Source organism: Lycium barbarum, chromosome 11, assembly GCF_019175385.1.
Source record: "Lycium barbarum isolate Lr01 chromosome 11, ASM1917538v2, whole genome shotgun sequence".
Taxonomy (NCBI): Eukaryota; Viridiplantae; Streptophyta; class Magnoliopsida; order Solanales; family Solanaceae; genus Lycium; species Lycium barbarum.
In genome coordinates this window covers 10,475,141-10,619,319 of record NC_083347.1, presented here as the reverse complement: position 1 = coordinate 10,619,319, position 144,179 = coordinate 10,475,141, and the positions used below count along the sequence as shown (strand labels likewise).

The window sequence follows — 144,179 nt, the reverse complement described above, 5'->3', positions numbered from 1 at the left end:
TTTCTAAAATCAGTTTATTTTAAAAAATATTTTTTTTGAAAAATGCTTTTTAAAAAAGTACCTTTTTGTGTGAAACAATTTGTGTATATCCAATTAATTTAAAAAAACACTTTTGATCAGCAATTAGCGTTTGACCAAATTTTTAAAAAGTGTTTTTAAGTGTATTTTTCTCAAAAGTGTTTTCCAAAAAAGTGCTTCGGGGAAAAAACTAGTACTTTTTTTAGCTTCTAAAAAACTGCTTCCGCTACTCCCAAAAGCACTTATTTTTCTCTCAAAAGCTTAGCTAAACACTCACCTTTTTTAAAATAAGCACTTTTTGAAAAAAAAATAAGTACTTTTACAAAAAAAAATAAGCTTGGGCAAATAGGGGATAAGTTACGTATCATCCGTGTATTTTTCAAAATGAATGATCATTGTTCCAGATTGAACATTATTACCCACAATTCATCATGCATTTAGCCCAAGATTGACCATCAAAAAATAGGGAAAATAAAAGTGTAACAACCCGATTTTTGGGATTATTTTGACCCTAAGTGCGAACATAGACATTAAGAATGGCTGCTCGAGTTATTTCCGTGATTTATAATCTTATTTATCTTGACGGTTTATGTTATGACGTATAGCAGCAAGTGCTTATAGAGAGTACACATTTGTATATATGTATAGGTATTTATACGGACATATGTGGACATAGATGCAATATTTATATCATGTACATTGTGATAATACATAAATAAGTACGTATACATACAGATAGTCTAGCAAAATAGTAATACATCATGGGCTCAACTTCACTTTTTCCAAACTATTATTGGCAGATTCTAGGGTCAAATAAGAAGGATGATTACTGGGTCCAAGTTTGGTAATTGTAAGGAGTAAGCAACGTGTGCAATCCCATTAAGGCCTCATTTGTTTGCACTTAATGGAAGTCTGAATCTGAATGGTTCAGACCTTAAGCCATTAAGTGCATTTGTTTACATTAAAATCTACCTACTTATTTGGTCTGAATATGTCTTAATCATTAAGATCTTGAACAAAGTCTGAATATCATTAAGAGGTATTTGTTTGAATAATTTTTACCACCAGCTCTACTCCACCACCCACCAGGCACCCAACCCTCCACTACCCCACCCCTATACCAACCCCCACGACCCACCCCCGACCCTCCCCCCCCCCCACTCATGACCAATACCAACCCAACCCCACCTATCCAACCCCTACCTACCCACCCAACCCCCACCACCCACCTACCTTGCCCCAAACCCGCTACACCACCACCACTCACCCCCCACAACCCTCCCACCACCCACCCCCACCCACCACCATGCACTTACCCCACCCACCACCACTACAAAGCATCTCCACCGTTACTAGCGAACATAAATGTTTTTTTTTTTGTCAAATAATATTTTTATTTTATTAACCTTGTATTTCTTATCTAATATTTTGTTACTTTTTTATTTGAATTGTATATTTATTATGTTTAAAAAATATGTTATGCACATTCAGATGTTGAAAAACATACAGTCTTAATCATTCAGTATTCAGATGTAGAGACAACATCTTAATCATTCAGATGTGCCTTTAGATTTAGACGTCTTAATCTTAATGAAAACAAATGAGGCCTAAGTAAATAACTTCTTCCTTCCCCATGTTATTCTTACCCTAAGTTACAAATCAACTTCACCTCAATTGTCGACAGTTCCAAATAGCGGTTGGCTTGGGAAGATTTGGGAGAGAAGAGCGGATTTCTAGCTTTGCTCATCCATTAAGTAGAGAAATTATATACCAATAAGATTTGTTCAACTCAGTACTGTAGCAACGGGAGGAAGTTCTGCAACACAAGATTGAGATTATTGGAGACCGTTGAAGAGAATTTGGTGTTTCAAGAGAAGTTTGCTTTCCGGTTATAAGGCAAGTGAGACTTAAACTCTTAGTTTACTTGATTTTCATAAAAAGTATATGAATTGTATTGTATGTATGCATTTAAACTATTTAGTTCGTGTGAGTGGGCAAGTATGATCTAAATTGGATAATTTCCAAGAGTCTAAAGTAATGACCCTATGAGTCCTTTTGCGTAAATTCGCTTAAATAGATATTTGCTGGAGATATATAGTCTTGACTTGGTATTGAATGGATGTTTATTCCGATGTATCATATCTTCAGAGGAGCATACTCTGGCAAACCCCATTGGGTTCTGTCGGAGGTAGATGCCAGATTTATAAGTGACCCGGATAAGATGTGGGTAAATCATCCCCACTCCGGAAGATGAGGTAAGACATAGACAAATAAGTACCGTGTCTCGTGAGAATAGATTCAGATTCAATATATTTCATATAAGTGACCCGGGTAAGATGTGGGTAAATAATCCCCACTCCGGAAGACGGGGTAAGACAATGACAAATACGTATCGTGTCTCGTGAGAATAGATTCAGACTCAAGGTATTTCATATAAGTGACCCGAGTAAGATGTGGGTAAATAATCCCCACTCCGGAAGACAGGGTAAGATATGAACAAATACGTACCGTGTCCCGTGAGCACAGATTCAAACTTAGTGTATCTCATGTGTTGCTTGTTTATACTTCATGATTTTAGCTTCAGCTTCAATGTTCGTATATATTTAATATACTTGTACTGTTTAATTGCTTTTATGTATTATCAGGAATTTCTAAGACTTACCCCAGGGGTAAGCTGAGAGTGTGTCAATGATCTTGCGGTCTTTTAGACTCACGCTTGTTGATGTTTGTATGTGTGCAAGTGTTGATAATAGTAACCAGGTAGCCGATATCTGATTATTCCAACTTCCTCAGTCAGTTCAGTCGAGGTGAACCACCATTAGATCATGGAGGCCTCTTCTTCTTTACTTGACTTAGTATTATTCCGAGCCGCATCTCGTACTTTGTATTCAGACTAGTAGCTCCATGACATACATATTTTGGGGTTTATAGGCAGACTCAATATTTTGTATTTTGCTTCTGCACGTATCTTTATATTGTGAGCCTTGGATATAATTCTTCCTTATCTTTTAATTATTTAGATGTTTAGCTTAGAGGGTTTGCCTCATGGGTAGAAGCTCGTCAGGTGCCCTGTCGCGGTCTAAGTGTCAGATTTGAGTCGTGACAAATAGATGAAGATAATCCAAGTATATTTGTCGCCTGTTCAGCCAAACTTCTAAAATTAGTTTATTTTGAAGTAGGTGTGAAGAAAAATGACTTGCGACAAAAAATGACAGAAATGTTTTTCCCCTATATGATGAACATTATCTTCTTTGAGAAATATTTTCTGGCCACCGACCATACTGTGAAGGACTTATTTCTTGAAATTATCTTTAGAAAATATGTTTTCTTCATACGAACACAACATGGTTCACTAGATTTTATGAGTTGCGCTTAAAAATATTGGTCATTTGAAGTTAAAATTGTTTTGATCTTTTAGGGGAAGTGTAGAGATAGCCAATTTCAGCATCTCTATTTAAGGCAAATATTGAAGTTTGTTTATTTATTTATGAAAGTTTAGCGGCTTTAAGATTAATTTCAGATGCACGAGTCTGAAATTTTAAAAACTTTAAATATAAGTCTGTAATGCCAAAACCCAAACTTCTAAACGTGTATGTTCGAAGTCGAACTTTAGACATTTATGAAACTAGACTTGCCAAAGCGAAACTTTGGACATTTTAGAACCAAACAAACTGCATATATTATTATCTGAAATTTGGTCTAGCAATTCTAAAATTTTAAACATTTGTGTCTGAAGTTTGGATCAATCCTAAACTTCAGGTCCGTACATCTGAAATTTGAATTATCAGACCTAATTGATATTTTTAATGCCCTGTGAAACCAAAAACAACAAAACTCAAGGATCACCTCTGATATTGATAGAATATATTGAATCTAGAACGTTTATTTACAGAATAATTCATTAGAATTCCTTAAAAACAATAGTTGAGAATATCAAATTCTTGTAGCAGATAGAGCCAATAATTATTGCAAAAATCTTCGGCATTAAATATACTATTCCCTTAGTCACAATTTTTGTGATATCATTTGACTAGACACAAAGTTTAAAAAAAAAAGGAAGACTTTTAATAAATGTGTTCAAAACAAGTTTTAGATATTTGTTGGACTGTAAATCATCCCAATAAGAGTAAAAAGGATGATTTAAAGTTAATTTGTTTTTAAATAGAGAAATGTGACATTCTCTCAAAGACAAATTAAAAAGTAAAGTGTGCCACGTACACTGAGACAGAGGGAGTAATATGAAATAAACATTATTATATATATATATTTTTTTTCAATCTTTAAGTATATAATTTACGGCTCTCATAACTAAACAAGAGAGACATATTTAGTTAACTTCACTCTGCTGATTTGCTTTTACTAAAACATGACCTTGACCAATAACTAGCTAAAAATTCCTTCTTTTACCTTCATGAATCAACAGACATAAATTCTTAGGAAATGTTTGCCGCTGTACGGGAAGAGGAGGAACTACAACAACATTTATTATATGTGAAGTTTCCGTTACTGGTTATAGGTTAAATTTTCTGAAAAATCTAGTTATAGTTTAAATAGTAATGTAAAAACTGGCCATCCATCAATTGGGCAATTTGCAGGATTGTCCATCGCTGGGGGTGGTCTTTAATTTTTCCCCTCAAATCAGTGGTCTTTAATTTTTGTCCTTCGCTAAAAGCTCCTTGGTTCCGGATTCAAACTCCTGCTCAGTAAAAAAATTTAAACAAAATTCACAAGGCATGAGTTGGGATTCACAGCCCAACTTATGCCTTAAGACATAAGTTAGGTTTCAAACTTTGCCGTAAGGCAAAAAGAAATATATATATTTTGCTGGAATTTTACAAACCTCTACCTTAAGGCCTAATTTTGGGCAAAAGTTTGCCTTAAGGCAAATTTCTACCTTAAGGCATAAGTTGAGTTTCAGACTCTGCCTAGTTTTCCAACTTATGCCTTGCAATTTTTTTTGTTTTTTGAATCGAGCATGAGTTCGAATCCAAAACCTCTGAGTGTTAAGCGAAGACCAAATATTAAAGAATACCAATTTGAGGGACAAAAATTAAAGACCTCCCCAAAAGAAGGACAATCCGCGTAAAAGAATGTCATGAAATTCTACGATCTTTTATAAGTAAAATTTTCACAAACAGCTACATTTTAGCTCCTTCTAACAACCTATAACTACCTGTTCTACATTTACAATTCGTAGCTGGAGGACCTATATTTAGCTAGTAGATGCGTCGACTTAAATATAGGATAAATATAACGGAAATACACACGTTGAGAAAACTGAAAGTGCTATGTTTATGGAAACAAAATCTATTCCAATTTAAATTAAAATCAGTTTTTAATGTTCCCTGATTCAAGCAAATATCCTCCCATTCCATATCTGATCTCATATCTCATTCAAACAGCTAATAAATTCAAAAAAAATTGAATTCAAAAAGTACATTCATATTTTTAACCAAAAAAAAAAAAAAGGTTTAAAAACTAGTTCATCAAAAAACTTTGAAAAATAACAATATCAAACCAATGAACAGAGCTCGTTTTAAACGAAGAATATATATTTGAATTCATCTGTTGAAATATCGAATTCAAGTTGAGTTCATAATTGAGGTAACAACGTTTTCACTGCAACTTTTTTATTTTTTTGATTTTTCTGAAATTTTTCAAAATATATGAAAAATATATCTGAAATATAGTCAACAGAAACCAGAATAAGTAATATTGAACATAATAATAAAAAATACAATTAAAATATAGCCAAAATATAGTCATAATTGAGGTAACAACGTTTTCACTGCAATTTTTTTTTTCTGAAATTTTCTAAATATAGTCAAAATATATGAAAAATATATTTGAAATATAGTCAAGAGAAACCGGAATAAGTAATATTGAACATAATAATCAAAATACAATTAAAAATATAGCCAAAATATATATGAAAAATAACTATTAAAATATCAATCCAAAACATTAGGAATTGAAAATTCGGGTTCTATACCTCCAGTCCTCATCGGAGTAGAAGCTTTCTTAGCCATTTCACTTGAATCTAACAAAACAACCAAGAACAAACAGTGATAATTAATTATTTAGAGTTGCATTGCTGATTCAAACGAAAAAAAAAACGAAAATATAAGTTAAATACACGGTGAAACGTAAAAATCAGTATAGAATCTTACCTTTTGTGAGAATTAGATTTGAATTATGAGTGAAATTAATGAGTAGTTAATTAGAGATAAACAAGTAAGTTGAACTATTGTAAAACTGATTTGAAATTGGAGGAAATTAGGGGATATTGGGCATAATGGCGTGTATTTAGCGGGATAGGAGAGAGGGACATTTTTTTTTTGGCTTAAATTTAGGGGTGTGGAAAGTTATCAGATGAGTGGTAAAAAAGTGATAGCTATAGAAAATAAATATGTTATATTTTAGCTACTAAATATAATTATTATAAAATTTAATTATGTCTCATAAATAGGTAATAATGTAAGTTATGCGAAGTAAATTTTACCTTTTATAAACTTGGGCGAAGACCAAATCCATAAATATGACCCCAAACTCAAAAGTAGAGTCGAATGCTGGGCTACTCGCATCGTAGCGCGTGTAAGTAAGCGTTCTTCATTCTTGATTCTTCACTATTCACTGATATATGAATGGTTGATTTGGGTTCGACTAGGTGGTTTGAAACATCTCAAGACAAACACTCTAAGGTACTTTGTGACACCCCACTTCATAGTATTGATTCACGTTGTATGTTGGTGTTCACAATTGTATTTTGTTTAAATACTTGATCATGGCTTTATCAAAAATTGAAAATGTGATTCCATTACTTGTTTTGATTTTATGCAAAGTTTTCTTACCTTAATTCATTCTAGCTAACTGAAAAGAGAGTGTGTGTTTTGTTCTCTATTTGCTAACTGACTGATTCTTCAATATGCCATTAATATAATGTGATTTTTGGTCCTCTGTATTTCAGTAAATGATATCATAACTCTAATTAAATCATATTTATATATAACAAATGGTTCTATTTGATTGAAACTGAATTTTGGTTTTTGCTTATTTTATAACCACCAAAAAGAATGTATCTCGTTGATTTGATGGAACAAAAACCTGATTCAAGGAAATTATGCTCTTAAAATTTATAGGATGTTTAATTGGGTATATTGTTCTCTTGTCTATTCAAACCTGCAGTTTTGACCTATTTTAAAGTTGTATTGAGATGTGCACTGCTGTTAAAGAGTAATGATCCTATTGTATTGAACTATTGATTGTTTTCCAGGCATGCTAAAACGCGGAAACAGGATGGTGAAACAACAAAGTAATTCCCAAAGTATACGGATGCCTGTTATTACTACGTTTCTCATTTTAATTTGTGTTCTAGTTTGGGTTTTATATAGGGAAAGTGGAGAAAAATCTGATTCATTGACTGGTTTAATCAAAGAAAATTTGAATAGCGTTAGCTTTTCGGTTAAGTTAGACCCAACTGTGGAGTTCAGAAATGGGACAGATTTAATATGGCAAATCCCGGACTCACCCAAGGCAATTCTCTTTCTAGCACATGGTTGTAATGGTAAAGCAGCTAACTTTTGGGACAGATCACCTAAGTGCCCGAATTGTGTGGGTCTACCTGAAGAAAGACTTATCACTCTTAATGCCTTAGCTAAGAGATTTGCAGTTCTCGGGGTATCTAGTTCCGGGAGGTGCTGGTCGATGGAAGAGGAAAGGTTTATCGTTAAAGATATTATCGAATGGTGGGTTGTGAAACAAAAGCTTCAAAGCTTGCCTCTTGTAGCTTTAGGTGCTTCATCTGGTGGATATTTTGTTTCAGTTCTTGCAACTGATTTAAGATTCAGTAGCATAACAATAATGATAGCCGAGGGTTTGTTTGATCGAATGGACATTCCGAAGAGTTACCCTCCTACCCTATTCGTGCACATGCCCAAAGATAAATGGAGAAGGGTGAGAATAGAGAGATACTTGACATTCCTGAAGAGTAAAGGCATTGATGTTGCAGAGGTCAAATGCATGGAGTTTGCATTGTCACCTAATCTGTTAGCTGATAGGATTCCGGGTCTTGATTTAGCTACCTCAGGGAAGTTGTATAGTCTGTTCCAGGAAAAAGGTTTCATTGATGCAAAAGGTTTCATGAGAAATGACGGGCGTGCAATACAATGGAAAGCGGCTCTCAAGGAGAGAGAGATTATTCTCCCAGACAAGTCCATAGCGAATCACATTCAAGAGGAAATGAATCTTGCGTTTGCTTATCATGAAATGACCAGCTTGCCGTCTGAACAAATCTTTAACTGGTTTGAAACTCATATGAGCTGATCAGCATTCTTATGCTGTGTAATTTTCCTCTAGTGGCAGAGGAGAGAATATGGTTACCACAGCTTTGGACTGGGTGACAACAGACCTCAGTACTGTTTTGTGCTCATGTTATTTCACTGGGTTGAAGTCCAAGTGGGTATTCCTGTGGTCACATTGTGATGGAAAATATTGTCTCAGCATTCGAACTTCATCATGTGAAAGGGCTGCCTACTGTTATATAGAAAACAGTGTATAGTGCAAAACACTTAGTACCTAGGTCTGCTTTCTGTTTTTTAGAAAAAAGGTAATTGAAACTAGGTTTACTCTTTGTCCTTAGGAATGAAGCTCTTTTTTTTAAATGAAGTTAGGAATGAAAATTTTCAAGTGCAATTTCATGTAAGTTCTTGTTATCTCACCATTATAGGAAACACAAGCCTTTCTGTTCTTGAATATCTTGGGAAATAAAATCAAATTTTTATCTCTTTTATTCTAATCTTTCCTCTTTACATGGATTGGAATTTCATTTCCTGAGTTAATTATGCTTCAACATGGGTGATTGTTTATTACTACCACTTCTTTTCATGTGTACCCAAAATTCTTTTCCTGCATCAGTCTCTAGAAGAAATTGAGTGAGCATTTTTGTCTGAGAAGAACTTCATCTGTTGGAAAGTAATTAAGTAAAGTTAATCTTTAGTTAAAAAATGTATTGGAGGTGGTTGAGGGGGTTTGATGAAACTATCAATTGGGTGTGTCTTCCAAATCAAATGACTCTGGGGCATTTACATTATTTTACCTTCCTAGGATACTTATGACCCCATTAATTAATCATCAATTTATGGTTCAATTCTCGCTCTAGTGCAATGTGGCAGAAAAACAATGACTATATTCAGATCTCTCTATGATTTAGATTTTGTTGCAAGTGTAAATATAATATCTTTGACTTTCAACATATCATGTTTTTAAGTTGGAAACAGAATTCTGAATAAAATAACCAACTCTGGAGAATTTTGTTATACTGTATTAGCATTCAGCATGAGTAGGATATGGGAATTCTCATCTTGAGGGAGGGGAGTGAGTTATATGTTACGCTTTCCATCAAGAAAGGAAATCTTTACATTGTATGCTCCTTCATCAGTAAGGTAAATACTCTACAGCAACTATTTGTCAGAGTGAGCTCTCAAGGTTCGTGTGACGATTCAGATATTTTAGTTGCAGTATTACTACAATTGATGTTCCTAGTTGCTAGCTAATTGTTCAGGCTAGTGCTAAGGTACAGAATTCATTTGGAATGGTAGGATTCATTCATACAAGCCCATAGTGTCACCACTTGGAGATTAATGTGGTTGAAGTTCTGCAACCTTGGTGCATGTCCAATATGGTTTGTTGCATGCGACTCTTGTTATACTCTTTGCAATTTTCATTTGCTTTTCTTTAATTGTCTCTTTCTCCAGAATTCTGATCAGACTGGAAATTTGCATCAAGGAGACCTCCTATGTATTACTGATGTGATGGTATATTGATTTAGGTCCATCAGCGACAGAAGTAACTCTGACAGCAGCTTTTCTAGCTACCACCGGCACTCAAAGGACCTTAAGACTATTTATATTCTCTCTTTATCTGTCATGTGTGGCATATTTCGGATCAGCTCGAGCATCCTAGCTCAGTAGCTCTTTTGAGCCAAGAACTACAAATACTCATAATGTGTGCTTCTTCGAGATGCAGGCATGCAACCACCAGTTGTACCTAATTTCTGATGGGAGCGCAAAACAGTTACAATGAAGATCTTCATTCAGATGAACAATCATTATGAACTATCAGCTATAGAGAGTTGCAAAACATTCATAAGTTATTCTAAAAGAGTATATAGTACATTGTCGAAGAAAACTTGTGATTGTGAGAATATCTATGTTAGAACTTTCATAAGTCATGATAGTTAAAAAGTATTTACTCCAACCAAGTTGGTGCTTACTAGGGCAAAGATAAGGTTGAGTTCAGTATATTTGTATTCTCCTTTTTGGCATAGCAATAATCGTACAACTTGAGCAACCTGCTCTTTCTAAAGTATATTATGTTGTGAACCAAAGGTCTGATAGCGTGGATTTCGTTACTGCTTATTGCCCCCTGCTGCGCATAATCAAAGCCATTCATCTCTCTGTCATTGAGCTGTATTTTTTAAATCTATAGGTAGACTACTGGATTTCTTGTTACTTCAAAACCTTTACATTTTTTTTAGCCATGGATGCACTTGAACAAACAAAATTAGCATCTTAAGTATGAAGTTTACATTTGAAAAGTAATATGAAGTTCATATCCATTCATTATTCCTAGTTTCCATTCTTTGTTGTTTTGGCAGATTGCACATGCTTGTAGATGTAGTTATTTATTGTGTAAGTCAGATATGAGAACTTTTCGGGTAAATAATCTTAATTGACAAGATCCTAGCCAATGACATGTCCTTTATAGAGAACAATGGGAGTTCAAGCATCTGGGGCATGTCTGTTAAACCCCTATCTCAAAGAGTTTTTATTTTGTAACTCTACCTGTGGCTTCTTGATGAGTTTTAACAGCTTCTCTAAAAGGGAATAAATTTCGGTTATCATCAAGAAACATACTGTGGAATATGACATCCTAGAAAGAGACTTTTGTAGCATGTTTATCAGAGAGATTCTGATAAGAGAAATCAGTTATAAGTCTCAAATTAGCAATCTTGTCAATAGACACGAAATGCTGAGAGGGATGTGCCTTTTCTTTCTCATATAACATATATTTATATTGCTGGGCGTAAGCTTGAACCTGTTGCCCCTGTGTTACAATGTTACAGATTATTAAATGGAGGTCTTAGTGTTGTTATGATGATTTGATGACAAGGAATCAGATAAACAAAAGTCATAGCAGTGTCCAGTAGTTAGTTAGGAGGTTTGAAAGTTAGTTAGAATTCAAAAGTTAGTTACAACTCCTATTGTTAGTTGTTAGTACAGGCTGTCCAATTGTGAGAAGTGGTTATTGACAGCTGTTGCTTTGTAGATTAGGAGTTAAGCATTCACATGAATCTATAAGTACTTGTAACTACATTTTCAGTCAATCATTCATGAATATACAAGATTAACTCTTTCTCTCTCTATATTTCTATTTTAGCTTCCTCTCGGATTATTCCCTGAATTGCTAGTTACAATTCTTCGATTAGAACCCTAGAATTGTCTATCCTTGTTGTTGATATCCCATTACTATCCCATAAACAACCGATATACACTGATATACAGTGAATATACATCAAATATACATCAATTGGTATCAGAGCAAAAGATTCTCGGCTGCAAATAATGACCAGAAGTAACGAAATTGTGACAAGAAGCAAGAATCAAGACCAAGCTGGTGAAGAAATGGGTGATAAATGGACTCAGATCCAAGAACAATTACAAAAATTAATGGAGGGAATGAACAATATGAATGAACGCAATGTAGCAGCTGATAAGGAGATGATGGAAATGAGAGCTGTTATCAACCACATGAATGGAAGGGGCAAGGAACAAGAAATGAGAAGAGCAGAATCTTCATCTGTTGATAGGAATTGCTCTGTGGATGTTGTACCAGAAGGAAGAACCAAAGAAGTTCATGCTCACAGTGGTAACTTCTTTACTAGATTCTCTAGACTAGAATTTCCCAAATTTTCTGGTCAGGATCTGAGAACTTGGCTTTATAAGGTGGATCAGTTTTTTGCTATGGATGAAGTCCCCTTTGATCAAAGAGTAAAGGTAACTTCTATTCACTTAGAAGGGGAGGCTATTGCTTGGCATAGATCATTTATGAAATCTAGAGTAGATCCTACTTGGACTGAGTATGTATTGGCCTTAAATGAAAGGTTTGGAGAGGAGTTTGAAGACCATATGGAGTCCTTGAAGAACTTAACTCAAACTGGTAGTGTTAAAGAGTATCAGGCTGAATTTGATAGATTGTTAACTGTTGTTAATTTGTCAAATGAAAACACTCTAAGTTGCTTCTTAGGAGGCCTTAAACCTGAACTGAATAAAGCTGTTAAGATACAAGCTCCTAGAACTTTGATGCAAGCTTACAAAATTGCAAGGTTGCAAGAAGAGATGTTTGAAGCTCAGGCCAAAACATGGGGATTGAAAACTGTCACTAAACCTGCACTCCTACCTACCCCAAGTCACTACAGACCAAACACCTTCCAAAAATCACCAAATACTTTCAAAAGGCCCTTTGAACCAAATTCTTCAAAAACCAACAAAATTCCTGGAAGAAGGTTAACCCCTGCAGAGATGGATGAGAAAAGAGCTAAGGGACTTTGTTTTTTCTGTGATGAAAAATATGTCCCTGGGCATAAATGTAATACTAATAAGCAGATATTCCTAGTGGATATAGTGGAGGAGGAACAGATTAAGGAAGGTGGGATAGAAGAATCACTAACTGAGTACACAGAAGAAGTTGATGAGTTCATGACCATTTCACTTCAGGCCTTTACAGGTGTCATGGGATATCAAACTATAAGGGTAACTGGCTACCATGAGAAGAAACCTTTGCAGGTTTTAATAGACACCGGAAGTACCCACAATTTTATTGATCAAGAAGTAGCTAAGAAGCTAGGATGCAAGCCTAGTTCTATTGTGGAACAATCAGTAAGTGTAGCAGATGGAAGGAGGGTCCAAACAGCTTCAGTTTGTAGAAATATGCAATGGTTGTTACAGGGTACAACATTCAGTTCAGATTTCTTATTGTTGCCCTTGGGTAATGTTGATATTGTCTTGGGAGTCCAGTGGTTAAACACCCTTGGTAGGATCCTCTTTGACTTTAGAAATAGAACCATAGAGTTTATGTACCAGGGTAAGAAGCATGTTCTAAGGGGGGCAAGTACTTCAGTCAAATCAACCAAAGCTAAGTCACTCAACCTCATAGAAGGAGAAGACACTCAATTCTTTATGCTATCACTGATTTCTGGATTGGAGGATGATCTGCAGTGTCATAATATACAAGCTACTCAAGGTGAATCTCTAACACCTGCTATAGCCGTCCTAATTAAGCAATATGCTAGCATCTTTGAACCCCCTACTACTCTTCCACCCCATAGAGGCTCATTTGATCATAGAATACCTCTTATGGAATCTGCTAATCCTGTCAGTAAGAGGCCTTATAGATACCCTGGCATTAAGAAGGATATCATTGAAAAACTTGTTCAAGAGATGCTGGATCAAGGTGTTATACAGCATAGTACAAGTCCTTATGCTTCACCTGTTGTGTTGGTCGGGAAAAAAGATGGTAGCTGGAGATTATGTGTAGATTACAGAGAGTTAAATCAGCTTACTATAAAAGATAAGTTTCCAATACCAATAATTGAAGATCTACTGGATGAATTAGGTGGTGCAGTTGTGTTCTCAAAAATTGATTTAAGAGCTGGTTATCACCAGTTAAGAATGCATGAGGATGACATTCATAAGACAGCTTTTAAAACTCATGAGGGGCATTATGAGTTCCTAGTCATGCCCTTTGGCCTGACCAATGCACCCTCATCATTTCAAAGCTTGATGAATTCAGTTTTTAGACCACTATTGAGGAAGACAGTCTTGGTCTTCTTTGATGATATCCTAATCTACAGCAAGAGCCTAAGTGACCATGTTGGGCATGTCAAGGTGGTTTTTGACTTGATGCAAAGGTATCAACTGTATGCCAAGATGTCCAAGTGTGCCTTCGGAGTGCCTAAGGTTGAATATCTAGGCCATTTCATTAGTAAAGAAGGTGTTTCCACAGATCCAAAGAAGATTGCTGCAGTTGAAAACTGGCCCATTCCTAGCAATATTAAGCAACTCAGAGGATTTATAGGTCTTGCTGGTTATTATAGGAGATTCATTCAAGGTTTTGGTTTTATATGCAGACCCTTACATGATCTCCTCAAGAAGGAAGGGTTCAATTGGTCTGAGGAAGCCACTTTAGCATTTGAAAAGCTGAAATTAGCACTGATTTCTGCACCTGTTCTAGCTATGCCAGACTACTCTAAACCTTTTGTGGTGGAAACTGATGCAAGTGGTAAAGGTATTGGTGCTGTGTTGATGCAACAAGGGCATCCAATTGCCTATATTAGTAAATCCTTGGCACCAAGGCATCAAGCCATGTCAGTCTATGATAGGGAGTTGTTGGCTCTCATATTTGCTGTCACCAAATGGTCCCATTACTTGCTAGGAAGACCATTTACTGTCAAAACTGATCAGAAGGCACTAAAGCACTTGTTAGAACAACATATTCACACTGATTTCCAGGTCGCTGGTATTTCTAAACTCATGGCATTTGATTTCTCCATTGAATATAAGAAGGGGGCAGAAAACAAAGCTGCTGATGCCTTGTCAAGAAGACCTGATTCTGAGTTATTGGCAATCTCACTACTAGTGCCTCATGATTCCCTATTTGAGAAAATTCAAGCAACTTGGACAAATGACTCAGTGTTGCAGGACTTAATTATCAAGCTACAAGCTCAACCTTTTAAGTCCTTCACCTGGTCCAATGAACAACTTAGGTGGAAGGGCAGACTTGTTGTGGGCAATGATTCACAGTTAAAGCAGACTATTATTGGGCTATGGCATAATTCTACACAAGGTGGGCACTCTGGAATGGATGCTACTATCAGAAGGGTTCAATCTCTTTTTTATTGGAAGTCTCTTGCTGCTGACATCAGAGATTTCATTCAGAGATGTGATGTGTGCCAAAGACACAAATATGATGTGGCTGCTTATCCAGGTTTGCTGCAACCTCTACCTATACCTGATGGGGTGTGGACTGATATCTGCATGGATTTTATTGAAGGCTTACCTAAGTCTAAAGGCAAGGATGTCATTCTGGTTGTAGTTGACAGGTTGAGTAAGTATGGTCACTTTATATGCTTGCATCACCCATATACAGCTCAGTCTGTGGCACAATCCTTTCTTGATCATGTCTTTAAACTGCATGGGTTGCCTGCTACTATTACTAGTGATAGGGATCCCATATTCCTCAGTACTTTTTGGCAAGAATTGTTCACGTTGCAAGGTGTCCAACTGCATAGGTCTACTGCTTATCACCCTCAGACTGATGGTCAGACTGAGGTTTTGAATAGGACACTTGAAACTTACTTGAGGTGTTTTTGCTCTGATTGTCCTACTGATTGGTCCAAGTATTTACCTTTAGCTGAATGGTGGTATAATACCACATATCACACAGCTATAAGGTGCACTCCCTATGAGGTTTTGTATGGTCAAAAGCCTCCTATTCACCTTCCTTATTTGGCTGGGGAGTCATCTTGTGAGATGGTGGACAGATCCTTGACTGCTAGGGAAGCTATTATACTTCTCTTGAAGTTTCATATTTCAAGAGCTCAACAGAGGATGAAAGATCTGGCTGACAAGCACAGGTCCGATAGATATTTTGAAGTTGGTGATTGGGTTTATTTGAAAATCCAGCCTTATAGGCAGGTTTCTGCTGCTGTCAGACCCTACAACAAGCTAGCTGCTAAGTATTTTGGGCCCTATATGGTTGAAGCTAAGGTGGGGGCTGTAGCCTACAAGTTGTTGTTTCCTCCTGAGGTGCTCATTCATCCTACAATTCATGTCTCACAACTGAAGAAATGCCATGAAATTCCCTCTACATTTACTCATCCTCCTGTGGTTCAACTTTCTAGTCCTTATTGTCCTAATCCTGAAGCTATCCTTGATAGAAGACTTGTCAAAAGAGGTAATAAGGCTGTGGCTCAAGTTCTAGTGAAGTGGTCAGACTTAGATGCAGCTGATGCTACTTGGGAATTTGTCTCTGAGTTACAACACAGATTTCCTTCTTTTCAGACTTGAGGACAAGTCTGTAGTTTTGTGGGGGCTATTGTTACAATGTTACAGATTATTAAATGGAGGTCTTAGTGTTGTTATGATGATTTGATGACAAGGAATCAGATAAACAAAAGTCATAGCAGTGTCCAGTAGTTAGTTAGGAGGTTTGAAAGTTAGTTAGAATTCAAAAGTTAGTTACAACTCCTATTGTTAGTTGTTAGTACAGGCTGTCCAATTGTGAGAAGTGGTTATTGACAGCTGTTGCTTTGTAGATTAGGAGTTAAGCATTCACATGAATCTATAAGTACTTGTAACTACATTTTCAGTCAATCATTCATGAATATACAAGATTAACTCTTTCTCTCTCTATATTTCTATTTTAGCTTCCTCTCGGATTATTCCCTGAATTGCTAGTTACAATTCTTCGATTAGAACCCTAGAATTGTCTATCCTTGTTGTTGATATCCCATTACTATCCCATAAACAACCGATATACACTGATATACAGTGAATATACATCAAATATACATCACCCTGTACTGAGATATGTGTTTCTTCGTGTTGCATGACTTGTATCACTGTGGTAAGCTTAAACCTGTTACCTCTGGTGTAGTTCATTACCTGCAGTTTGATGGACCCATTTCGTGAAAGATGCAGCTCGTTGTATTAAATGGAGTTAATTTTGAGTCCATTATTTACTCTTAAGATAGTAAGCTGATGCATTAATTGTTCCATTTGAAGTCTGATGCTGGCAGACATTCCTTTGCATTTTAGCTGGTATATTGTTTTATCAGGAGATTCATTAGGAAATGATGTCTAAGTAATAAATACAGGTATCAGAAGAAAAGGTGCTAATTACAGGCAACATGAAAACGTGATGCCCATCAATTAATGGAATATTTATAATATATTATGCATATTATATTATATCTTTGTTATGTATTTGTTTTTAGGTCTTCTCTACCTAAGCATCTATCCAGTTAAGAAGGAAAAGAATCTCTTGTAGCCTTGGAGGTCCATCCTCTCAAAGAAACAAGGGTGCTGAAGATATAATTAATTATAAATAGAAATGTACTCTCTCTAATAACTTACACTTTTAAATGAGGTAATCATACAATTTAATATGTTATCAAAGCAGGTAAATTGTCACTCTTTATCCAGAGTAATTTCCACAAGCTTGGCCCATGAAAAAGATTTAGGCCCGCTTGTGACCACAGAGAACATAACCTTGTGATCTTTCTAATAGTTTAAACTTTTAGATGAGATGTTCACATAATTTAATAAAAATATATTGCCATCAAGAAAGTAATGAAATAGAACAAACTGGATGTATCAGCTGTGGAGTCCTGTCATCTACATTGCATGAATCAAGATTAATAAGGCCGATGTTTTTTGAGTTGTATTTATAATTGCGCTTTCCTTCTACTTTCCAAATAGTTGTATGGATGGAACAATTCCTTTTGGTAATGTCCACTCTCTGATATTATCCATGACAATTGACAGGGAATCTGCTAACTGTATGGGTCTGCATTGATGTCACATGAACTTTTTCATATGTGCTCTTCATTTGCATGTCACGTTTTCTATGATAAATGGTGTTCATACTTTTACAAGAATACCTTCTTTTTATGTTCAAATCCGTTGCTCGCGCTAAATAGTAATTACAATTGCAGATGGTGATCAACACCCTCGTGAGAAATTGGGGCGGGCAAACTTTGTTGAAGAAACTCAACTGTTTTCGATTAATAGAATAGGTAAGACAATTGGTACGTGTTTCTCTTTTTATTCTTGGTTAGTGAGGTAGTTTTGTTTTATAAACAGAAGTAGAATTTTCATGCTGGCACAATAATATTTTGTTCTTATGTAGAAAGATACCTTCTTTACCTTAAAGGAGAGACAAAAAAAAATAAAAAAAAATCTCAAATTGGGAAGTGGCATTCACTCATGTAATACAACAAAGAAATATTTTACTGATAATTGATTAGACAATGGAGGTTGGTATCCTCTTGATTTTGTAAGATTCGAAAGCAAACAGAAAAACATCAGTTTTGATAAAGACAACTAGAAAAACATTAATGCTCAATCCTAAAGTAAACACACAGAATATCATAATGAACTAGAAATAACAAGATATTGATGGTGACTATGAAAACGAATTTTCAAGCTCTGGGCTTGAGCTGACCCTCGTTGGCTAACTTGAATAGCTGAGCCTGAGCTGCTGCAGCCTTGTCGGACCTGAGTGCTGTAGCAAAACTGTTCTTGACTTGTGTGGTGGTGTAAGTGAACCTCTTGCTAACCATGGAGTTAAGCAAAGAAGCTGTGCCTTCCCTGTAGAGTTGCCCAAGTCCATCAGTATGTTGATTTGCAAGTGCTTGTAGCAAGTTCATGTTTGAGCCGAGCCCTGGAGCACTAGCTACACCAAAGGCACCACCAACAGTTCCCCACCAACCAAACAAGCCCCATATCAGTCCCGGGTGAGTCCTCCAGTAACTGCAATCAGATCATTAAGTCTTATAAGATTCTTCATTTTGAAGTTAAGAATGTAAATTAAAACTGATGATATTAGTAAACTTACTCGCATGTAAAAGGAGGTGATGGTGTTGGGCTACCAGGAGTGCTTGGAGTGCCAGGGTCAACGATAGGAGTAGTTGGTGGGGTGGGTGTGGAGGGGTTACTAGGTGTGGGTGTACTTGGAGGGGTGGGGTAGTAACCACCACTATGACCTCCTGGAGGTGGAGCTGGGGTAGGGTTATGATGATGCTGCCCTCCTTTTGGAGGATTACCACAGTTTGCAGATGGTGTTTTTCCATGGCTACTGCTTCCATGAGATGGTGTTGCATGAGAGGGTGTTCCATGGCCATGTGATGGTGGTGTGCTTGAACCTGTTATTCACAAAATAGACTGTAAGAGTGAGGACAGTATAATTTAAGACACTCCAAATAGTCTACTAAGGGCAGAAACTCCAGAACTAGTAACTACTCAATAAAGGGTGCTTGTACTGAACAGCCACATTATGATAATAACCGAACAAATAATGTGGGAGTGAATGTTGCCTCCAACAATTTTTTTTTTTACAAAGCAGGAACACCAGTATAAGGTGGCAAGGGATTTCTTGATTCTTTGATACTTTACCATTTTATTTTTTATAGTGCTTTCCGTATAGTAGCAAATACTAAAGAGCATGTTAGCTTTTGCTAATCTATAAAACTAACCACTAAGAACAAGATTTTAGAGCAAATAGAAAAATATATAGAGGGTAAAGAGACCTGTTGGGGGACTTCCAATATGTGGATCAGGAGTGTAATAGTTCTTTTGTTCTTCAAAAGAAGCAGAAGACATGACAGGAATGACCAGATTCTGCGAGAGCAATGCAGCAAATGCGGCCCACAGAATTAGAGAACTCTGCTTGCTTCTCTCTTTCCCCATGATTCTTTGTTTCCAAAGGAGACTGACAAAGAGAAAAGAGAAAAAATGAAGGGAGAGCTTGAGAGTTCAGTGATGGGAAGTGATACAAGTGAGTAACAGCATATAAAGAGATGAGATACAGAAGTTAATAGAAGCAGGTGAAGGAGTATGTGGTTAGTTGTGTATGTTGCAGGTGCATTTAAAGTCTCACTTAAATCCATATTGCAAAATGTTGAGAAAGGCCATCGTAGCTCTAAACATAACCAAGTTTTCTTTACCCCTGATATATTTAAAATATGTTCCATGGCCTAGTTATCGAACTCTGTAAAACCATATAAACACTTTCATGCAGAAAAGTTCTTTTATCTAATATAGTCTGGATTACTGCATGGTGTCACTACGTCTGCTTAATTGTAAATGTTAAATAATTACTTAAGGGGTCGTTTGGTTGCTGGTTAGAATTATGTAGATATTAGTAATGTAGGGTATAGTTATGCAGGAATTAGTTATTCCATATATTACTCTGCATATGATAATACATAAATTAACTCATATCTTATACCTCATTTATTTATGTGGGATCGTAAAATGTAACCACACACCGTACTTGGTGTGCTGAATTCTATACAAAGCAACTCAAAAGCTACCAACATCGCATTAGCTATGCTAGTTTTATACATTAACTCTCCTCCTAACCAAGAACCGTCCCTAAGAGTCAAGACGTTATAGCTTGCACTATGCGGAAAAAAAACAATCATTTCCATCATCTTTTGCTTCCATTGGGGTTGTGGGTAGGACTAGAGGAACATTTTGTTTCTTGAGTACATTTTATATCCCTAAATTTTGCAGGTTGGGAATGTTGTGGAGATGGACTCATGTTTCATTAGCTTTTTCTAACTATATGACAGAGACTAGTTGGTGGCCACTTTGAAAATGGTCAGAGGAGGTCAGAATGTCAACATTACTATTTTTTTCTCGTAAGCTCTGTTCAGTTTATTCAATGGGTAATGGAACAGATGAAGACAGAGACGGACCTAGCTCCTAAGTTATGGGTTCATGTGAATCCAATAACTTTTCTCAATATACAGTCAATATACAGTATAAAGAAAATTACTTTAAATATTTATAAGTATTTGACTGTAAATGCGGTTATTATTATCTATATTAACTTGAGTCATCATAGAAACTCATAAACTTCAAATCTCAGATATCTACCTTGGATGAAAAAGTCCTTGAAGGAAGACTAAGGCCCTGTTTGGACATGGTTTGAAACCTGGTTTCAAAACATGTTTGGACGTACAATTTAGATTTTTTAAGTTGTATTTTCTCTTATAGACATAAAAATCCCACAAATTGTGAAAATTATCAAAACATTCTCAATTCTTATACAATCTTACCAAATGAGCAAATCATAGTTTATAACAAAATTAGTACACTACTAGAAGACTTTTCTAAAAAATACAACCTCAATTAATCAAATTTTACTTCAATAAAATCAAAAATTTAACATGAATAGTAATGTAATTACTATTTAATATAATCTTCCCACATAAATTAAAGGTTGGTAGACATAAATAAAGGTTGGTGGAAGTTAATGAGATTGGTAAATGATTGATGGGGGTAATTGTTAAAAATATTTACCAACTTATGGGTCTTTTTTTATAAAATATTAACTTATGGGTTAAATTTTGTATTTAAAAAAGTTGAAACCATAGTTTCAAACCCCAAACCATGCTTTTTGGATGATTTGAGTTCAAACCATGGTTTCAAATCAGGTTTCAAACCATGACTGAAAATTGATGATCAAACGTTGGTTTCAAACCATGGTTTGAAAATTGATGGCCAAACGCCTACTAAAAGTGGAAAGGACTAGAAAGAGGAATTGATCGCCAGAGAATGTCTGGTGCTTAATTAAGTGTCAGTTCATGGCTGCTGCATCTTATTTCCTTCGTTTTTTTGGTCCCCTATTGTGAAAACTGATGTAAAAAAATATCATTTGGTTTGTATTCACATTAAACCAAAAAAATATGCAAGCAAGCTTTCTGAAAGACTCTTAGATATTTATAGAATTTTACAAATTTTACTATGTTGGACTATAACAGTTATAGTAATAAACAGTAATATGTGATAAGTTACATCTTTCTTTGCCTTTAATTTAAGACTGTAGAAACTGCAGCAAGGTCCAAGTTGAATCCTGGTCGGGGCCTTTCTCTTGGATTATATATGCTGGGCCAAGCCTAGCTACATTTTTGTTTGTTAACGTTAAGATTATGTCCAGAGATAGGGATAGCTTACAAAAAGATACTTGAAAAAAGCAATGACTAAATAAGATTAGAGTGCCATGAATATGAAACTTCATGACCTATTAAAAAAAAAATGAAACTTAATGGTCCTGACAGACAAGTAGGTGAAGAGGGGACATTGAATTGCAGCAGTAAATGAGACAGCAAAAACACTGTCCCTCCCTTGGGGATTGGTGGGTCATGTGTGTCTGTCTCTCTGTGTTAAAGTCACTTTGCCTACTTTGTTTTTTGGATAATAGGAATGACCTAGCCAGTTTTTCGCTTACCTTAACTAATCTTTTGAGTATTTGTTATTTTCCACCAACGTGAATAACTCTTTATTTACAAGATTTAGGCACATGGAAGGAAATTACCTAGCATCAAATTTGTATTTAGAGGACCTTGAACTCTAGTTTCTTATGATTTTTACTCATTTCATTGACCGCTAAGCCATACCCTTGGATGCACTTTTTGAGTAATATTTTATGTAGAAAAAAGGGAGGTTGGGTTCCATTCAATGTGAGCGAAGGGCCAGCTAAGTTTATGTGACTAGTACATGGAGTATCCATCTGTACTCATCAATCCTCTAGCAGTAAAGGTGGAGAGATGAGACTATCATTAAAATAAGGAGAACCATTTGCATTGATATGAGCTGTAATTTCAAAAATAACCAAATGAAGTAGGTTTCTCATCTCTGACACCTATTTACACTCTCCGGCTTGTGGTTGCCTAACTGATCTTCTACATTTATGTCATTTGATTTGTTTTCTTTTGAGAAAACTTAAAATTTCTGTCACTTGGTTGAAAAAAGCTTGTGAGAAGAAAGGCCAACATGTTACTTTTTTTTTTTTTTTTTGGTCCTAGAATCTAAGCCCGTCAACCGGTTTTGGTTAACCGGTTCAAACTGGTAATCGGACCGGTAAAATCGGAACCGGTAGAACCGGTTTACCGGTTCCTGTCAACCGTTTAATATATACCGGTCCGGTTTCGATTTTTTTGGGACCGCAACCGATTAAACCGGAACCGGACCGGTTAAACCGGTCAGATTTTTTTTTTTTTTTTTAAATGTAGCCGTTGGACTGTGGGCTGGACCGTTAGCCAACGGTCCATTTGCAAAAATGGCTGTTGCCAAACGGTTCCAAATCCCCATTTTGGCCCCTCTAACCCTCCAAACTTTTTTTTAACACTTTAATCCATTCCCCACCCCTATATAAACCCCTCTTCATTTTCATTTTAATCCACACCAATTTACTCTTCTCTTTCTCTCAATTATAGTTAATTTGCAACAATTAGCCAATTTAAATTTCTCTCAATTAAATATTACAAAGTCTTCTTATAGTTTCAATTATTAATTTTGCAATTATAATATTGTTGGTGGAGTTGGTGATTTTGCAACAATCCGAAGTAGCTTTGGTGGATTTGCAATTCTAACCGCCTTCACTTTGTTGGAAATTAGTCCGGCAATTTGGTACCTTCGTTCCAACTCTATCTTTATTTTTCGCAATTTAATTTATGCAATTTAATTTGTTGCAATTTATTTTCTTGTGATTTATTTGAGTGTGATTAACTTAATTCTATTTAATAATGGCGAAAAGATTTAGACGTGGTGTTGGGGGTGGGTTTAATGAGGAAACACTTGTGGAAGAAACACCTAATTTAGGTATCAGTTGGTGGAAATAATCCACTTTTAGATCATAGGCAATGCAACATTATTGTACCGACACTTTTAATGAAATTGATGATGATGATAATGAAACACAAGCCCTCGAAAATCCCATAGGAGATACAGGTCCTGTACAATCACATATACAAGACAAACCGCCTAGAACTCGTAAGCCAACCGCTAAAATTTGAAAATTTATGACTAAGGATAAGAAAACCCAAATAGCTAAATGTCACATATGTAGACAAGTATTTGCTTTTAGGCAAGGAACTAGTAAGGATGGTGGTACGGGCACACTAAATAGTCATATGAGAAAGAAACATATGGATGTTTGGGGAGAGCAGACGGGTTCAAATGTGGGGGGTATTCAAATGACGATAGACCCACGAACCGGTAAATTTTTTAAGTATGACAAGAAAAAAGAGCGTGTAGAAATAGCTAAAATGGTAGCTTATGATTGTTTACCATTTTCCTTTCCTTCGGGTTTGGGGTTTGTTACTTACATTCAATGTTATTATAATCCGTTATTTGAGGGTATTCCTAGAAGTACTTGTAGAGCGGATGTTATAGATTTGTATAAAAAAATATGAATTTTATTTGCGCCATGTATTTAATTCTTTAAATTGTAATGTTTCTCTTACCGCTGATTTGGGTCTTAATCTTAACAAGTTAGATTTTTTTGCTATTACATGTCACCGGGTTGATGATAATTGGGTTATGCAAAAAAGAATTATAGCTTTTTTATATGATGAAGGGAAAGGTCGTCACGATGGAAAATTTTTAGCGGATTCAATGTCTACTATTATGAGATTTTTTAACATTTATAGAAAAACACTTTGTATTGCTTTAGATAATGCTTTTAATAATACAAAGGCGATTGGTCTTTTAAAAAGGGAATTAAACCCTCCGCTAAAAAATATTTTTCATGTGAGATGTAGTTGTCACATTTTAAAGTTAATTGTTAAAGATGGTCTTGTGTGTTTTGAAGATTCTATTCAGAAAGTTAGATATGCGGTTGCGTTTATTTTTTGTAATACTAATAGGGGAAGACTGAGAGATTTTAAGAATTCTTGTGTGCAAAATAGCCTTAGACCTAGAAAAATTCAAGTAGAAATTGAGACTAGGTGGAACTACACTTACATTATGCTACAACAAGCATATGAGTATAGGATTCCATACAACAAGTTCACAACAAATATAATATTAATAATGATGATTGATTAAATATTACGGATTGGGAAGATGTTAAGGAATGTGTTGAACTCTTACAAAATTTTTATAATGCAACTCTTGCTTTTTTTAGACAATTCTATCCCACGGTAACCGAAATTTTAGCCTACATAGTGGAAATAGCTAGAGTTTTACAAGAGTATAAAAATAAATCTAGTTATCAAACGGTTATTTTTAATGACAACAAAATTTAAGAAGTATTTTTTCCCATCCCAACTTTATTTATATTGGGTTCTCTTTTAAATCCTTGTTTAAAAATGTCTTATACTAGAGCATTGGTTAATCAAATTTATACATTTTTAGAAATTGAAGAGGGAGTTGAACTATCTTTAGCTGAAGCCGAGCTCGCTATTGATGTCGAATTTAGAAAAGTTTTTAGTCATTATTCTAATTTGGAAGAAAATGCTACACCCGTTGCTCCACGTCCTACTACTTCTCAAAGTAGCAAAAAGGACTTGTCGGGTTTCTCGCATTTAAAAGTTTTACATTCACATCCAACTCCTTCTTGTAATGCAAACTTTAATGAATATCACTTTTATTTGATGCAACCAAATGTGGATCGGACCCGATAATAAGAAAAACAGAGTGTCGAGATCCCCCTTTTTTTCAAGATCAGTCCCCCTTTTTATAGAAACATATGAGAAGAGAGGGGAGCGTATGAGAGAGAGGAGCGGCGTGGGGAACAAGGGGAGGTGGAGAGGAACGTGAGGCGTGGAGGGACAGCAGTGAGTGGAGGGAGCGGAGAACGTGGGAGAGAGAAGGGGAGGCGGCGGGTGAAGGATAGAGAAGAGAGAGACAGAGATGAGGGACGGCTGAAGAGGAAAAGGGATGAAAAAACCTACAGGTTTCATTTTATTTGTGGGACGGACCGGGTCGGGCGAATTTGATTGGGCTGATCTATTAGGTATTTTAGTTGGGCTGGTCGGGTATGGATGAGATTAAATAAACGTGGGCTGCTCCTTTTGTGTTGGGCTGGTCGAATTAGTTAGAGTGTGGGCTTCTAATTTAATAACTAGTATAATGTATACTATATGAAGACAATTGATACTTAATATGTAGATAAGGATTTAACAAAGTGTTGTCTTGTAATTAATTTAACGAGTCCACCCGAAAATGAAATGATGACGAACATTTAAAATTTGTGATAAAGTAATGCTCGTAATGTTGAAAATAAAAGTAGAGATATTAATAGTAGTAGCAATAAATATAAAATAGTGAAAATAAAGTATTTAGCTCGTCAGTAAATTTAGAAACCCGAGTAAATAAAATTAAATAAAGGAGGGACAAAATTGGGTGTCAACAGATGCCCCTCTTCGACTGGAGATGATGTAAGAGTCTTCGGGCGAAGAAGTTGACGTAGTAGCCAATTTTGTTCCGACCAACAAATACGAATTTGTAAGGAAATACGGTTTTAGAGAATTGGTGGAAAATAGTATGAGGGTAGAAGGAATTTAGGATGTCGGGAAGCAAAGATTGACGGAGTATTGAGAGGTGTTAATGATTGGAAAAGATGTTGGATGAGATGTCATTCGTATCCTCGCGGGTCGAAGACAGATGACGACAGTGTTTGAGAATGGACCGTATGTTTATAGCCTCCTAATTATAAATGTGGTGCACAACACACCCATAAGTAGGACTCTACTAGACACGATGTAAATTCTCTAAAATGCCCCAGTGTTGAATTATGGAGACACTGGGATATAGAAAAGGATACGAGATTGTGAAAAGAGTTGATTGAATAGAGTCTTAGCAGTGTATATGAAAGTTTTTTTTTGGATAACCTATGTATCACATGTTTGTGGACGTAGGCGGAGTCGAGTTCGAGAGTAGATCCGTGACCCTTGCTTGTGAGTTTGATATTCCTCTTCAGCATGTTTGCCCCAGTTCACTGCGTAAGATAAAGTTCCACGTTGCGTTGTGTCTCTGTAGATTGTACTTTCTGCCAAAATTGAAATTCATGTTAGAATCATTAATAAAGTCCGGGTAAAGTTGAAAGTGCAAAACTTATAAAAAGTGTAAAATGATAGTAAATATGAGTGTGAGAGTGAGGACGAAGCCGTGTGGCTTATAATGAGGTCGTGTATCCAAATGTTGTCTCTGGTCATCTTCAGGGACTTGAATGAACGCGTGATGTTTATGCTGAGGATGTAGTAATATCTCTAGTTGCAGTTTGGAGATGATAGTGATAAGGCCTCCGGCTGTCTTCCGGGACTCGATGATAAATGATGTCTGCGGAATTTAAGGTAAAGTCGTTAAAGTAGGTAAAGTAGATGATGAAGTAAAGTGATAAAGTAAAGAGTAAAGTAAAAGTGTAGTCGTTTGGCTTATGTAGATGAGGCCGTGTAGCCATGTGATGTCTCCGGTTGTTTTCGGGACTCGATGATATGATATCTCCAGTTGTCTTCGGAGATTTGATGAAGATTTTCGTAAAGTCCGGGGTAAAGTCGTAAAGTGGAAGATGTCTCCGGTTGTCTTCGGAGGCTTCAATGATAATTCCTGTAAAGTTCAGGGTAAATTCGTTAGAGTTGGTAAAGTGAATGATAAAGTAGGGAGTAAAGTCATAGTGTAGCCATCTGGCTTATGCATATGAGGCTGTATAGCCGAAAGATGCCCCCGGTTGTCTTCAGAGACTTAATTTTGATCCCTACAAAGTTCAGGATAAAGTCGTTAAAGTTGGTAAAGTAAATGATAAAGTAATTGGTAAAGTAAAGTGATGGTGTAGCCGTTTGGCAAATGTGGTAGAGGCTGTATAGCCAAATGATGCCTCCGGTTGTCTTCGGAGACTTAACGTTGATTCCTGTAAAGTTCAAGGTAAAGTAGTTAAAGTAGGTAAAGTAAATGATAAATAATTGATAAAATATGGAGTAAAGTGACAGAGTAGCCGTTTGGCTGATGATGTTGATGGTATCGTGACAGGCCAAATTAATGACACGTAATCCTGATTTAATTCGTCTTCAATCTCGACAACCTACAAAACAGGTATATTTGTTAATAAAGTCATAAATTTATTGTGATAAAAATAAAATTAAAGATAAAGTTGGAAATAAAGCCGTTTGGCTTTTGAGGCGAGGCCATAATGGGCCAGATGATGTTTTTTCGGCCATGATTGATAGACTTGATTGTCGGTCTCGCGGTCTTTTAATTCCTGCACTCAAAGAAAAATTCTTAGTTTGGGAGGGGGGAAGTTGATTAGTGTTGACTCGAAGCGTGACGTTGCTGGTGCTCCATTCGTCTCATTTGTTTGGACCTTGTGATTTCCGTTCAAGCCTCGGTAAATGAACAGTAATGAAACAATTGAAAGAAAGTATTTCATTTGAAAGGTAGGTATGTAAGTATATGTATATATATATATATATATATATATATATATATATATATATATATATATATATATATATATATATATATATATATATATGTAAGTTGTAAAATATTCTGCCAACTTTAGATTGTGACACTTCCAAAGTCATTGGTCTATAATACTTCCTGTCTGGTAGCCTTAATCTTGTCGATGTCCAACCGTTATTTTGTCTATATCTTTTCAAAGTATGCCCCAGTTTTGGGTTCAGAAGAGTGTGCTAAATTTATCTTGTGGTGTGACAGAACCTTATATAGGTTGCCTACGTATCCCTCCAAAGGAATCAGGTCAGAACGTAGTTTGTAGGGGTATATAAAATGGTTTGAAATTTTCTAATAAAGGGACCGAACCCGATGTGGATTGCCTACGTATCCCACCAAGGGAATCAGGTCAGCGTAGTTCTGTTACATAAATGGCAAAAGGTTTGTTGGATTTCTACCTAAATATGACAGTCCGTATGTTGATAGTCTGCGAATCCTACCGAGGGAATCAGGTTATGTGTAGTTCTCCTTACATAAGGGATTTTGGATTTACTGTTATAGTGCAACCGAACCCTATGTGGGCTGCCTACGTATCCTACCACGGGAATCAGGTCAGCGTAGTTCGTACGGTTAAAGGAAAGGTTGCAAACTAGGTTGTCTAACGTAATGTTGTCCTTGATTTCTTCTTGACTGATATCTTTCATGCTTGTGTCATTGTCTATTAGCTATTTCAATTTCTTTCGAGTGGGGTCTTATTTTGTCCTCTAATTTCTTTGTTACTCTCTCGAGACGTATGTTATTCGCTCATCTTATGTCACAACCATAGAGTTGGCAGATTTGGTAAGTAAAGTAGAAAATAACGATAATAGGTGATTAAGGAAAATCAGAAATGCATTCATAGATTTGCAATTAAGCTTTCAAAAGATGAAGCAAAGCAACAAAAGTTTTGAGCATGATTCAAGCCTTTAAAAATAAAAGTTCACTACATGTTCAATCTACCAAGACTCCCGGTGAATCAAGGACGGAGTACAAGTCCAATTCTTTAGAGTCTCTCCTAGTTCGGCACCCCGTATGGTCGGTGCCTTGGTGTTGTGAGTAGTTGTAGGTAGTAGATTAGTGTTGGTGGGTGAAGGAATATAAGGAGTGTGAGCTAGCAATTGACCTGGTGGGTTGACGGGTGGTGGATTAGGAGTAGCATAGGTAGTGTAGGTGGGTGGTTGACGTTGTGGAGGGGTATAGACGGATGATGGATTTGGTGGATTTGCAGGGGTGATTGGAAGTAAGTTGTTGTTGGGGTGATTGGAAGTAAGTTGTTGTTGGTAGGTGCATTGTTTTGTGGAGGAAAATGTTCAGGAACTGGAGATTTGAGTGATGGAAAACGAGGTGGGTTTGGTGCAGTATTTCTAGGTTCAGGGGGTGGACTTTGGAGTGTGATGGATAAATTGGTCAAGTCCCTAACCTGATTTAGTTCTCCACGTAGATTCTCAATTTCTTGAGTCAGGCGGGCGATATATTCATCATGTTGAATAGTAGTTCTGTGTTCAGAAGTCTCGGGGGGATCACTAGAGATCACGATGTTTTCCAAACCAGTTGAAATAGATGCGGCTGGATCAGACATAATAATTTCGTTTCCTTGAATAGCCCAACTACGTCGCGGTAATGATGATGTCTTTGACCTTGTGAGGTAAGGATGGTCAGCCAGCTCGAGTGTCAACACGAATAAACTTTTTTGGGAATAAAATAAAAGAAACATAAAGTGTAAATGATGTTAGTCTCATGAATATATCTAGGTAAAGTCATGATCACGTAAAGTCATGTAGCAAATAATTCATAAAGTTGTCAAACAAATGTGAATGAGTATATCAAACAATAACGCGTCCTAATATGCATGTGACCTCTTTGTGCCAGAGGTAGGCCTAACGTTTGTTTGAAGGATAAAGTGTGCCATAATACGTCATCCCATTGCTTTTTGTTTAATTAAACAAATTCTATTTCCAAAAATAAAGTACAAAAGTAATGTAATATTTATTACATGTCAAATGAATACAACATGGAGTGCTTCCTAATCTAAGTAAAGTAAATACAGTTTCTTATGTCTAACTTCTAGCTCCATTTGTGATGCCCTTGGTCTTCGTCATTTGTTGATCACGGACGTACTCTAATGTGAAGTCCATACCTGTCATAGAAACGTTAGTCATTCCCTCCCCCCTAAAGTTTAATTAGTTAAAGCAAATAGTCCATATTTAGGCACAGTTATCCTTCAAACATGCACATAAAGTATGATTAGTGTCACTTGGGGTCGTGAACCCGCTTGGACGTTCGGGTAAAGTCAACTAATGGGTTTAATACACCAAGGGTATTAAGCCTCCTAGGTCATGAGATGTATGCTCCTAATGAAGGTGTTGGTTTAGCTCTATCTTAGGCTGACTAAGAGTTGACTTCCTATGACACAAGGTTCCCCCAAGTGGACAACTTGGGAGTGGAAAGTCCGTGGCCGTCGACTGCACCGCCGATCGACTAAATCCACAAGATCAATCCAACTAAAGGGTGATTTAGTAGTGTACGGCCGCGAACCGCGAAACCGCTTTAAGTGTGTGAATTTGTGTGAATTTTCCAGGAGTGGAGGAAAATGAAACGGAATGACAGTTTATCAAAGCAGTAACACTTAAACAGTTTATATCAAACAAACAATTAATAGCATGTAAGCAGTTTATAGCATGTGAAAATAGTTTAAGCAAATAAAGTAACTAAGTTAGCACACAAAACCTAATTAAGAAAAACTAAGTCCGTTATGGCTAGAACCTAAGTAGTTCCCCAGCAGAGTCACCAAGCTGTTATACCCCATTTTAACCGGGTTAAATTAGAAGTACAACATATTGGTGATTCCTATTTTTGTTTGTTAAAGAGTCGCCACCTAATTATTTATGGTGAATTAGGACACCTAAAGTTTATCAAAGTTATTTTCTAAAGTTAGCTCTGTTTAAGGTCTGCGAAACTTAAGATTCTAGGTAAGGGTTCAATTAGTCTAAAGGGAAGGTATTAGACATCCTTTAAGACCCATTAACAATGGTTAACCGACCGGACTTATAATTAACTAGGCTAAGTGTAAATGTAATATTATAGAAAAGAAAATAATTTCGGTAAGTATTGCTAAAGTTATAGATAGACATATAAAAATGTTGTTTAAAATGGGATTTGTAAAATAATAATTTGCATGAAAGAGTTTAGTTATAAATAAATTAAAAAAATGCGGGATGTGTAATGTTTATATGTATTTGGAGAAAATGACTAACAAAAATAAAATTTTAAAGGTTTTATGGAAAAACTTTTAGTTTATTGTATATTATGCGAAGGTTGTTTCAAATATGTATTTCAAGTGTTGGAAAAGAAATTAAAGTGAAAGAATTATCTGTTGAAACTAGTTTGCCTTTTATTTCTTAGAATAAGCTAAAGTCAGTGTAAAATTTGTGACGTTTTAAACTTCTAAGATAGTAAGCATAAATTATGATTCCTTTAGCCAAAATATGTAGTCATGCTATTTTGAGTGTCAATTGTTTTAATAAATGTCATAGATACTATAAATAGTTTAGCAAATAGAAGTGAATGTAATTTGCGAAATTAACTACTCATTACTAAACTAAAACTCTTAATGCCATTGAGGTTTATCTAAATTAGCAAACAAAATGTTAGTCATACAATACACGTTAAATACACACAAAAAATAAAAATAGAGGGGTAGATATAATGTAAATGGGCTTGGCCCATTTGGACTACTGTGATCCATTGGCAGCTATTGGGCTTCGGCCCAGTAGCGATTTTTATATGCTGCTGCTGTCTTGCCTATTGGGCTTTGGCCCAGATTTTATTTCCCTGTTTGGCTGCGGATTGGCTGCTACTATATGGGACTGACTCGAGAGGAGTTGTGTTGGGCTTTAGCCCAACGCCAAGTGCGGAAGGAGACGAGTCCGAGGGACTCGTGCTTGATAGTCATGCATAAAAATGAAAAGAAAAGGATTAGTATGTGATTAATAAATAAGACTAAACATGTAAAATATACACTCAAAACAAATCAGTAGATTATGTATATATTGTACATATTTAGATATATCTCATGTATATGCATTCATAAGGATGTATAGAAGGTTAATATTGGAAAGCCTTTGCCCCCGTTTTCCCGATGTTGCACAAGTTGGCTTAAAGTTAGAGCCACAATGTAAGAGTTGCTAAAGTTTGCATCCATATGCAGCCACGAAATGGCTCATAATGCAACGAAGACGGGCATAAAAATGCAGCAACTACACAGGAACTTGTGCCTCAAAGGATGCAACAGCAGAGCAGCTCAATAAGGCTAAACAACATCAATGTACAACAGTAGTTAAAGCATGGAAAAGTGCAGCGGCAGGTGCATTATTTAGCACCACCAAAATGCAGTCTCTCAATTGCATTTAGAATTTGAAATTCCCAGTTCATGCAAAGTAAGAAAGGGGTAAAGGATGAGTATTTTTTTTTTTTACACAGAAATGTAAAGAGAACAAGCTCAAAAACTATCAAATTCTTTTATATTTATTATAGTTATACTTCTTAGTTCACTTTTAAGAGAACAAACTGCCAACTGTATTCACTTGATCAGGCTTAACAAAATAACTGGAGACATGAGATGCCACTCACACATATGGACTGAGAAATTCAGAAGGAAGACTATACTATCAACAGATAGGGAGAGGATTAAACCAAATACCAAGTATGACAGTGTTCCACTATTGAAACAAATGCTTAAAACAGAACAAACACATATTGCATTTTAATCATTTTAGGCATATCGGGATATGGGAACAGTTTTCAACTTTACAAGATCCTCAATATGTTTCAACTCAAACAGAGGTAAATTAGAATGTCTAAGCATATTCCAAGATAACTTGCTCTTTAACACTTCCCTATGCTAGGCTAATTTGTTTACTTATGTAGCAATTCGTAATCATCCAAAAGGGATCCCATGGTGTTGTTATTCAGTGAAAAGGGATCTTAGTAGTCCAAAGTAGGTAGTACTTAAGCCTTGAGGGTAGACAGTTGTAAGATTGTACACATCAAGTCAACTGTTAAAATAACTTCAACTCGGGCTGCTTCAAAATCATACAACTAGTTCTCTTTATAAGGTCAAACATAAACAATCACAAAACATTTTAAAATATCAGATTAACACTCAAAGAAGAAGTAAGAGATAATAATGCATCCGAGTTATTCTACACTATAGGCATAGGAATCTTAAGACCAGGTGAGACCCATTACTTTATCTTATCAATCTGTTAATCAGCCTACTAGTCCTTCGTCTACCTTCTAAATAAACTAGTTCCATTATTAACCCATTATACTACTTTATCTCAGGATAAGACTTTTATTTCTAATGAATTAGATGCTTAGATATGGACCCTGTTTTCAATCCTTTTATGCAACTGAACTTTCTAATATGGAACCCGTTAAGAGTCTTTTCAACCTATACTAGTCCATATTTAAAAAAACTTATTCCTTTCAGTTGTTAATCTACCTTTAAATGGCCTAAACAAGTCTATATGATCTAAATCAAGTATGAACTAAACTGAGAACGGACTTCAGAATCTTTCCGCACCTAGAGTAAACTAGGCTAAACTGATAATATAAACCCAATATTCATGTTTAAACAAACATGGTCGATTTAAGTTGAATCGCAAGTAGTAAATCACTAAAACGTAGACTGGTCATATATATTAGCTAAAGATGAATGGAGATCAAATGACAAATCCATCAGCCGCAGGGAACTAAAGAAAATTGAACTTAAACTAAGTTAACACATGAACACACAGACACTATTAACTGCTGTTAAACTGCAAAATCCAAACTAAACTAAGACATGAACCTACAAACATTATTAGAACTGAAACTAAACTAACTAAACCTGACATGCATAATATTCTACATTACTGAACTGAGATTCAGCCAAACTGAAACAACAAACACACGAACATATCAGAAACTTCAGATTTGAAAGAAAACGAACACATTGACCTTTTGTGGGTGTAATGAATCGGGTGCCGACGTCTCGAATCTATTCTCGAATACGACGAACGACCTCGAAACTAAAGTTGGGTAAACCGAATATCTTAGTCGTGGCTAAAGTTCACCAAGACAGAACAAGATGTTTTTTAGCAATCTTAAAGTTTAGAATGCCAGTTTAAAAATGCTAAGGATCTTTTTGATCTCTTATTTTTGATGGATCGGACCCGATAATAAGAAAAACAGAGAGTCGAGATCCCCTTTTTTTCAAGATCAGTCCCCCTTTTTATAGAAAAATATGAGGAGAGAAGGGAGCGTATGAGAGAGAGGAACGGCGTGGGGAACAAGGGGAAGTGGAGAGGAACGTGAGGCGTGGGGGGACAGCAGTGAGTGGAGGGAGCGGAGAACGTGGGAGAGAGAAGGGGAGGCGGCGGGTGAAGGATGGAGAAGAGAGAGAGAGAGAGAGATGAGGGACGGCTGAAGGGGAAAAGGGATGAAAAACCCTACTGGTTTCATTTTATTTGTGGGACGGACCGGGTCGGGCGAATTTGATTGGGCTGATCTATTGGGTATTTTAGTTGGGCTGGTCGGGTATGGATGCGATTAAATAAACGTGGGCTGCTCCTTTTGTGTTGGGCTGGCCGAATTAGTTAGAGTGTGGGCTTTAATAACTAGTATAATGTATACTATATGAAGACAATTGATACTTAATATGTAGATAAGGATTTAACAAAGTGTTGTCTTGTAATTAATTTAACGAGTCCACCCGAAAATGAAACGATGACGAACATTTAAAATTTGTGATAAAGTAATGCTCGTAATGTTGAAAATAAAAGTAGCGATATTAATAGTAGTAGCAATAAATATAAAATAGTGAAAATAAAGTATTTAGCTCGTCAGTAAATTTAGAAACCCGAGTAAATAAAATTAAATAAAGGAGGGACAAAATTGAGTGTCAACAGCAACCAAAACTTAGAAGCGGTGGAAGGCGAAGAGGAAGAGATTGAAGATTTGATAGCAAGTGGAACGGACCAAATGGAAGACTTTGAAGATATCTCCATGGCCGAATATGATATGGGGGAATTAACCAAATGATTGACAATTGGTGATTTTATTATTCTACTATTTCTTTGCAACTCATGTATTATTTACCAGTTAAAAAAAATCACAACTTGCAAATAAATGTTATCCAAGAATGAATAAAATATATGGCTCATTGAGCTTTCTTCTATTTACTTGTGTTCATATTTTTACTTATATTAAGTTAGGAATATACCTAAAATATACTAAGAATATACTTATAATATACATCTACTTTAATTAAAAACTAGAAAATTATATACTTGAAAAATAACTAAAATATACTAAGAATATACTTATAATATAAATTTACTTAATTTATAAAATACGAATTTATAAACTTAGAAAAAACTTAAGCCATAAATAACTTAAGTTATAGTATATAAGTTATAAGTATACATATAACTTAAACATATATATATATATATATATATATATATATATATATATATATATATATATATATATATATATATATATAAGTTATATAACCTAAGTATATTGATATATATAAGTATATTCTTAGTATATTTTAGGTATATATAGTATAACTTAAGCATATAACTTTATATATATATATATATATATATATATATATATATATACGTATATGCTGTATTGCCATTAGTTAGTAAATATATAAACTTTACTTATAAACTTATATAACATATGTAAATATACCTATAATATACTAATAAATATTATAATATATATACTATACAAAAAAAAAAAAAAAAAGGTTTTGGACAGTTTCGAACCGGACCGGTCCGGTTTCCATTTTAAAACCGGTAAACCGGAACCGGTTAAACCGGGACCGGTGGCCGGTTCCGGTTTTTAAACCGGAAACCTGCCGGTTTATTAACCGGTTACCGGTCCGGTCCGGTTCAAACCGGTTGACGGGCTTACTAGAATCCTTGCTTTTTCTGGAGTAGTAATTGAGTAAATGTAATTTTTGGTGTGAGATGGTGAAGTCCAAAAAAGCAAAGGTTCATAGGGATGGGGGTGCAGTGCAATGGTAGACTAGGGTAAATCAGAAGATGAGTAAATGGGCTATAAGTTTCAGTAGGAACTAGTAAGTGTAGTAGATGGAACTTTCACACACATCACACAGAAAACTAACCGCTAAAATTTTGTCAAATGGTGCCACACGGAAAAAGAAGAAGAAAACTTACATAGCACCACATTAAATGAGATGAGTGTGTAATTCTAAATTGCACACTGATTATGTTATATTCTTTTGTTTTTGTAAAGATCATATAGGCTTTATCGAAAATGAATAATAGTATAGTGTCATGTCAACACCCTAACGAAAATACTCCTTCCATTCACTTTTACTTGAGAGTCAAACTACATGAACTTTAATCAATATTTTAAGATGTATTTTTTTTTAATCATATTAATATGAGAAAAATTGCAACTTATAATATTTTTCGTGAAGTTTTTCAAAATCTAACTTTTAATTTTAGTCAATCTAATTCAATTTAGCTCCAAAGATTACTCAAATTGACTCTAGAGAAGCGAAATGTGACAAATAAAAGTGAACGGAAGGAGTACATTTTTGTCGTTCTGGGATTTACTGTCACTGTTAATTCTACGATATCCTTTCATATTCTGAGTTTCTTCACCCTCTACTAGACGACTACTACACCAATTATTTAATTTTCTTAAACAGGAAAGACATATTTTTTAATTAAAACTATTCTTATATATAAACTAGGAAGCACAACAAAACACAAGGTCACGTTGGACCAATAGATCATGGTTAGCCGTATATATTACTATTACAAATCGAAATAATCATTGGAAGAGAAATACTCGATCGCCTTACAAAATCTGCAGCTGTTAGGTATAGGAATATCATTATATGTGAATTGTGATTGTTGATAGATCAGTCAACTTGATGATGATTAGTTAGAAAGAATAATGGGAATTAATTAGATAATCTTCTCTTGCAAATTGCTGGCGGTGTTAATTAGTTTGTATTTATGCTTTTCATCGAGGACTTCTTATTTTTTAATTCAAAAGAATTTTCTAGTGAAATGTCATCGGTCATCATATGAGGGGATCCAACTTTTTGCATGTTAAGTACTTCGTCATATAGCTTCATTTTAAGAAATTGATGCTTGAAGGTCACCAACAGTAAGGATATTATAAAGCCTGTTAGAAAATTTCGACAGAGAAAGAAAGACATAGGAGAGAAATGTAGAAAGAGAAGAAATATGACGAAGGCGGCTTGAAGCGTGATACAATTACTGTCTTACCAGAGTAATTGTCTGTCTATGGGGTTAACAAATAGCTATCTTCTAAAATATAACAAGTCTGTTATCAGATAATTCAAATGTCAGATATGGAAATATATTGTTATCGGTTTAAAAAGATTTGAAATTGCATCTGTCTAAAAGATTACAAACTATGTTCCAGAATAGATGCGAACTAACCTTGCGACTATCTACGAAATTGTGTTTTCATGGGTGATACCTAAGATGGTCAAAGAACGAATGTTAAATAGATTTTATCAGTGGTATAAGAGTAAGTATTTCACTCATGGTCAAAAACTATATTTATGGCACCTGAGAATAAAATATTATTTCACTCCAGTATTAAAAACTATATGACAAAGACTCAATAACAAGTTTTGACTTCAGTTAAAAAAAAAAAAATCTTCTATCTTCATTTATTCGTACCTTTGATTAAAAATATAAGAATCCTAATTCCTATCTATCTCATTACACTCCTTCGTGGTATTAAATTATGGAAAATTTCATCAGTGGTCATCCAAATGGAGCTAGGTCGGTTGCACTTCAGTCATTATTCTAATTTTTGCTTCGAATCATCTAACTAAATCCGATTAATTCAAAATAAAATAGACTTAATACGAATTTAGTTGAATGGCTTTTAAATGACAAAAATTAAAATAGTGATTTTTTTAGCAGTGAAAATGACAGATCGACGAAATTTTCTTCGAAAGAAGCGTAGTTTTATTCTGTCATTTCTCTCGGGTAATAAATTAGTAGTTACACCTGAAGAAACCAGTTTGATGACAAACAAATGCACAGACGTGGAGAGAAATTCAAGATAAATTACTACTAATATTTTATATTGTTTCCCTGTACTGCGAGCTGTACACATGAGTATCATCAGAGTCCAAGAAATTTTAAAAGGAATCACTAAAATATTTGTCTCGACATCTTTGATTAATGTGATTAGTGATTACTAGGCAATTACTAGTTAATTTCCTGTCTTGCACCGATATTTTAGTCTTGAAAATGATCCCAAATACACTATTATATAACTTTAGTTTCAGTTTGTAGGTGAAGGGAGTAATTAAATAAGTTTTGGTCTTCAAAACATAAACTTATATCAATATGGTAAAAAAATACATTTTAATGTTGGTCAAAATTAATATAGTTTAACTCTCAAAAAATAAAACATACAAGTAATTTAGGACGGAGGGAGTAATATACTGTGGTAACTGGAAGTTGTTGAAAAAAATTCAATTACCTTGGGTGGGGGTGGATTGCTTAAAATAAACTCAGTTCTTACAGCATATTCTGTACTACAAAAAGAATTTAGTTGAATAAATTAAGAACCACGCCATGTACCTGCAGTATGTTTCAAGTTAAAAATGACCGGCCAAAAACAAATCTGCTGGCAAAATGAATCATCTCGTTAATACCATTGAATGTGAACCCTACATTTTCAATTAGAAATTTTCGGTTCAAGTCCTGAAATTTCTGAAATATCATTAAATGGACGTTCTAAGCGGCACGTATTTGAATTAGTTGGTCTAATGAATTTCGAATATTATATGATTAAAGAAATAGAAAAGGAATTATCTTGTTAATTTGTCAAATCACATTGCAAACCGCAAATATTATTTTAAGAGTTTAAGTAATATACAACATCAATATAAATAATTAGATGACCTTTTTAGCTTTCCATAAATATAGGGTGTGGTACTTGGTATGATAGAATTCCTACTTACAGCTACCAAAATCATTCCTCTTTGATTATTTTTATGTTTTCAACATGACAAAGGTGGAGAAGATGCTTCTGCAAATTTCATGTCAACTAGAAGCTATTAAACTCTATTTAAATATTAGACACAGCAGATATCTAGGGATATTGCGGCTTTTAAATATTTCAAAAACCAATTTACAAATATTGCTAGAATCGTGGTGGCCGGTAAGTATTATCCTTTTTCTTTTTTCATATGAATCTTTCAGATATATTATGATGATGATGATTCAGAGGTTTTAATTTTTAGGGTGAAAGAACTTGGTTTTTGGACGGCCAACCTCACATGCATTGCATATGATCAGTTCTTTAGTGGAACCGACTTTCTCATTTTCTTCTCAATTAAATTTTTAATAAAAAAAAGTCATCGTGAATGATCATAAATTTCACGGAAGAGTTTAATTTTTATACACTGACAATCTAACATGACAGTGTAATAATTTTGATAATGTCATCTCATGTCAAGATAATTATAAGTAATGTATTAGTAACCTAAAAAAATAAGTCAAATAATCTATTGCAATAAGTTAAAATATATTGTTTAAACCGTTGGTGTATATACGTTAAATCTTCCATGGAAAGATTTTTGAAGCCATATTGTAAATGGATTAATTAGATTATTAGATAGGTCGCATCTGCATAATTGGTTGACTTTTTCTTGCCGAACAAATACCTTTGACTTTTTAGGTATTTTATGTTGTTCTTAACAAGTAATCCTCCCCATGCAAAGGAGTATAAATATGGCAAATAGTTCTTAAGCTAATTAACACACCAAAAGCTTTGTTGATTTCCCTTTCATTAATTGCTATGGATATGAACTTTCCTCTTTCTAATTTCACCTTATCAATCATTTTCATAATTGTTTTTTCCCTTCTCTTAAGACATTACAAAAATGTCCACAAACACATAACCAAAAAGAAACTTCCACCAGGTGAAATGGGGTTACCATGGATTGGTGAAACCATAGAATTTTACAAAGCTCAAAAAAAGAACAAATTATTCGAAGAATTCGTTCAACCCCGAATCGAAAAATATGGAAAAACCTTCAAAACAAAACTCATGGGAGCACCAACAGTAGTTGTATGTGGAGCAGAGGCCAATATGTTCTTCATGTCCAATGAATTCAAATTGGTAATAAGTTCTTGGCCTACTTCTTCAGTTGAGCTCATGGGAAAAAATTCAATTATGGAGAAAAAAGGCGATATACATCGATTTCTTCGTGGGATTATTTCATCAAGTCTTACATATATTAGCCTAGATGCAATGGTACCCAAAATTTGTTACACAATTCAATCCCACTTGGAAAAAAATTGTCATGGCCAAGAAGACCGGACGATTAAACTTTATCACCTTACCAAATCCTTGACGTTCAAGATTGTATTCGAGTGCTTTTTAGGGATCGTAGTCAAGCCAGGATTACTTGAAACGTTCGAGAGAGTCTTGGAAGGGGCATTTTCGCCCCCATTTAAGTTTCCAGGATCTAAGTTCTCGAGGGCTATAAGTGCAAGGATGGAAGTACAGAAATTTCTTGTTGAAGTTACAAGGGAGAAAAAAAGAGAGATAGAATTTGGACACGATCAGGAAGAAGAAGGGAAATCAGACGAGGCGTTGCTTTCGCGATTAGTGAAAGCAATGATTCGTGGTGAAGTTAGTGAAGACGAAGTTGTTGATAATGTTGTTTTGCTAGTGTTTGCTGCACATGATACCACCTCTTTTGCTATTGCTATGACATTTAGGATGTTGGCTCATCATCCCTCTTGCTATTCTCTTCTCTTTCAAGGTACGCATATAGAAACTAGTTATACCATAATTATTTCAATATTTTCGGTTTGATTCTCCACACTGAACTGATTAATGTGAAACTTTTTGACTTATGACAGAACATGCTAATATAACGAGTAATAAAAGACCAGGGCAGATACTATCTTTGGAAGACACAAAAAAGATGAAATACACATGGCAAGTTGCTCGAGAAAGCATGAGGCTATTTCCTCCTATCTTTGGTTCATTCAGAAAAGCAATTGCTGACATTGAATTTGATGGATTCACTATTCCAAAAGGTTGGAAGGTAAGAATAATTATCAATCTTCATCCTATTACAAAATTACTATTGTCACAATCATCATATACCAGTATCACTATGGACCAACTTATTTTTTTGGGCTTATTTTAAGAACAAAATGGCTAATAAGCTGGCCAGCTAAACACTCAAAAAAGCTGAAAACAGCTTATAAGCTTTTTTCAGCAACTTATAAGCCAATCCAAACGGGCTCTATGTCTCAATCCCAAATAAGTTGAGGTCAATACGTAAAACTAGAGATCAATACGAAAAGGATGCTAACTTTATTTGCTATGTGCAGGTATTGTGGACAACATATGGCACACATAATAGTCCAGAGTATTTTAAAGAGCCCCAAAATTTTGATCCAAGTAGATTTGAAGAGCCTGTTCAACCATATGCATTTATACCATTTGGAGGAGGACCAAGACTCTGTGCTGGGTACCAATTGGCAAAGCTAAACATTCTTATATTTGTTCATTATATTGTGACAAGATACAACTGGTCCTTAATAAATCCTGATGAACCAATTGTCATGGATCCCCTCCCTTTCCCTTCCCAAGGAATGCCCATTAAAATTTCTCCCAAGTTTTAATGAAATAAACTCTGTTATCACTTTAATCTTAGGACTTTTGGCTGATTTATGTCAACTAAGTATCATAAGTAAATTGCTCCCGGTTATTCAATCATTTGATAACCAGTTATGGGACTTCATTAGTTATCACCATGAACAAATTCGGAAAAAATCTTATGTCAATACCCTTTAATTTTCATATTACTGAATATTATCGTCCAGAGATTCCATTATTAAGAAAAAAAAAAAAAAAGGTCAAACAGGGATGGGCATGACTGCGACAGTAGAAAAGTGTTAGGAGTTTGGTTCATGAATTTATTTGAAATATTGTTTTCTATCAATCAAGTTGGTGGATTTGTTTATATAGCAATAGTCAGAACAATGTTGACAGACTGAGGTCATTCAATTATTGACTAAGGGGATTGTCAATTTCATTAGGCCCAGTCATACAACACAATTCAATATGACTTGCAACATTTGGAAATAATGTGACGATATGTTGAAATCAACCAGAATAAGACATTCAACTAAGAGAATGAACTCGTTGACATACAATGTTTGTGTAATCATCTCCGATTAGCTTTTCAGATTCAAGCGCAAACATACTCAATTCAAGAGGGAAAGTTCTTCTCTGATTCAGTCAAACAAATATCGAAATAGCATTCTTATCAGATTTCAGACACAAGAAGCAAACCCATGGAAATAATCCTGTATAATTATTTGTGGCCGTAACAAAAATTGTTGTTCATGGTCGGGTTGTTTTCTTTTTCCTTGGGGTGGGAAGGAGATGAATTTTTCTCACTTCATCTAAAGAAAAAACCTAAAGTGGATCGTCTTTTACACACTGCTGGCAATCAGGAAGAAGTGTGTGACTGGTTGGCTTCATCCCCTGGCTAGACCATCGGTTCACAAGGGCCACCTCGAGTACCCTGACCTGCAGATATTTTGTTCTTTCAATGAAAACATTCCAATGAAACTAGGTAAATTACAAGATAATTTGAGAGGGAAGCATTCCATCCAAAACACGTTACTTTAATATCCAAAGGCCATATCCAAATATTTCTTATCCCAACTTCAGGGATATGAATACATAGACAAACACACAAACTTGTCCGAATTTTCATTTAGCTGCCTAAACAAAAAGCTCTTGACGTATTGAACACCTAATTTATGCTCCAAGTGTATCTATTAGACATATGCAACCGAAACAGCAAAGGATATGAGATGCGTGTAGTTCAGATGCGGCCGACTTGGCAAAGAAGCCAATGAAAGAAAGACATGTGGCACTTAATCCAAAATAATCCAAACAAATAGCTCTTGAGCCAAAGAAAAAGGTTTATTATTTTCAACTCCCTGCTGTTCCTTCTTCTCCCCCAGAATAACAACTCTTTCCTCCATCGAAACCAAACCAAGACTCAAAAGCTAACAAGAAACAGTCATCATTCATCTTCCTCCACTCTTTTCAGTCGATCTTTTTTCTCCATTCTCGCTGTAAAAGCCCAACCTTTAATGAAAGGAACTTCCTGGAAAGTAACTCCAGAAAGACCTAATGGTTACCAATGAATTCTTTCCCATCAACCATCACTCACATGTTGATAGGTTGTTAAAGAGTTTAGAGACAGGGATCGATGAGGTGTGTGTCTATCACTACAGTTCTCACGGCCATTGCTACATAGCTGGATTGCCTTTCTTACTTGTTGCTCGAACTTTCCTGAGAATCGGTGAGGTTAATTTTATTCACTTTGCGCTCTCTTTCATCTTTTTTTGCTGCATTTTGGTGCACTAACTTGAGATCTAAGCTCATCTAATTTTGAAGTCAATTAAGGTGCTTTTTCCATTGTAATACTCTGCCATGTATACTTTTTTTTTTCTGGTTCATATTACCTGATTTGACTTTGTCGTTCCAGAGTGTTGCAATGGAAACAATGGATAATATTTATCTAAAGAAGTAGATCGCTTGCATGAGTGTTTTTGGTTTTTGTCATGGAAGAGGGGGTTGTTGTGGACGTTCATTGGTGGAGTTTTAGGGGGAAATGTAAGGAGATGGGTCTTGTTTCATTGAGAGAGAAGAGAGATGAGGAAGAAGAAAGTACATGTCAGCTCATTTTCAACATATTCACGCGCTCAATACATGTGATACCCATGCTATGTGCCACCTCAGCAACATGTGTCTAATAGGGCACAATTTAAGTATCAATTCTACTTTTCACTTGGCCATCTAGAGATAGTTTGCCCTGAGTTAGGATACAGAGTCGGAGAGAATGACAGGCTTAGTTAAGATCTCCATGAATATAGGTCAGGTGTTAATGGGTCATAGGCTTAGCTTAGACAGCTAAATGAAAAATTCGGACAAGTTTGTGTGTCTATGTATTCAGCCTTACTTTTTACTGTCAGTCAGAACCCTACACAAACATCATCACCTAACAAAACACGTGGTATACAAAGAAGGTGTCAAGATGCCATTTTAGTCATTACTTCTTTCAGCATCCATAAAAAAGCAATCTGATGAGAGACAACATGAAATTGAAAAAGTGATTACTTATCTCATAACGAATTGTTACATAGGGATTAAGGCAGCAATCACGCCAGTGATTTTGGAAGTCAAAATGACAAAATAATGCAGGTGATGGACCTAATTCTCATGAGCAGCTGTCAGAATATAGTGGATGAGGCATCCAATGTACCAACTCCCATTGGCAGCAGTATATGACAGCAAGATGCCAGAGTGGTTTAATCATCAGAAAGTCGTCTTTACTTGATAATAGTAAAAGTTTATTGAGACAAAAGTAACAAAAATATCAGTTAGTTTTTCAAGTAGGGGAGAATAAGATGTCGACTGTACAGTCACCGCCACGGATTTATCTCGACGGACAATGCCAGTAAAAACAACAGCTGCTGGCAAACAATTTAGCTTAGAGCAGCCAGAAAATCTGATGACTGACCGGGTAAGAGGAGCCCAGGCCAAGAAGCCTGATCAGCAGATCAGTGCTCAGCTTATACACAAACCCCAAATTACAGTTAGTATCACAACAAATAACACGGAAATTTCACTTCAAATATTGGATATATGCAGTTAAAAGATAAAAAGATCTGTGCAAGCATTCAGGTTGGATAAAAAAGTTAAAATTGATAGCTCAAGAGGTTAACACTATTGGAAATTTAGTTCAACATAGGTGGATTAGTCGAGGTGTGTGCAAGCTAACCTAGATACCACCGTTATTAAAAAGACTACCATAGCCTAGGTAAGTCATTACTCAATTAATATGAACCAATCATTAAAAAAAAAAAAAAATCATCTACAGGAAATCTAACCTGCTGTACAATTAATGGCTCCTCTGCACAACTTAATGGTTTTGTCAAAATAGTAAGAAAACCATTTCTGTTACCATAAACAATGTCTGTAAACGGCCTATCACCCACCTGCGAAGGACACAACATGGACTGTCAACTTAGATAGGAAGGAGAAGCTTATAAAAAATTGAAAGAACCAAATGTACCATAATAAGTCTTGACGATTCACAACCAAATTGCTTTTCAATTTCTTCAGCTGTTCCAGCCGGCTTCTTTGTCCCTATAGTATACAGATAAAGAAAGCAAATACAAATAGCATTAACTCATAGATACACAAGTAATATTCATATAACTCAATTGTTTGATTTAGCATTGTTAATTTTTGTCACTTCGGAGTTGTATTGACAAGAGAACTAGAGAAATACGGCGAGTTGCTGGAATTACTATAGAAATGGCACATGCAATATATAACCCCCTCCGTTTCACTTTGTTTGTCTTACTTTCCTTTTTAGTATATTTCAAAAAAGAATATCACTTTCTATATTTAACAACTCTTTGCACCCAACATAGGATTCAAAAGTCTTCTTTATTTTCTTAAACTCTGCGCTGAGTCAGACTAAGACAAGCAAATTGAAACAGAGGGAGTAATAGATTACCGCAAAATTGAATCACAAAATAGCAAATTCAACTTACTGTGCTTAATGACTTTAATTCCAATTGCACGTTCAAGAATTCTCGCTTTTCTACCATCAGGGTCATATTCATCTAATCCTACAAATTCACAAATCACAAATACTGAGTTTCCACTGAGACAAATCTTCAGACCTAAAATAAATCTTAAAATAAAAAGTTAATTGTCAAAAACACCCGAACTATCACTTTTCACGAGTTTCACACCCCAACTATCAGCCGTTCCCTTTTCCTACCTGAATCATTAACATCTATATATTAAAATACACCTCAACTTTCCTACCTGAACTATCAACATCTATATATTAAAACACGCCTCAACTATCAGTTGTTCCCTTTTCCTCCCAGAACTATCAACATCTATATATTAAAACACATCCCAACTATAAGTTGTTCCTTTTTTCTATGTGAACTATCAACATCTATATATTAAAACAGGCGCTATCAGTTGTTCCCTTTTTCTACCTGAACCATCAACATCTATATATTAAAACACACCTCAACTGTATTCTTTTCTTACCTGAACTATCAGCATCTACATATTAAAGCACACCTCAACTATCGGTTATTCTCTTTTCCTACCTAGTTGGGGTGTGAAACTCGCGGAAATAACGATAGTTGAGGTGTGTTTTTGACCATTATCTCTAAAAGAAACCAATCGAATTACCTGCAGAGTTGCTATACACTGCAATATTATTACCAAACAAAGATTTGCAGTGATCAATAGAAGAAGCAAGAGGATTCCACAAGCTCAAAGAATAAGGAACAGTAATTGTATTATCCTTATCAAATACCACACCTTCAAACCCTCTTTTCTTTAACTCAACCCAATCAATATACCTTATATCTTGCACACTAACATGTGGGATTGCTAAATGTTTGTCTTTAGAGAAAACCCCTAATGAAGAAACAATACCCTCTACATTAATCCTTTGTCCTAATGCAGCTTTCATGTCTGTCCACCACATGTTTGTTTTAATGCCTAAATGACTAGCAAGTTCAAATTCGTCCGTTTCTTTGTAATGGGTTGTCTCTTCTTGAATTGAAGAATAGAATTCTTCCCAATTTATGTTGTTCTGTCGATCTGGGTTTGTGTCAATATTGTTGTGCCTTTTGGGTTTTTCTTGTTCTTTGCTGCAACTATGTGTGGAAGTGACAGTGAAACAACACTTGGTTGTGAAATGAGAAAGAGTTTTTTTCTTGTTGTTGAGATTAAGGGAATGAAAATGCTTAGGAATTGGGTAGAAGGAGCAAGTATGGAGTGGAATAATTGAGGTAGACTGCATAATCAGAGGTTAAATCTGATATGTCTATGGGTTTATATATAATATTCATCGATTAAAACAAGTGTGTAGGTACTACTTTCATGTTACTGCTGGAAAAATGTTCTTCATTAACATAGCAACAAACGGGACAAATTCAATGATGTTCACCTACCATGTTTGGGCCATTTGCGGATGGTCGGCCCATAAACGGAAACGTCACTCATGGCTGTAAATCGTAAAAATTAGGTCGAATAGCCACTTTTTGCACAGTTTTTGTCCACTATTTAAGATGTAATAGAGAAATAACCACTCTTTAATGCGGAAATCAAATTTGGCACAATGAACAACTGTTGGATTTCGAAATTTTTACAAGAAAAAATCTAGTATACTATGCTGGAGTTCGAAATTCCTCATACAAGTGAAACTCCAGCACTTTGGACCTTTTTAAATAGTATCTAAAGCTTGATAGTGGTTTAAAAAGTGAATATTTACTAATTTCTTTCTATCGCATTCAGAAACCCCTATTTATAAAAGGTACTCGAAGGGGTATGCCCGCAGTACGAGTCTAACACTTTAGATTATAGTGTATCTATGTGTATATAATTGTATCATTTTTTGCACGGATTGCCCTTCTTTTGGGTGGTCTTTAAATTTTGCCCCTCATATTTGTGTTCTTTAAGTTTTGCCCTTCGCTTGGATACCTGGGGTTCTGGGTTCGAACCCCCGCTCAGGCATAAAATAAAATAAAAAAATCGCAAGACAGGGCTGGGGGGAGTGTATGCCGGATCCGGCATACAATCCTTAAGAAAAAACTAAAGTTATGCCGGAGGGGGCAGACTTTGCTTTGAGACATATATTTTATTTTTTTTACTTTTCAAGGAAAACTTTTAATTATGCCTTAAGGAAAAGTTCCGCCTTATGGGGCATACTTTTAGTTATGCCTTAACTAAAAATGTGCCCCACAAAATATAACTAAAAGTATGTCTCATAAGGCGGAACTTTTCATTAAGGCAACACTAAAAGTTTACCTTAAGGAAAAATTCTGTCTTATGAGGCATACTTTTGGTTATGCCTTAATTAAAAGTCTGCCCCATAAGGCATAGTTCCTTATGGAAAAGTTTTGCCCCATAAGGCATAACTAAAACTATGCCTTGAAGAAAAGTTATGCCCCCTCCGGCATAACTTTAGTTTTTCCTTAAGGACTTTATGTCAGATCCGACATACAATCCTTAAGGAAAAATTAAAGTTATGCCGGAGGGGGTAGACTTTGCTTTGAGACATATATTTTATTTTTTTTACTTTTCAAGGCAAACTTTTAATTATGCCTTAAGGAAAAGTTTCGCCTTATGGGGCATACTTTTAGTTATGCCTTAACTAAAAGTGTGCCCCATAAAATATAACGAAAAGTATGCCCCATAAGGCGGAACTTTTCATTAAGGCAACACTAAAAGTTTGCCTTAAGGAAAAATTCTGTCTTATGAGGCATATTTTTGGTTATGCCTTAATTAAAAGTCTTCCCCATAAGGCATAGTTCCTTATGGAAAAGTTTTGCCCCATAAGGCATAACTAAAACTATGCCTTGAGGAAAAGTTATGCCCCCTCCAGCATAACTTTAGTTTTTCCTTAAGGACTTTATGTCGGATCCGGCATACACTCCCTCCAGTCCCAGCTTGCGAAATTATTTTTTTATTTTATGCCTGAGCGGGGGTTCGAACCCAGAACCTCAGGTATCCAAGCTAAGGGCAAAACTTAAAGACCACAAATATGAGGGGCAAAATTTAAAGACCGCAAATATGAAGGATAAAATTTAAAGACCACCCCAAAAGAAGGGCAATTATGCGAATTGCTCTAATTGTATTTGGGTAATGATAATATATATATTTTATATTGCTAATAAACATACATAAGTTTGCACTGTTTTTATGCATATATATATATATATACTATGTTCAAAACACGATTAATATAACATTGTAATTTGTGCTTTGTATCCAAAACTTTATTATATTAGTGTTTGCTACGATTACAAAGTTGGCAAAAATTTATTAATACTTTTTAAAAGAGAAGACTTGTTTAAAAGAAAACTATTTTCCTCTCTTTGAGATAAAACAATAGCAATATTTAAGCATCAGTTGATACATTGAATTTTAATTTGATTAATTTAAAGGTGTAAAATATTCTATTGTTAATGTATGTAGATTTGACCTAAACAATACTTATTATTTTTTTTTATCAAATTTTGATTTGGATAATTCTAATTCTAATTATTAAATTAATTTTACTTGTTTAAAACGAAACAAAGTAGAAATTTGATTTTCTATTTAAACGAAGAACTACTATTTTTTAATTTTTGGTAAATATTCTTAGTTTAGCTCATTTTACTTGTCATGTTGTCTTTTGCATGGTTTTTTAAGAAAACGTCAATTAGAATTATAATTTGACTAATTTACCTTATTAATTATTTGATCTCCATTTAATATTATTTTTTATTTTATGACATTAATCTCTTTTCAAATTTATTAGAGTAAGAATAAAAATGAAAAAGTGATTAAATTCTATCTTATTTTAAAATATAAATATTTTAAGTATATTTATTTAGTAAACATAACAAATAAATGACATGGCGGAATAGCAAATACAATAGTTAAATATCTAGATTAGATCTCAGGCTAATATAAGAAAAGAAAGGAAATTGTATGGTTTGGCTACTTAACCTTTTGAAGAAATAATTTCATTTGCTCCTATTAATGGGTTGATAGACATGTGACAATGAATCCACCATTATTGACTTAATGGGGATATTTTGGGAATTACATGAATATTATTTGATTTTTTAATATGGGGTGCCTTTTTTTTTACATTGCTTGTTTTTTTAATATGGGGTCCACTTTTTCTTTTTTTATATATATGAGTTTGAAGATGGTGGGATCCACTTTTTTTTTTTTTTTTTAAAGGGGGGACTGACGACGAAGCACGGGTAAAACCCATGCTACTATATAGTAGACTAGATGGCGTATGCCCGTGCTGCGCACGGGCCCAACACTTTGGATTATATAATGTATCTATGTATATGTAGTTGTGTACAATTGTAAAGATTTATGTATTGGGTAGTGATAGTATATATATTTTATATTGCTAATAAACATACCTAAATTTGCACTGTCGATGCATATATATAGATGAACATTAATACATATACACAAATGTTATTTGTCTATTAAGTGGAATTATGTGAGCATGATAAAATAGTGAAAAGTAAAAGGAGTGTAAAAGTGACACGTGGCCAAATACGTTTCTTGACCGTTTATATTTCGTCTTCTCGATGTTATTCCTCATTATTTGGGTGAGACGTATGTGTGGGTATAAGTTTTAAATCCTTTGGTTTTATGACTTCTTTAGTGGTTTTTGTCTTCAATTTAAATCATTATTTTTTTCCTGAATTTCTCTTCTTTAAATTTTCTCTAAACATACGTTTATCATTTTCTAAACTTATTATCATTATTTAAACGTCCTATTTTTTTTTCTTCTTCACGTGGACCTCACCTTAATGTTTTTTTGTTTTTGCAATTGTCTCCTAATTCTTCACGTGGATCCTACCTTAATTTTTTTTTTATCTCTACTATTATGGAAAAGTGCCCCCCCCCCTCCCTAAATTTGTTTTTTTTTTATTAATACTATTACAGAAAAGTGGGCCCCAGCTTAATTTTTTTTTACTATTATAGAAGAGTGTGCCCCACCTTATTATTATTATTGTTATTTTTTAAAATTTACTATTATAGAAGACCGTTTATATTTCGTCTTCTTGATGTTATTCTTCATTATTGGTGTGAGACGTATGTGTCTAAACTTATACCCAAAGGTATAAGTTTTAAATCTTTTGGTTTTATGACTTCTTTAGCAGTTTTGTGTTCAATTTAAATCGTTATTGCTTCTTTCCTGAATTTCTTTTCTTTACATTTTCTCTAAGCGTACCTTTACTATTTTCTGAACTTATTATTATTATTTAAATATCCTATTTTTTTGTTGCAATTTTCTCCTACTTCTTCACGTGGACTCCACCTTTATTTTTTTCCTAGCAATTGTCTCCTACTTCTTCACATGGACCCCACCTTAAGTTTTTTTTTTTTTTTTTTGCAATTATCTCTTAATTCTCCACGCGAACCCCACCTTAATTTTTTTTAATCTCTACTATTATAGAAGAGTGAAGCCCACCTTTAATTTTTTTTTCTTTTCCTACTATTATAGAAGATTGAGCCCTACCTTAATTTTTTTTTTAACAATTTGAAATTGTCTCCTACTTCTTCACGTGGACCCCACCTTTTTTTTTTTTGCAATTGTCTCCTAATTCTCCACGCGGACCCCACCTTAATTTTTTTATCTCTACTATTATAGAAGAGTGGGCCCCACCTTAAAATTTTTTTTGTTCCATTCCTATTATAGAAGATTGGGCCCCACTTTTTTTTTTTTTTTTTTTTTTACAATTTTTCTACTATTAAAGAAGATTGGGGCCCACCATTATTATTATTATTATTCTTTTTTTTTTTAGTGATGACTGACGACGAAGCATGGGTTTACCCATGCATATCGTAGAAATTTGACCAACGCACATTATAAAACACATTTGACAAGCGCGATTCGTAAATCACAGTTGATAAAAATGATTTATTCGGGAAAAGCAAAAGACAATTTATATAACACATTGTGGAAACGTGATTTTTAATATTTATTGGAAATATTGCAAAAAATACTTGATCACGAACTTTGTCGGAAAATACTTGATCATGAACCTTGCAGGAAATTCTTGAAAGCTTAGGGCATGTCCATTAAGACACTGTCCTTAAAGATATTTCACCCGGTATGAGTATATCCCCAGGATTCAACAAGCTCTTTTAGTACAAAACTAGGAGCCAGAATTTAACAAAAATTTCACAAAAGTAGATAACCCAGCAAAAGAAAATGAGAAGAAATTTGATTCTTGATTTTTTCTATGATTTTTCACTGTTCCAAACATGAGCACACAAAAGAGTATATACAGGCCAAGCATGGAATGTCAAGTTCGGATAATGGATGAGAACATCTCAATATTGAAGTAATAATAAAGCCATTAAGGCTATTAAAAGGGTATCAATTGGTAAAAGACGTTTAGGAAATGGTTTGAACGGAAAACGTATTCAAAGGCTAAAAGGGACGTTACAAAAGTCCTTTTATTTTTGAGATATTAAAAAGAAAAATATTATTTTTCTAACAATCTCCCATATATCTCAAAAATAATAAAATAAATAAATAAGAAGTTTTGCTGGATTTTCACATATGAGTACAATGCGTCGAATCTGATGTCTCGTAGACTATGAATCAGACCTAGATAAAATATGATTAAACTTGCAGAACAATTGGTGAAGTTTAGAACTTCTATGAACCAAGAATTCTTTCGCAAGCCTAGAGTCTTATTCTATCACATTATACTCGCACAATCTTTGTCGTTATCGCGGTATTGTGCTAAGAGGCCATGCGCATGTCCTGGTACTCATGAGTGCTCTAGAAATCCATCACAATTTCATAGGAGCAGCACCACTCCACACTCATATAGGTCCACCCATCAAGTGTATTCTGCAGAGCAATACACCACCTATAAAGAATATGGTAATGGGATTAAGAGTTTATAGCTCAATCTCACTTTGCCTTGCAGTTTTGTACTATATTCACACACCATAGGAAGAGACATAATTTAATAGTGCCTTTATGATCAACTAATGACTTGTTATTACCCATATGAACCTAATTCATGGGATCTCCAATTACATAGGTTGGATTACCATCATTGTTAATCTTCTCAAATGACAAAAGTTTCATTCCCCTCGATGTTTCTTTTAGTCTTGTGAATCGGCCAAATTCACCTCAGACTTCACATAAATAAAGAAATTATCACATCTCACAACAACTGCTCTAATCACAATGTGTCTCCAATAAATCTTTTCTATTAAACTTCCAATTGAAGGATTCATCTTTTGCAATGGTTATTATGGCTTGGCAATCACAACATATCGACACAAAAGTGTCCGTTTAATTCCTAGTGGAATACTTATCAACAGGTTTCGTAACCATTCAATCTCATTGCCAGCCAACTCATATTTCATGATAAATTTAGTTATTATTATTATTATTTATTTATCTGATTTACATTCAAAACCCCATTCAAGGTGAACACATAACCTGTTGTGGATTTCGTCTCATCTGAATCAGAGATCCAGTTTTTATCATTGTAACCCTCTAATACAATGGGAAATCCACTTCATTCAATATCATAATTGTGGTACCTCTCAAATATTATTTTTTAAAATAAAATTAATTTCATTATCAAATAATATGCGGCATCTCCTCAAATCTTTATTTGTAAAAACATTTTGAATAATAAGACCAAGTGAATATTACACTTTTAAAGACTCTCTGAACATAACTCTAGTAAGACATCGTAACCCCCACATTTTCAAAAAATTTAAGATAGAAGAATAATATTTTCATAACTCATAAGACATTTTATCATATTGAATATGCTTGCAAACGGTAAGAAGCTGATTAATGAAAATAAAGGAGATTAATAGCTCATATGAAGCAAAGGTCAAAGAAGAAAATTAATACGTCACCAAAATCGACAAGGGCTCATGGTCTGTTCAATGTAACCTTCCTGACATTAGAAGGCATTTATGATTTAACTCAATTCAATCCAAGAATTTCAAATGATTGTACAAATTGACTTCAAGGCTAATTCAAATGAATCTGTTATGGAATGATGATATTGACTCATTAATGGTCTGTTACACCATGGAGCCATAAGCCAACGTTAGGAATAGGGTAGAATAATTTTTTTTATGCAACCTCATAATTCTCAAATAAAATTTTCACTCCAACGCTAATGCCGATATTTTTTTTTCTTTTCTAAATTGACTTTAAGAACTTGAATAGGTCTTGAATCACCAACATAAACAAATCATTCTTCTTCTTCAACTTGAGTGACATAAAATTAACTTTATCAACACTAATATGCTTTGTAGCACAAAAGTCTTAACACCCAATCTCTTGCATTAGCCACAAGATTCACTTAAGAAATGATCACAACAATTATATCATTCGCTTACTCAAATTTATTTTCGCTTAGCGGGATTATCATTTTTCTTAATCTTCTTTTACAATTAGGAGCATGATGACAATATTTTGCCATACACCCAAACAATATTATTCATATGAAAGATCGTTCACATGAAATCATCCATTAGGAATAATTGACAATCTCAATTTTTTTTTCTTTGAGCTAAAACATTTTACTCACCAAGTATACATCATGGAGACATAGTTGTGTAAATAAATAGTTGAAGGACAACACCCTTCATGATTAGCGAGTCTCATAATTTATATTCTATAAAATACTTCAATAAATCATGTCTAAGCATTTCAAATATATATTACGAGAGATCTCTATACATATCTATAATAATTCAATATCAACAAATTAATAATAAGCCGTAATAAATTAATCAGTATTCCACCTTAAAGGATCAACAATCACATATAGTGATACACAGACCCACACACTTAAATTTATTTATTGAGGACAACTTAAATTCATTAACCAAAAGATTAACATTGTTTTAAGCCTTTATCTCCTAGTAAAAGTCTTGAATTTGTAAGGCAAAAAACCCAATTATAATTTAAGTATTCAACACTTTTGAACTCGTTTGTAAGTATTTGACTGGCCAGCTTATAAATCATTTTGTACTTAAAATAAGCGCAAAAAAATAAATGGGTCTGTTTGGATGGGCTTAAAAAAAGCAGCTTATAAGCTGTTTTCAGCTGGGCTTGTTGACCCAAATGACCAAGAAAGAAGCAATGATTATTTTCAGAGCCTAAAGTAATTAAGTACGTTATCCAATATAAAAATTGTTACCACAAAATCTCAAACTTGTAAAACATCATTATTATCATAAACCCACTTATAAATTTTAGAGCACAACTTAAAAGTATCAAATAAAAGTATAAACTAATCATATCAAAATCACTACTACTTTCCTTTTAGATAGTTATACATATATTTTCCATTATAATATAATTCAGAAACATACCTGTAACTTAGACAGATTGTACTAAGTTGTTCTCTATCAATTTTCCGAAAGATTTTAAAAGAGCGAGAAATATCCTTAAGATTGTTGGAAATCTTACGGAAAATACTTGATCACGAACATTGCAGGAAATTCTTGAAAGCTTAGGGCATGTCCATTAAGACATTGTCCTTAAGGATATTTCACCCGGTATGGGTGTATACCCCAGGATTCAACAAGCTCTTCTAGCACAAAACTAGGAGCAAGAATCTAACAAAAATTTCACAAAAGTAGATAACCCAGCAAAAGAAAATGAGAAGGAATTTGATTCTTGGTTTTTTCTATCTTTTTTCACTACTCCAAACATGAGCACACAAAAGAGTATACATAGGCAAAGCATGGAATGTGGTCAAACGTTCTGATGGTGGATGAGAACATCTCAATATTGAAGTAATAATAAAGCCAACAGAAGTATCAATTGGTAAAAGACGTTTAGGAAATGGTTTGAATGGAAAACATATTCAAAGGCTAAAAGGGACATTACAAAAAGTCCTTTTATTTTTGAGATATTAAAAAGAAAAATATTATTTTTCTAACAATATTTGCACAAAGAGGATCTTTTAGAACCACCATTTAAGTTTTGACCACATTAAGAAAAACGACCGACATTACGTAGCAAAATCCTAACAAATCATCAAGATTACAAATTGACGGGAAAAACTTGTCTTGTCGCAATTATTGCCAGGATTTCTAGCCAAAATTCTAAAAAAATTCAAACTGATAGCAAAGTTTGCCTTGTCACAATTCCTGACTAATCACTAGAATTTGTGCGTAAATCCACAAATTTTGGCAAATTGTCAGAATTGACAATAAAATCCTGAAGGGTCGCTATAACTTGTTGAGTAAAAATTTCACCAACATATTTCGAAATGCTGATTAAAACTAGATTAGGTTCAAAAAGTAACAATTTTCACATAAACTAACTGTCCATCCTTATGTAACACCAATTTCGTGTTATTAGAGCAAATGAGAAGTGCTGGACGAATCTGGTTTTATTGGCCAAATTGAAATCCTATTTTTGGGTTCGGTCTAAATTAGTCTCTTAAGAGTTTAAGTTTGGTGCACTGTTAGTGTACTAATTTTTCTACACCATCCTATTTTTGGGTTCGGTCTAAATTTCGTGTTATTAGAGCAAATGAGAAGTGCTGGACGAATCTGGTTTTATTGGCCAAATTGAAATCCTATTTTTGGGTTCGGTCTAAATTAGTCTCTTAAGAGTTTAAGTTTGGTGCACTGTTAGTGTACTAATTTTTCTACACCATCAGGTAATCTCAAATGTGATTTACCACAGTAACTTTCTTTAGTATTTGAAAGAAATTAAAGGCAAGTAGAATACTATTGATACTTTAACTAAAATATTTCTGAGTTTACTTGTAATCAAAATAATTTCCTTTTCCAAATTTATTTACCGCTTTTGACGTTTTCACGCCAAATTCTCAATATAATCATCAATAATCACTGATGAAGGTTTTGTCTTTAGCTCATGGAAATATAATTAAGTTCCAAAAACCTCTTGGTTATAGGTCCTTTTTGGTTTGAAAAGATCCATTCTGTTACATAACTTCAGTGTCTAATTCAAAAGGCCTTATAAATTATGAAGATTGAAAACATTAGAGAACTTGAAAAAAGAAATCAACTTAAATCACACTATTAAGCCATGTAATTCTTTTGCATCTTTCCTGGAAATTGGATATATAACAAGGTACATTAATATTTTGGGTGGACTAATAGACATGGGGAACAAAAAGCCAATGATAGAAAACATAGATGGGTGATTGAATAACTCTGGTTTGAGAGAACGAGGAAGACGGATATTCTGTGGGGGTGAGGAGAGAGGAAAAATAAAAAGCTTGAGTTTGTATTTAGAGAAGGAAAAAAATTACCGTAAAAATAGTAACCTACTATAACAGGTTAATATCACCTGCTGGTATAAAAAATTTATGCATTGACAGAGCACAAAACTTAAACTTGTCTCTTAATCTTAAAAATGGCCTAGAGACAAAGGAGGACACCCTCATAAAAGAACTGTTCATCCTAATGTAACATAAACACGTCTATTTCACTTTGCTAATTTCAAGTTATTGTCCTTCGCGAAAAAGAGAGGAAAAGAGATCTTATTCGGATCCATGTGTGTGAACTGCTAGTTGATGAGAGTTACTTCTAAATAAAAAGTAAATTCGTCCAGATTGACGGGGCAGCTTCCGCGTTGATAGGGCGGTGCTCTGACCAATTGAACTATGATCTCTAAGAAATAAGGTATCTGGTTTTATGTCAGCGCAGAAGCCCAAGCTTATGAAATGATTAATCTTATAGTGGTTGATAAAAATAACATGAAGTTCGCATAAATTTGTAGTTTGATATTTTATTTTCGAATTAAATATTATATTAAATACAAAAACGCTTGAATGGAAAAGAGATGTAACTCGGTTCCTTGGGAATCAGTAGTCAATCATAGTTCCAATAAAGACAATCGAATCTGATTTTGACCATTATTTTCATATTCGTAATTACTCCAGTACAGTAGTTGATGCATCAATGAATAAAGAATTTTGATCTTACAAATAAAGAATTCGGTACATATATTCATTATTATTCACAAACATTAGATGAATCAATATAATCTTGATAAATAACATAGACAATGCCTCAATTCCCTTTTTCCAGCAACTTAGAACCTTGAACGCTTGCACTCTTGAGAATATCCTTGAGGAAACCTCTTAGAATCAGCACAATAATTGTAAACCATGTGTCTGCTGTGCACCCATCGTAGCCTATTCCTGCCCTTAGCATCAAGGAAATGTGTTTGCCATGGCCTAGCATCGTTTACTGAATTACTGGACTTACATGAATTGGAACCAGATAACACTGCACATCCATCATTTTTGAAGTTTCTGTAATAAGCAGTGAAAGGTGCATGTGTCCAATCAGTCTTCACTCTGCCTCCTTGTGTTGCCCACTCATCTGCATTCCATAAGCTGCAGTAGACTTTCATGGGTTGGCTCTTGGGGAATGGAATTCCAAGGCTTTCATGGTTGTTGAATACTCTAATTGGGCTGTTATCCACCAAGAAACTGAAAATCCCAATTCAAACAATCATCATTAGTACCAAGGAATAATGATACAACATAGTTAACAAGAAAAAGTACTCCTCTTCCCGTCTCAATTTATATGGCTTGATTTCACTAGCCATAGAATTTAAGGGGGAAAAAGATTTTTTGAAACTTCTAGTGTGTTAATATTCGTGCTTCAATAAGATTTTTAAAACTTTTACTTAAGTGTTGTTGTGAAAGCTTGTCATTAAAGGTAAAATGAGACGTTTTATTTTATCATTTAAAAATTAGGAAGATATTATACTTGTTGGAACGGACTAATAAGAAAATAGTGTTATAATTGAGGGAGTAGTGATTTGGAAACTTTGGCAGTGAGATTATAGAAAACTTACATGATTTTCTGAGCGTTCCATACAATGGAGTAAGTGTGAAATGCGGCAGTTGGGCCGAACCACAAATGGAATTGTTGTTCTTTGTTGCCTTTGCCTTGTGAATAAACACTGGTATGAACTGTGTAAGGTTGGCCAGAAACATTGCCTAAAAACTCAAAATCAATCTCTGTCATGTCCCGCTCCTTATGATGATAGCTACACAAATTAACAAACACAAGTTTTAATTAATTAGTTTCTACAATAGCAAAGGAATTTATTTATAGTAGTTACGGCTCCTTTCTTTCCGGACTGTTCTACAATGACTTTTTCGCTTTTGTTATTCCTTGTTTTCATATTGTTTTCGATATGCTTGACCCTATCTGACCTTTTGTCTTGTTTTCTTCTCTTGAGCCGAGGGTCTTTCGGAAACAGCCGCCCTACCTTTCAAGGTGGGGGTTAGGTCTGCGTACACTCTACCCTCCCCGGATCCCACATGGTGGGATTATACTGGGCTTGTTGTTGTTGTACAATAGCAAAGGATTTGAAACTACTGAAAATGGGATTAGTAGAATAAGAGGAAAATTGAACTTACAAAGAAGGTGGTGACAGTGCCAGCAGAGTTTCCAGGGACAAGTTTGAGTTGCATGTCAAATCTTCCAAAGAGATATTCATGCTTGGATTGAAAACCCGACCCGGAAAATTTGTCAATGGACAGAGAGAGACCTCTGCCTCCGTCTACTATTTTACCACGTCCTTCGCCCCAAGTGATATCTGCAAGGTTATAAAAATTGGCTGAGGCAGCTGCCCATAGACTTGCCATAATTAATGGAAATATTAACATTTTGAAAGAGAATAGAGGCGACATTTTTTCTCAAAGTTTTTTGCAAGTAGAAAGAAGGGAAAATGTTTGATTTGTTTGAAAATGAAATTGTTCAAGAATGCTGTGTATTTATATTAAGCCAATGTGGCCATGTTCATGAATTGAGGAGGAAGGATCCTTAAGTGAGCTGGAATTTATAACTTTGTCTATTCGAAACATTATATTAGTGGAGTATTTAATTTATTTATGGGAAGGTAACCACTTATTGTTGGTCTTCAGTGAGTAGATGTTGAATGAGCCAAAGATTGGATTCCTTGGTGACACTTTTCCCATGCTTCAATTATGATGAACCTTGGGGTACAGCTACTGAACAGAATGGATGTTCCCAACTACTATACTTAGTATTAAGCCATGTGATTGCCCTTATTTTGTCATCAAGCTACTTCGACCTTATTCTGTTTTCCTCTTTTTAAGCGACTAAAAATCTGTTATACATAATAATTGGGTCTATAAAACTTTTGAAGCTTGTAATCTCAAATATATCATAACATATTTGTGGTTATAAAAGTTTAATTTCTCATCATCGAAATATAAAAACGTGACGTTCTTTCTTAAACAAACTAATAAAGAAATAATGTCAAAGAAAATAGTATGGAGGAGTATTATTATTTTTTAAAATAGATTAAAAAGAAAAATGTGTTTAAATACTTTATATTTATATTAGGCAGAATAGTCTGGGAGGCCCTTCTACTTGTCCTGATTTATCATCCCGATATTTGTACTCTACGAAGTTTCATCTAGACCCCTGAGCCTATTCAAAACATATATTTTAAACCCCTCTGACTGTTGATCGAGCTTATGTGACACTTATTTTGCTGAATCAGAAGAAGTGCGTGGTTACACACATTTGAAAGCGAGTGAAGACGATAATTTTAATTAAAAAATATTAAAAATAAAAGAAAAAAATAACCATGAAAAGAAAAGAAAAAAAACGCCCCAACCCCATTCCCCATCTACAGATCTGCTTCGTCTTCTTCTTCTTAATAATCATCGCCGCCCGCGCCTCCATCCACAAACACACTTATTCTTCTTTCTCTCTGAAGAAATGTAAAAAAATGTGGAGAAATTTTTGTGTCTCTTCATTAAATCAAAACCCGATTCTTATAATAGTTACATGGGCAAAGAAATGCAATAAACTAAACTTTGTAACTGTCTATGAGCTGTACAATTCTGATATTTTGTATTTTGTACACCTATACATTTTCTAGAATGATCTAAGATAGAATCCTATACTATGTTGAATACGTGTCCCAGTTGTATATTGTGTATGTACAAATGTATATCTTCAGCTTTATTGAGGATGGACAGATTCTGGCCCAAAACACACTTGGAACTCAAATTTGGTTAAGCCCAAGTCTGGCTAAATGAGGCCCAAGTGTGGTTTAAGTCTAAAACTTCCAAAACTTGTTTTCCTCCTTCTTTGACTTCAAAACTTTACTCTTCTCTTCTTTACTCTTTCTCACGATTTCACCTTTCTTCTTCACTTTACTTTTCTCAATCAAACCAGTGATTCCTCCATTAGAGACCATCATTGAAAAGCTGATTTTCATTCTCAACACCCTCCCTCAAGTTGGAGGGGAGAGAAACGAGTCCCAACTTGGACAAAATCGATCCATGCGAGGGACCGGAAAGAGCTTTAGTAAACAGATCTGCTAGCTGAGAAGCAGAGGGAACAAATGTCAATGAAATTAAGCCCGAAAGGAATTGTTGTCTTACAAAGTGACAGTCCAATTCCACATGTTTTGTTTGTTCATGGAAGACCGGATTCCGGGCGATGTAGATTGCAGCTTGACTATCAGAGTGTACCGGAATTGGCAGAGATGGAGTAATAGAAAGATCTTTAAGCAATCTTGTTAACCAGGTAAGCTCAGCTGTTACCCTCCTCATAGATCTATATTCAGATTCCGCAGATGATAGTGAAATAGATGCTTGTTTCTTTGATTTCCACGAAATAAGAGCACCACCTAGATTGATGAAAAACCCACTTATAGATCTTCTAGTATCTCTGCAAGATGCCCAGTCGGCATCACAAAATGCTATGAGAGAAAAAGATGGGTCTGAATTGAGAAATAGTCCTTGATTGAGATTTCCCTTAAGATACCTTACAACGCGAAGGCCTGCTTTAAAGTGATCCGTATAAGGATTTTGCATGAATTGACTTAGAACAAGAACTGCAAAACATAGATCTGGTCTTGTGTGGGTAAGATAGTTTAGTTTACCAATTAACCTTCGGTATATGGTGGGATCTTTAAGAGGAGTGCCTGAGTGTGCAGATAATTTGGTACTAGGATCAAGAGGTGAAGAAACTATATGTAAGGAGTTACAATCAAATTCTTGCAGTAATTCTAGGGTGAATTTTCTTTGACTAACAATAAAACCTTGTTTCTCTCTTAAAATTTCCATCCCTAAGAAGTAATGCAAGTCACCTAGATCCTTGATCTTGAACTCAATGTCAAGAAAAGACTTCATAGCTTCAAACTCTGAGGGATCATTCCCAGTGATGAGTATGTCATCAACATAGATAGCTATGAGAGAAACATGAGTTCCTGATTTCTTAAAAAAACAGAGAGTAGTCATTCAAAGATGCTGAATATCCTTTGAAACTAAGGGCTCCTGCAAGCTTGGCATACCATTGCCTTGAAGCTTGCTTTAGCCCATATAATGACTTCTTAAGTTTGCAAACATGATTAGGAGTAGGGGCAGTCAAACCTGCTGGAAACTTCATGTAGACTTCTTCTTGAAGATCTCCATGAAGAAAAGCATTGTTAACATCTAGTTGTGAAACAGGCCATCCCTTCTTTATAGCAACAGTCAAAAAACATCTAATTGTTGTCATCTTAACCACTGGGGAAAATGTCTCATTGTAGTCTATTCCTTCCTTTTGTATATCCCCTCTAATCACAAGTCTTGCCTTTAGTCTCTCAATGGTGCCATCTGAATTTTGTTTGACCTTATATACCCATTTACTGGGTAAGGCCTTCCTATCTAGAGGCAAAACCACTACTTCCCATGTATCATTGTCCTGTAGAGCACTGATCTCTTTATCCATGGCCTGCAGCCAAGCTGGATTCATAGAAGCCTGTTTAAAACTAGTAGGTTCTGTTATAGTAAAAGTAGAACTCAATAGATGTTGATTTTGCAAGGACAAGGCTCCAAAAGAAAAAGTAGAAGGTTGTGAAGGTTGGGCAAAACAATTGGATGAGACATCTGTCAAGTAAACATGATTACATATAAAATCATCTAGGTAGGATGGTCTTTTATGTGTTCTAGTTGATTGTCTCTCTGGTTGAATTTGGGTTGAGGTAGTAGGTCTTTGATCAGGAACAATATCTGATATAGTGACTTCAGGTGGTTCAGGATCAGATATAATATATGAGGAAGGAATTTCAGGATCAGTTGCTTGTGTTTCTGATGTGGGATTAGGTATAGGAGGATTGGAGTCTTCATGCTCTTGGCCACTGGATGGTGTGGAGTAGGAAATGGGAAAAGGATGATTTGTCTCTGGATGTTGTTGACACCCAATTTTGTCCCGCTTTTATTTAATTTTATTCACTCAGGCGTCTAAATTTACTGCTGAGCTAAATACTCTATTTTCACTATTCTATTTTTACTTCACTACTATTATTTTCGCTACTTTTATTTTCAATATTACTATTATTACTTTATCACAAATTTTAAATGGTTCGTCATCGTTTCATTTTAGGATTTGTACTCGTTAAATTAATTTTACTTTGTTAAATCCTTTACTTTCTATATACTAATTACTATTTATCTTCACATAATATAGATTGTACTAGTTGTCAAATTAGAAGCCCACAAATAATTGAAACAAAGAAAGAAGAACTCATTTTCGGACCAACAAACGGACCAGCCCACATTATTCCCCTATCCAAAACAATTCAGCCCACACTTAAAATTCAACTCAGCCCCCATGTTAATTTCGGACCAGCCCACTATTTTTATACCTGACCCGGCCCAACCTTCACAAATTCACTTCTAAACCTAAAAAAATCAGACGCCTCATCTTCATCTCTTTCCCCTCTCTCTCTCCTCCTTCCTAAAAAAACCATAGCTGCTCCCCTTTCTCTTTCATCGTCACCTCCATCTTCACCCACGTTACCCGCTCCTCTCCACTCACCCTTATCCCCCACGCCTCACGCTCCTTCCACTTCACTTTGTCTCCCACTCCTATCTCTCATACACTCCTATCTGTCCGCATATTTTTCTATAAAAAGGGGATTGAGATGAGATTGAAAGAAAACAAAAAGAAAAAGAAAGAAGAAAAATGAGGGTTTTGAAGAGAGGGGGATTTTTTTCAGTATTTTGAGGGATTTTTCAGATTTTTGAGAAAACGGATTCAGTATTTGAGGGACGGATTTAGAATACACGAGTATTTTGTTACAAAATCTCTTCTTTTTAATCTGGTCTTAAACCCTTCAAATCGGAAAAACACTTTTTGTTGAAATCTGAGATTTGTGACGAAAGGTTAAAGTCTCACAACTCGATTAGCTTTCCTCGCTGTTCGACAAAAGAACTTTAACTACGACAGAACCATTTTTATTTTCGAGTCGAGTTTTGAATCGGTTCATAACGAGAGTAGATTCGAGACCTCGACGCCCTCATTCACTGCACCAACAAAAGGTCAATAACTCTCCATCTCTTTTTGCTTCAGTTCTGTCCTTTGTGTTTAATATTTTAGTTCGTTTTATATGGATTTCAGAATATTAGTTAAGGTTTAGTCGTCTAATCTCAATCAGAATAGGAGTTAGTTATAGCTTTGTTTCGATTTTATGTCGTTGTGCCGTTATTGAGCTTATTTCTCTTTTCATCGAACTTGCGAAATATGAGCCCATTACAGCTTTCGTTACCCTTTTGTTTGTCCAAAAAATGAACTAGTTTAAGAGGACTAACGCAAAGTATAGACTAGGTTCTATTTGAATCATATCTTCGAATCTCTTCCCGCATTCTTTTTAGTACTGTCTTCAGATCGTTGTTACTAGTCAGTAAAGTTATTAATCAGTTGATTGATAAATTTATTTGAAGCGAAAGAATGCTTTCTTGCATAAGGTTGAGTTTGTTTTGTTTGCTTTGAGATTTAGTTTAGTTATAAATTAATAAGAATTACTCGATGCTTTCAGTTTGTTTGCTTTGCCATGTTTATTTGCTAGTTCTGTTTTAGCTTGTTTTAAGTCAAGAACTAGCTGGTTTGATTTCATGGATAGTTTAATTCTACCTTGGCTATTGTATGAGTTTAGTGTATAAATCGATCTTACGTTTTTTTTAGTTCGGTGTTTTCACGATCGGTTGTTATTTAAATTCTAGGTGTCGAATAACCTTGATATGCAGTTATTAAAGTTCAAGCCTGTTAAGCGTGACCCTGTGATTGATCTTTGTCACTGTTTTGGATAGCTGTTGTGTTAGAACTTCCCTTTACTGCTCTGTCATGTGCTCAGACTCCAAATTTGCCATGTTAAGTTTGTGTTTTAATTGTCGATACAAAGTTTTGCAATCCATCCTTTCCACTTCTTTTAAGCTTTGATCCATGATTCAATGCCTTTCCTTTTTTCCTTTGTGTGTGGGCTGGTGATCGTTCATATTATTTATCTCAAACTTTAGAAATTATCCCTGTAATCGAAATGCTGCCAATATGTGTTTTTGTGTGCGCATTTAAGCTCATGCTATAGCTATTATTTCATATTGAAACCAAGACTGTTTTAAAATGGGCCTTTATAGAAACAAATTAGTTTTGTCTGTTTAGGTGTTGCTTTCTTCAAAATTGGGTTTAACATATAGAAATACAAGATTTAACATGTGTTTAGTTAGGAACCTAGTTAAGTTAAGAGTCTAAGGCGAATTCCAGTGAATGCTTTGATGATGTTTTATGAATTCTGAAGGTTTAATAACCTGGTTGTTCTAATGTGATCAAATGCTAGTAATCTTTTGTTTTGTGTCTTTACTTAGAAATTAGTTTACACTGTAGCTGCTTATATTCAGGAGTCAATTTTGGGCTAAAAAAGTTGGGTTTTTCGTGCCCTCATTGAGTAACAGATCTGTTTGGTTCCTAAATTGGTTACTACAGTGGCTGCACTATTAGTTAGTAGAGCTTGCTCCCATTGTCTTTTCGTTTGGTGTCTGGTCAAGCTGGAAATGTTAAAAATCCAGTCAAAAGGGATCCCGGGGATTGTACTGGACCATTAAGATTCATGGTCCCTATCCAAGTGTGGAATTTGCCTCGTTGATAGCGATATTCGTTTAAGCATATAGCTTCTAAAATAAAAAGGGGGTCATTATCTTGTTTTAAATTCATAAGTGTCTGAGCATTGTAAGTATGTTGTGTTTGAATGTATATATACAAAGTATACTTAAATATACACGGAATATCCATAGTCCACTGGTCCGTCCTAAATTTACATTATACATTGTTTAGCCTTATTTATTGATTATATGCTAATCCTTTTCTTTCCTTTTTATGCATGACCTCCGCGTACGAGTCTGAGAGACTCATCCTCGTCCGCATTCGGTGTAGGGCTAAAAGCCCAACACAATTCCTCTTCTCGAGCCAACCCTGTCCGCAGCCAAAAAATAGAAAAACAAATTTCTGGGCCAAAGCCCAATAGACAGGAACATCATTCAGCAGCAGTATATAAAACTGATTCTGGGCCGAAGCCCAATAGCAACAGTAACGCGGCAGCAGTCCTTCAAAATGGGCTGAGTTCATTTAACTTATTTGCTCCTCTAGTTTATTTTTATTTTCTTTTCGTGCATTTAATTTGTGTTGTGCGACTAACACTTTTGTTTGCTTAATTTAGATGAACTTTAATAAATTAGTGGGTTTTAGTTTTGGTAATGGGTGGTTAATTCAAAGAGAAACTTACAATTAGCTCCATGGGTTTCATTTCCCTTTTATGTTAAAATTATTTATAGTATCTATAATATTTATTTTTAGAATAATTGATTTTCAAAATAGCATGACTACATATTTTGGCTAAAGGAATCATAATTTATGATCTTAGAAGTTTAAAACGTCACAAATTTTACACTAACGTTAGCTTATTCTAAGAAATAAAAGGCAAACTAGTTTCAACGGATAACTTTTCCACTTTAGTTCCTTTCCAACACTTGAAATACATATTTGTTTAAAACAACCTTTGCACAATATACGTTGAACTAATAGTCTTTCTATAAAACTTTTAAAATTTTATTAAATGACTCTTTTAAATTTGTTAGTCATTTTCTCCAAATACATATAAACGTTACACATCCCGTTTCTTTTAGTTTATTTGTAACTAAACTCTTTTACACAACTATTATTTTACAAGTTTTATTTTAAAAAGCATTCGATTTCTATAACTTTAGCAATACTTACAAGATGTTTTCTTAAATATTTAAATATTACATCTACATTTTAGCTTTAATTAAATAATATAAGTCCGATCGGTTAACCATTGTTAATGGGTCTTAAAGGATGCCTAATACCTTCCATTTAGACTAATTGAACCCTTACCTAGAATCATTTGGTTTCGCAGACTTTTAAAACGGAGTTAACTTTAAAAATAACTGTAATAAACTTTAGGTGTCCTAATTCACCATAAATAATTAGGTGGCGACTCCTCAACTTTAATGAACTCCTTAAAATAAACAAAAAATAGGAATCACCAATATGTTGTACTCTACTTTAACCCGGTTAAAATGGGGTATGACAGATGTGCTTTGGAAAAGGGAAAAATGTTTTCAAAAATATGAACATCCCTAGAAATGAATATTCTTTTAGTGCCAAACTCTAGTAGCTTATAACCCTTTTTCCCTTGAGGATAACCTAAGAATACACAAGCACTAGCTCTAGGATCAAATTTGCTTCTATTGTTTTTCAAAGTTGTAGCATAACAGAGACACCCAAAAGTTTTTAGTCCTTTGTAGTTTGGTGGTTTTCCAAAAAGGATATGATAAGGACTTTTTCCTTTGAGGACAGAAGAGGGAAGTCTATTAATCAAGTGTGTTGCAGTCAACACACACTCTCCCCAGTAGGAAATAGGAAGCTTAGACTGAAACAACAATGCTCTTGAAATTTCCAACAAGTGCCTATGCTTTCTTTCAACAATCCCATTTTGTTGAGGAGTAGCAGTGCATGATGTTTCATGTATGATCCCTTGTGATTGAAAAAATTGGATTCCTGTATTCCCTTGCCTAATTCCAAGGCATTGTCTGATCTTATTTTCTTCACTTTAACATCAAACTGTCTCTCAACCATGCATAAAAAATTCTTTAATACTGGAAAAGCATTGTTCTTTACTGTTAGTAGAAAGGTCCAAGTTCCTCTGCTGAAATCATCAACAATTGTAAGAAAATACTTATAACCGTTATAAGTAGGGGTTTTAAAAGGACCCCAGGTATCTATGTGAATTAACTCAAAAACTTTTTTAGAACCAATTTGACTAGTGGGGAATGGATTTCTAGTTTGTCTTGCAAGAGGGCAAATATCACAAGTACAAATAGAATCAGAAGGCAAAGAAATGAAACTTAATTTTTTCATTGCAGAATATGGCAAGTGTCCCAACCTAGCATGCCAAATAGCTACATCAGAAACTGCACTAGCAGAAAAAGGAAAAGACTTAGAAACTTGACCACTACTGGAATAATTTCCTTCTTGTAAATTAACTACATTGATTTGTGATAGACTAGGATTCCTAAAAACAGTAGGTTCCAGGACATAGAGACCTTCTCTTACTTCACCAAAAGCTTGTACCTTCCTCATTAAATAGTCCTGCATGACACATTGAGTGATATCAAATTTGAGAGAACAAAGAAATTGTCTACAGAATCTATTGACAGATAAAAGGTTATATCTGAAAGAAGGAACAAAAAGCATGTTTTGTAAAATAATTTTAGGGAGAACTTGAACACTTCCTGTATGTGTGACTTGAATCCTATAAGAGTTGGGTAGATTGATATTTAAAGGAGCAGGAAGGGGAGTGAGATTAAGAAAAGAGTTAGAGCTAAAACACATATGCTCGGATGCCCCTGAGTCAACTATCCATGACTTAGTGTTGTAAACTGAGAAACAAGAACCAGAGTATCTAGTAATAGTACCAGCAACAGTGTTGGTATTAATTTCTGTTGTGTTGCTGCTTGAGGCACCATTCTGACTTTGCTTGAAGATCTGCATGATTTGTGAAACTTGATCCTTGCTTAGTTGACTCAGTCAATTTATATCATTGTCATCATTTCCCATGCTCATATTTCCAAACTTCTCATCTGTGATTGCTGCATTTCCTTTGACATTGACCTGCTCTTTGTTGTTTGTGAATTGAAAATCATCTGGATATCCTATGAGCCTATAACAATCATCCATGACATGTCCAGTTTTCAAACAGTTAGTACAGGTTACATTTGGATTGTACTTCTTCTTCCTCCATTTTCCTCCCCTTTGGTTTGGATTAAACCTCTGATTTCCATTTTGAAACCTTTGTGTTTGAAACTGGTTTCCATACCTTTGTTGTGGTTGTGTTTGATTTCCAAATTTTTGTTGTCCTTTGGTCTGATTTCCTGTCATGAAAGATGATCCATTAGATGGATAATGAGGATTCATGTAAACCTCCCTCTGATTCTCATCCTGAAGCAAAAGGGAGTATGCATAGTTGATGCTTGGTAAGGGGTTTATCATGAGAATGTTCCCCCTTGCTTGAGCATACCCATCATTGAGCCCCATCAGGAATTGAATCAACCTTTGGTCTTCCACAGACTTGATCATTTTGTGTTTTCCATCACAGATACACACACAGTTGCACACAATATCTGTGTTAATAGAATCCAACTCATCCCATAATCCTTTCAGCTTTGTAAAGTAGGTTGCAACATCATTAGACCTTTGAGCTGATCCTGTTATTTCTTTTTGCAGATGATATAACTTTGCACCATTTGATTGTCCAAACCTTTGTTCCAAATCTTTCCATAGATCCTTTGTTGTTCTAGAATATATCACAGAATGAGCTATATCTTTGGACAAAGAGTTAAGGAGCCAAGATGTAACCATATCATTACATCTGCTCCACTGAGAGAAGTCTTTGGCTGTTGCCTCGGGTTCAACACATTTTCCATTGATAAACCCCAGCTTGTTTTTAGCTGAGAGTGCAATGAGCACAGATCTCCTCCAGCCTTGGTATCCTCTTCCATCAAAAGAGTTGATAACCAAGGTCATTCTTGGAGCATCAAAAGCATGAAGAAAAAGAGGACTGTTGGAGTCAAAACTGGTTCCATTCCCAGCTTGAACAACATCAGCTTGTTGAATGACTGTTTCCTGAGTGTCTCCCAAAACTTTACTCTTCTCTTCTTTACTCTTTCTCACGATTTCACCTTTCTTCTTCACTTTATTTTTCTCAATCAAACCAGTGATTCCTCTATTAGAGACCATCATTGAAAAGCTGATTTTCATTCTCAACACTCTCGGCACCGCAAAAGCTGAGATTCTTCCGTATATTCCCACCATATTCTCCTGTTTGGATTCTGTTACAATACTTGCTCTTCGATGTGACCAGAAATCCGTTAGCATAAACTTTGAAGCTTTGACCCTTTATCTCCCTACGTTGTTCTAGTCTTATTCGCCTAAACCTTTGACTTTTTGGTGTTCTCCGGTGGTAAAGAGGAATTTGATGGCGGAAGTGGCGGCAGTACGGACAAGTCACGGTGGAGAAGAAAAAAAGGCAAAAAAATAAAGAAAAAGTCAACAAAGGTTATTTTTATTTTAAAAAAATAAAAAATGATGTGGCATATTTTCATAAAAATAAAAATGACGTGGCATATATTTATCTGATGTGGATGTTGACATCAACACGATTGAGAGACACACATCGTTAGAGGGGTTTAAAATATATGTTTTGAACAGATTTAGGGGTCTAGATGAAACTTTGTAGAGTACGAACACTGAAATAATAAATCAGGACAAGTAGAAGGGCCTCCCACACTATTCTACCTTTATATTACTTCCTTCCATCATACAGGGCTGTCAATTATAAAAACTCTATATTCTTCAAAGCCAATTAATCAACATCTCCAGAATCAAGTTAAAAAAAAAAATTTAGCCTTCATAAAGTTGAAAGTGTCATTCTTTTAGGTATCAAGTCACTTATATCTTTCTGTTCTTCTCATTTTGGAGAATTTATGGCAAAGGGTCTTCTAAAAAAAAAATAGAACAGCTAGAAGCAACCAAAAAGACGTGGATATTTAGTCACTCATCTGCATATTAAGGTATGTTGTGGACGATTATAATAGTATATCTTCGAGCCGTTGAAGATCGCCTTCCATGTAATTAAGGTGTCAAAATTATTGGATAACACCACTATTCTGCCTATCACGAAGTTTAGGTAATGTTGAGGATGGTCCCGGTCGAAGTCAAGGTCGAAGATGGGCGATGGCTGTTACATGCAAGGGGTGACCAGCTCATAACTACATATACCGGAGGATGATCAGTTGAAAACCTTTCACCGAAAAAATTATAACCATATATATAAAGGTCAATTGTTATTTTTATACATACATATATATGTTACTGTAGTTCTTAAAATCATTGAATATTCTGAACAAAATTCCTGACTTTATTACTGGCTTGCGTGTGGGAATCGTTGAGCGAGGATTATTGGGTAACGCCAATATCCTGTCTATGATGAGACCCAAATGATGTTCCAGGAATCAGAGTACGTAGTTCAAGTTGGAGTCATAATCAAACATAACGATTGCTTGATGAGCTTATTTTAATTAAGAAATAATGGTAAGTCCTTGTTATTAATTACTAGTATAATTTTTTGCATGATTGTGAACACTTTATCCTAACAAAAACTTCTACCGCTGACTAGCTTTGGACATTATACATTTTCCTAGTCATCGTGCTTTCTCGTTTGTGTGTAATCTCACCAACATCGTCCTTTAGTCGTGGTTACTCTTTCAAATCTTAAAAAAATGGCTAACCGACAAGTTTTGAGTTATTTTGTCCTCACGAAAACTGAAAGAAAGGAAGAATTTTCTTTATTAGTTTGTGATGAGTTATTTTTTATTAGGTTTGTAGGATTTGGTTCGAGCACATGAAAAATGGCTGATATATGGGCAGAAATGGTAAATTTGCCCCCCTCCCCCTCCTTGCGCACAAGATAGTGATACAGTTTCAGAATTCTTGACATTTTGCACCCTTAACGTATGCCCTTTTTTGCGATTTGCACCCTATTATTTTTTTTTTAATGACTTGCACCCTAATCTCTTTATTTCTTTGCAAAATGATAAAATAACTCTCTTTTTCATTTTTTCTTGAGGGCAAAATAGGAAAGATATAATTAATATGTCCAAAACATTTGAGAGTTGAATATTCTCGGCCAAGGTTCATATTTGACTGGAATAATATGGAGCCGATTCCTCTCCAGTGAGCTGAATTATATGATAGTTCATACTTTTGATCTTGAACAGCTTGTGTCACGTAAAATTCTCTATTCATATGTTCACAGTGATCTGAATTCTAGTTGTCACTATATATTGACATCAAGCTCTATTTTGTGTTTGTAGTTTTTTAGGAATGTTCTTTACCTATAATAACTATTCATTAGTCTGTATATCTTCGTACATGACTTTGAAGAACTCAAAAGGGGGTTAGATTGAGAATTAAAGAGGCCCCTGCCATTTAAAAGCGGACTATACATTGATAATTTTTAGAGGTCGATGTTTCCACTTTGGTTGGGGGACTGGAGCATATATTTTTCGTTATTCATGATTCAGCAATAAAGTTTACAAATAGAATGAGAGTTGTTGAACAATAATTTTGTTTTTTTCAAAGCAGTGCTACCAATAGTTAGAAACCTGCAAATAGCTTCTTGATCGTAATACATGATGGTCACTGCAGCATTTAAAGTAGAATTACAGCAGAGTTGCTGTTATATGGAGTTTAGCTTGGCATCCTAAGAGACATAAAATATTATTTGGAGAAAGAATATAATGTTACGCAAAAAAGATGACATAAAAGCTTCTGAGATCTGCCATGGCTGAACCCTCCTTTCTTTTCTCTTCCCCTACACTTCTTTTTTCTTATTACAGCATAATGCCATTTTGGTGGATGAAAAAATATTGAATTTCAAATAAGGATCACGTTTTGATTAATTTTAGTTGACCAGTTTTAATCGACGCCAGAACATACTACAATTTTTTTTTGAATCTTTAGAATTTAAATGAAAAATAAATTTAGGGACATATTAATTATATCTTTCCTATTTTGCCCTCAAGAAAAAATGAAAAAGAGAGTGATTTTTATCATTTTGCAAAGAAATAAATGAATTAGGATGCAAGTCATTAAAAAAATAGAATAGAGTGCAAATTGCAAAAAAGAACATACGTTAAGGGTAGGGGTGGGCATGGTATGGTATATACTGATTACCATACCGAAATCAAAATTTTTTATACCGTGGTTTTGGTAGTATGGTATATGGTATGGTATTTGGTATGCATTTTTTAAAAGTTCGATATTCGGTATGGTATTCGATATTTATAAATAATATACCGAAATACCGAATACCATACCGAAGTGTATAGTCACATATACAAGTCATATATATTAGTATTTTAATACTAACAAATATATAAATAAGTATTAGTACAAAATTAATTGTTTAAACGTTGGAATTTTGATTAATCTATGTTAATTGAAATGCCCTTTTGTGTAATTGATTTACGAAGGGGATTAATTGTACTTCTCTTGAATATATTTACATGTGTAAGGTGTTGGTACAATATAATTGAGACGTTTCTTGAATAGTCGAAGTCGTAATTATCTATTATATAAGTATATGTAGGTTGAAGTCAAACAAACTATGGTTACCGATTTACCGTACCGAAAAATACCGAAACCGAACTTAAAGATATCGGACCATACCGAATTAATTTGGTATGGTAATGATATAGTATTTTTAAAAATCAAAAATTACTGTATCGAACTTTCCAATACCGTAGCATGCCCACCCCTGGTTAAGGGTGTTTGAAGTTTAAGTACCTATTTGGACATATATTGTTATTTAACCTGTGACCACTATTTAAAATTTTTGTACGTCTACTCATTTCGGAACAATTTCAAATATGTGGTGTTTGAAGTTTAGGCAAAATGGCTGAACTTCAGTCATCTGAGCAAAAAATTTCAGGCGAAAATGATTGAATTCAACCACATATGATTGAAGTTCAGGAAAAAAAGACTGAACTTCAGTCATATAAAACACCAGGCACCACATGTTTGATGTTTTAAAGTGAGCAGACTTGCAACTTTTTACACACTGCGAATATGCATGGCTTATATGATGATCTCAAAATCGGGTATTTGTGCATTTTATTGGCACACAAGATATACATGAAGTCAAATTCAAGTCATGTTTGAAGGAAAATATTTTTTGAATTAAAAGCAATTAAATATTCTTTAACTTTTTTCCTAACAGTTAAACCCATTAATACAACAAATGTTAAAGCTATTACATGTTCTGGCTAATCGAAACACTATTGTTATTTCCTTACGTATATACAAGTTCTGATTTTCTTTAGATACACAAGAAATTTTGTCTTTTTCTACTCCCATCAGCTGGATTTTCTACTTTAAATTAATCCTTTATTTTTTTTTGTTTCTGTTATATACTAAAAGAGTTTAATCCTAGGAATAAACCTTTATCAATGACATATCCTTAAATAGGGACGGCTAAACGAAATCGGTAGCCTAAAGCGAAACCTCTATAAGAGGCCTTCAAAATATCTTATAAAATATTACATATTTTTATTCTAAATCCTTTTTTTTTTTTTTTGTGAAGATGGTATAGTTCATCTTGTATATCTTGATTATTCACCCAATTACATGCTAGCTTCACTATTAGAGATATTTAGTAACTATATTCACTAAAATTTTAAAACATTTGTGTAAGAAACATATATAGACGGTGATAACGTCCAAATACACTCCTCAAAGAGAAAGTGTACACGGTCGTATGCAATATATTTACCCAACTATGAGTCGGGGTCGATCCCACAGGGAACAATATGCTAGGCGATTAAGAAAGTAAGGAACTTTCACCAACTACGCTAAAGCCAAACGATAGGTAATATTTTGGTTTTTGAGAAAATTATGACTAATGCGGAAATGTAAACTAACCTAGAAAGCAAGTAAAATGATCAATGGCCACAAGTTTGGATAATAGGAAATTACACTCAAGTAACGATCCAACGTATTTTATGATTTTACAACTAAGAGCGGGTTTGTGTCAATAGATAATGATTTCTCAAATCTCATTGAAAGTCTTCCAACCAAATCAATGAATTTCACTCTAAGCTTTTCCAAGCCTTAGAGTGTGATATTAGGCACAATCAATTTAATCTCAAGTAACTATCCTCTTCCGAGCTCAAGTTATTAGATGAGTTTAATGACCCAAATTCTTGTTAATTAATCTTTCCCAACCTAGATTTCCTTTTCCAAGCTCAATCTAAGTAAATGGGTGAGTCCTAGGGTTAGCTAATCCCTTTGGAAACATTCAAGAACGAGATTAATTAAATCAACAAAGACCCACTTCAATAGCAATAAGAACCATTCAATACATAAGCACAACAAGAGTTTCAAACCAAACTTTAATCAAGAATACTTACATAAACGAGATTCAAGTTATGGAATAGAAAGCTACACACTTAGATATACAATACAAAGCAAGGAATTGAAGAAATGAATTAAAGGCTTAAGAAATACTCAACCAAATCTTCAAATCTTCAACCCCAAAGTGTGGTGTAAATACTAGTCTCCAAACTTGATGAAAAACTGCCAAAGATGAACTGAAAATTTGCCCTAGTTTTCTATTTATATGAACTGGAATGGAAGAAATCGGCGAATCCCAGGTTCTGGTCGAAAACGCTCATAATTCCTTCAGTGCGATCGCGCCACGAGACAGCGCGATCGCGTTCATGACGTCAGCGTCCCCTGTCCCTCAATCGCGATCGCGGTTTGAGTCGACGCGATCGCGTGTCATTTAAATAGCGCGTGGGCGCGGTCGCGTGAAGTCTCGGCGCGGTCGCGTGGAATTAATTTCGTGCTATGGCGCGATCGCGTGAGTACACGGCGCGATCGCGCAGAGTAATTTTCCGCGAAATTTTCCAGAACTTCCAGTTATCCCTAGTTTTGCAACTTTTTTGCTTGTTTTCCACACTTAGGCTCTAGGGACCTCATATAACCTGAAACATGACAAAAACCACGTAAAATAACACAGACTTGCTCAAAAACAAGTAAAACTTATAGTTAAAAAGCATCGATTATGGTGTAAATTCACGCCACATCAACACCCCCAACTTAAAGTATTTGCTTGTCCTCAAGCAAGCCATACAAAACCACGACTCAATCTAATACCTAGATATCATAAAATAACAATGTCTATATTGGTTTTGACTCTGAACTACCGGCATGCATTTTTTTCTTCCAAGGACCACCCCAATTTCTGTTTTAAAGCAACATAAACAACTCAAGAACACTACAACTAACCATGAAGCTTCAATAAATGACATCATATTATCGAACATATTATTGTGCACACAAACGCTACTTTAGGCGGTCACTCTATTTTGTTCAATTTTCATCCTTATGCCCTCACATAGACCAAAAAAATGTCCCAACACACATATATACGACAAGAATGGGACGAAGACGAGAGAGAAGAGAAAAACACTCACACTCACAAAGAAAATTCATATTTACACATGCAAATACCATAGGCTTGCCCTTATTTTCTATGTTCTCATCCTAGGATTGTTCGGTTGTGATCTCATTAGGACTTGTTTCGGCTTGTAATGTAGGTTTAGGGACGGGTCGGATACTTTTTGGATATTAGTGACTCACCCTCCTTGAACACTACAACATCTTGTCACCTTAGTTCGCCTCTTTTCTTTCCACCCCTTTATTTTCTTTCAGTTTTCAACCTCGATGTGGTTTTACTTCTAACCAACCTAGAATTCTTTTTGCGTTACAGTTTTCTGATTTTTTTTTTTTTTTTTTTTTTTTTTTTTTTTTTTTGTATATACGCAACTACCACATCGAATCTTCACTAGCAAACTCCACCACCCCCAACTTATGTTTTGAACATGTACTTCACATTTACGTCACCTCCAACTTAGACATTTTGCCTCATCTAATTAATAGCATCAAGGAGGGAACGGGTGTGAAGATGGATTAATTTCACAAAGGGTAAGGTTTCATAATTAGCTAGCCAAGAAAAAGGTCAAAAAGGCTCAAAAAGGGAAACTAGGGGTATTTTCAGCTTTTGGAGAGGCTTATTTAGGCACAGTGACTTATTTACACAAAGAAAGCCTAAGATCATTTCACAACCAAACTCACTTTCGCATTTCAAACAAGACCAACCGGGCAAGTTCTAGATTATACATGCATAAACAGAATCAAACTAACACTTCACACACACATCAGCATAAGGACAATAATTTCCACACTTGTGACCTCCTAAGTAGTAATTCATCACACACAACACCCCAATAATCACAATGTCATATAAAGAATCAATCATGTCAGACAATAACTGTTCTAAGTATGCATTTTTCAAATTTTTTTTTTTCGAGGGGTCCAACAATTTGCACAAACACAATACATGCCATTAGTTATCAAGTCGTACCAAATAAAACAAAATTATTCTATTCAACCTAAGTAACATCCTAAACATGCCAGTTTCAACAAAATAAACTCCCCTCGGGAAAAGAATTCTGGCAAAGAAAAACCGAGGAGGTTCCTACCCCTAACCAAAAAACTTGCAGTGTCCTCACTGCAGTACATCAACACACAAAAAAAACTTTTTTTTTTTTTTTTTTTTTTTTTTTTTTTTATACCTGCTAGCACTGCGTGCTATGATCATCTCTGCTCACTCTCTGAACTGGAGCTGCTGGGCTCTGGCAGGACAAAATCGTCCTCATTTTCCTCCTCGTCGTGCTGCGCTCCGCATACACTCCTCAGAATGCTCATCATTATTCCTCAATCGCGATCGCGCGAGGAACAGCCGCGATCGCGGCAATTTTGTTCATTTACTCAGCGCGATCGCGCCAGTACAAGCCGCGATCGCGCTGAATCGTTACAGATTCAGCTAAGCATTTTCACAAACAGGTTATGGGCATCAATTTTGTGCCTTCAATTCAACGATTTCAAGCTTGTGTTTTGCCCAATTTTTTTTTTTTATATCAGCAACCAACACTCAACTCACATCACTCAACAACAAACAACAATTTATATCACAAGAATTTCAACAATTTCATCACCTTTTCAAGCTTAAATAAATGGAGGAAAAAATTTTAACTCACAATTTCTAACATGGAAAGATGATAAAAACAACCCTAGGAACAAGATAATGGAGGAATCACATACCTTGTGGTTGCAAGTTGATGAAATTTACCGGAATTTTGAAGTTGAGTTTGAGAGAAAAGTAAGATTTTTGGAGGAAAAGTGAAGGAAATGGGTTTTGAGCCGTTTTGCCTTCTTTTATCTGTTTAGTTACCTGGAATCGCGATGAATCGCGATCGCGTGGCCCTACGTCGCGATCGCGATGTGTAAGGTTCTTCTTTTTTTTTGTTGTTTTTTTTTTTTTTTTTTTACCGCGATCGCGTGACTTTGTGGCGCGATCGCCTAGAGTAAAATTCGGCAAACAACCAGCAGTTCAGAAAATAAGCAGAAACCAGCAACTACTGATTTGTGGCTATTCTGAAAACTCAACCTATTCAAAACAACTCCAAAAATTGTGAAATTTTGCAGATTAGTCACAAATCATAAACTAAACAATTTTAAAAAATCAAATTTCAAAAATGATAAAAAAAAAAAAAAAAAAAAATTTAAAAAAATACACTCCTCAAAGAGAAAGTGTACACGGTCGTATGCAATATATTTACCCAACTATGAGTCGGGGTCGATCCCACAGGGAACAATATGCTAGGCGATTAAGAAAGTAAGGAACTTTCACCAACTACGCTAAAGCCAAACGATAGGTAATATTTTGGTTTTTGAGAAAATTATGACTAATGCGGAAATGTAAACTAACCTAGAAAGCAAGTAAAATGATCAATGGCCACAAGTTTGGATAATAGGAAATTACACTCAAGTAACGATCCAACGTATTTTATGATTTTACAACTAAGAGCGGGTTTGTGTCAATAGATAATGATTTCTCAAATCTCATTGAAAGTCTTCCAACCAAATCAATGAATTTCACTCTAAGCTTTTCCAAGCCTTAGAGTGTGATATTAGGCACAATCAATTTAATCTCAAGTAACTATCCTCTTCCGAGCTCAAGTTATTAGATGAGTTTAATGACCCAAATTCTTGTTAATTAATCTTTCCCAACCTAGATTTCCTTTTCCAAGCTCAATCTAAGTAAATGGGTGAGTCCTAGGGTTAGCTAATCCCTTTGGAAACATTCAAGAACGAGATTAATTAAATCAACAAAGACCCACTTCAATAGCAATAAGAACCATTCAATACATAAGCACAACAAGAGTTTCAAACCAAACTTTAATCAAGAATACTTACATAAACGAGATTCAAGTTATGGAATAGAAAGCTACACACTTAGATATACAATACAAAGCAAGGAATTGAAGAAATGAATTAAAGGCTTAAGAAATACTCAACCAAATCTTCAAATCTTCAACCCCAAAGTGTGGTGTAAATACTAGTCTCCAAACTTGATGAAAAACTGCCAAAGATGAACTGAAAATTTGCCCTAGTTTTCTATTTATATGAACTGGAATGGAAGAAATCGGCGAATCCCAGGTTCTGGTCGAAAACGCTCATAATTCCTTCAGTGCGATCGCGCCACGAGACAGCGCGATCGCGTTCATGACGTCAGCGTCCCCTGTCCCTCAATCGCGATCGCGGTTTGAGTCGACGCGATCGCGTGTCATTTAAATAGCGCGTGGGCGCGGTCGCGTGAAGTCTCGGCGCGGTCGCGTGGAATTAATTTCGTGCTATGGCGCGATCGCGTGAGTACACGGCGCGATCGCGCAGAGTAATTTTCCGCGAAATTTTCCAGAACTTCCAGTTATCCCTAGTTTTGCAACTTTTTTGCTTGTTTTCCACACTTAGGCTCTAGGGACCTCATATAACCTGAAACATGACAAAAACCACATAAAATAACACAGACTTGCTCAAAAACAAGTAAAACTTATAGTTAAAAAGCATCGATTATGGTGTAAATTCACGCCACATCAGACGGTTACGATAATATTTTTCTAACTTCTCATAATCTAATAATCTCAATTTCGTAACACTATGTAGATGTCAAAATAATTTCATACAATTAGAACAATTCAAGTCTATTTTGAAGTAAAAAAAAAAAAAGGTTTAATCCAGTATTTATAAGAAACAATCAACTCTACAAGAGACTTCATTTTTTTTTAAAATTATCAAAAGTAGTCATCTTTTTTTTAAATTATCAAAGTAGTCGTCAATTTGTTCACTTTTATATATTGCATAACGTTTATTACTCTCTAATTCATGTGAATGTGTTTGATTGGACACGAAGTATAAGAAAAAAGAAAGATTTTTGAAACTTTTGGTTTAAAATACGCCAAAGAAATTTTGTGGCTATAAATCATCTCATAAAGGATAAAATGAGATGTCATTCTTTTTTGGACTAACTAAAAAAGAAAGAATGTCACATAAATGGGACGGAAAGAGTGTAAAATTAGAATTATTTATTTCAATAACCTCTATCACATTTCAAGAAAAGAAGTATAAAATCTATAGTCTCTTTTATTCATAATTTTATAATATATAGATAATGTATATAAAATTAAAAAAAAATTGGGGCCTTCATTTTGTGGGGGGGCCTAAAGCAACTGCTTTAGTTGCTTCCCCCTCCAGCCGGCCCTGTCCTTAAACAATATCCTTGACATGCCTTAAGCTTTTAAGAATTTTCGTGTATTTCCTAAAATTTTCCAACAATGATAAACCCCACAAGTAGACTTTTTTTCCCTTTTTGTTGTAATATTCCTTATCCTTTCGAATTATTGTGTATTTCCATGAATTATTGTGTTCAAAGAGTATATACTTTATAAACTGATCGAGAGATGTGTAATCTACACGTAGTTATGGTGAAGGCTGATCTATAAACTGTTCGTCCCACTAATTTGGTCTAGAGACAAAGACGAAGGCCTCATAAATGAATTGGATTCATACTAATGTAACACCAAACATGCCTATTTCACTTTGCTAATTTCAAGTAGGGTCCTTCGCGAAAAAAAAAAAGAGAAATAGAAAAGGGAATTTTAAGGGTGTCAAATTTGGCTCGAAAGGTGATGGCTCGCCCAACCCGTCCAAAATTTTATGGGTTGGGCTTAAGACAATTTCATATTGGGCTGATTTTAGCTCAATCCAACATAACTCATTTTAAAGTGATCTCCAACTTAGCTCAATTCTAGCCCGTTTAAGATTTACTTAAATTTGGGTTTATTGCTTGAGATTTTTTTTTTTATGTACACTTTTCTTGTATCATGTATCTTATAAGTTTGTGGTATGTTTAATATGAAGGGAAATATTTTTCACGAAAAATGTTTTTCTCGAAAATATTTACCACGGAAAATGTTTTCCTCAAAAATATTTTTCTCGAAAAATGTATTTCTGGAAAATATTTCCCCGAAAATGTTTTTCTAGAAAATGGACCCTTCAAAAAAACTGGGTCAAATTGGGCGGGTCATGACCCAGCCCATTTCAGCCTAACTCATTTCAACCCAAGTAACTTTTGGGCCAATGTTAGCCCAACCCATTTATTATCTCAGCCCATTTTAATTGGGCCAATTTCAGCCCAACCCGCCCATTTGACACCCCTAGGGAATTTATTCAAGTCCATGTGTATGCTCCAAAACATATACTCCATCCAGTATATTAGTTGATGCATAAAAAATAAAAATAAAAGAATTTTGCTCTTATAAATAAAGAATTCGGTACATATATATTCATTATTATTCACAAATATGACAAATATGAGAAGAATCAATATAATCTTGATAAATAACAAAGATAGTGCCACAATTTCCTTTTTCCAACAACTTAGAACCTTGAACGCTTGCATTCTTGAGAATATCCTTGAGGAAACCTCTTAGAATCAGCACAATAATTGTAAACCATGTGTCTACTCTGCACCCATCGTAGTCTATTCCTGCCCTTAGCATCAAGTTCATGTGTTTGCCATGGCCTAGCATCGTTTGCTGAATTACTGGACTTACATGAATTGGAACCAGATAACACTGCACATCCATCAATTTTGAAGTTTCTGTAATAAGCAGTGAAAGGTGCATGTGTCCAATCAGTCTTCACTCTGCCTCCTTGTGTTGCCCACTCATCTGCATTCCATAAGCTGCAGTACACTTTCATGGGTTGGGCCTTGGGGAATGGAATTCCAAGGCTTTCATGGTTATTGAATACTCGGATTGGGCTGTTATCCACCAAGAAACTGAAGATAGAAATCCAACAAACATCATCAGTACAAAAGAAGAATGACACAACATGATTAATACGAAAAAATTACTCCATTAGTTTCAATTTATATGACGTGATTTGACGCTGAAAACTTTAAAAAAGAGGAGATTTTTGAAATTTCCGGTCTTAAATGTGTTTGTAATATTCGTGTATCAATAAGACTTATGAAACTTCTGATATAACTATACTAACTTGTTATTAAAGATAAAATGAGACGTTTAATTTAATAGTTTCAAAATTTAGAAAATTTAAAAAGATGTCATTCTTGATGTGACGGCCTAATAAAAAGATAGTGTTATAATGGAGCTAGGGAGTACTGATTTAGAATTTTTTCTAGTGAGATAATAGATAACTTACATGATTTTCTGAGCATTCCATACAATGGAGTATGTGTGAAATGCAGCAGTTGGGTCAAACCACAAATGGAATTGTTGTTCTTTGTTGCCTTTGCCTTGTGAATAAACATTGGTATGAACTGTGTAAGGTTGGCCAGAAACATTGCCTAAGAACTCGAAATCGATCTCATCGTGCCCTTCTCCTTGTGATGATAGCTGGACAAATTAACAAACACAAATTTTAATTAGATAAGTTCCTACAAATTAAAGTCAAAAGATTTTGGAACTAAAAGGGTGCAAAAAAGGAGAACAAGAGGAAAGTTGGACTTACAAAGAAAGTGGTGACAGTGCCAGCAGAGTTTCCAGGGACAAGCTTGAGTTGCATGTCAAATCTTCCAAAGAGATATTCATGCTTGGATTGAAAACCCGACCCCGAAAATTTGTCAAGTGACAGAGAGAGACCTCTGCCTCCTTCTGTTATTTTACCACGTCCTTCGCCCCAAGTGATATCTGCAAGGTTATAAAAATTGGCTGAAGCAGCTGCCCATAGACTTGCCATAATTATTGGAAAAATTAACATTTTGAAAGAGAACAGAGGCGACATTGTTTACGCTCAAAAGATGACTTCTCAAAGTATTTTTTAGAAGAAGGGAGAATGTTTGATTGGTGATGTGATGAAATTGTTCAAGAATGCTATGTATTTATATTAAGCCAATGTGGCTATGTTCATGAATTGAGGAGGAAGGATCATTTAGTGAGCTGGAAATTAAAACTTTGTCTATTCGAAACATTAGTGGAGTATAATAGTTATTGGAAGGGCTCCACTTATGGTATACGCGTTTGATATTTTTATATTTAGATATTGTTGAATGAGCAAAAGATTGGATTCCTTGCTAACACTTTTGCCATGCTTCAATTATGATAAACCTTGGAGTACAGCTATTAAACAGAATGGATGTTCACAACTATACCAAGTATATATTAGGCCATGTGATTGCCCTTATTTTGTCATCAAGCTACTTGCACCTCATTCTATTTTGTTGGGTACGTAACGGGCGGATCTACGTGTAAGTGAGGGTGTTCACCCGAACACCCTTAGCAAAAAATTATAATGTATATATAGGGTAAATTTTCTGTATTTATGTGCATATTTTAACTTTTGAACACCCTCAGTAAAAAATTACAGTGTATATTTTTTTTTTTCCCGAACACCGTGAATGAAAATTCTGGATCTGCCACGCTAATATCCTGCCTATGACGAGGTCCAGGTGATGGGCCGGCATGAGCCAGCATGACCCAAGTTGGAGTCATGATCAAATATGGTATTTGTTTGATGGACTTGATTAAGAAATAAATTGAAAAAATTAGACCCCATAATTATTTAAGCATCTTTATTATCATAGCTTTAAGTATTTTTACTAATTTACCCAAACAACCAATAGTTTACATAATACAACAGAATAGGTAAAAATGTGGGTTCTGTAATTTTGGGCTTAAAGGAGAAAAGGACAAAAATTGTCCCTTAACTAAGATAGTAGGTTCAAAATAGTCTCTTAACTATGCACTTAACGGTTTTAGTCCTTTAAGTTTGTTACAAGTTAACAAAAACGGTCCCTTAACTATGAGAGTAGGTTCAAAATAGTCCCTTAACTATGCACTTAACGGTTTTGGTCCTTTAAGTTTGCCATAAGTTGACAGTTTTAGTCTCGACAAAATATTCATCGAACTCTGTTTGTTAGATTTGACGAGAACTATGAAAAAAAGGGAAAAATTAGTGAGAACTCTAGATCGGTCAAATAACTCGGGACAAAACCGACGGACGTTAGTCGGTTATAGGATGGACTTCTGCGCATTTTTCCTCAAAAATAACCGATGGACTTCCGTTGGTTTTCGTAAAAAACAATAAAAAATAAAAAATAAAATAGTGTCCCTCGATTTTATCCATCGGTTTCCGTGCATCATTTTTTTCGCTTGTTTTTGGTAGTGACAACTTTTTTAGTTTCTGCTATTTCAGAATTTATTTCTAAAGTCTAGTGTATTTTATTTAGTCGATGGATTCCCTCAGTTTTAATCGATAGAATCCGTCGGTCTTTGTGTTTCGAGACATCATTTTCTGACATTATCAAACCGTTAAGTGCATACTTAAGGGACTATTTTTAACCAACCCTCATAGTTAAGGGACCATTTTGTCAACTTATGGCAAATTTAAAGGACCAAAACCGTTAAGTGCATAGTTAAGGGACTATTTTGAACCTACTCTCATAGTTAAGGGACCATTTTTGTTAACTTGTAACAAACTTAAAGGACTAAAACCGTTAAGTGCACAGTTAAGGGACTATTTTGAACCTACTATCATAATTAAGGGACCATTTTTATCCTTTTCTCGGGCTTAAAGAAGGAAAATTGTGATTGCCCCTACACCCATATTTCCTCATTCAATATCAAGTAATTTCTCTCTCATAAACCAATTTGAAACCCGACAATCTCTCGTTTAAAACCGGACAAAACCGGAACGAAAGTGAGGATTTGGAACTCTGGCGAACAAATCTGGAACGCGGATGGAGGCAGTGGGCAGCAGGCAAGAGAACAACGGAGGCTAGGGTTTGTGAAAAGAGAAGATAGGAAGAAAGAGAAAAAGGAAGATTTTCAAAATCCCTAATTTTGTGGGATTTGTTGGAGGTTATACATATTTTGTAAAGGAATTATTGCTATATTTTGAAATGAAGTAATATTGTTGGTTATGATAACATGAATTTATTCTAGTATATTTATGTCAATGCCTCAAATAATTTTATGTCCTTGTTATTAGTAATAGCTTTAAAGCAGTCGATCGTAACAAAAACTTCTACCCGCTGACTAGCTTTGGACATATCCCGATTATATGACTCTATGAGAGTGTTTGATGTGGCATAAAATATAAGAAAGACGGGAAGGTTTTTGAAATTTTGGACCTAAAATGAGTCATATATATTTGTGTCTCGGTCATTAAGGTAAAATGAATATTTTAAAGTTAAATTGTTTCTTCTATTAAAGATAGAAAGGTATCGTTATTTTTAGAACTGGCTAAAAAAGAAACAGTCTCGTATAAATTGAGACGATGAAGTATATAATGGTTATCGTGCACTGCTTGCTCGGCTGTATCCCAGTTTCACCAGGCACCGTCCTTTAGTCGTGGTTACTCTCTTTAAAATCTTAACGAGTGGCTAACCAGACACTTCATTCTTCACCAAAACGAAAAAAAAAAAAAAAAAAACCGTCATGACAAAACCCCACAAGGAAACTTTCATTTTTCTCCATTTTTTTCTTCTTTTGCTGCATGCAATTATGTTCGTGATCCCTTCGAATAAACTATTCCTCCTTTATATTTCCAGCTAATAGTCCATTGCCTTTGGCCCTGTCTCGGATCCTTCCTTTATTTCTCTTTACATAGTTAACTCATGATGAACTCACTAACATCTCAAACTCTCAATACACATTATCTATCATATATGCGGTATATTTCAGAAAAATGTTTACATACTTGTATAATTTTACAGCAAAGTTATGTAATTTTATTTTGTCACTTAAAATTCACAATACTATCACCTTGGTTACCAAATAATCATAATAGCTGGAAAATGTAGCCATTTGTTTTTAAATTTTATGTTTTTTCACTTTTTAAAACAACCATTGAATTTTTTTTGGAGATTCACCTAATAAACTCTTGGGCCTTGGCTAAATTATCCTTTTTCCCGTCAGCGGGGTAGATTTTATATTATAGTTTTTTTTTTGTTCACCATAAGCAAAAAAATGACAATAACCTCCAAATTCTTCTATTTCCAAGAGCACTAGATGATATAAGTAAGAGATAGAGAGAAATTTAGATATTACTAAAAAGAAAATCAGAAAGAAATATGTAGATTACGCTCTATTTTTATGAGGTCTTTAAAACTAAATTGATTCCATTACCTAGTGTCCTAGTCCATTGGCAGGTCTAAGCACTAAAATGATATGATGTCATACTCATTTCAATTTAAGTTTTGAGGTCTCAAATTCAAATACCTCAAAGGAGGACGTTTTACGTGAATTATTGTGTAGGTTTGGATTTCTTGAAGTTCAAAGAGTATAAATCATACTAGTACTATACTATATAAAGTTATAAACTGATCAAAAGAAGAATGTGTAATCTATATGGAGTTATATCTGGTGAACAGTGATCCCCATTGTTTGCGTCAATAAGTCAAACTTCATCCATAATATTTCATGAAGGCCAACAAATTTAAAAAGAAACAGGAAAAAAAACACCAAAATGCTTAAATGGATTCACATGTAATTTTCTTGAAGGGAAAATTAATGAGAGTTGTGGAAGAATGATAAGTCAATTATTTGTTTATGTAATCATAATGTTTGGTTAATTATTTTGGGCACATGACTTGAATTAAGGAAGTTTCCTCCATCTTGGAGACAATGAACCTAGTGAACATGTAGCAATCAAGAATGAAAAGACTTACTAACGGATTGTCACAATTTTAAATATATAATTAGTTAGTTACGCACTAATTAATTTAGATCATTACATTAAGGACCACCGTCATGAATTATATAGTTTCAGTATAATGTTTTGTATAGGAACTGTTTGGTCATCGCATGGCGTCACAATTTTGGATGATTCCATATGTTCTGAAAATCTTTTGATAATTTAATTAAATAATTACATCTCTTATTTTTGTTTCAGTTATCCTTCAATCATCTATATCCATCATGTTTAAAGATAGAGTTCATTTAGTTAATAAGGTTTTGGTTAAAATTAGCTAAATTGCAAGACTTCCTAATTCCTCCAACGCTGGTACAAAACTTGCCCTTCATCGAACATAAGTGCTTTTTATTTTAGCTAAAACACAATGGAGAAAGCTCGCGTATTCACATGCCATTTCGTATCATAGTAGTTGTATCCTAATGGACGATGGCTCCTATAATATATGCGATCTTTTTCTCCTTAATTAGAAGTCTCGAGTTTGAGCCTTAAGAATAGAGGAATTCGTAATAGAAGACGTTTATCCTTACATAAGCCCCCACGCGATGCAAATTTAAATTAGTACATCAGATCAGTGAATTTTTAATATCAGATGGTTAAAAAAAAGTTGCTATTATAATCCGGAACACTAAACTGCATGTTCGGAAGAGGTATATAAATTAGATCATAACCCTATAATCGGTCATCAAAAACAGAAACCACGCGCAAACAATTATTCTGGTCCGCAATGATTATGAATAAATTAAGATTTAATTTCCAGCCCAACATTGTTAATGTTGCCCAATTGCCCATCTTTCTTCCATTCAGAGCCTCACTTCCTATCATGTTCACAAAGGAATAATAATTCCCTCAATAATCCACCTATTAAAGGACTCCTAAACCAATCTAGATAATCATCACATTCTTACTCTTATTTCTCTTCAACAAATATTTCAGTTTTGAAAAAATGGCTAATTCTCATTTGCTTCTGATTTCCATTCTAATTATGGGCAGTCTAGTGGCTGCCTTAGCTGGTAATTTTAATGACCTTACAGAGATTACTTGGGGTGAAGGACGTGGTAAAGTATTAGAGGGAGGCAAAGGTCTCTCTCTATCACTTGACAATTTTTCCGGGTCGGGTTTTCAATCCAAGAATGAATATCTCTTTGGAAGGTTTGACATGCAACTCAAACTTGTCCCTGGAAACTCTGCTGGCACTGTCACAACTTTCTTTGTAAGTTCAATTTTCCTCTTATATTCAACTAATAATCCCATTTTATTCTCCTTTTATAGAAACTAATTAACTAATTAAAATTTGTGTAGTTATCATCACAAGGAGAAGGACATGATGAGATTGATTTTGAGTTCTTGGGTAATGTGACTGGCGAGCCTTACACAGTCCATACAAATGTTTATTCTCAAGGAAAAGGAAACAAAGAACAACAGTTTCACCTTTGGTTCGACCCAACTGCAGCATTTCACACGTACACCATTGTGTGGAACGCTCACCGCATAGTGTAAGTTATATTTATACAAATTTAAGTTCCATGTTGTAATTAATTTTTTTTCAATTAAGTCACCTATTAGGTAATTACAGGTAAATTTATTGATAATTTGATAGCATGATAAGTAACCTACTATTACAAACAATGTCAGTGTGTATTATAACTTAAATTCTAGTATTTATAATCATGTCATACATCTAGCCATATACATTCTTATGAATTTAAGTTATATACTATATTGATGATGTCAATACCTGTTACGCTATTAGTGTAGTTAAACCAATATTAGCAGACTATTTTTTTTATCAGGTTACTAATTACTCTTATTTATCATAAAAATTTATGTGTAATTATTATTTATATATTTATTACCCTTGCATAGAATTTAAAATTGGATTTTTTTTATTTTTGATCCGTCGGACGAAACTAATTATGGGTGTTCGTCAAAATATATATATATATATATATATATTGTATATCGTGTGTATATTTTGTGTATACACTATGTATATTTATACTTAGTATACAAAACCTATATATTTGTTGGCTTTTATTCTCTTGAGCTGTCCAAAAATGTAACCATCTAAAATATATTTTTATTACTACAACATTTGACTTTGCTGATTTTCATTATGATGGATCAGGTTCTTGGTGGATAACATCCCACTTAGAGTCTACAACAACCATGAAAACATTGGTATTCCATTCCCCAAGAGCCAACCCATGAAAGTGTACTGCAGTTTGTGGAATGCAGATGAATGGGCTACACAAGGAGGCAGAGTCAAGACTGATTGGTCACACGCACCATTCACTGCTTATTACAGGAATATCAACATTGATGGATGTGCAGTTGTATCTGGTTCCTCTTCATCATGTAAGTCCACTGATGCCGCAGGAAATGCTAAGGCATGGCAAACACATGAACTTGATGCTAAGGGTAGGAACAGGGTTCGCTGGGTCCAAAGTAAACACATGGTTTATAATTATTGTGCTGATTCTAAGAGGTTTCCTCAAGGACATTCTCAAGAGTGCAAGCGCTCAAGGTTTTAAGAAATCGGACTTAATTAATTTATTTATTCTCAAGGTTCGAAGCTCGATGGATTGATTGTTTTTTGTTTTGGTTGTGTGAAATTCTTTATTGTTTTTTGGTTGTACCAATAAAAGTTGGTTTATTTATTTTGTTTGATTAAATGGTATGTACGATTCATGTTTATATGTCTGTATTGGGAGAATATGCATGTACGTACTGTCAATCCCTCAATTTAAATAAAAGAAATTGTTACCATAAATGTGTTCTAAGGGGAGTAAAAATTTCGTACAACAAAACTTTTGATTTTTTTTTTTTTTTTTTTGCCGAGTACTTTTGAAGTATTACTCGAATTGAAATTATGACTCTTATTAACGCAAAGCAATATTTGCATATCAATCTCTCTAATCACTAAATGAAGAAAAAGCTCTCATTCATAGAAGCTTGTAACGAAAATTCAAACGAAAACATAAAGTTGAACTGACATGCTTGATCTTATCGGGATGATATTCTAGTTTTTTTTTTCTCAATTATATAACCACAACCAAATTAGTAATCTCTCCATTACTTCAAATCAAAATAGAACAAGATCAAACGAATTAATTTGACTACTTAAGTTTTGCTACATATATTGCTGCAGGGACATTTGAAGTTGTATTTAAGAAAGGCTAAATAACCTTAACAAGAGTGCTCACTTATCATAGAAGCCGCTACTTTTATATATATACTAGAAAGGATTTGCCGGTGCAAGCATGGGCCCAAGCACTACATCAACATGATTTTTTTTTCTCTCTCTAGTTTTTATTGTCATGGATAAATGATGAAGGAATAAATTTAAAAATTTAACAGAAGTCTTTTCTCATCAATTCTTGTTATTCCGACAACATATTTTTTACTTTTTTAGGGCACATTAACAGTTAGCCTGGTGTGATGACTGATGGCTCTCGCCATTGCTTGGTATTTAAAGGGAGTTCATGCTTTTCTAGTAAAAGAATGTATAGGGATAAAAAGACATAGTTAGATAAAATTATTACACCTCAATAGTTACAACTTACAAAGCAAACCGAGGTAAGGTTAAAATAAAAATAGAAAAAGGAAAGCCTTCAAGTGCCATTATAGCTTTTATCTCACATTTGGAAGAGCATATAGTGCTCTAACTTGTTATTATGTGTGTCAATACTTATTTAATTAACTACAATGGATTTGAAATTTGGTAAAGTTAATAATTTAAGTGTAACAATTTAAGAAGAAAAAATGAAGTTCTAGGATGCAATCATAAAATTAGTGAGGTTCCTCTCATTGGGTCAAGCTCTTTAATTTTTATTTTAAATTTCAAACTTCAAATTTCATAATTTTTCTGATGAAAATTAGTAAAATAAATTAAAATTCATAATGAAATTAAAATTGTGCCATATACAATGGGATAGATGTAGTACAAAATAATGATTATGTCCTTAATTTATAATTTCACTATGATAACTTTAATTAAAAAATTAATGCATCAGTTTCTGTCAAGCTTTAGAACTAATCTAAGTATTTTTAGTAGAATATTAAATATTAGAAATATTAGAATATTTCTTTGTATTGCTATGCAACATAAATAAGGGGATTAGAATGTTTTCACCTTCGTTCCTTCACCTTGGAGGAGTTACTTAATTGATTAGGGTGCCACTTTTTCTACAAATTAATATAGCTGGTGAATCAATTAATATGTAAAATATGTATATCCCAGCAGAACTTTTAAGACATTACACCAAATAAGGGGTATAATTAGAATTTAAACAATCATAGGAGAAAGTGCATAGCAAACAGATGCCAGGGAGGTCAGGAAATGTCCCTGTCGAACGCGACCCAGAGGTGCAACTTCTTTGGCGGCAACAAAAGGAATTAAACCAGAGTGAATGCCTCAAAGTTGAAAATATTTACCATTTTATACCAGGATGACCAATGGGATAAGTTAAATATTAAGGGTAAATCGGTCAATTCAGCAGAACGGGAAGCTCCTCTATTCCTTCTTATTAAGAGAAGTAATAATACAACCATATGATGTATGAAATCAGCTGGTTTTAATAATAAATTCGCATCGCATAGGGTTCAAAGAGAGTAATTCGTGAGTTTCTCTGCTCTTAGGGTCTCGGGTTAATTCTTAGATTCGAACTTGAGACTTCTTGGTTAAATATTGTGAAAGAGTTATATTCATCCCACTACAATCTTTGATGGTAATATCTTAAGAAAAAGTGATATTATGCCTAGATAAAGACTATTGCAACGGGAGAATTATGGATTTCACCGAAAATAATTGCCCGTTGATCTACCAGTTTATATATCCCTTTTACTTTTAACTTGAAACACCTTAAAGTTTATATTATTGATGTATTAATAATAACATTCCGTACAATTTTCATAATTTTGAGAATATAAATTCATGAATCATGGTTACTGTAAAGGCAAAATTCTAGGCAAAATTGTGCTCTAAGATCAGTTACGCGACGAGGCCTATATAATACATAGGGGTGTCAAAAAAATATGAAAAACCGATCGAACCTAACCATATAGTGTTTTTTCAATAAAACCGTGGATTTTTATTTAAGCTTATAACCATCCCGAACAATTAGGGTGGTCTTTTTAATTTATACAAAAAACCGAAAAATTCCCGAACCGAACCGAATAGCCTTACATGTATGAAATACATTTTATATATTAAAAATATGTTAAATTGAATATATAAAATATTTTATAATTTCTGTTTCAAATATAAAAAAGAATTTTGGCCACTAAATTTTGGGCCTTTAGTTGATTGGATTTAGTTTCAAAAGAATACCTCATATACATAGTCATACGATCATAGTTTTAGATGATTTAAGTAGGCACTTTTGGTTATAGTTATCACTAACAAAAGTTTACCTCCATCTTGGTCTCCTCTACTATGTTGCTTGATGTATATGTATCAAATTCAAGTTGTGATTTCTGTGGCCTACAAGCTAATGTTTGTTTTGGCTCAATTCAACATTGTTGTCTTTGGCAAGTTATTCTTCTCCCTGGTCAATCAGTGAGGATTCACGTCGCGATGATGTCATCGTTGTTGTCTTGATATTTGATATAACACATTTCAGTTTAATTACTTTGTATAGTTTTTTTAATAGCTTTTACATTAAATATTTCATAAGAAATAAATAGAAGCTTTATTTGATGGTGTACTACAAATAGGTTTGTGGAGGTATGTGTCGTTACATTTTAATGGTGGTGTATTCTTAGGTGACACTTTAAAACTAAAATAACCGAAAATTAACCGAACCGTACCGATGCCGAAGAAAAACCGAGATGAAGGGACGGTCTCGAAAAGTCTAATTTTAGTTATACAAAATAAAATAACTGAAGAATTGGGATGGTATAATTTTTTTAAAATAACCGACTAAATCGTCCCATTGACACCAATGCATGGAAAGTAAAGACGAACAATATTGAAATGACAGATAATGCTAAGAAAGAGACAAAAGAGTAGAAAAATCTACTACTGGTATTAATATCCTTCAAGTGTCCGACATATGATATAGTGTCAGGAGGTAGATGCTACAACTGAACACTGCCAATTGTTTTAATTAAGGGCAAACATGGGGTATAATTTATCTCCTTCAATGGAAGCTTGAAAGAGGTACAATGCTTTTTTAAGTATATGGATACAATCTGGAGGGAAAGTTAAACTCCGAAAACTAAGTGTGTTGTAGATTTGGATAATGTTGAATGCTCTTGAAGTTTGTTCTTCGTCTCCCATTTATAATTGTTCGTGTGTTTGGGTCTAAGACTGACTTGTAGGTTTTCGATTAGTCTGCCGAGCTTATTCGACCTTTGAGACCGATATCCCTCCCCCCCCCCCCCCCCCTCGGGATTTCTATGGAGGCTGTTGAGGGAGTTTGTTAGACTTGCTTCTATAAGATGAAGAATCTCTCTAATGTTGCTCTCACAAATCAGACCATAAAAGATCGTTGATATTAATGAAGAAGAAGACAGACACAAGTCTGCTTCAACAAGTACAATGGACAAGAGTAAAAGGGAAAGTTAGTATTTTGGGCTTAATTCATATTTGGGCCTCATTAAACCAGACTTGGGCCTAATCCGATCTTGAGGCTCTTTTGTGACTTGGGCCTCAGTCTTTCTTTCCCTCATAAGTATTGGATAATACTTGTACAAGAGCTGATATACACATGGCACATGTATAAAGCATAGTATAGGATCTTTCTTAGAGTATTCTAGAATGTGTACAGGCGTATGTACGGATGTATAGGATTCCTGAATTTGTTTTTGTACAGCTAAGAGTTTGTTAGGAGTATTAGTTTATTGCAAAATAGTCCTTTATAACTAGTATAAGAATCTGTATTTGATACAATGAATATACATAGAAATTCTCATAAATCTCTCAATTTCTACATGGTATCAGAGCAGCAACAAAATCTCTGAATCATCTTATCATTTTTTCATTTCATCATCTTCATTTTAAGCTTTAACCATGTCTGGAAACACAGAAAACACCTCAGCTTCTGAAACATTGCCAGTGACGAGCACTCAGTCTAGAAATGGAGCTTTACTTGATTCTAGCAACCCCCTTTTCCTTCATTCTTCAGATGAACCAGGGATGAACTTGGTGAACAACATCTTCAATGGAAAAGGATACCAAGGTTGGAGGAGATCTGTGCTCATTGCATTATCTGCAAAGAACAAACTAGAGTTCATTAATGGAACTTTGAAACAGCCAAACATTGATGATCAAGAATATCAAGCATGGAATAGGTGCAATGATATGGTCACCTCTTGGTTGCTAAATTCTCTATCAATGGATATTGCAGATTCAGTGATTTACTCAAGAACTGCAAAGGAACTGTGGACAGATCTAGAATAGAGGTTTGGACAGTCTAATGGAGCCAAGCTATACCATCTGCAAAAATAAATCAGTGGATTAACACAAGGATCCACTGATATAGCAGGTTATTTTACTAGATTGAAAAGGCTTTGGGATGAACTTGATTCCCTCAACTCACATGTAAAATGCATGTGTGTGTGCACTTGTGAAGGAAAGCAGAAAATAGTTATGTCGTTGGAGGACCAAAGACTCATGCAGTTCCTCATGGGTTTAAATGATGTCTACTCTCAAGCTCGAGGAAACATTCTCATGCTCAACCCTTTACCAGGAATCAATCAAGATTATTCTCTTCTCCTTCAAGATGAGAATCAAAGAGAGGTGTATGTTAACCCACAGTATTCCCCTAATTCTTCATCCTTCATGGCAGGAAACTATAATGCTAACTCTCAGAAGTTCACAAAACAAACTCAAAGGTTTAAATCTGGTAATCAAATGCAAGGACAGAGGTTTGGAAATAGAAATCAAAGGAATCCAAATCAGTCACAAAGAACAGGAACATGTTTCAAGCCTAAAAAGGCAAAGTTTAATCCTAATGTCAGTTGCACTTATTGCTTCAAAATAGAGCATGTAGTTGATGACTGTCATAGACTACATGGGTTTCCAGACGATTTTGAATTTACCAATCAAAAGGAGTATAACAGTGGAGTCCAAGGTAATGCAGCAATGGCAGGTGAAGAACATGAAAGCATTGACATAGGATATAATGATGCTGAGATAAACAGCATTACTCAGCAGCTAAGCAAGGAACAAATTTCACAAATAGTTCAAATCATGAAGCAGAACCAGACAGGACCATCAAAAACCTCAAACTCAGAAATCAATGCTAATGCCATAGCTAGTACTATGATAAAGTATTTTGGTTGTTGTCTTGTTGTTTTCAACACTAATGCATGGATAATAGATTCTGGTGCATCTGAGCATATGTGTTTTGATCAAAATTCTTTTCAAAAATTAATTCCTCGCCCTAATCCTGTGCACATCAATCTTCCTAATTCTCATAGAGTCACTGTTACTCATATAGGTAGTGTTAAGATACTGCCTACTCCACATTGAAAAATGCGCTTCTTGTTCCCTCATTTAGGTATAATCTTCTATCTGTGCAAAAGTTATGTGTTCAGATTCATTGTACTCTATTTTTTTTACTCAAAAGAGTGTATGTTGCAGGACCATATGAGGAGGGTACACGTTTTTGGTGAATCAAGGGATGGACTCTACCTACTCAAGCCTACTAATCTTAAGTCTAAGCACAAATGTCAAAGCAATCTATCAGTTATTCCAACTAGTAGTGATTTCAATTCTGTTTCTGTTCCTTTTTCAGCAAGCACTGTTTCAGATGTAGCTCTTTGGCATGTAAGGTTGGGGCACTTGCCTTTTCAAGCAATGAAACATCTTCATTTAGTCAATTTTCCTCCTAATTTTAACTGTTCTTGTGATATTTGTCCACTTGCAAGGCAAACTAGATCCCCTTTCCCTTTAAGTCATATCAAAACTAAAAGGATTTTTGAATTAATTCATGTGGACACATGGGGGCCATATGAAGTTTCAACACATGATGGTTACAGATATTTTTTAACAGTGGTTGATGATTTTAGTAAAGCCACATGGACTTTCTTCCTAACTGTCAAGAGTAATGCATTTCCTGTTTTAAAAGATTTCTTTGCTATGGTAAAGAGACAATTCAATGTGAAAGTTAAAAGAATGAGATCAGACAATGCCCTAGAGTTAGGGAAGGGGATACAGGAAGCTCATTTTCTGAAAACTCAAGGAATTATCCATGGAACATCATGTGTTGGAACACCTCAACAAAATGGGATTGTTGAAACAAAACATAGGCATTTGTTGGAAATTGCTAGGGCCCTTTTATTTCAATCCAAATTACCCACATCTTTTTGGGGAGAATGTGTGTTAACTACTACACATCTAATCAATATAATACCCTCTAGGGTTCTCAAAGGAAAGTGCCCTTTTCAAATCATACATGGCAGACTGCCTAACTACAAATTTTTAAAAAGTTTCGGTTCATTATGCTATGCGTCAGTTCTTCCACAGCATAGGAGTAAGTTTGAACCTAGAGCCAAACCTTGTGTCTTTATAGGTTATCCACAAGGTCAGAAAGGTTATAAACTACTTGAATTAGCAACCAAAAAGATTATAGTTTCTAGAGATGTTCAATTCCATGAAACTATTTTCCCCTATTCTCAAATCTCACCTGGTACAGAACAGATTTTTCCTATTCCTGATATCAACAACTCCTTTCCTGAACAATCTCCTCCCAGTGTGTCACCTACTTGTACTCCTCACCACAATTCCACTTCTGATTCTAATCCTTCTCTTCCACCTGATCACTCTCCTTCACCTTCCTCTGATACACTATCTCCTGCACATTCTCCTTCACCCACACCACCTCCACCCATTCCCACTAGAAAATCAAAAAGGGAAAAACACAGACCTGCCTACTTAGATGACTTCTAATGCAACAACATCTACCTATCAGAAGTCACTAACACCTATTTTTCTCAACCCTTGCAATCTCCTACTTTTTCTTTTAGTGCTTTATCTATGCAGAATCAACAACTGATGGGATCTCTTAGTACCATTACTGAGCCTAAAAGTTATTTTCAAGCTAGTTTGCACCCTGGGTGGAGAGATGCAATGGATTAAGAAATTAAGGCTCTCAAAGCCAATCACACTTGAGAAGAAGTCCCTTTACCAACTGGAATGAAAGCTTTGCCTTGTAAATAGGTATACAAGGTTAAGCAACTCTCAGATGGATCACTTGAAAGATTAAAGGCACGACTTGTTATTAGGGGTGATATTCAGAGAGAAGGCATTGATTACAATGAAACCTTCTCTCTAGTAGTGAAAATGCCTACTATCAGGTGTCTTTTGGCAATTGTAGTAAAAAGAGGTTGGTCAATCACTCAATTAGATGTCAATAATGAATTTTTGCATGGGGATTTACATGAGGAGGTTTACATGAAGTTTCCCCCAGGTTTGACCCCTCCTAATCCCAATTATGTGTGCAAATTGCAAAAATCACTTTATGGTTGAAAGCAAGCATCAAGGGCATGGTATGCTAAACTTGCCGGTGCTCTACAGTTCAAGGGTTACACAGCTTCATTGAATGACTACTCATTATTTTTCAAGAGATTAGGGGATTCTATTTCTATTGTTGCAGTGTATGTTGATGACATACTCCTCACAGGGAATAATCCCTTAGAATTCACTGCTCTTAAATCCTTCTTGCATTCAGAATTTTGCATTAAAGACCTGGGTGAACTACACTATTTTCTAGGGATGGAAGTACTCAGGGAAAAACAAGGGATTATTCTAAATCAGAGGAAATTTACCTTAGAACTCTTGGACGAATTTGATTGTTCAAATGTGGCACCTGTTTCTTCTCCCATCAATCCTTCTACAAAATTTTCCAATTCCAACCAAACCAGTCCACTCCTTACTGATCCTACCATTTATCGAAGACTCATTGGAAAGCTTAATTACCTCACCCAAACTCGCCCAAATCATTCCTATGCGGTTCTTTGTTTGAGTCAGTACATGTAATTCCCTCGTATGAATCATTTGGATGTTGGTCTGAGAGTTCTTAGATATTTGGGGGCAAACCCTAATCAAGGTATACTTTTGAATGTTGATCCTTCACTTTCACTCATAGCTTTCTGCGATGCCGATTGGGCTTCTTGCAAGGATACTAGACGATCTATCAGTGGATTTTTTATCAGTCCTGGTGGTTCTCCCGTCTCTTGAAAGTCCAAGAAACAATCATCCATTTCTCTATCCTCGGCTGAATCAGAATACGGGTCGATGCGTCGAGTTACTACTGAACTCACTTGGCTCACTCGACTTCTTGAAGATCTTTCTCTCAAACCAACTTTACCGGTGCCTGTATTTTCCGACAGCAAAGCAGCGATCTATATTGCTCGCAATCCAGTTTTCCACGAAAGAACCAAGCACGTGGAACTGGATAGCCATTTTGTGCGACAACAATTTCTCTCCGATCTGATTTCTCTCTCCTTCGTTCCATCCATTGCTCAACTTGCCGATCTCTTTACAAAACCACTGCTTGGTCCTTCGCACCATTTACTTCTCTCCAAGTTGGGTGTTAGTTCCCTCCCCTCCAACTTGAGGGGGGGGGGGGTGTTAAGATGAAGAATCTCTCTAATGTTGCTCTCACAAATCAAACCATAAAGATCGTTGATATTGATGAAGAAGAAGACAGACACAAGTCTGCTTCAACAAGTACAATGGACAAGAGTAAAAGGGAAAGTTAGTATTTTGGGCTTAATTCATATTTGGGCCTCATTAAACCAGACTTGGGCCTAATCCGATCTTGAGGCTCTTTTGTGACTTGGGCCTCAGTCTTTCTTTCCCTCATAAGTATTGGATAATACTTGTACAAGAGCTGATATACACATGGCACATGTATAGAGCATAGTATAGGATCTTTCTTAGAGTATTCTAGAATGTGTACATGTGTATGTACGGATGTATAGGATTCCTGAATTTGTTTTTTTACAGCTAAGAGTTTGTTAGGAGTATTAGTTTATTGCAAAATAGTCCTTTATAACTAGTATAAGAATCTGTATTTGATACAATGAATACACATAGAAATTCTCATAAATCTCTCAATTTCTACATCTATCCCCTGAGACTCGGTCAAAGGGGTTGGAGAGGACTGTGGTGTGGCTTGCAAGCAGAGGTCTGGCTCGTGTGAGGCTGGTATTCGGGGCTCGATTCGTGTGTTCTAGGTAGGGGTGTACAAAGTAAACCGACAAACCGCACCAAACCGATAAACCGAGTCAAACCGATAAAAAAAACCCGACTAATGGTTTGGTTTGACTTGGTTTGGTGTTGAAAAAAAAAACCCGACCATAATTGGTTTGGTTTGGTTTTAACTAAAAAAAGTCAAACCGAACCAAACCAACCCGACATTACATGTATTCAATTTTTAAAATATTTTATACATAAAAATATTTATTTGTAATGTAATTTATAAATATTTCTTAAATTTTTTTGTAGTTTTTTTTATCTATTATCATAAAATTTACTACTTAGATGTACTACTATAAATCATGCATTTTAAGAAATATGATAATATGATAATAGATAAAAAAAACTACAAAAAAATTACCATAAAATTGGTTCAAGCTTGAATAATAGTACCAACAAACGTAAAATGCATGAGTTGTCTAATAATTTATAGTAGTACATCTAAGTAGTAAATTTTTCTTGACACCGAAAGCGGAAAAATAAAAGAAAGAAAAGTCCCAGACCACCGACATTGTGGTCAATTCTGAAAACGATAATAATGATTTTCATTAGCACAAAAAAATTTAATCTTTATTTCCTCAGTAGGCCTAGTAGTCTAGAATGTTTGAACAGTTCAGATAAGATTAGAACACGAATATCACGATCAAACAAAAGAAGAAGAAGAAACAGAAACATTAGCGCGTTTGGTAGAATAGAAAGTTAATGTTAATCTTTCCCATTTGGGCAATTGCTAAAAAAGTGTCACTGTCACCCAACCCCCACGGATCTATTGTATGTCCCCACACCCCATACATCCGAAACCACAGCCTGTCCAATCTCCATACATACAAACGCGTCACATTTCAAAACATCATTTTCAGTCCTTTCAATTCACAGCTAATTAATTCCTTTATTCAATTCCCTTTCTTGGATCCTTCCTCCTGGTTACATAAACTCTACTATATATATATATATATTCATCCTCCTTTATCTTCCCATATCAAACACATTCACAAACAACTCTAATTTATCCCTTCAAGGCACAAGTACATATCCTTTGATTGTTTCCTTAAGATTTTCTATAATGTTGCTGCAGCTCTCTATTCTTGCAATTTTCTTGCTATGTCCTGTTTGGGCTGATAATTTCTACCAAGACGCGACGGTCACGTTCGGTGACCAGCGGGCTCAGATAAAAGAAGGTGGCCGCCTTCTCGACTTGTCCCTCGACAAAATTTCAGGCTCCGGCTTTCAGACCAAGAATGAATATTTATTCGGAAGGTTCGACATGCAACTCAAACTAGTGCCTGGAAATTCTGCTGGCACTGTCACCACCTTCTACGTAAGTTCTTACGACGTAGTCCTGAAGCAGATTCAAAATTTTGAGTATGCGTTCTGAATTCTAAAAGAAAAACAGCTTATTGGATTCTAAAATATCAGACGCATTAAGTGAATTTCTTAACACAACTATAGGATTTCTGCTAATTTTACTAGGTTCTACCGAACTTGTAACCAATACTCTAGCTTCACCCCTGGTTCTAACGAGTACTTTGTAACTATAAAGAACATATATAATTGATTGAAGTTATTAACTTTATTAGCTTTGTGTAATTTGCAGTTGTCATCTCAAGGAGCAGGGCATGACGAAATTGATTTTGAGTTTCTGGGAAATTCATCAGGCGAACCTTACACAGTTCACACCAACGTTTACTCACAGGGAAAAGGCAACAAAGAACAACAATTTCGCCTTTGGTTCGATCCCACCTCATCGTTCCACACCTACTCTATTGTTTGGAACTCTCAACGCATCATGTACGTTACTAACTAAACTTCTCCTTTTAGTATACTCTAAACAATTACTAGTACAGCATTATTTTGTGTTAGCGTCTGACATTTTGGGGATTTGTCTAATTGTCCAGATTTTTGGTGGATAACATACCAATAAGAGTGTTCAACAACCACGAAGCACTTGGTGTTGCATTCCCAAAGAATCAAGCAATGAGAGTTTACGCGAGCCTATGGAATGCTGATGACTGGGCAACACAAGGCGGACGGGTGAAAACAGATTGGTCCATGGCTCCGTTTACAGCCTCTTACAGGAATTTCAAGACAAATGCTTGTGTCTGGTCAGCTGCATCGTCTACTTCGTCTTGTGAAGGCTCTAAGGCTGACTCAGTGAATAATGATCAGACATGGCAAACTCAAGAACTGAACGCTAATGGCAGAAATAGGCTTCGATGGGTTCAGCAGAAATATATGATTTATAATTACTGTGCAGATGCTCAAAGGTTCTCTCAAGGCTTTCCTCCTGAATGCAAACGTTCGAGGTTCTAAGGATTAAGTCGGTCAATGTTGTCTATAGAATTCTTGTTTTTCTTTAATTTTGTTCTGGGATGTCAGGAGAAAAAAGAACATAGTGTAATTATCTGTATAAGCAACTTAAATTCTTTATTCTTTTTGTAATCATGAAATAGAAATTGTAACAATGAATCATTTTTCAGCCAAGCCTACGATCCTAAAATATAATGCATTACATGATGCGTTTAATCTGTACTTCTATCATCAGTTAGAATACACCAACAGAGTAAAAAGTTCATCATACTTGCAGTTTATTTGATTCAAATCTTAGAATATTTAGTGGTAGAATCGAAGAAATGAAACAATTACTCAGCTTCTTTCACAAACATATGCTATGACAGAAGGGCAACTCAGCATCTCACAGTTGTAATCCACACGTGGGGGCGTCTGCAAGATTGACTAGGCTCTTGCATTAGCTTTCTGAGAAAGTATCAAAGTTTTAAGTATCCTACCTTAGCTCACTCTATGCTACAACATTACACATTACGGTTACCCTCATCAAAAGCTTCAGTTATCATACAATACATCCAATCTGCAGAGTCTATCTTTAAGGTATACTGGTAGAATGGCGGAGGTAGTCCAATTCGATTGGTACTGTAGTTGTAGGAATAAGACAATGAACTTTGAGTAGGCGCGCGTGTTTTCCCTAGAAAGATGTTGAGCATTTCTCTTTCATGGAGTATGAGAATACTTTTAAACTCTTGTAAAGTAATGGCCTGTTATGGGGTAGCATCTGAATGAAATTCCTACAGAGTTGTTGATACCACTTGGGGCAATGAAAGGGATAGAACAGTTAAACACGGGATGGAGGTCAACTTCTCCATGCAAGGGGAACATCTATTTGGAAGGTTCGATATGCAACTCGAGCTTGTATCAGGCAACACTGCTGGCACCATCACCTTTAATCGGCCTTACGCGACTTGCATCTGGATAAAATTTCTCAAACACATTCACAAAACAATTCTAATTTGTACCTTCAAAGCACAAGTAATATCCTTTAATTTGATTTCTCGAGAATTTCTATAATGTTGTGGCAGTTCTCTATTCTTGCTGTTCTCTTGTTATGCCCTGTTTGGGCTGAAATTTCTACCAAGACGCAACGGTCACCTTTGGTGACCAGCGGGCTCAGATAAAAGAAGGTGGCCGCCTTCTAGCCTTGTCCCCCCTCGACAAAATTTCGGGTTCCGGATTCCAGTCCAAGAATGAATATTTATTTGGAAGGTTCGACATGCAGCTCAAACTAGTACCTGGAAATTCTGCTGGCACTGTCACCACCTTCTATGTAAGTTCTTAGTTCCGAAGCAGATTAAAAAATTTGAGTTTATGAATTCTGAATTCTAAAAGAGGCAGCTTATTGGGTCCTAAACAAATTACCATACATATTAAGTGAATTTTTAACGCAAATATAGGACTTTTGCTAAAATTATTAGGTTCTACCGAACTTGTAACAAATATAGGACTTGTAACTACTGTTCTAACGACTACTTCTTCTTAACTACACTATTATAGAAAAGATATACTTGATTGAAGTTATGAACTTTATTGGCCTCGTTTAATTTGCAGTTGTCATCCCAAGGAGCAGGGCACGACGAAATTGATTTCGAGTTTCTAGGAAATTCATCGGGCGAACCTTACACGGTTCACACCAATGTATACTCTCAGGGAAAAGGCAACAAAGAACAACAGTTTCGCCTATGGTTCGATCCCTCCTCGTCATTCCACACCTACTCTATTGTTTGGAACTCTCAACGAATCATGTGCGTTGCAAATTAAACTTCCTTTTAATCTTAGTCTAAACAATCACTAGTATTACTTAGTGTTAATGCCTGACATTTTGAGGATTTGTCTAATTATCCAGATTTTTGGTGGATAACATACCAATAAGAGTGTTTAACAACCACGAAGCACTTGGGGTTGCATTCCCTAAGAATCAAGCAATGAGAGTTTACGCGAGTCTATGGAATGCTGATGACTGGGCAACACAAGGCGGACGAGTGAGAACAGATTGGTCCATGGCTCCGTTTACAGCTTCTTACAGGAATTTCAATACAAATGCTTGTGTTTGGGCAGCTGCATCGTCTACTTCGTCTTGTGGAGGCTCTAAGGCTGACTCAGTGAATAATGATCAGACGTGGCAAACTCAAGAACTTAATGCTAATGGCAGAAATAGGCTTCGATGGGTGCAGCAGAAATACATGATTTATAATTACTGTGCGTATGCTCAAAGGTTCTCTCAAGGCGTTCCTCCTGAATGCAAGCGTTCAAGGTTCTAAGGATTAAGTTTATGATTGTTGTCTATAAAATTCTCTTGTTTTTCTTTTCTATTCTTTAATTTTGTTCTGGGATATCAGGAGGAAAAAGAACATAGTGTAACTATTTGTGTAAGCAATATATTCTTTATTCTTTTTGTAATCGTGAAATAGAAATAACAATGAATCATTTTCCTAGAACTCGAGCTTGTACCTGTCAACTCTGCTGGCACCATCACCACCTTATTGTTCAATACTTCAATTCCGCTGTTTTAAAGCTATCCCACCTCTGTATATACTATTATTCCACTAACAAGTTGGTTCTATGGTAATATCGTTACCTATGGATTTGCTCTTTAATACTACTAGATGTCATGCAGTAAATTTAGAATCTTAAAAGCCTTCTCTAACTTGGAATAGTCAAAAACTCTAGCATAGTTCACATCATCATCAAAAAAGATCTTAAAATCTTAATCAAAAGAATCTTATGCTCCTTAAACCCCATATTTTAATGATTATCCTCTACCTTCACATGTTTACTGCTTTACTTCCCAGAGCACAAAGCTGTTTTAGAATCTGTATGTTAATAATTGATGCTTTTCCTTTTCCATCAGATTTTTGGCATGAGATACCAAATGTAGAGTGAAATGAAGAGAAAGAACTATTCAGACAGTAAGCAAGCTGAATGTAAATATCAAATTATCCTTTTGGAGTGATCACACACTGCAACGCTAACTGAGCATTGATTCTTGATCGAATTTGAATATATAGGTTAAAATTCAGAAAAAAATAAAATGAAGCAGCTTTAAAATGCAAAAGAAATGTTCTGCTCTATGAATCCCAGCATGGGTATTGTCAATATAATACAAAGATTGATATGCTTCGCGGACCGATGGCTTCATTCCCTACTTAAGTAGCAATGTACTTACGAGTTCAGGGTTTTCACATGTTCCAGGAAAACAAAAGGAACAGTAAATTCAACCAGGTTTTGCAGTTGAAGACCTCAAAACTTCTGGAGCAAGCTTTAATCCTACTTCTCTACTTGGCCTGCAGAAGTAGAAACCAAATAATGTAAATGCATCAGGTCCAAACATGATAGAGATTTTGACAATTGAGAAAGGAACAATTCAATTTCAAATCAATTGCAGGATAAACTATCAGAGGTATAACTAGTGCCTAGTCCTTTTTTTTTTTTTTTTTCCTTTCCGAGAAGAAAGTGCATAGCCTCATTTAACTTGGCCGAAATCACTCCCCAGATTTCCAGGTTCCTCCTACTGAAAGCCAACAATGATCTACATGATATTTGAGGCCAAATGGCTATATGAAATGTCTTAATTTTCATTTGGCTTCAGGTTTTATGTAAGACCCTAGGACCTAGCACTAATTCCCATTTGATCATCATTTTCATCTTCAGGACGGATATATAGGAGGAAAAGAAAAAGAAATCTCTAGTAGACAATATATGCTTTGAAAATAACTTCCCAACCATCTCTTTTATATGATGCATCTACTCCCTCCATAATTGTCCAATTCTCCTCTCTGAAATGGATCTAGAAGAAGAAAACAAAACTGGAATCTCCAGTATACTACTACTTATGCTTTGAGAAGGATCTCCTATTTCACTTGTATGATGCCTCTTTTTCCCCCATCCTAATTAAGGTGACACATTATGTTTATTAAGATAAGAGTTAAAGTTTTACTATAGTTAAGCAAAAGTGAAATATAGTGTAGATAAAGTCAACTTTGAGAAGAATTTGAACAATTTCTTATAGCGTAAAAGCACTGTTGGCTTCTTTTTGATACTAGAATATTGAAAATGTTGAATTGTTTATGGAGTAAGTTTCCCTTTTGGAAAGTTGGGAAGATTCTACCTAGAATAATAATAAGTTAAGTTAATTTGGGTTCTTCGAGTACTTCTTCTAGTCCAATACAACTGCGACTTCACCTCTTCTTTTGTCTCGTTAGTTCACTATTATCTTGGCTTAATATCTAAATTGACACATATACATGCACCAGGTTTTAAATCCGTCCCCACAACTTCCGTTTATCCCATTTTAACACCTCTAATTGCTCAAAATACACATAATAAGCACCTCTACAGGGTTGAGCTAATCGCGTGAATCATAGTTGTGCACACGTGGATAAAACATAACAAATCTTCTCCACCTACATACTAAGGGCTTCAAGTATATACAAAAATCTTCCCCACCTACATACTAAGGGCTTCAAGTATATACAAAAATCTTCCCCACCTACATACTAAGGGCTTCAAGTATATACAGTATAAGTAGATTATGGGTTAAAAACTCACAGATACATAAGAAAATCCATGTTGAAAAATTAGCAGAAGCTCCCCAAATTTTACAGTCAGCAAGAACTTTTAAGAAATTAGCAAGATGATCAAAGGAAAAAAAATAAATGAAGCATTTGTTGTGGAGGAAAACGTTTTCTATCGAAAACATACTACTTCCTGAATCATTATACAACTAGGATAATGTAAAGATACTGCTTGTTTTCAACTCTAATTATGTGGGCTTAAGGTTAACAACAATCTTGCTGCATTGATTGAAGTAAGTGATATAGACAAGGAATTGAGATATATGTAAAAGGAAAAAAACTCTGATATGTCATTTTTGTGGAGAATATATTTTCCTCCAGGGAAATATTTTCTTCCTTCCAAAAAAGTAACAAAAAGACCAAACCACAATAGGTGCTTAATGGTTCTCCATCATATGTCATTACAAATGGGGCATGCTTAACTTATGATTCTGTTCATTTTGAAAAAAGAAGAAGACCCAAATGAAATCTTGCTAATTAGAAGTAGAACAAAAGCTCAGTGGTAGTTTTATTACCTTAAGGAAAGAAAAAGACACATTTGGAGAGAATGTAGTAGCAATGCCATGGCCGCGTGCTACAAAAAACCCTAACTGGTAAGGGAGAAAGACAAGAGTTGAGAAATTTGGATTCAAAAGGATTTTGTGAATCCACCCCCTTTTAAGTTTAACTCACAGAGAGCATTAGAATTTCAGAAGAGAAGGCTCTGTTCTTTTGTCTTCTTCTTCAAGAAGAAGAAGCAGTCCCCAACAGAACAATGCACTCTCTGTTTTCTGTGGGTTTAAGAAGGGGTTTTCGACAGCTTGCACGACTTACGATGAAGAGGATGCCAGCTCCATTCAGACAGTCTGGTTTCCAATGTGGGGTTATGTATTTGTAATTTTGTACTAGGACCCTATTAATTTGAATTTATGTAAGACCCATCTATGAAGCTCTAGTTTTTTTTTTTTTTTTTTTTTTTGGCGCGGATGGCCCTTTATTTGGGGTGGTCTTTAATTTTTGCCCTTCAAATTGATGGTTTTTAAATTTTACCCCTCGCTTAATACCCAAGATTGTGGATTCGAACCCCAGCTTAATTAAAAAAAAAAAGTAAAACTTACACAAATAACTACTTTTTAACAGCTTCTAACAAATTATAGCTATAAGTTGAAGATTTACAATTCGTAGCTCCTTTTGGCTGTATTTCAGTTGTATCTCGCGTTTTTGAAATACAGTGAAATACAATGTGACTGTTGAATTAAAAAAAGGCTATATTTATGGCAATAAAAATCTTTTTCAAATATATATGGTAATTTGGATTAATGGTTCCATGATTCACACAAACCTTATGAGGTTCCATTACAGCTAACATCTCTCTATCAAAATCAGTCCATTCAAAAACAAATTGCTGATTTTTGTTGTATTCGATTGTATTTCGCGTTTTTGAAATACACGAAAATACAAAATTTGATAGAGTAAAAATAGGTTGTATTTATGGAACATATTCTCTTCTTTCATTTTAAATGGTAAATCAAATTAAATCAACCATGTATCACGCAAACGGCTCAAGTTCCATAACAACCCATGTTTCTCTCTCGAAATTACTCCATTCCAAACTTTTAGAAATACTTCCGAATACAGAAAAATATACACTGGAATACAATGAAATATGGTTGATTGTTTAAGAAATATAAAATTGTAGTATGCGTATATACAATGGAATGCAATGAAATGTATCAGAAACTGTTTCGTAAATTAGAAATACATTGAAATATACTGAAATAGTACACTGAAATATATAGAAATATACTGAAACAGTACATTGAAATATAACAAAATATATTGAAAATATACAGAAATATACTGAAACACCACAACCACAAACCCTGCAGAACCACCACAACAACTGGAAAAACCCTCTTCCTTCCTCCGCCGCCTTTCTTCCGATCCACCATCCTGCTTTTCGAGATCTGAGAAAACGTAAACATAGTTCTACACAGAAAATCGTCCAATGTTGGTTTTCTTCAGATCTAATGGGTGATTAAATGCCCCACAATTACTCCAACTGGGGGTTTTAAGTTCAAATGATTCTATGAGTACCGTATTTTCTTTCAAAGGAGCAATTTCACAAACACCCGGTGTGCGTTTCTTGGGAAAATGGGGAAATCAAATAGTATTGAAAGTGGGTTTTTTTCGAATCTAATGGGTAATGAAAATGACCCACAATTATCTCCAGCTTAATCCAATTGGGGGTTTTAAGTTCAAATGATTCTATGAGTATTGTGTTTTCTTTCAAAGGGACAATTACACAAACAGTTGGTGTGCGTTTTTTGAGAAAATGGGGGAGATCGGACAGTATTGGAAAAGGGGTATTTTGTTGTACATATCTAATGATATGGTGGATGATTATTTAGAGAGTTAAAGAAGAAGAAGAGACCACTGTAATGGGGTAAAGAGGAAGAAGAAGAAGATGATGTCGTGTGGTGAGTTGTGAGGAGAGAGATTTTTTTTTTTTGGGATTTGGAGAAGATGATAAGTCTTAAATGTGTAGTGAGAGAGAATAGAGAGGTACATGTATTTCAAAAATTATTGGATCTGTTATGAAATGTAATTTTGAAAAAATAAAGCTATAAAAATTAAATAAAAAATAAGGTAGTTATTATTCATAAATAAGTCTTAGAGGTAGCTATGACAAGTAAATTTTACAAAAACAAATCTGCCCAGCAAATTTAAAGATCACCATTTTGAGGGGTAAAAATTAAAGACCACCTCCAGCGAAGGGCAATCTTGCAAATTGCCTGCTCTAATTAAAAGAGGAAAAGCTTCTTGTCACATTTAATTAGGGGTGTCAAATGGGCGGGTTCGGCTGAAATTGACCCAATCAAAATGGGCTGAGATAATAAATGAGTTGGGTTAACATTGACCCAAAAGTTACTTGGGCTAAAAATGGGCTGAGTCATGATCCGCCCAACTTAACCCAATTTTTTTTGAAGGGTCTATTTTTTAGAAAAATATTTTTCGTGGAAAATATTTTCTAAAAATACATTTTTAGCGAAAAATATTTTTCCTGAAAATATTTTCACGGATTTTTGGTGGAAAATGTTTTCGAGAAAAACTTTTTTCGGGAAAAATATTTTCCTTCATATCAAACACACCACAAATTTACAGGATGCATGATACAAGAAATGTGTATATATAAAAATCTCAAGCAATAAAATCAAGTAAAAAATTTACTTGTCATAGCTACCCTTAAGACTTATAGTAACTACCTTTTTTAATATTTAAGTTTAGTAGCTATATTATTCAAAATTTACATTTCATAGCTACCCACTTTTTTTAATTAACTGTGCTGCCCCATAATCCCTAAATACACGCCGCATTACTATATCTCTCCCTAAATACATGGTAATTGTTCCATTATTTTCTTCCATTTTTTCAAATCATAATTAAAAATGATTTCCAGCCAATATGACTTCATATACAAAGAGTTAATTAATGGCATCAACTAGTAAACTTGAAAATAAAAAGATCAATGGCACTGTTGTCCTTATCAAAAAGAGAGCTTTAGAGCTTGTTCCATTTGAAGTGGCTCAACGACAAGTTTATGATATTCTTGGGCATAAAGTTATCCTGCAGCTTATCAGTTCTGTTAATGGAGATTCAGCTGATTACATTCATAACAATTCACTTGCTAAATCTCCATGGATGGACCAAAAGAAGAGGAAAAACCTTCTTATGTTTGCTGATCATGTGGTGTTGTTTATCTTATGAGTGATGAAGAATAATATTGATTATAGCAATATCATATTGTAGCATCATTTAGGAGCAAGAGAATAGATTGTTGGTGTAGAAACATCATTAATGAAAGTTGTGGAGCTTTATGCCCACTAAGTGTTTGATAAAATGTTTCAGTATATTTTTGTGTATTTCTGTGGATTAGCAAATAATATATTTAATTTTCAATATATTTCAGTGTATTATTTTTCCCATTGACTATGTGTATTTCAATATATTTCAGTGTATTTCTATTTATAATTTAATTTTCTTTGAAACCCATATTCTTTCGTCTTGCCGCTACGTCTACATTGCAATCGGTCCAATTCATGCCTACTTTTCCTTTTTCCTTTTTTTGGTATGTGAAATTTATAGGCCGAATAATTCAAAATTTCTGCTGAAACTGCCTACTATAAAGGTAATATGACAATATATTACCCAGTGTTTGGATAGAGATTAGTTTCTTTTTTTATAACGGTAATGTTCATATCAGCTTGCGCTCACGTTAACTAATTTCACGGAGTATGTATGTCCACCACGACTTTCACGAATCGAAAGAAAGTGGCACTCTTGCCTCACAAACCTCTAGTTCTTACCTCACTTTAGTGACCACTAGCCACATCTTGGATGCCGAGTTGGACAACAACTTTGCCTTATTAGCCTTCAGATAATCCATAGCAATCTGTTGCTTGGTTTCGCATGAGCCGAAACTACTACTGTATAGACCCGGATTTGCGGTCCTAGCCTCCAAATTTGACAGATACAAAATAAAAAGCTTCCAAAAGTTTACCTACAACCCAATAAGACCCAGTCTAGTCTTGAATAATCATCTTAGCACAGCAGGTTACACCTGAAATTCCAGTCTTAACCTACTGTTCTGTTCGACAACAAGACCTGCTTCTAGGAGGATCTGTAAGAACCACTTTCATGACCTCAAGTAAGAAACTCATCAATTTCTAGAGCTGAAATCATAAGTATACTTCTTCCAGATAAATCCCAGTACAATTGAACACATATACGCAATAAATATCATTAATAATATGATATCCAACACTGCCTACCAGGGGTTATACGAATGAAAAGCTATTACCCAACATTTTTTTTCCCTGTGATGGATTTGAATCTTAATCTCTATCGTGTTTATCCATTTCATTGATCACTAGACCACATCCTTCAATAGACAGGTTACATTACGACCAGTTCACCACGTTAGTTAGCAGCCTAGCAGTCCCTTTGCTGTACGATTCATTCAAGAGGGATCTTCTAAACCACAAGAGTCAGCTAAGATAACTTCCAACAGAGCCATAAGCTACACCACCACACATGATGTAGCAGCAACTGTGCATTAAGGCAACAGAGCTAACAACTAAGTGGTAATGTTAAAAACGTAAAACCATATCTAAGTTCCAAAAGTTATGGAGTTGATAGGGGAAAACAAAAAAAAAGGCCAGTGTCAACAAATAAAAATGAGAAATGGACAAAACTTGCATAAACCAGCTATACAGAGTGAATTTTCAAGCTACAAACAAAAAGCCATGACCCATCCACATAAAATGCCATGTTTAGCAATGAGGACTAATATCCGGTTCGATACTGAGGCATGAATCAATAAAAAAGCCACCCCAACCACATTGGAAAAGAAGGGGAGCCCAGCAGCATTCGGGGTGCAGTGTAAGCAATCTACCTGACACGTCAATCAGTGATTGATTTCACAGTTTAAACCCGTAACATACAGATCACACCGAGACAACTTTATCATCGCTCCAAGGTTCCCTCTTCCCAACCCACGTTGGAAAAAGAACGAAGAATTGACAAGGAAAAAAGACCAAAACATGTATATAGAGTGAGTATTCGAGCTACATACAAACACACATGACCCACCCACATAAAACGCATTGTTTAGCACTTCCAGACTAATATGCAGTTCAATACTGAGCCATGAAATCAATAAAATAGCCTTCCCCAATCCACATCGAAAAAGAATGAAAAATAAACAAGGAAAAAAAAGGACTAAAACAGGTATTGACAAGCTGATGGTAACAATCAGCTAAAGAAACTAGAGCTCAGCAAGTTCATGACAATTCAAGAATATACTTCCCAGAGAAGATACTGCTACATAAGATATGTTCAAAATAGGGATCATCTTTCTTGTTTTGACCACCAAAACAACAAATTGTGGGAAGGGGTTTCATTTATAAATCCAACCAGAGGGAAAACCACCAAAATGTTGTCATACGATTGCAATAGCAACAACCCCGCTTGCTACACAGTAATACAACTCGCAACACTTCATGAAGCCGAAACAATCAATTTAAGCAATTCAATCATTCGATGCAAACACACTACTACATACAAATTCAGCAACTCTCTAAGTAATTGTTACATCACATTCGGGATCAACAAAATCATCGTAATCAAACTCCTTGAAATGAGAAATAAGCACTAATACAAGGATATATAGTGAGCTAATTTCAGCATAACAAACAAAAACATATTTCGGCACCATTAGCTGAATAATAGTGTAATCTATTATCGAGTAATATCAAAAGGTTAACTAATAATAACCCAACATAACAAAAGCACTATCAAAATTGTAAATTCCATAGCTTGAGATCAGCACAAAACCAAAAGAAACTAAACTTATTAAAGATCAAGCTATAAGGGTTTACGCTTTTCGTCCGTGTCGAAGATACCAAATAACACCAACAACTCCAATTGCAACAACTGATGATGCAGCAACCACAGGCAAATTCACATCAGCACCAAAAAACCCAACTTTATCATCACCAACAGGAATACCATTAATATCCCTAGCAACAATTTTTTCACTAATAACCCTTTCTTTCTCAGCTAATTTCTTTTCCAACACCCCAGCTTTCTCAATCATCTCCTTAACCCTTTTCTCCAATTCCTCTTTCACCATATAAAGCTCTTTCTTCTCCTTTTCCCATTCCTCATTATTCACAACAGTACCCTCAAGTTCCTCAATATGCTTCTTTAACCCCTTAATTTCTTCTTCCTTCACTTCCACTTCTTTCTGATTACCCCCAGAAACCTCTAGCTTCTCTAATTTCGACAATAACAGATTCTTTTCACTCTCAATAGCATCAATCTTCACATTCTTCTCATTTTCACTACTCTTTAAACCCTGTAAAGTCAATTTTACCCCTGACAGCTCATTATTGGAACCTTCTAGATCGCTCATAGCAGTTATAAGATCATGTTGCAGCTTCGCCACCTCACCTTCCAGCTCAGCAGCTCTAGCAGCTACTGATGCTAAACCTTTGTTCTCTTGCTCGATACTCTCTACCTTTTTAAGCAATTCGGATTTTTCGCTGTTCGATTCGTTGATTGATGTTTTGAGTTTCTCGATTCGCTGTTTGATGACGTCATTCTCGTGTAGAAGCTGAGTTTTCTCTTGCTCGAGGGCGAGTATCTTCGTTTTCAGTGCTGAGGTTTTTGATGACGTGGCGTCGGAGGTTTCGTCGACGGCGATATCTACCGGCGCGTCGTCGTAAAACTCGCCGTTGGTAAGGTTATCATCTGCCATTAGTTAAAACCTGAAAATAAACAAATGGATTAATTAAATGAAGAGAAAATTGTTGAAAAATTAAGAAGAAATCAAACAAGAAACTGTACCTTTGTAGTATGAATTAGGGTTTGTTGTTGATTGTAGTCTAGAGAAATTAGAAAAAATATCTTTTAGGGGTTTGAGGGAATGGAATATTATCAAAAATCTTGCTGGAAAAGAATAAAATGAGATATCACTTTTGGAACGGATGGAGGACACGTGTAAAAAATGGACGGTGTATTATTGACCATTTTTTTTGGTAGTGTACGCACATGTGCCAAAAGCAATTGTGATTTTTTTTTGTGCGGATTGCCCTTCTAAGGCGCTAGTTTTAAGTTTCCGCCCTCAAATTATTGGTCTTTTAACTTTTGTCTTTCGTCTAAAAATTCATGGCTTTCTGTTCGAATTTTTTGCTCAGTCAAAAATTTAAAAAATTATCAAATTTTTACATTGACATTTTTTTTTTAACTGAGCGAGGATTCAAACTCAAAATTTACAAATTTTAGGCTAAGGGTAAACGTTAAAGACCAACAATTTAAAGGCCATCCCCAGATAAATGACAATGTGCAAATTGCCATTGTGATTTGAGACGAAAACTTTTGTTATTCGTTGGTGTAGGGCCAAGGCGATTGTGAATGGGCAAGTTACATATTTGCCCAATCTATCAAAAGTAATAACGGAGTACATTAGTTAATTATATAAAATAATATCCATTATTATATGTTAAAAATATATATTTTATGTATATTATACATTAATATACAAAAAAGTATATATATATTGGCTATTATTTTTATGATTAGCTATTTATGTCAATTTCTCATTATGAATTGCATTGGTTCATTCGCACAAATACCCTATTTCGGGGGTGGTCTTTAATTTTTGCCCCTCAAATTTAGGGATGGCAACGGGGTGGGACAGTGCGGGTGCGGTGCGGGTTCTATTTTAACCCGCAAATTTTCAACCTCCCGCAAAGCATTTATACTCGCGTCCCTCCGCCCCGCACACAAAACCGCATCCACCCCCAGGTATAACTTGTTCGAATAATGATGATCCACTCTTTCATTCATTTTTGAACTCTTGACCTTTTGAGAATAACTGGACTTTAAATAAGTCCTTTTAGATAATAACCACGCAACTGTAACGAAGTTATTATTGTAGCACTCTGTTGCTTTCATCCAAATCTAGGCTCACTTACAGTAACTAATATTAGTTTACGTTAGTAAAAAATTAACTTTACTAATTATATATAAAAGTTTATTTTTTTTATTTTTTTTTTTGGGGAAAACTGAAAATTTAGGAATTAGAAAAGAATTATTGCTGTGTACATATGAAATGCTATTTTTATTAAAGAGTTTACTTTTACTCAGTGAAAATTGATGCCCCTTACTGTAAAATAAGATGGACTTTATTTTAACTTTGACGGAATCTTCTCAAAATGATAACTAGATACATACTTGTGCGAATATTATCTACGTCGACATGAAATGATAAATGAAATCTTGTCTTAGTTAAGTAAATTATTCTATCAAACTTATTTTTTCTTACGGAAAAAATAAATGAAAATGATCATGTAAATTAATGTGTTATTTGCAAAGTTAGAATATATTATGCCAAGAAAAATGGCATTCAGTTGCCTTTCAAATTTACTTTCATCCCATTATCTAGAGAATGGAGATATAGGCGGAAGAATTGGCACGGTGTATGCAAACACAAATATATAATTTTAGTAGGCGTTTGGCCATAGATATCAAAAATAAATTCACTTTTTTTGGAATTTTTGAAGTTGGAGTTGTGTTTGGCCATAGTTTTTGAAATTGTAGTTTTTGGTGAAATATAGTTGTAAAAAAGTGAAAAAAGTGATTTTTTTTAAAAACAAATTTTTTGAGTTTTTGGTATTCCGGAATAACTTCAAGTTGTATTCGGAATATTTATGGCCAGAGGCCCAAAAGTGAAAAAAGTGGGAAAAAAATCCGGAAAAAAAATGAATAATTTTTATGGCCAAACGGCACCACCTCTAACCCACACTTGCCCCGCACGGCAAAGAATTTTAAAATAATTTATTTCGACCCGCCCTGCCCCGCAACCGCACCGCCCCATTGCCATCCCTACTCAAATTGCGGTCTTTAATTTTTGTCCTTCAGTACTTTAAGTGGTCGAACATACTCTTGAGATTCTGGGTTCGAACCCTAGCAGAGTATTAAAAAAATGGAAGGCAAAATTTTGTAGCAAATTATGCCTATTCGGGCAGAAGTTTAAGGCTTAACTTCTGTAGAAATCCAGCAGAGTAACAAAAAAAATCATAAGGCAAGGTTTCACAGCAAACTATGCCTATTCGGGGAAAAGTTATGTCTTAAGGCATAGTTTTATAGAAATTAAGTTATCCTACAGAACTATGCCTCAAGGCATAGTTTTTATGTAGAAGTTATGTCTTGAGGCATAACTTTACCCCTTGTCCGGCATAACCGAATAGGCATAATTTACTATGAATTTTTTTTTTCCCTGTGCTGGTATTCGAATCCGAAATTTTTGTTTTCATAGACCAGCGAATAAGGGTACTTTCAACCATAAATTTTCATTAAATGAGAAATAGTGGCAAAAATTAAAGACGAACCCATATGAAGAACAATCCGCACAATTTTTTGAATTGCATTGGCATAGGTTAATTGGCAGCCCATCAAGTCCAAGTTCTGATGAGACTCCCTTCTTGAATATATGTTTGACCATCTTTATAAAGATAGCAATCTTTTGCGACCAACAAAAAAGAAAATAGAGCGAGTTAAATTGGGACTGAGTATCTTTTTCTTCAGCAAGTATAGTTTACATGAGAATAGAAATATTTAATTGGACAATAATCATTACAGATTTATTGAATACTAACCGTAGCTTTTTGACCAGTTGTCCCTTTAGGAAAGTCGGAATATATAAGATTAGTTTTTGCTTCACGATTTTGTTCTTTTTTTTTTCTGGAAAACAATTTCAAACAAGTATTCTGTACTATATTTCTTAATTAATATAAATAAATGTGATATTAATTGTTGTTTGTCATAATTATTAATGGACTTTGGGTTGGTGTGGAGGGCGATAGCTATGGTGCCACACATCTTTTTTTTTTTTTCCGGTTAAACCACACATCTCACTGTTATTTGGTTTAAACTTTGCCTAACTTGTGGAGAATTAACAAAAGTAGTGTTTTATAGGAGTTGGTTAAACGTGGTTAGGAATGGTATTATAATGTAAGTATGATAGTGATTTTCTAGAGAACCTATCTTTTAGAGAATTTACTACTATATAGAAGCACCAGTTGGTGCCCCTTTTCGTCGTCCGCAGCATGGGTCTTTCATTAGTTTTCATCGTCCACCCCAGGGGTATTATCGTAAGTGTGCACATGTCTCTTGGAGGACCACTGCTGTAAGAGTTGTACAATGAGCTATTGTAATTGCACTTTTTCCAACTGTATAGTTTTTATTAGGTGTCAGCTAGAAACCACTCGAAGTGAGTTTTATTGCACCGCACAAAATCATAGTATCTGGAAATATTCATTCAACCTAGACAAATCCGTCAGACTTCCAGAAAATACTCTTTCACTTCTCTTCATCTTCTCAATTGGTTGTTACAAGTTCAGGTATTCCTCTCTTTAGTCTTTGCCTAATCTTCAGTTTCTTTTTTTCCATCATCTTCTGAACTTTCTTTCCCTTTTCAAAATTTCTTCAAAATTTCCATTTTCTTAGCTAAATTTCGTGGTTGTTGAAGGAAAGATGAAACTTTTAGTTTATAATTTTCGTCAAACTCCAACTTCTTTCTGAATTTTACCTATGTCGAGGGAAAGATTGAAACTTTTAGTTGAAAATTGGAAAAAAAAAAAATACAGAGGAGAAGGATTCTTTTACAGTTTTTCCTCTCAGTTATGACCATTACGTGTTCGTGTGCCTGTGCAGCATTAAGTGTGGTAACTGGTAAGTTACCCTTACCTGGTTTTCCTTTTCTCCTTTTATTTAGGTATACATATTGTACGCTTGCCTGAGTTGTTTTTGTTTCTGATCTCCGCCGATAGAACTCAACTTACGTGCTATATATGCATATTGACCAATGTTAACATGTAAATATGTTTTCATATTCGTCAATGCTAAACATGTAATTAGTAATGCTTAACATAAAACATGAAACTCAAATTTTACTTTAGTGTTTTCCAGGCCTTATTCCTTAAATAAATAATCGGAGAATAGCTGTAGAACTGTCGAATATGAATCATAAAAATGATCAAACTCTTGAAAAAATACAGGCTGACAAAAGGGCTACGAGATGTGAATCATATAGACTGGAGCACCTGACAAAAAAGGACACACTTTTAACACGATAACGGGCAAGCAACGTCGAATTTGGAACGTGGCGTCTTTGGATAGTTCAGTTAACGTTTAATCATCTAATGCTTCGTCCTATGATTCTGCCAATTTTTATATCAAGAGAAGTTCTCTCTGCTTCTCACAAACAGATTCAACATTAGGTACAAAGCATTAGTTGTATAGTAGGGAGCCATGAGTAATTATAAAATCAAGATTTGCTTAAAATATTCTATTAGGAACAGTATTAGTTGCCTCTTTTCCAAGTTAATATCTTCTTATATTGAAGTACTAATGTGCAGGGTACAATTTCAGAGAATTTTGTTACTTGAGTAATACACACAACTAACTTCTGCAACAAGCTGAATTTAGGTAGATGAATCTCTTTGTTCACATTTGTACATTTAATGTTCTTCCCTGCTACATTGCCTTCATTATAATTTACCTCGATAAATTGTTTCTCTTTACATGTTGGAAATTAATTGCTGATTGTTCTCCTTACTTCCCATTGATAGGTTCTATCTGGAATGATTTTGGCTTTATTACTCAGTCTTTGGATATTATGAGCGTTTTGAAGTTGTCATTTTAATGAATATGTAAGGTTATATTTGTCTCTAGAAATTCTCTTGAATTGTTTGTGCTTGAACCTAATAAGGAGCCACAAGATGATAAGGGGAAAGAAGATGATAAAGTTATACTCCCTCGGTCCCACTGTATGTGAGACGATTCGTAGCACGAGGGTCAAAGTATCTAATTTTCGGTGTGAATTTGGACATAGAACCTTAAAAAAATTTGATTTTTTTTTACATATTTAAATGATACATAAAAAAGTAAAAGGTGTGAAGATATTAGCATACAATTTTAACAAAACTATTTTATATGCCATGTATACATTAAGTAATGTCAATATCACTAAAGGAGTATTAGTCGAATGTTATGGCCAGTAGTTTGGCATGTCGCCTGTCGGATATTTCGTACAAGTCTTTTGCTTTAACATTTTTTAGTAATACTTTTCCTCCCTTTAGTGTCAAATTATCTGAATTTATTTAGATGTGAGTATTCACAGTTTGTACACTAAATCAATAGTGTTAGAAGTTAAAAGTCATCTAATGTGTTTCTCACTCTTAAGTTTCTTATATTTCTCATATCAACCAAACTATGTACATATTTATAATCACATTTATGTACAACAGAATTTTTTAATAGTGCTACTTTTCATAGGTACGAGGAAAGTCTATCAAATTGCGGGTTCATAGAAAATTAGAAAAGGATAATTACTGTCTCAAATAATTGCTTCCAGGTCCATCTTTTGACTTTGGTATTTGCCTTTTCCAGTGTTCATTCAAGTTGGGAAGTTGGATGCTAAAGCAGTTCGTCCTCTGTTTATCATCTTTATATATGGTAGACTACAAAACTTGAATGGATTATAATATTGTGTGGTATCTTTGTTTTTGCTTTTTGCCTATGCTAGATGTTTTTCGGGTTCATTGGTGTTTCATAAAGAATTGCTTTCATGTGCAGATTACGTGATTTAGCTAAGTCTGATGTGAAAGTATTCACTCAAATCAACTAAAGGATCAATAACAAGGTACATAGTGAATAAATACAAAGATGATTGTCGCTCAAATCGATTAAGTCAGTGAGGACTTCTACCTTTCGGACCTCCAAGGGACAAGATCAACAATTATAATATCTAGATAGGTTATTTATTTGCTTATATATATAGTGTATTGTTAATTGCACGCGTCTTCATTCTTTATCTTTTGTTATTTAATTCTGCAGATGCTGGAGTTGAGCAAGTCAATCTGGCAATCAAATTCTATTCTTAGTGTATGCCAAATTTGATTATGTCTCTTAAGGCATTTAGTCAAGAATTCTTTAGAGAAGGTACGTAACCTCTTCTTTGAGTGCATAATGTTGATGAGAAATAAAAAGGAATATCGAAAATTCGAGTGGCTGAAACTGAAGCAGATACTTTCGAAGTTAGTGATTCGATCTTTTGATAATCGATTTTTTGAAAACTTTCAGCTATCAAGTTGACGAAAAGCTATGTGAAGTAAAAGAGTAAACGGTCGGAGATGCCCTTGTAGATCACCTACCCAGCTTTGGAAGGACATGGGTGGATAATTATCACCGGATTTGATCCAAAAAACACAGGGCGTAGTTACCTTATTCTTTTGAGAAGGTAAAACAAAAAATCTTGGTATTCAATTACTAATGATGCATAAGCTCATAGGTCAGTGAAGTATATAACCATCAATTTTCACGATTGTTTGCTAAATGGACATAATTGTATTTTTACCTTCAGATATTATTGATTATAGTTTGTGCATCTATAAACTACCTATCAAACCAAAAAAAGGATTGTTTCTAAACTACATTTCTAATTAGATTTTTGAAGGCAACATTGATAACGTCCAAAATACACTCCTCAAAGAGAAAGTGTACACAGTCGTATGCAATATATTTACCCAACTATGAGTCGGGGTCGATCCCACAGGGAACAATATGCTAGGCGATTAAGAAAGTAAGGAACTTTCACCAACTAAGCTAAAGCCAAACGATAGATAATATTTTGGGTTTTTGAGAAAGATTCTAACTAATGCGGAAATGTAAACTAACCTAGAAAGCGAGTAAAATGATTGTTGACACCCAATTTTGTCCCGTTTCTCCTCCGAAATACCCATTTACGCTTCTAATATTTTTAGAAAATTAAAATATATATATAATTATTTTTACTGAATTATTAGCCTCTTATCAACACCGCACTTTATTATTCTATTACAATTATTATTATTATTATTGCCATTTATTATTATTATTTTGGCATTTTACTAGCTTACGCACACACATCGCATTTATCTTTGCAGAATTAAATAATAGTATTTATTTCAGTACGAATTTTCTAAATATTATTGCACGACTATTACAACGCCAATTTTTATCCGAGGATTGATGATTGCACATTTTATATTGAACAATATTTAACACAAATTGTTCAAACATGTCTTTTATTTAAATTTAGAAGCCAAACTATTTTTTGCACTTAGTCCATATTTTGACTTACCGGACCCCAAATCAAAGTCCGATTAACTCCTAAATATTTTTGGACTAGCCCATATCTCTTATCTCAATTTTTAGAATAATTAGTGTTTTAATTTATTAGCCTATTCTCTTAATACTCGGTCTAAAAATTGACCCAGTCCGTTTATGGACCGGGTCTGATCCATTTTCAAAAGAAATAAGGGAAACCCTAAAAAGGGTTCCCCTTCATTTCTTCTTCGGATCTTCCGCCTCTTTCTCCTTCTTCTTCACATCGTCGCCTCTCCACCTCCATCTCCGCCGCGCTCACCTCTCCACCACCTCCTTTTCGCCATCCTCTCATCTTCCTCCCCTTTACCCCTAAACCCTAGCCGCCACCCCATCCTCTTTTGTTCCCACGTTACCCCTGTCACACCCACGCTACCTTCACCTTACCCCTGTCCCTCACACCTCTGACTTCGCCCATACCCCACCACTTCACCCGACATCTCTGACACTCCACCACCGTCCGACACCTCCACTCACCCGACATCTCTGCCACACACACTCCCCCCCCCCCCCCCCATTTGCTCTGACACCCCACTACCGCCATCACTACCTCCACCACACCTTGTCCCCCCCTCCTATTTTATTGTATCCTCCATCCACTGAACTCCCTTCGTCTCCCACTTCCCACGTTACCTCACCACCCACGCGTCTGACACCCCCACACCCGCCTGTCGCCACGTTACTTCTCCCTCTGTTCCTTTCGTCATTTTGGTCTTGAACCCAAAACCCTATAAAATGGGGTGGATTCATCGAAACAGAGGATGGGTTTTTTGGATTGAGAAAAACTCCCTAAGATCCGAGTTTCTCGAGTCGCACAAAAAAAATCGTCCTAAGAAAACATAAGTCTCCTAGGATTCCCTAAACATCAGTCCTTTAGGGGTCATTTCTACCAAGTCAAAAATATTAAATCAATTTTATTTCGTTTACCCTCGATATCAGTTCGAATCCGCACATATGCGAGCTGAATTTGATAAGCGTTCGGAGGTAGATTGAAGATTTAGAATCCCGTTCGCTGCACGACAAAAAGGTAAACCTTAATACATCTCTTGTTTTTGGTCTTTAGCATTTGCTTTAGTTAGTCAAATGTGTAGTTTGTCCCTATCGTCGTTTGTTTGTTGATATTTAGATGCTGTTAGAACAAGGTGTTTTGATTACTAAGATGAGTTGTGAAAGATGAACATTGTAATTTTGGGGCTTTAGACTGAATTCTCGAGAGTTAGAATCTGTTCAAAGATAAATATACATAGAATATACAGTGGATATCAAGGCAAAAAGGGAAGTATGTGTTCGATATACATCTAATATACATAGCACTGTGTGTATGACTTAGGTATATTGGCATGTGAATAAAACAGTTCAGTGTTGCCTCTCTCTCACTCTGTTTATTCGAGTAATATACTCTGACATGAACGAAATCTGTTTGTTTTAAATATGATAGAATGATTATACGTCAATGTTGGTCGCTGATTCGATTTGGTCTCTAATCTGACACAATCAGGTTTGTTTGAGCCTGTTTAGAATAGCTCATTCATTTGCCGAAGATGATTTTGACATTTCAAAGTCAGCGTATTGTTCAATCCAAACTTATGTTTACACAACTCCTGATGTAGGTTAAGTCTGTTGTAGGTTAAGTCTGTATGTTCAATCAAAATTTGATTGCTTAAGTCTGTGGTAGTTTAACATAATCCTGCAGATTCAGTGGTACTTGTTTATGCTCAATATTAGTTGGTTTCAGTCATCTATGATTTGTTGAAAGATGAAATCAGTATGATTAAATATGCTTTAGTATAGTCTGTAGATTTTGTTTGATATGGAAGTAACCTGGGATGCTGTGTTGGGTTCTGTTAACTGAATCAGGATTCTATGGAATTGTTGAGTCATAATTTAAGAAAAACATGGTCAGTTTAAACTTTAATAATGTGGGGGAATTTGCCTAATCCAGTCCAGTTTGCACATGTCATTCTAAACTGGTCCTTGTGTCCTAATTCATATGCAGAATCACCATCAATCTAGTGGTATATCTAATTTAGACCTCCTGCTTAATACTTGAGACTCTAGTTGTTTTTATTCTTATCATGTACACTTTCCCCTTCTTCCCTGATATTTCCCTCTGTTTATAAGTAGTTAGTTCATGCCTCCGATAAGTGTGAATCCAATGTGCAAATCTGTTTGTTCGTCTGCTGTGTGTTGTCTCTTTTGAGTGCTTGTTGCAATATCTGTTATGTTTGTTATGTCTGAGAGAACTATATTTTTGTAAAAAATATCTTGATTTGGTTTGTATTGCTTGCATATTGATAATCCGAAATACTTTTGTATCCTGTTCGTTTGTCTTTGCAAGTGATTAAACTGGTAATTAGTTCAACGCCTCGAGTCTGTTATTGATTGAAACATGGGACATATCTCACATATACCCGGAATATACACAACTTACTGATCTTTTTTTCGATGTATATTCTTATGTTTGGCTTATCCATTGGTTAGATACTAATTTTTTTCCTTTGATTCTTGTGCATGACCATCGTGTACGAGTCCAAGAGACTCGTCATTCCTGCATTCGCTGTTGGGCTAAAAGCCCAACTCAGCTCTCGAGTCAACCCACCTGCAAAAGAAGAAGAAATTGGGTCGAGGCCCAATAACAACTGCAGATCGCAAACAGCCCCAAAAATGGGCTGAATCCATTCTCGATTGTAGCAGTCCTAAATGGGCTGAGCCCGTTTAAACTATATCTACTTTTTTTTTATGCATTTAATTTGTATTGCGTGACTAACACCTGTTAATTTAGATGAACTTTAGTGAAGTTACTTAATAACGGGTAATAAACCAATAATTAATAGGTTCATTCTTGTTTTATTTTACGTTAAAATTATTTATAATACTTATAATGTTTATTTTTCACTGGAATAATTGAACTACAAAATGGCACGACTATATATTTTAAGTAAAAAGGGAATCATATTTTTATCCTAAACATTTCAAACGTCATTAATGTGCCAATATAAATTTCAGTATATTTTAAATTCTTCAAGTCGAATTAACTACACATATTTGGCTAAGTATTTAATAAGGAACAATAAAAGGGATAAAGTAAATTCATTAGCGATTTTGTATTTCATTTATCTTTCTAAAATGCAAAGTCAATTCATACCTCATCGTTTGGTTTGTTTCAAATATATATTAAAACGTTGCCCCGCATCTTCTTCTATTTCATATGCAAATTATCATATTTCGTAAAACTAATTTTGAATAGCATTATTCCACTTCCATTTAAACCATTAGTAACACTCATAACTTTATAGCATTTTAGAATATCCTTTTATACAAATTGTTAGTCTCGTTTTGAGTAGTGTCATTATTTGAAATCTTTTACAAGTCCTATTATAAATAGCATTTGAAACCCCTCTTTACGCAAAACATTATACTTCGTAAGTCTTATTTTCAGATAACATTACTATTTTCATTCAAAGTTTCAACAGTATTTATAAGTCTCATTTTAAAAAGAAACATTCCCGTTATGCAAGTTATTATATCGTCCTACAAGTTAGTTCAAATGGCACTACTATATTTTACAAGTTATTTCTTAAAATTCAAACACTATATTTAAAACTTAATTAATTAACCTAAGTTAGTCGGATAACCGTAAGTTAACGGATTCTAAAGGATGCATAACCCCTTCCCTTTAGGATAATATAGAGCCCTTACCTAGAATCACACTGGTTAAGCAGACTATTAATTGAGGTTTAGTTTTAACTTTGCCTTAGTTAGCATCTAGGTGTCCTAATTCACCGTTAAATTAATTAGGTGGCGACTCCTTAAATAAAATAAATAGGAATCACCAATACGTCATACTCCTTAAATCAACCCGGTTAAAATGGGGTATGACAATGATCAATGGCCACAAGCATGGATAATAGGAGATTACACTCAAGTAACGATCCAACGTATTTTATGATTTTACAACTAAGGGCAGGTTTGTGTTGATAGATAATGATATCTAAAATCTCATTGAAAGTCTTCCAACCAAATCAATGAATTTCACTCTAAGCTTTTCCAAGCCTTAGAGTGTGATATTAGGTACAATCAATTTAACCTCAAGTAACTATCCTCTTCCGAGCTCAAGTTATTAGATGAGTTTATTGACCCAAATTCTTGTTAATTAATCTTTCCCAACTTAGATTTCCTTTTCCAAGCTCAATCTAAGTAAATGGGTGAGTCTTAGGGTTAGCTAATCCCTTTGGAAACATTCAAGAACGAGATTAATTAAATCAACAAAGACCCACTTCAATAGCAATAAGAATCATTCAATACATAAGCATAACAAGAGTTTCAAACCAAACTTTAATCAAGAATACTTTCATAAACGAGATTCAAGTTATGGAATAGAAAGCTACACACTTAGATATATAATACAAAGTAAGGAATTGAAGAAATGAATTAAAGGTTTAAGAAATACTCAACCAAATCTTCAAATCTTTAACCCCAAAGTGTGGTGTAAAAACTAGTCTCCAAACTTGATGAAAAACTGCCAAAGATATCTCTTACAAAACCCTAAAAGAGTATTTATATTATTCCAAAAACGGGAACAAAATCTGGACCAAAATACCCTCTTGCACAACATGCTGCACCACATGCTATTCGCATGTTCAACATGCTAATCGCATGTGGTGCCAAAACCGTAACATGTGGTGACAATTTTCTCTGTCACCACATGCTGCACCACATGCTGCTCGCATGTGCAACATGCTGCGCCATATGCTGCACTCTGCGAGTAGCATATGGTGCCAGAAACGTTGATTTGTTCTATTTTTGCTCTATTTTGGTCCGTTTTGCTCCGTTATGCTCTCCGGGCATCTTTTCCTACAAAACAACATAAAAACACAAAAAGTAACAACAAAAGTGCTTAAGGAGTCACAAAAGCTTAAGGAATTAGCGTCGAATATCGCGTAATTTCACGACTCATCAAACATTCTTGATCGTGCTTCACCAAATTTATAGGAAATTGACTGGTTATAGTGACATATTTATTCTTCAGGCGTTCTTCTACTGGAGATTCTGATGATAAGAAATTGACTGGTTATAGTGACATATTTATTCTTCAGGCATTCTTCTACTGGAGATTCTGATGACAAGAAGATCAGTGAGGAGCAAATGGAAAGCTATTGCTTGGTTGATTATCAAAAATCGATGTTGAGAGCTACTGTCACTTTATTGAAAATGTTAATCTAATTGCAAGTTCTTTGTTTGCTTGTTCTGTAATGCCAACATGACGGGTAACAAAGACAAAAAGGTTGAGAGTAATGCATGTTTCACGTTGTGTCATATGAGAGTATACCTCCAGCTAAAGAATATAGTGACTTTTCGTCTTTCTGTGTGAATGGTATGCCTGCTTTTGCATCTCATTTGAGATTTGTTCATTTTTAGTAGATAGCACATATGTTCAAGAGCTTGAATGTACCTACTGTATATTTTTAAGAATCCTAGGGTCTTTGCCCTCACTAAGGAGATAAAAGATTCTTTCCACTTTACATTGATAGCTTTTTTTAATTATTTATGGAAGGCTACAATCAGTCTCACATATTATGTTGAAGAACCTTTTGAAAGGATTGATTAACAAAAACAAGTCGGGCATATGCCCGTGCAACAAACAAGTCGGGCCTGTGCCCGTGCGTTTATACTATATTAGAAGCATGAGTTGGGGGTGGTTTCGTCGTCCACCCCCAACTCATGCAAAAAAAAAAAAAAAAAAGTGAATTTCATATTAAAAAAATCAAGCAATATAATTTATTTATTTTTTAAAAAAGTGGATCCCATATTAAAAAACAATCAATGTCAAAAAAAAAAGTGCATCTCATATTAAAAATCAAACAATATTCATGTAATTTTCAAAGTATTTCCATTATGTCAATAATGGTGGATTCATTGCCACATGTGTATCAACTCATTAGTGGAAGCAAATGAAATTATTATACAGCAAAAAATATGGACTTTATATTATTGCCTTTCTTCGAAAGGTTAAGTAGCCAAACCATACAATTTCCTTTCTTTTCTTATATTAGCCTGAGATCTAATCTAGATATTTAACTGTTGTATTTGCTATTCCGTCATGTCATTTATTTGTTATGTTTACTAAATAACTATACTTAAAATATTTATATTTTAAAATAAGATAGAATTTAATTACTTTTTCATTTTTGTTCTTACTCTAATAAATGCGAAAAGAGATTAATGTCGTAAAAGAAAAAATAATATTAAATGGAGATCAAATAATGAATAAGATAAATTAGTCAAAATATAATTCTAATTGACGTTTCCTTAAAAATAATGTTATATTAATCGTGTTTTGAACATAGTATATATATATATATATATATATATATATGCATAAAAACAGTGCAAACTTATGTATGTTTATTAGCAATATAAAATATATATATTATCACTATCCAAACACACCTACATACATATAGATACACTATAATCCAAAGTGTTGGTCCGTGCGCAGCACGGGCATACACCGTCTAGTTCTAATTTATATCTTGTATTAGCAGTGCAATGAAATATGCTCGGCAGAAAAGATACCAAGAAAGCATATAATCAGTTTTAACGGGTTTAAAATTATAGCCGAATACAAGATATGAACTTTATGAGTTCGATTTGGAAAGTTTATCACAATAAACTTTACTTACTGAGTTTGAATTATTTGTAAATAGATTTTTTCTAATCATATTATGAACTTGAATCAAAGTTATACGATCAGGTTGAACTCATATATCCGCCCTGACTTAAATTAAGATGTAACTTTTAGTATAACAGAAAATTGATACGTCTTTGACATGTCAGCAGCAAGGTGGCGGCGGCAAATTAATTGAATTTTGTGCTGGCCTCATGATATTTACGAAGTAAAGCTAAGAAATGGTACAAATATCTAAGAGCCCGTTTGGATTGACTTATAAGTTGCTTATAAACTGTTTTCAGTTTTTTTGAGTATTTGGCTGACCGGCTTAAAGTCATTTTGTGCTTAACATAAGTTCAAAAAAATAATTGGGCCCATTTGACTTAGCTTATCTAAAGCAGCTTATAAGCAAAAAAAAAAAAAAAATTAGACTACCCCAACTTATTTTTTTAGCTTATAAGCTGCAAACAGCTTATAGGCATAAGCCCATCCAAACAGGCTCTAACTCCTATGAAGTTTCATTTTTTTGTGCGGATTGCCCTTCAAAGGCACTGGTCTTTCATTTTTCCCCCTCAAATCGGTGGTTTTTAATTTTTGCCCTTCGACTAATACCCAGGGTTCGGATCCCAGCTTAGTTAAAAAGAAAATCGCAAGGCAGAGGTTTGGATTTGCAGGCAGAACTCTACCTCAGGCGGAGTATTGCATGCAAAACTCGAAACTTTGCATAAGATAGAGTTTTGAATTCAAAACTCTGCCTAAAGTCTAACTTTGGTCTGAATAGGCCTAACTTTGTTACGAAACTCTGTTTTGCGATTTTTTTTTTTAATTGAGCCGGAGTTCTAGCTCCTAACTTCATAGTATTAGACGAAGGATAAAAATTAAAGACCACCAATTTAAGGAACGAAAATTAAAGACCAGTGCCTTTGAAGGGTTCTATAATTGTTGGACACGTAGCTAAGGAAACATAACTATATGGGCCTCAAAGGAAACCCAGTGCGATGGATCAGAGAGCCCAGTTGCCCACGTGAACAATTGAGCCCCATATATTCATGTTCAGAACTCTGCAATAACATAGAATAAGGCACATTCTTTTGCTGTAGTTAGAATTCTGCATTTTTTCTGAACCCACTTTAAATAGGTGTTTGGCCATAAAAATCAAATATGTTTTATTTTATTTGATATTTTTGAAGTTGGAGTTGAAGATGAAAATTGTGTTTGGTTATACTTTTTGTAAAGAATATTTGGTTGTTTGAATGACCCAAAAGTGAAAAAAAGCGAAACAAGGTTTTAGGATTATATTTGGAATTTTTATGGCCAAATGCTGATTTTTAAATAAAGTGAAAAAAATTTATAAAAAAAAATGAATAATTCTCACGGCCAAACGGGCACTAAAATTGTGAGCCGCATATTACATTTGCATTTCTTTTTTGTATATTGCGAACTAACTTGCAACTTTCATATATTCGCTTGTAATGTCATAGAGGCTCCCATAAATGAGTTATATACTAATATTTTGGGTTATGCGTATACGTATGACCTTACAAATGACATATTTTAATTCTAATGGCATTTACTTGCCTTTTGTTTATTTAACATTGTTACTGATTAAATAAATTGTTATAAATATTATTTATTATTGTGGATGTCTATCTTTAGGAGAAAAATTAAGGTTAGTGACTTTAGGATCAAGTCACTTTTTCCCTATAAATATAGAGGTTCTCTTTCATTGTAAATCAATCCTAATAAGAGAAATAAAGAATTCTTCTCTCTTCTCTCTTTCTCTACAATATTCTTGTTTTATTATTTTATAACACGTCATCAGCACGAAACTCTGCCTTAAGCATTTACTTTAAAAGGATCCTAAGATCTGGAAAGATGAAAACTCTAATTACCCTCGTTCTAAATCATTGATCTGCAGCACGTTTGCGTTAATATAAACAAAGTAAGACAATTTCATGATTGCATTGTCAGCATGATGATTTTCGAGAAGAGGTTAGTATTTCCTTTAAATCTTATGTCGTTTGTCCTTTGCTTGTATTGACACAACGTTGTTCCGTTTGATCCAAATAACCTAATTAATTCACTTGGTAGTTCTGAGTCTCAAATTTATTCCTAGAGAATAAGAGAGATTATGATATTAACTACGTATCTCTTAATGACTAAGAATGAGAGTTTGCAAAATATATGTTCACCAGAAGTGACAATGTTTCCTATGCCCTATGAGGTTAAATTCATTTACGCCTATAATCACCATAAGTGGTAATATTATCATGGGCATATTGTGATTTCAATTGAAGATATGTTAGAGAAACATACTCTATGTTATATGGATACCTTGATTGCCGCTGAAGTAGCAATATCTTAAAAGAGTTATTAAGCTATCATAATTTGATGTGCTCAGAACACGTATAGATGATTTTGTTCCATTCCTGAAGAATGAGAACTTTTGATAAATGTTACAAACACAAATCCATTTCTTGAAGTGAATGTGATGATATTTAGTAAAGATTATTAATATAGACATGCTCTTGGTTTCACCTCCAGAAGAGGTAGAATACTTGAAAAGAAATATTTTAAGTAAAATTTTAAAATTTACTCCTGAAGCAGTAAATGTTGAAATTTACTCCTGAAGCAGTAAACTTTGAAATTTACTCTCAAAGAGATAAACTTTGAAATTTATTCCGCAAATGATAAGACTGTTTTGAGATGTTAAGGCGCGCCTGAGTTTTTATGATGACAGGCTAATAAGGTATTGCTAGTTTAGGTTGGTTTTGATTAACCAGCTTCTCTACCTACAACACTATAACTTAATGGTTGTCGGGATCGTATTTCTATTTTAGGTTTATCAGGGTTCAATTTAGCTCTGCACTGCAAGAGATGATTTGCATGTTTATTTTTGGAATTTTTCTTTCTGAACAAGTTGGACTTCTGCTTTTTGTCTTTTTTCTGGCCGTTTTTGTTTGTGAAACCTACTTAGTGCCATAATATAGAACTGTTTTGTTTTTACTAGGCATAACATGAAATGTAATTTGTCAAGCAAAAGGAAAATTGTTAATTGTGTATGCAAGCTGGGATATTGGAAAATTTAAGTGGAGTATCATTCTAGTTAGTTGCACTTGCATGGTAGAAAATTTATTCGAGGATGAGTAGTGTCAGGACATCATATTCCAACTTATTCTTCACGATGATATAATTTGCATTATTTTATTCTAGAACCATGAGGGTTTTTGTTAGTTCTACAAATGGAAAATTTACTTCCGAAGTAGTAGAACTTTAAAATTACTTCAGAATTAGTAATGGCAAATCTCCCTGAATGAGATGATAATACTTTCTCTTTCGTTGTTGTCAAGATTGCTGATCACCAGGTATATATGGATTTATTCTCTTTCAATCTTTTCGTGTGTTGATTATTGAATCCATTAGTTGCTTGAATTTTATTATGAATTACGTTTCTTCGTTTTCCTTAAATTGCATAAAGTGAGTAACTTTACATCATACTATGAGGAGGAAAAGGCAGGCAATGACAAACAAACAAAACTGATACTTTTCAGCATTTAAAATGTATTGCCTTTAAATATTTGTTTAATTACTGTTTATTTCATTACACCAGTAGTGTTTAACTAAAATTTTCTGTTAAGATACCAGTAGTATCTAAGTAATATTTGGTAGCACAAAATTAATGATCAAGGTCTCTAGAAGAGCCTATTTTTCATCTACAAGGATCATGACATCAGTTGGTGTCCAAAAAAAAAAAAGTGATTATGGAGAATAAATTAAAGGCTCCTGAAGAGCTCATATAGTATTATGTCATTCGTTCTAGATTGTAATATATGAAGGTGTTATGATCAAAACACAAGTTGTAGTAAACCCGAAGTTTACTAGAGTAAATGACTATCATATTGAAGCTATAAATGATTGGAGGATTAAATATCTTCAAAATTATAGTGTGTAAAGACATATGTACGTGAAAAGTTACCCTCTCTATTCTCCAAATTGTACAACACAAATATAAGCATGATGAATCACATGGTAAACCAGAAGTTTATTGGTGCAAAAACAATAATTCATGTCATAGTAAACCAGAAGTTTATTAAAACATATAACACATAGTATGGTAAACCTGAAGTTTACTAGTATAAATAATTTTATTAGTCGGCATGAGCGGTTTGGCCATCCTGATTCAAATATAATATGTAGATTGAGTATTTGACATATATTGAAGAACCAGAAGATTCTTTAAGAATTTATTTTTATTGCTTGTTCTCATGATAAGTTGATTATACTGGCTAATGTTGGGATTAAATTTCCTAAATTCTGAAAAAATATAAAAGGTGAATATGGGCCCGTTCACTTGTTATGTGATATCTTAAGTAGATGCATCGATAAGACAGTCACATGTGCGTTTATTGTCAACCTGTAGTTTGACATATGCAAAGTTACTTGCTAAAAAATGATTGAGTTGAGGCGCAATTTTCAGATTATGTAATCAAGATAATTAATCTTGTTAATGCTAGTTTATACCAAGCTGGTTTGGCGTTGAATGCATCCGATAAATAGCTAAACCATTGCTTATGAGAACAAAGCTTCATATGCTGGTCTAAGATATGATGTATTGTATACAACATCACTTGTATGCTTCAGACCAATAAATTATGATAAATTCTCTTCTCACAATTGGTTCGGGGTTAGGAACCAAATATTTCCATTTAACAGTTTTTTATGTGTGGTATATGATTAATTAATCTATCATGATGCACAAAGATGGATTCCCCCAAAGAAGATGGGATATATGTTAGTTTTTCTAACATAAGGGGGAGAGAATAAGCAGATGAGGAATATGTTATGAATTATCATTAGTATGATCCTCATTTAAAGAATAATTCAACTCAAATGCTAGAAGCATTTGCTGACCCAAAATTAATTTCTAATTTCAGCTGCAAAATGCTCCTATTAAATTCATGTCCCTGAAGGACAGAGTCTACAGCATGCATGAAGCGTGGTAGACTAATCGGTTCCAAACGCAATAATCATTGAAAAGAAAGAGGAACAAATGATTAATGATCATTTTAAGGAGGCAATGTGCTCTTGAAGAGCCTACGACACAACACTTCATGAAACCTCATGAGAGATTTACGTACCTAAAAATAATGGAAGTGATGAGATCTCAATAAGTTATGTCATATTGAGAACCGATACAAATGATATATCGTCGACGATATCTTTGGTACAATATAACGCAATATTGTAAAAGATTGTGAGGATCTAAATTCTATTGTGAGGATCTAAATTCTACGTTTATTAAAGCATGCTAACGTAGAAATTATTATCAAGTGAAATGACACATCTTGGTAAGCGTAAAGCTTATTGGACCTGCTGTCCAGACACCAGAAGATGTCACATATTTAAATAGAAATAGATTTTGTCACAGCCTATATGAATTACTTGACAAAATTATATGAAAATTCCTGAAGAATTTTGAATGCCTGAAGCATATAAAAGTTGTAGAAATTTGTTCATAATTCTCATATGAATTAAGTGAAGCAAGGTGAACGCGATTTTATCACCTTAATGAATATTTACTGATTAAGGGCACAAATGACTCTATTTATCCTTATGACTTTGTGAAAATCAAAATCTATTTGTCACGACCCAACTAGGGCCGCGACGGGTACCCGATACTCGTACCGAGCACCCCCTATCTCATATCGTATTCTTATTACTAAGTGGGCCGTATGAACTGTACCATTATTTTTTTGTTTCTTACCATTAACACTAGTAGCATAGTTATAAACATAGGCTAACAAACTCGGCTAGCACTTTATACAACAACGAGGACCATCAAAAGTACAAAACATCTACTGTACATATCTGTCTACGAGCCTCTAAACATAGTACACATATACATAGGAAGGGTCGTGTACTGCCGTGCCCGAATATATACACAAAATAGTACCAAGGAACTGAGGCTCTGGGACAACTGGAGCGCTGCCACTTACTGTTGATAGAACTCCTAGGAATCGGGTCCGTCTACCTGCTGACCTGCGCGGCATGAAACGCAGCGTCCACAAGAAGGGACGTCAGTACAAATAGTGTACCGAGTATGTAAGGCATGGAAGATAATATAAACAGGAACATAAAGTACGAATAGCGATATCATGGAATCATAGGACATGTAATGAGATAAGAAAGTAACCTGTACATAGGAATTCCCTTTCAGGCCGGATACCATGCATGCTTCGTTTTCCCTTATATAGAAAAAAAAAACATTTCTTTTTCATAGTCATAGAAAATAGAGTTTATTCCATATCATGTCTCTTCTTTTTCATACCATATCGTATCATATCATGCCGTATCGTATCATGTCGTATCATATCATGTCATATCAATGCATATCATATTATATCAAGTCATATCATATCATATCATATCATAGCATAGCACCGAACGACGTCGGCTCGCCCACATAGCGCCGAAATACATCGGCTCGCCCATATATCCCGCGTCCGGGCATCCCGCGTCCAGGATGATAACGCCAGCTGACCAGGTGGCAATGAAACATATGTCCCTTTCCCTTCCCCCATATACATATACACATCATATACATACCTCATATACATATATTATATCAGCGTGCAGGAGAATCCAAGGAAAATCATGTATCCGTCGGAGTGACGTAAGGTCGGTGACCTCCGATTACATTATGAAATAACCGTGATTGCTTTGTCTCACCTCGAAGGAACGGGTATTTTAGGCGAAACTATCAACGAAGAATAGCATTAGAAGTAAGCATAGAATGAAATCATGGATGACATAGAAATCAATTCATCTACTTTGGAACCTTTAGAAGAGGGTATCATAATCAAGGAATAGAATTTAAAAATCAAGAACTAGTTTGACACTCTCGTATTCATATTGGGTCCTTATCTTAAGACTCTTAGTCATGAGATCATTCTTTTCACACTTATCATAGACGTATTCTCTTCCTTAGCGTCATCGTTATCATGGTTATCATAGACATATTTCCATTAGAATGGTGCGGTACTTATCGTTTGATAATCGGAACAAGGATCAAAAGTTTCCTTTAGATTCTACTCCAAAATAAGTCAAACGGAGCAATAGGGAAAATCCGGGAACAATGGGCCCACCTCGGGTCAAATGAGGCGGCGTACCAAATTTACGTACATTATATTTCATGACGTCACTTGTGAGGGTTTTGAGGTAGTCGGGTCATATTTATGCAAGTTCTATATATTTAGGAAGGTTTTCCAACATTTTACACAATTTCTAATTCAATTCTACTGAATGAAAAAGGGAAAACTTTAGGTGCGGATTCCGGAGAATGGAGTTGTCCCCGAGGCTCGTATCCAACCTAGTATGCCTAAGACATGCCATAGAAGGAAGGGTGAAGCCTTACATACCTTTTTCCGCTCCTTATGCCACTCCAAATTCAAGTTACAAATCCGCCAAAATCTACAATTTGGTCACATTTACCAAATATTACTTAGAGCATTTAGAATTGAATTCTTAAAGTGACACTTGGCTACCGAAATTTCGGCAGCACTTCCCCTGTAAATACACCATCCCCAAAATTCAACTCAGCCAATTTTTATCAACAACAATCCGGGAATTCAACCCGGCCAAACTATCAACATAATTTCAACAACCACACTAACAATTTCCATATTCAATCCAAGACACATTATAACAACTTAATCAATTTACTACTTCTTTCAAAACCTTCCAACTCCAATAAAAACAATAACAACCTTACAATATATATTCCAACAACACCATACTAATATCATTATCTTCCATACATGTAAGAACATAATATTCAATTTACATAATCTTCCAAGACAAGCCTCCAACTACTAATACTTCACTAAGCTCATTAGGCTTTTATTTGCAATATAAAATCCACAACACAACAACCAACATAGCAAATAAAACTTGCTCACATTCCTTCATGATTCACCAAATATACACGGCTATACATCATGCATATACAACTACAACCTCTCCAAAATCATTCAACTTCCATTATCAACATAACATTCACAACAATAACAACCAATTACTAGATAAAATAATTAAAACATGATTTCTACACACACACAGGCTACCTCACGGCCACCACCCCCCACTTCCATATTCCTCATGAATTTCATCCATCTTTGTACACTACAACATGCAAAAATATCCATAACATGTAAAGAGAACGAATTCTTACCTTTCTCCTCACTTCTTCACTTGGCTAAAACTTCCAATTTGCAAGAATATGAAGTTTTTCTCCTTCCAAAAACCACTCCACCTTGCTAAGAATCCTTCAATTGGTAGGAAATGATTTTTGAAGAAATTTTTGTCAATTTCCTTGGCAATTTTTGCACTTGGCCGAAATTGAAATGGCCTTGGAGAAGTTTCTCCTACTTTCTTGTTCTTTTAATTTCTTGAAAATTCTAGAAAGTTATGGGAAAATAAGATGACTTTGTCATCTTTTATTTGGTTCATTAAACTCCATGTGGGCTTAAGCCCACCAAGGAGTGGATGGCCAAACATGGCCCATTACCAAGCCCACCCTTTTTTTTTTGTTTTATTTTACAATCCATGAAAAATTATTTTTCAAATTCCAAATTTGCCCTTCGTCCTCCTTATATTTCCACGAGTCATATTGCGAATTTTCCCTTTATACCCTTGACCTTTCTTAATATTCCCACTTCAAAATTTTCATAAACAACTTACGCACCCAACAAGATCAAAATTATAGTCTTGCTCTTGACCTTTCGCCATTATCTCGAATTATCCAAATACGCAAGAATGTGGGATATAACACTATCATATTGTTGGTGCAAGTTGATTACTTGAATATTATTGAAACTCTTGAAGAGTTCTCAAAAGCAATTTATTATCTGTTGAAAGAAGTTGAAATGAAAAACTTGCAGAATTTTTTGGTCCTGAAGTGCCATATCTTTATGCAATTGATGCATTTATATATTTTGCTATGACTATGAAACATTATGGTCATATGATGTTGTTTTACATGACAGTCAAATCATATAAAGATAACATCTGTTTATAAAGCAAGTCAAGAATGCACTTGGAGTGATCCCTTTCAAGGTCTCAAGTTCGAAACCCATTGGGTGCAAATAATTTCTGAGGGGCCATCGGACTGGAGTAAAACCCTGAATTACCCGTGGTGCACTTGCGGGAAACTCCTTGTCGAGGGCCTGTGCACCCTCGGGATTAGTCGGGGCTCAAAGAGACCCGGACACCCGGTGCTTAATCAAAAAAAAAAAGAATGCACTTGGAGTGATTTCAACAATATTATATGCTGATGCAACTCTATCCAAAGACTGAAGGTGCAACAACATACATAGTCCAACTAAAGAGTGGATTCATAAAAGGACAAAGCTCATTTCACCAAAGTTGTTCTTCACAAACGAGCTCCAAAAGAATGGTGATACCAAGGTGCAACAAATTGTTTGAGTGATAATATGACTGATGTATTCACCAAATCTATACCAACTGCAACTCTCGAGTGAAGATGTGAAGATTCAAGTTTTTGGATTGAAGTTCTCATCAGGGGGAGTTAATACGCGTTGTACTCTTTTTTCCTTTCAAGATTTTTGTCCCACTGGATTTTTCTTTGTAAGGTTTTTAATAAGGCAACCAAATAGCGTATTATTAGAAATGTGTACTCTTTTTCCTTCACTAGATTTTTTCCCATTGGGTTTTTCTAATGGGGTTTTAGCGAGACACATTATCTATCAAATAGACATTTAAGGGGGAGTGTTATAAATATTATTTATTATTATGAATGTCTATCTTTAGGCAATGCAACGAGTATTGTACCACATCTCAGCCCAATTTAGGATGTGACAAGCTTGGTATATAAGTCCGTAGCCTCGTATAAATTACCTGTCTATTTTGAGAAATTGACTGCTGCTGCACCACATGATTCATAGATTCAACCCAACATTCATCTAAAAACAAACAATTACTGCACTTCAATTCAAAACCCAGGCTAGCCGTATAAGTTTTCTATTATCCATATCATTTTATTTAAATTAATCCTAAAGAAACTAATAAGTTCTTTAAGTTAAAAGTTTTTTATTTTTTTATAATGTCATACTCATATATATTGTTAAGACTAAAAGACTCCTGCTAATTTTTGGATCTAACGTGGCACATTTAACTTAATCTTTAACTGCAGGCTAGATCGAATTATGTGTGTACAAAACTTTTAGTAAAACTTTTTTGTTGCCATGGTCTATCTCATTTCCTCATTTTTAAAATCACTTCACAGCTCACAATTATGATTTCCATTTTTTTAAAATTAAAACAGAGAGAGAGAGGAAAAGACAAACTGATGACCATTTTCTTGGTAAAGAAAACAGGAGATACCTCCAAAACCATGTACTCAAAACCAAATTCCTATCACATTTCTATTACATGATCCAAGAACATTCCTCCATTTAACCCAATGTAAGATCAAGATTAATTTAAATTTATACAGCGTAAATTTTTAGCCTAAAAAAATTTCATTTCAAAGGCTCGAATACGAGATTTCTAATTTTATCCCACCACAAACTCATAATTATACATCTTCATTTATTAGACGCTACCTACGTTTCCACCAATTCATACATATCCCTAGTAGATATATCTATCCAAAGTAACACTTAGGAATGAAATAATATTATGGAGAAGTTAAATTAAAAATAAAATTAATCCCTACCTGAAATCTCTAAGATCTCAAGAACCACCACCCCACCAACCAAAAAAAAAAAAAAGCCAAACAAACAAACAAAGAACAGAAATGAAGAGAACCAAATAATTGAGTAAAGGTGCAAGTTTTAATTAACACCAGCCCTTCTCCTTAGCTCCAAAAAAAAAAAAAAAAAAAAAAAAAAAAACTAACTTGGTCTATGATTAATAACCAAAATGTACCTAAACCAAAACCAAAAAAAAGAACAAAGAAAATTACATCAAATTAATTAATTAACCTCCAAGCTTCATCCTTTCTTTCTCAGTACCTTCAACAAATCTAGCAAGAACTTTGAGTGCTTTGACTTGACATTGCAATTGCAAAATATAATCAGCAGTTTCTTCAAATAACATATCAACACCAAGTTGCTCCCCACCTGGTACTATTTTTTGCAATGCCATGATCTTCTCTTCCACCTCAGCCTTATCATCCCCTTCCTCTTCTTGATTTTTCTCATTATTAACAATATAGCCACTATCTCTCCTCCTCTTTATCCTCTTTGACCCTTTTTGAGTCATTCTCTTATCTTTTCTTGAAAATGTGGTTAGTATTGAACTTGTTTCTTCACTGTTGTTACAAGTGCTCTCCATGGTATTTTTTTTGATGGGAGGAAGAGTAAGGAGGAGGATGGTTATAGGAGGAAAAGCGGGGATGGTGAGTGTTAAATTATTGTAGTTATGAGATGTGGAAATGTCAATGCCAACGAAGCTGGCCCTACCTGGTTTTTTGGGCCTTTTGGTAAGCCCCTGATGAATATTGATTTGTCATGGCAAGTAACTCCCACGCGTTACACTATTAATCTTCCGTTTACCTTAACGTAGTAATAATACTATTAATTTTATACTACCATCTCAAAGAATGTGATGCAGCGGATGGGACTGCTCCTCCCTTAATGAGAGGTCTCGGGTTCGGATCTTGGGCATGAAAGAATCCTTGGTAGGGAGCGCTTCCCCCTGAATGGTGCCCTATGCGGAGCTAATCCGGATATAGTCGAGCTCCAATAAGGGTACCTGACACCGAATGAGAAACCAAAAAAAAATTATTAATTTTATACTTCCTCGTAGTGTTTTTAATTTATGCACACGCTTAATAATTGCTCAATCCCAGAAAATTAGGAGTGTTCTTACTAACTTATCCCTGATCAAATTTTACCCTTAATGATTTTTTATTATGTAAATAAGGGTAATTTTGAAAGAATAAAATCAATTTCTTATTGAAATCTTAAAGCACTACTTAGTTTGAAACAAAATGAAAAGCCTAAAACACTAGAAAATGGATGAAGTATATTTCATGTATATTCTTTTGGTTAGTTTTTTATGGTGGGCGTTTGATTAGATTAAAAAATTAAATTAGTTTTTTAAAAAAAGTTTGTGATCTCCAACATATAAGGACATTTTGTTGGCTGTAAAAATATATCATTAAGATAATATTTCTTATACATGTATGTCTCAGAAACTCCAAGTTTCTCGGGACACATACAATAAAAAGAGACAAATTTTGGCGGACGTTTTACATTCTTACCCAATCTGGGATGGCATCCGTTGAATAATTATACAACTATGGTCCTTATGAACAACATGGGTCGTGGATAGGAGCTTAGTTTTTTTCTGGGTGCTACAATTTATGACAAACTTGCTTTGGGGAAAAACATACTAATCGCTTATATGTCGTAGGAAGTTTACAGTTGTGAAAATACAATACTTATAATACCGAGCCAACAAACAATTTATATTTCACGATCAAGAGTATAATAATCTTTATTATAATGGTCCTTATATATCTGAACAATAATTGAAATATAAGTGCTTTATTTATTTTTTAATTGCTCTCTCTCTCTCTATCTCTCTCTCTATATATAGAGAGAGACACACACACAAAGAAAGATTGCTCAGATGATAAAAAGAGAGATTGCTCAGATGATAAGCATTCTTCACCTTCAACTTGAAGATTGTGGTTCAGCTAGCTAGGAGAGCAAAAAGGAAAGCTCATGGGGAAAAGGGTAAAATGAATACACTAGATTAAGTTTTCTTTGTCTTAATTGGCCTAAGCATGAAATTCAATAAAGGAAGAAAGTCATTTGACACATTAGCTAAATGTGTATCGACTACCGAAATTATCAACTGGTTGTTTGTACCAACGAGAGCTTAATGCAACTCATATCAATGATAATGGAAATGTAACAAGTTAATTAATTTTTAGATATATAAAATCAATTTTCTTTAAGATGAGCAAAAACAAAAAAATGTCAAACAAGTGAACTGAGTGAGAACAAAAAAGTTACACTTACTCGTATCACATCAAATTTTTTAGTTCAAGCCGAATCACCCCATTATTAAATTCAAATCTCAACACTTAATTGCCAGATGTTTTCACAAGCTTAAATCTTTTTCTGAAAGCGTCAAAATCATGTAAGAGGCGATGTGTAAATCTAAACATTACTCGCTTTGTCTCAAATTATCGATTATTTTTTTCATTTTACACGTCCTTTAGAAATATTAATTAAAAGAAATTTAACTAAATTTATCGTTATTTATGTCTAAGTTATAATTTTTTTTTATTAAATGTGTACTCTATGAAATGGCGAAATTCTACTAAATATAAAATGAAGAAGAAATAAATCATTAATGGAAAGAGGAGACATGTAAAATCTATAGTAATCAACTCATAAACAAACAAAACTATCTTTTCTCTATCAATCAATTTTTTTTTTTTTTAATTAAAGCGGATTCTCGCCAGTACTAAATTCAAATCTCACCACTTAATAGCCAGATGTTTCCACTTAATCATGAACATCTTAATTAACTACTCATCATCAAAATTAATTTGATTTCTATAAGCAAGTGAACCTCACGTCTTTGAAACTGGCGAGTAAGAAACGGAGAGGCACGGTATCGAGTGCGCGAGGGTAGAGGGGAAAACAGGATAGACACGCAGGTGTACGGGTGGGGTCCACAGTAAGGAAAAAATAAAAAGGAAAAAAAGGAAAAGCACATGTGAATGTGATCACATGAATTTCTTGAAGCAAACACCCATCCCCATGTGCAACCCTCTTTCCTGTGCATTAAATTTTTATTATTAATCTCTATACAAAGGTTGTACCCAATAATCATGCATCCACGTTTATACTTTTAATTACATAGGTCCCACCCTTGAGCCCCACAATATTACTTTTCTTAATCTTAATTTGATGACGTGGCTTACAAATTTTGGAGAGTAGTAGTGAGATGGTGTTTCCAGGAAGGAGACATGAGTCGGCGGTTTTGGAATCCAATTTTTTAGTCTATAATTTAAAGAGTTTTAAGTTAGGCATAATTTAAAACAAAAAGATAATCGTACATAATTGTTAATCTTGAATAAATAGTACGTAAATTGAGTTAATAACACTTCGGATCGCTAATTTACTTTTGATCTGTTTATTTGTGAATATTTATAAATTTGCCATAATTGTCAACCATTCATATGTAATTACTCATTTGTTATATTAAATTTGTAACCAATTGCGTAATTTTGTTGTCTCGGCATGCTTGAAAAACACGCGCTTCATCTTGATGAAAATTTGTGGCTCAAGTGCTTAATAGACAAACTTTGGTGGAGGTCGGAGTGCCTAAAAGGAGCAAGATTCAGTTGAGGTCTCAAAATAAAATTTCATCTCAACTATAAAGGCCTATTTATTTATTTGGCCTTCTAAAACCCATCAAGATTTTACACACTTCATACATAGAAAAGATTTAAACACACATTTTAATTAATTGAAAGTTATATAATGTTGCTTTGTCAGATATCACAAGGATTAGGATTTTACCAATAAATGAAAGGACCAAAAATATTATTATTCCTAGTAAATAGTAGTACTATGTATAACAAATTAAATAATACTGGCCATGTTAAAATTTATTGCATTTTGTCAGTAATCAGTATAAAGAGTATAACTTAAATTATAATCTAAAGGGAAGAGAATGCTGATTTTGTGGGGTGGGGATGGGGGAAGTGTTTACTAGTTTGTAGGGGTATTGGGATTTCATGTGATCAGAATTCAGAGCTACCAAAATTTTGTTACCCTCAAGCATTACATCTTTACTCACTATCTATATTTTATACTCCTTATATTTGTTTATTGTCTCAATTTTTGTAATATAGTGTACGTTGGGAAGTACAAATTTTCTTGGATCACTTGCATAAGTTCTTGAATGTGATCCAACTCCAACTCACACTCAGCCAGGTTGATCCCCTATATCCCAACTTTTAATTACTTTTTTCCTTTAAAAAGTATATATTTTGTACTGTGAATTTGAAATCATGTGACGACTAGATTTCTTGTACCAAAGTAAAAATCCAGCTCTGATCTTATTTTACTGGTTTGTTGATACACGTTTCAGTTTTCATTAAGTACCTCTTTAAACATGTCACTTTTTCTTTTGATGCGAGTGGGCCGTGAATAGGAAAAAGTGAAAGAGGAACAAAGGATCTTTTTAATGAGAGTTGAACTTTTATCTAAAAGGATGAAAGGTAAATTTTCTATAAGGGGGTTACAAAACTAATGTTAATTTGCCAATTATTGGTAATATCTACGCCTACACAGCCAATTTGGATATGGAATGTCAACAAAAGGTTGAAGAACGAGCATTACTAGTTCAACCGCCTTTATACATATATGGCATTTTATGAATTAGTCGCGGATTCAAGATTTTAACTCATGAATATTTAGCTGCTTTTAATTAGATATTACTTCTGCTCAATCACGTAAAAATATAGTGTTTGAATAGAAAATAATGAACGTATATACTTGAGAACCTAGAATAAAATCATCATCCCCCATGTCACAAATAACTAATTAATTCTTTTTATTCATATCCGGTGTTTGGTCTCGCTATGAGACCTGATTAATATGGATTTGCGGGGGAAAACCCCACTTTGGAGAGTAAAGCGCTTGTTACGAGAGGTCAATTCATTCTTAAAGCTTGAACTCCAGACAATAGATTAAAAAAAAAATGATTTAATTAATATCAACTTGAGTCCTATCACAATAAATAAGAATGAGTAGTTGAAGGACAAATTATCTCCAAAGGCGGATAACAAGCAATATACATGCAGCTATACAGGGCCCATAAAAATTGGTTTTTCAGAAAACGTACAATATTCAAATATTAATTCAAACTGATTAAATCAACTAAAGTAAGTTGAATCAAACAGCCCCCAAATAAACAATTGAATACATAGTGTAACACAAGAAGGAGGAAAGAAACAACCATAGAACGTCGTTGCAAATCTCTGCCAACTTATCGTGCATTTTCCTTTTTGTCTCATGTATGTTTCTCTAAACCAATGAAACATTAATTTGAAAAAGAAAAAAAAAAACTATAGGCATCACGTTTTATGCAACATTAATTTTATAATAATTGGACAAATTGTCTTATAGTAGAAAGCATGTGACTACGTTCATTCCACCAAGTCAGTCCCTAATATAAAGCAAACATTTGTTCATGAATTGATCCAAACCTAATCCATCTGTCGTGTATCTTAGTCTCAATTATTAGGGTTTTGGAGTGAGAAATTAAGACAAAAGAAATTTGTGTAGGACAAAGTCTTCGCGGGACTAAGGAAATTTCTTAGATTATATCAAATCATCCGCACTTTTCTTTCAAGTGTAAGAAACAACGTACAGCTAATCTTCATGAATTTCTTGTTGAACAGCAAATACAAATATAGAGTCATAAGGAACATATCTTCAACCATTATTGAGCAAACAAAAATTGATGAAAATTCACCTCGGAATTTTCGTGAGCTTGTAACCCTGAGGAGAACTTGATAAAATGCCTAAGAGATTTTTAGCCCCTTAAGCAACAATTTTAATCCTAGGAATTTCTCAATAAAATAATGTAACGTAGGACGACTCTTAATAAATTGTTTCATTCCATGAAGAAACTATCGAATATATTTGCATAACTATAAAATATTACTATCTGATTATTACTTTATTGAAAGTCATAGGAATTAATTAATTACCTAATATATATGGTCCACA

At 34.7% G+C, this 144,179-nt stretch overlaps 10 protein-coding genes, 2 long non-coding RNA genes and 1 pseudogene across 12 annotated transcripts; 6 read left to right on the top strand and 7 right to left on the bottom strand.

The window, feature by feature from the left end:
• Positions 1 to 6,562: 6,562 nt before the first annotated feature.
• Positions 6,563 to 8,812, top strand: LOC132618546 (uncharacterized). Its single transcript, XM_060333579.1, has 2 exons — positions 6,563 to 6,719; positions 7,292 to 8,812. The coding sequence occupies exon 2, from the start codon at positions 7,294 to 7,296 to the stop codon at positions 8,338 to 8,340; it is 1,047 nt and encodes a 348-aa protein (XP_060189562.1). The 5' UTR covers positions 6,563 to 6,719; positions 7,292 to 7,293; the 3' UTR covers positions 8,341 to 8,812.
• Positions 8,813 to 18,065: 9,253 nt separating this feature from the next.
• LOC132617383 (protodermal factor 1-like) lies at positions 18,066 to 19,648 on the bottom strand. The gene is made up of 3 exons (XM_060332376.1): positions 19,385 to 19,648; positions 18,694 to 19,000; positions 18,066 to 18,608 (listed from the first exon to the last, which is right to left on the bottom strand). The coding sequence occupies exons 1-3, from the start codon at positions 19,542 to 19,544 to the stop codon at positions 18,278 to 18,280; spliced, it is 798 nt and encodes a 265-aa protein (XP_060188359.1). The 5' UTR covers positions 19,545 to 19,648; the 3' UTR covers positions 18,066 to 18,277.
• On the top strand, positions 19,590 to 41,815 carry LOC132619409 (taxadiene 5-alpha hydroxylase). The gene is made up of 4 exons (XM_060334324.1): positions 19,590 to 19,632; positions 39,940 to 40,941; positions 41,042 to 41,229; positions 41,522 to 41,815. The coding sequence occupies exons 1-4, from the start codon at positions 19,590 to 19,592 to the stop codon at positions 41,813 to 41,815; spliced, it is 1,527 nt and encodes a 508-aa protein (XP_060190307.1).
• A 478-nt stretch (positions 41,816 to 42,293) lies between these two features.
• On the bottom strand, positions 42,294 to 47,197 carry LOC132618294 (phosphatidylglycerophosphate phosphatase 1, chloroplastic/mitochondrial). Its single transcript, XM_060333362.1, has 5 exons — positions 46,443 to 47,197; positions 45,779 to 45,856; positions 45,292 to 45,365; positions 45,107 to 45,214; positions 42,294 to 42,728 (listed from the first exon to the last, which is right to left on the bottom strand). The coding sequence occupies exons 1-5, from the start codon at positions 47,059 to 47,061 to the stop codon at positions 42,615 to 42,617; spliced, it is 993 nt and encodes a 330-aa protein (XP_060189345.1). The 5' UTR covers positions 47,062 to 47,197; the 3' UTR covers positions 42,294 to 42,614.
• A 10,509-nt stretch (positions 47,198 to 57,706) lies between these two features.
• LOC132617309 (xyloglucan endotransglucosylase protein 1-like) lies at positions 57,707 to 59,493 on the bottom strand. Its single transcript, XM_060332283.1, is given in 4 exon segments — positions 57,707 to 58,261; positions 58,633 to 58,799; positions 58,801 to 58,827; positions 59,204 to 59,493. Coding segments are annotated over 4 exon segments (870 nt in total). The 5' UTR covers positions 59,477 to 59,493; the 3' UTR covers positions 57,707 to 57,858.
• A 21,924-nt stretch (positions 59,494 to 81,417) lies between these two features.
• Positions 81,418 to 83,015, bottom strand: LOC132618177 (xyloglucan endotransglucosylase protein 1-like). Its single transcript, XM_060333235.1, has 3 exons — positions 82,659 to 83,015; positions 82,350 to 82,543; positions 81,418 to 81,966 (listed from the first exon to the last, which is right to left on the bottom strand). The coding sequence occupies exons 1-3, from the start codon at positions 82,929 to 82,931 to the stop codon at positions 81,564 to 81,566; spliced, it is 870 nt and encodes a 289-aa protein (XP_060189218.1). The 5' UTR covers positions 82,932 to 83,015; the 3' UTR covers positions 81,418 to 81,563.
• Positions 83,016 to 87,666: 4,651 nt separating this feature from the next.
• Positions 87,667 to 89,613, top strand: LOC132618179 (probable xyloglucan endotransglucosylase/hydrolase protein 16). The gene is made up of 3 exons (XM_060333236.1): positions 87,667 to 88,053; positions 88,143 to 88,336; positions 88,969 to 89,613. The coding sequence occupies exons 1-3, from the start codon at positions 87,787 to 87,789 to the stop codon at positions 89,372 to 89,374; spliced, it is 867 nt and encodes a 288-aa protein (XP_060189219.1). The 5' UTR covers positions 87,667 to 87,786; the 3' UTR covers positions 89,375 to 89,613.
• Positions 89,614 to 100,020: 10,407 nt separating this feature from the next.
• On the top strand, positions 100,021 to 101,532 carry LOC132618027 (xyloglucan endotransglucosylase protein 7-like). Its single transcript, XM_060333091.1, has 3 exons — positions 100,021 to 100,369; positions 100,646 to 100,839; positions 100,947 to 101,532. The coding sequence occupies exons 1-3, from the start codon at positions 100,115 to 100,117 to the stop codon at positions 101,359 to 101,361; spliced, it is 864 nt and encodes a 287-aa protein (XP_060189074.1). The 5' UTR covers positions 100,021 to 100,114; the 3' UTR covers positions 101,362 to 101,532.
• A 148-nt stretch (positions 101,533 to 101,680) lies between these two features.
• Positions 101,681 to 103,883, top strand: LOC132618026 (xyloglucan endotransglucosylase protein 7-like; annotated as a pseudogene).
• Positions 103,884 to 104,312: 429 nt separating this feature from the next.
• Positions 104,313 to 107,025, bottom strand: LOC132617634 (uncharacterized). The gene is made up of 2 exons (XR_009573803.1): positions 106,487 to 107,025; positions 104,313 to 104,681 (listed from the first exon to the last, which is right to left on the bottom strand). It is a non-coding gene; the product is annotated as an uncharacterized LOC132617634 (long non-coding RNA).
• Positions 107,026 to 112,126: 5,101 nt separating this feature from the next.
• Positions 112,127 to 113,515, bottom strand: LOC132617435 (peroxisomal and mitochondrial division factor 2-like). Its single transcript, XM_060332439.1, has 2 exons — positions 113,361 to 113,515; positions 112,127 to 113,281 (listed from the first exon to the last, which is right to left on the bottom strand). The coding sequence occupies exon 2, from the start codon at positions 113,269 to 113,271 to the stop codon at positions 112,387 to 112,389; it is 885 nt and encodes a 294-aa protein (XP_060188422.1). The 5' UTR covers positions 113,272 to 113,281; positions 113,361 to 113,515; the 3' UTR covers positions 112,127 to 112,386.
• A 5,883-nt stretch (positions 113,516 to 119,398) lies between these two features.
• LOC132616508 (uncharacterized) lies at positions 119,399 to 126,132 on the top strand. Its single transcript, XR_009573227.1, has 3 exons — positions 119,399 to 119,519; positions 119,661 to 119,817; positions 125,819 to 126,132. It is a non-coding gene; the product is annotated as an uncharacterized LOC132616508 (long non-coding RNA).
• A 12,077-nt stretch (positions 126,133 to 138,209) lies between these two features.
• Positions 138,210 to 138,811, bottom strand: LOC132617454 (transcription factor PAR1-like). Its single transcript, XM_060332453.1, has one exon. The coding sequence runs from the start codon at positions 138,745 to 138,747 to the stop codon at positions 138,391 to 138,393; it is 357 nt and encodes a 118-aa protein (XP_060188436.1). The 5' UTR covers positions 138,748 to 138,811; the 3' UTR covers positions 138,210 to 138,390.
• Positions 138,812 to 144,179: the final 5,368 nt, after the last annotated feature.

Bases quoted from the DNA above. Each gene is read 5' to 3' on its own strand.
- LOC132619409 (XM_060334324.1), top strand. From the start codon at position 19,590: ATGAAGGGAGAGCTTGAGAGTTCAGTGATGGGAAGTGATACAA. The intron at 19,633-39,939 runs GTGAGTAACAGC...ACACACCAAAAG, and splicing joins AGTGATGGGAAGTGATACAA to CTTTGTTGATTTCCCTTTCA. The intron at 40,942-41,041 runs GTACGCATATAG...GACTTATGACAG, and splicing joins CTATTCTCTTCTCTTTCAAG to AACATGCTAATATAACGAGT.
- LOC132618177 (XM_060333235.1), bottom strand. From the start codon at position 82,931: ATGTCGCCTCTGTTCTCTTTCAAAATGTTAATTTTTCCAATAATTATG. The intron at 82,544-82,658 runs GTAAGTCCAACT...TAATTTGTCCAG, and splicing joins GCACTGTCACCACTTTCTTT to CTATCATCACAAGGAGAAGG. The intron at 81,967-82,349 runs GTAAGTTATCTA...TTCTATCTTCAG, and splicing joins TGGAATGCTCAGAAAATCAT to TTTCTTGGTGGATAACAGCC.
- LOC132617435 (XM_060332439.1), bottom strand. From the start codon at position 113,271: ATGGCAGATGATAACCTTACCAACGGCGAGTTTTACGACGACGCGCCG.
- LOC132618179 (XM_060333236.1), top strand. From the start codon at position 87,787: ATGGCTAATTCTCATTTGCTTCTGATTTCCATTCTAATTATGGGCAGT. The intron at 88,054-88,142 runs GTAAGTTCAATT...AAATTTGTGTAG, and splicing joins GCACTGTCACAACTTTCTTT to TTATCATCACAAGGAGAAGG. The intron at 88,337-88,968 runs GTAAGTTATATT...ATGATGGATCAG, and splicing joins TGGAACGCTCACCGCATAGT to GTTCTTGGTGGATAACATCC.
- LOC132617454 (XM_060332453.1), bottom strand. From the start codon at position 138,747: ATGGAGAGCACTTGTAACAACAGTGAAGAAACAAGTTCAATACTAACC.
- LOC132618027 (XM_060333091.1), top strand. From the start codon at position 100,115: ATGTTGCTGCAGCTCTCTATTCTTGCAATTTTCTTGCTATGTCCTGTT. The intron at 100,370-100,645 runs GTAAGTTCTTAC...TGTAATTTGCAG, and splicing joins GCACTGTCACCACCTTCTAC to TTGTCATCTCAAGGAGCAGG. The intron at 100,840-100,946 runs GTACGTTACTAA...CTAATTGTCCAG, and splicing joins TGGAACTCTCAACGCATCAT to ATTTTTGGTGGATAACATAC.
- LOC132618294 (XM_060333362.1), bottom strand. From the start codon at position 47,061: ATGCAGTCTACCTCAATTATTCCACTCCATACTTGCTCCTTCTACCCA. The intron at 45,215-45,291 runs GTACATTTGGTT...TGTCCTTCGCAG, and splicing joins AATCGTCAAGACTTATTATG to GTGGGTGATAGGCCGTTTAC. The intron at 42,729-45,106 runs GTTAGATTTCCT...AAATATCTGCAG, and splicing joins AGCCATTAATTGTACAGCAG to GTCAGGGTACTCGAGGTGGC.
- LOC132617383 (XM_060332376.1), bottom strand. From the start codon at position 19,544: ATGGGGAAAGAGAGAAGCAAGCAGAGTTCTCTAATTCTGTGGGCCGCA. The intron at 19,001-19,384 runs GTCTCTTTACCC...TGTGAATAACAG, and splicing joins TATTGGAAGTCCCCCAACAG to GTTCAAGCACACCACCATCA. The intron at 18,609-18,693 runs GTAAGTTTACTA...ATCTGATTGCAG, and splicing joins TCACCTCCTTTTACATGCGA to TTACTGGAGGACTCACCCGG.
- LOC132618546 (XM_060333579.1), top strand. From the start codon at position 7,294: ATGCTAAAACGCGGAAACAGGATGGTGAAACAACAAAGTAATTCCCAA.